This window comes from Dendrobates tinctorius, unplaced genomic scaffold (assembly GCF_039654945.1).
Source record: "Dendrobates tinctorius isolate UK_male_01 unplaced genomic scaffold, ASM3965494v1 ptg000274l, whole genome shotgun sequence".
NCBI lineage: Eukaryota > Metazoa > Chordata > Amphibia > Anura > Dendrobatidae > Dendrobates > Dendrobates tinctorius.
This window is the reverse complement of record NW_027361941.1, coordinates 2,803,564-2,947,742: the sequence shown is the minus strand read 5'-3', so window position 1 is coordinate 2,947,742 and position 144,179 is coordinate 2,803,564. Positions and strand designations below refer to the sequence as shown.

The window sequence follows — 144,179 nt, the reverse complement described above, 5'->3', positions numbered from 1 at the left end:
AGATATTGGGGGTGTCAGGTGGGGGGTTAGGTACGGGTTAGCCCCCCTAATTTGAAATTTGCCGTTTTTTGGATGGATTCTGATAGATATTCGTTAGATCCGGTTTGATCAGCAAAAATTAATGTTAGATCTCCATTCATTCCCGAGATATTGGGGGTGTCAGGTGGGGGGTTAGGTACGGGTTAGCCCCCCCTAATTTGAAATTTGCCGTTTTTTGGATGGATTCTGATAGATATTCGTTAGATCCGGTTTGAGCAGCAAAAATTAACGTTAGATCTCCTTTCGTTCCTGAGATATTGGGGGTGTCAGGTGGGGGGTTAGGTACGGGTTAGCCCCCCCTAATTTGAAATTTGCCGTTTTTTGGATGGATTCTGATAGATATTCGTTAGATCCGGTTTGATCAGCAAAAATTAACGTTAGATCTCCTTTCGTTCCCGAGATATTGAGGGTGTCAGGTGGGGGGTTAGGTACGGGTTAGCCCCCCTAATTTGAAATTTGCCGTTTTTTGGATGGATTCTGATAGATATTCGTTAGATCCGGTTTGATCAGCAAAAATTAACGTTAGATCTCCTTTCGTTCCCGAGATATTGGGGTGTCAGGTGGGGGGTTAGGTACGGGTTAGCCCCCCCTAATTTGAAATTTGCCGTTTTTGAATGGATTATGATAGATATTCATTAGATCCGGTTTGATCAGCAAAAATTAACGTTAGATCTCCTTTCGTTCCCGGGATATTGGGGTGTCAGGTGGGGGGTTAGGTACGGGTTAGCCCCCCCCCCAATTTGAAATTTGCAGTTTTTTGGATGGATTCTGATAGATATTCATTAGATCCGGTTCAGCAGCGGTCCTGAGGTGCAGATGGAGAAGAGGAGGGGTCCAATTGGGGGAGACCAACAGAGAGAGAGTGAAGTGAGGAGGTGGTGAGTGAGTGGGACAATCTGAAAGTTCGGTCAGTGAGTCATTTTCGTCCCCCATGATGCCTACAGGCCGCCTCTTCGCAATTATCGCAGCACACTCCCCCCCCTTCCTCGCCGCGACACATCGCCAGTGAAGTCCTGATGCTGCCCACAACTGGCCCCCGCCGAAGTCGCCGCTGCTCAAACGGATCTAACGAATATCTATCAGAATCCATTTAAAAAATGGCAAATTTCAAAGTACAGGGGGCCTGTTTTTTGCATAGCTAGCAAGTTGTATTTTTCCTTGGCACCACTTTGGAGTGCATATAATGTTTTGTATAACTTTTATTTATTTTTTAGGATGGAGAAAATTTTAAAAAAATTAATTGCGCTAATGTTTTTTGAGTTTTATTTTTAGTTAGTTTCCTGTGCGGTAAAAATAGCAGAATAACTTTATTCTCCGTGTCAGGTCAGACACACCGAAACCAAATTTATGTAATTTTTTTTTTTTTTTACTACTTTTAAAAAGTAAAACTTTTTTTTTTAAATAATGAGAGAGGATTTGGTCTCGCCGCATGCGCAGCCCTGTAGAGCTTTTATTTGTCTGACTACGGAGCTGTGGGATGCCTCATTTTTTGCGGGAAGAGTTGTAGCTTTTATTCGGACCATTTTGGGGTATATCCGATTTTTTTAATTACGTTTTATGCCTTTTTTTGTGACTCAAACAGTGAAAAAAATAGAAATTATGGCTTTTTTTTTATTTTTATGGCGTTTACCGTGTGGAATAAATATTAAAATATTTAATTTTTGGGGGTTGGGATCCCAGCTGACGGTAGGACAGCTGGGTTCCTGCGATTGCCGACGGGGCAAGCTGGGGCTGCCATTACCCGCCCGACGTGAAAACTCTATGGCGGAGGAATAAGGCCCGGCTGGCCCCGTCGGCAAAAGTCAATGGGCGGTCGTCAAGGGGTTAAAAAAGCCTGTACATAGACTAAACAAAAACTCCTCATGTGGTCTCATTTTTAATCAATTTAATTATCAAACAAATACAGTGGGGGAAAAAAAGTATTCAGTCAGTCAGCAATAGTGCAAGTTCCACCACTTAAAAAGATGAGAGGCGTCTGTAATTTACATCATTGGTAGACCTCAACTATGGGAGACAAACTGAGAAAAAAAAATCCAGAAAATCACATTGTCTGTTTTTTTTTTCATTTTATTTGCATATTATGGTGGAAAATAAGTATTTGGTCAGAAACAAAATTTCATCTCAATACTTTGTGATATATCCTTTGTTGGCAATGACAGAGGTCAAACGTTTTCTGTAAGTCTTCACAAGGTTGCCACACACTGTTGTTGGTATGTTGGCCCATTCCTCCATGCAGATCTCCTCTAGAGCAGTGATGTTTTTGGCTTTTCGCTTGACAACACGGACTTTCAACTCCCTCCAAAGGTTTTCTATAGGGTTGAGATCTGGAGACTGGCTAGGCCACTCCAGGACCTTGAAATGCTTCTTACGAAGCCACTCCTTTGTTGCCCTGGCGGTGTGCATTGGATCATTGTCATGTTGAAAGACCCAGCCACGTTTCATCTTCAATGCCCTTGCTGATGGAAGGAGGTTTGCACTCAAAATCTCACGATACATGGCCCCATTCATTCTTTCATGTACCCGGATCAGTCGTCCTGGCCCCTTTGCAGAGAAACAGCCCCAAAGCATGATGTTTCCACCACCATGCTTTACAGTAGGTATGGTGTTTGATGGATGCAACTCAGTATTCTTTTTCCTCCAAACACGACAAGTTGTGTTTCTACCAAACAGTTCCAGTTTGGTTTCATCAGACCATAGGACATTCTCCCAAAACTCCTCTGGATCATCCAAATGCTCACTAGCAAACTTCAGACGGGCCCGGACATGTACAGGGTTAAGCAGTGGGACACGTCTGGCACTGCAGGATCTGAGTCCATGGTGGCGTAGTGTGTTACTTATGGTAGGCCTTGTTACATTGGTCCCAGCTCTCTGCAGTTCATTCACTAGGTCCCCCCGCGTGGTTCTGGGATTTTTGCTCACCGTTCTTGTGATCATTCTGACCCCACGGGGTGGGATTTTGCGTGGAGCACCAGATCGAGGGAGATTATCAGTGGTCTTGTATGTCTTCCATTTTCTAATTATTGCTCCCACAGTTGATTTCTTCACTCCAAGCTGGTTGGCTATTGCAGATTCAGTCTTCCCAGCCTGGTGCAGGGCTACAATTTTGTTTCTGGTGTCCTTTGACAGCTCTTTGGTCTTCACCATAGTGGAGTTTGGAGTCAGACTGTTTGAGGGTGTGCACAGGTGTCTTTTTATACTGATAACAAGTTTAAACAGGTGCCATTACTACAGGTAATGAGTGGAGGAAAGAGGAGACTCTTAAAGAAGAAGTTACAGGTCTGTGAGAGCCAGAAATCTTGATTGCTTGTTTCTGACCAAATACTTATTTTCCACCATAATATGCAAATAAAATGAAAAAAAAACAGACAATGTGATTTTCTGGATTTTTTTTTCTCAGTTTGTCTCCCATAGTTGAGGTCTACCTATGATGTAAATTACAGACGCCTCTCATCTTTTTAAGTGGTGGAACTTGCACTATTGCTGACTAAATCCTTTTTTTCCCCACTGTAAATCTTATTAGTACAGTGAAAAACACAAGTAAAAGTAATACCTTACAGAAATAGATATTTAACAGTGAAAACCTGAAAGTTTAGGACTGCAAATCCCTGTAATATAAATAGAACACCTACATTTTAACATCTAGACGGAGTTCCTGAGTTATCGGTGTTTGACTTACACAAAAAGCAAAGAAAATTACTAATGTGACTCGATATAAATTTATTCAAATGTTTAATCTCATAGAATACCAATAATAATTTACAATAAATATTCATGAAAGATGTAGGCTGTATCTGAAGAAGAGAAGGACTGGAAATTCCCATGAGTGCAAAGTAACTCAAACAAAACAAAGAAGAACACCAACACCCCAACACCGGGGCGATCCTGTTCTTCTTCTTCTTTCCTTTGAGTTACTTTGCACTCATGGGAATTTTCAGTCCTTCTCTTCTTCAGATACAGCCTACATCTTTCGTGAATATTTATTGTAAATTATTATTGGTATTCTATGAGATTAAACATTTCAATAAATTTATCTCCATTTCCCTTTTAGTTTTTCTTCACTCATACAAAAACCCTACTTCGGAATGGAGGAACCGTCTTTGGATAGAAAGAAGTGTGTGGCGGTCAGAGCGCTCCTCCAAGGCCGGCTTAGCTCCTAGTAGAGGCTGTAGTGTGCTCAGCCTGTGAGGAGCTTGGCAAGTGCTGCTGTGTGTCACTGCCTCCTAAGCGTCCTGACCCAGCCTGCAGATGTCGGATCAGCTCAGACAGCAGCAGCCCTCGTGTAGGTGAGCGGGATGATGAGCTCCATGCAGCCACTCGCTCCTGCTGCCATGTAAGCCATATTGCTGTGCAGCAGGTGGTGAGGAGTGGGATTCAGGACACACAGGAGAGCAAAGCGAAGGCAACATTACTGACTTTGGGGGCATTATTGCTGAAGATGGGGGTATGTGAGGGTTGTTACTTGTATTACATGTATTGTCTGTAAACATTACTGCATGTAACATGGAAAGTGATCCTACTTAATCGCCAATACACCATGGACATCTCAGTGTTTTGGTTGGAATTTCATTTGTAAAGTTGAACTGTCATCAAAAAATAGATTTTGTTTAAAGGGTACCGGAACGTTTTTTTTATTTATTTATTTTTAATTCTGTCATGCTGTGGCTGCTGGCCACAGCATGACAGTAAGTTATGTGCGGCAGTGTGGCGGGACATCTGTCCACCAATGCCGCTGCACCGGTCGGGGGACCCCCTACCCCCGCCGAATCTGGTGAGTGGAAACCTTCAATGACCTGGTGATGAACCAGGTCATTAGGCATAACGCCCACCGCCGCTGAAGCCCGCCCACCCACAGCCATTGAATGGGCCAAGAGTCGACGTCACGTGACGCAGCAGTCTGCTGCATCATGTGATGTTGCAGGGGGTGTGGCCTTCATTCCAGGAAGCGGCCTTGCCTGCCCCCGGCGCGAGGACCTTGACTCATTTAGCATTTTGCCAGATCAGTCAAGCGATTTCTGGCTCTGGCGGTGGGAGGAGGGCTGCAGGAGGTCTGGAGCACAGCTGCACACAGTTTTCTGTCATGCTGTGGGCATCAGCCACAGCATGACAGAATGCAGAGTAAAGGTTCAGGTACTCTTTAACGCTGTGTCCATGCTCACAATTTTTCCCCATCAATGACTGCCATCATGGCAGGAAAGAAAAAAAGGTGAGGTGATAGTCCGATTCAAAGTGAATGGGACCATCATTACAATTTTTTGTCTCCCCACTACTTCACCGTCCCGTCATGTCATTGTAAGACTGGGTGGGAAAGTAGTGGGGAGATTATGCTGCTAGCAGCCTTATTCTTGCCGTCACTCACTGATGGTCAGAGCCCTGCCTGTCGTCTGCCCCTCAGAGAATTAATAATTTTCAATGCAGTTTCAGGCCGCCGACTCTCATTTCTCTGGCACCTTCTCCTCTGGTTCATGAGCTGGAGGTGGTCGGATCGCTGACGTCTGGCACACTCTTGTGTACTTGCAATCTGCACATCAGCCTGCATGGAAGTGAACAGTGCCAGCAGGGGAGATCATCAAGTATCCTGGATGATGTCCGCCATCTGAACACAGAAGCTGGAGGAGGAGACAGATAATTAGCTGCCTCAGACGGCCTGCCTCTGCACACCCATCAGGCTGGGAATGCCTCTTTAGTGGGCATCATGCTTCTTTCTCTTTTGGATTTATATATGTTGGTGTGCTTAAAGGGAATCTTCCACCTAATGCTGCCCTATGCAGCTGTGAGCAGGCCTGTATTGTCCTGCAGACACACAGAATAATGACACCAGTGGCGCTCCACTCCGAGGTGCCGTCTGGGTGCTGCAGCGCCCAGAACTGGGCGCATGCCAGCTATCTAATAGCACGACTAGGCCGGTCATGTGGTCACTAGCCCAGCTCTGCTGCCAGTTCTCAGCATTTCAGTGAAGCATTCTACACTCGTGTGAATGACTAATATCCTAGATACGAATAAATTGGCCAACACAAATAACGTAATGGGGAGGCTTGAAGTAAAGGACGGGTTTGCAGCTACTTGGCACATTTTCCTATTGTGCACTTATGTGCTTAAAGTGGGATTAAATTTCGTAACACACAGCTCTCTACATCCATTCTCCTGCCACCATCCATATCTGCACACACTGACCTGCAGATCCATACACACAGCAGATCAGACCTTCCTGCATAGAAATATGCCATACATAGGACATCAATACCGACCTTCACATTCAGTGATCACACTTGTACGAGGATGTGTTTCTCTGCCTGCTCTTATGACTAAAGTGAAGCTGAACATCCAAAGAAAAGGGTCACACACAGGGTCAAACAGAGGGCGGGATCAAAATCACTCAAAAGTGGAGACATGGTGTTGATAAAACTACATGCAAATCTAAAAGGAGCTAAGTGGGTTTTCAAGCCATTGCCCCACCTGGTTTTTCCACATGTGGTTTTCAGTGGCATCATGCAGTGCTTAGGGAGCGGATGAGCATGTGATCGGCTCCATCATGCTGCGCTCCTCTGTTCCGCCGCTATGCCACCTGTTGCATTTCCTGCCCTGTATTTAGCTTTCAGGTAACTTTTGATATGTCATAGAGGCATATCAACGTTTATCTGCTGACGTAGGCTAAGTTCACACTGCTTAAATATGACACCTGTTTTCTCTGAGCTGGAATTAAACTCTGAATGTGGTACTGCAGGGGTTCCTTGGTGTCTCCTGCTGGCGGGGTGACGTCGCCCCTCCAGTGTCCTATGCCAGGGAAACGCCAGGGAACCACAGGCAAGCCCTGCAGTACAAGACCCACAGGTAGCCGACAGCAAGGGAGGCCATGAGTACCGGTGCCGCTGCAGCGAAGCGGGAGGACGATGTGCAGGGCAGCACTGCTCACCGGCATCCCTCTGTTGTGGCACTGTAAGGATTCCCTGAGCTTTCCCGCTGGGGTGGTGACGTCACCCCACCAGCGTTCTGCAGCCTGGGAAAATCCCGGGGAACCCCTTCAGCACCATACATCACATGCTCACATTGGATTACAGATCAGCTACTACCAGGGGTCAAGTTCTGGGAAAAAAATGTGGGAACTCACCAAGATTTCCTACTTGCCCCCACTCTGATGAGAGTTACACCAACGTAGTAATGAAATAATACTGCCATACTGTGACTGAATAAAACACCATGCAAAGACCAATATTACTCCTATACAGTGACCATAGATAGGCAGAAACTAGCTACACAGGCGCTCCGCAGACCGCACTAGTGGTTATGTTACCTTTAGGCCTCTGTCACATGATCATATGCGTATTGCGCGCTTTAAAAATGCAGCGTTGTCACTGCGCACTTCCCATCTTATTTCACGCAGCCCAGTGATTTGTATTAATGGGCTAATCGTGTAATATGCTACAGAATAGAACATCCTGTAATTGTTATTTTTTTTTTTACACACATTTGCGTATGCATGAAAATAACGCATATGAGAATAAACGCATCGGTTTCAATGGGTACATTTCATCGTGAAGTACACATGCATGAAAAACAGCGTATTACACGACAAAACTAAGATCATGTCAAAGAGGCCTTATATCCAGTGGTCACATGCGACGTTTGCTGTTACTGGGGTCATTTGCTTTGCCTATTTCTAGTCCAGACCGCCACAATGAATTTTCCAAGCCGCTACTTGTCTCTGTAGGATTTTGCATTCAGACAGCTACGGGTTAGCCCTCCCCAGAAAAAGATCGGAACTATCTCGGAAACAACAGGAGATCTAACGTTAATTTTTGCTGATCAAACCGGATCTAACGAATATCTATCAGAATCCATCCAAAAAATGGCAAATTTCAAAGTTGGGGGGGCTAACCCGTACCTAACCCCCCACCTGACACCCCCAATATCTCGGGAACGAAAGGAGATCTAACGTTAATTTTTGCTGATCAAACCGGATCTAACGAATATCTATCAGAATCCATCCAAAAAACAGCAAATTTCAAAGTTGGGGGGGCTAACCCGTACCAAACCCCCCACCTGACACCCCCAATATCTCGGGAACAAAAGGAGATCTAACGTTAATTTTTGCTGATCAAACTGGATCTAACGAATATCTATCAGAATCCATCCAAAAAATGGCAAATTTCAAATTAGGGGGGGCTAACCCGTACCTAACCCCCCACCTGACACCCCCAATATCTCGGGAACAAAAGGAGATCTAACGTTAATTTTTGCTGATCAAACCGGATCTAACGAATATCTATCAGAATCCATCCAAAAAATGGCAAATTTCAAAGTTGGGGGGGCTAACCCGTACCTAACCCCCCACCTGACACCCCCAATATCTCGGGAACGAAGGGAGATCTAACGTTAATTTTTGCTGATCAAACCGGATCTAACGAATATCTATCAGAATCCATCCAAAAAACGGCAAATTTCAAATTAGGGGGGGCTAACCCGTACCTAACCCCCCACCTGACACCCCCAATATCTCGGGAACGAAAGGAGATCTAACGTTAATTTTTGCTGATCAAACCGGATCTAACGAATATCTATCAGAATCCATCCAAAAAACAGCAAATTTCAAAGTTGGGGGGGCTAACCCGTACCTAACCCCCCACCTGACACCCCCAATATCTTGGGAACAAAAGGAGATCTAACGTTAGTTTTTGCTGATCAAACCGGATCTAACGAATATCTATCAGAATCCATCCAAAAAATGGCAAACTTCAAATTAGGGGGGGCTAACCCGTACCTAACCCCCCACCTGACACCCCCAATATCTCGGGAACGAAAGGAGATCTAACGTTAATTTTTGCTGATCAAACCGGATCTAACGAATATCTATCAGAATCCATCCAAAAAACGGCACATTTCAAATTAGGGGGGCTAACCCGTACCTAACCCCCCACCTGACACCCCCAATATCTCGGGAACGAAAGGAGATCTAACGTTAATTTTTGCTGATCAAACCGGATCTAACGAATATCTATCAGAATCCATCCAAAAAATGGCAAACTTCAAATTAGGGGGGGCTAACCCGTACCTAACCCCCCACCTGACACCCCCAATATCTCGGGAACGAAAGGAGATCTAACGTTAATTTTTGCTGATCAAACCAGATCTAACGAATATCTATCAGAATCCATCCAAAAAACGGCACATTTCAAATTAGGGGGGGCTAACCCGTACCTAACCCCCCACCTGACACCCCCAATATCTCGGGAACAAAAGGAGATCTAACGTTAATTTTTGCTGATCAAACCGGATCTAACGAATATCTATCAGAATCCATCCAAAAAATGGCAAATTTCAAATTAGGGGGGCTAACCCATACCTAACCCCCCACCTGACACCCCAAATATCTCAGGAACGAAAGGAGATCTAACGTTACTTTTTGCTGATCAAACCGGATCTAACGAATATCTATCAGAATCCATCCAAAAAACTGCAAATTTCAAATTAGGGGGGCTAACCCCCCTCCGCCCCCACCCAATATCTCGGGAACGAAAGATCTAACGTTAATTTTTGCTGATCAAACCGGATCTAACGAATATCTATCAGAATCCATCCAAAAAACGGCAAATTTCATAGTTGGGGGGGCTAGCTACGGGTTAGCCCCCCCTGGAAAAGATCGTAAATATCTCATTTTGTAGGGGTGATCTAACGTTAGTTTTGGTTGATCAAACCGGATCTAACAAAGATCTAACGAATGTAATCATTTTTTACCCAAATTCTCACTAAGGGGGGGCTAACCCGGGGGTGGTATATTTTTTGTATCTGGGTTTATTGTGAATTGCTATTGACCATTCGGCGGAGACCTTACACCTGAGATATGTAATGATATAGGGTGATAAGCAATATAATTGTTATACTTCTTCCATATGGGCTTTCCACTTACAGTTATATACTAGCTGAAGAGCCCGGCGCTGCCCGGGCATAGTAACTAACTACAGTTAGTTATAACAAATTATAATGACTATATCTATATATATAAAGCTGATTGTATAGCTTAGCCACATTCACTATAATATCCCACATCATCCCATCAGCCAGAGCCACCGGACTACTTCCCCTAATATCTCACATCATCCCGTCACACCCACCGGACTACTACCCCTAATATGCCACATCATCCCATCAGCCAGAGCCACCGGACTACTACCACTAATATCCCACATCATCCCGTCAGCCAGAGCCACCGGACTACTACCCCTAATATCCCACATCATCCCGTCAGCCAGAGCCACCGGACTACTACCCCTAATATCCCACATCATCCCGTCAGCCAGAGCCACCGGACTACTACCCCTAATATCCCACATCATCCCGTCAGCCAGAGCCACCGGACTACTACCTCTAATATCCCACATCATCCCGTCAGCCAGAGCCATCGGACTACTACCCCTAATATCCCACATCATCCCATCAGCCAGAGCCACCGGACTACTACGCCTAATATCCCACATCGTCCCGTCAGCCAGAGCCACCAGACTACTACCCCTAATATCCCACATCATCCCGTCAGCCAGAGCCACCGCACTACTACCCCTAATATCCCACATCATCCCATCAGCCAGAGCCACCGGACTACTACCCCTAATATCCCACATCATCCCATCAGCCAGAGCAACCGGACTACTACCTCTAATATCCCACATCATCCCGTCAGCCAGAGCCACCAGACTACTACTTCTAATATCCCACATCATCCCGTCAGCCAGAGCCACCGGACTACTACCCTTAATATCCCACATCATCCCATCAGCCAGAGCTACCGGACTACTCCCCCTAATATCCCACATCATCCCGTCACAGCCACCGGACTACTACCCCTAATATCCCACATCATCCCGTCAGCCAGAGCCACCAGACTACTACGCCTAATATCCCACATCATCCCGTCACCCAGAGCCACCGGACTACTACCTCTAATATCCCACATCATCCCATCAGTCACAGCCACCGGACTACTACCCCTAATATCCCACATCATCCCATCAGCCAGAGCCACCGACTACTACCCCTAATATCCCACATCATCCCATCAGCCAGAGCCACCGGACTACTACCCCTAATATCCCACATCATCCCATCAGCCAGAGCCACCGGACTACTACCCCTAATATCCCACATCATCCCATCAGCCTGGGGTCAGAACCAGAGTGCTGAGGGGAATTGCCCTAACGTCCATACCAGGGATCCCTTTAATAGAAGCCTGAGATCAGAACCAGAGCGCTGAGTGGATTTGTCCTGACTTCCATACCAATGATCCTTTTAATAGAATACTGGGGTCAGATTCAGAACGCTAAGGGATTTGCCCTAACTTCCATACAGGAGATCCCTTTAGGAGAGCCTGGGGTAAGTACCAGAGCATTTGAAGGCAATTGCCCTGACTTCCATACCGGGGATCCTTTTAAGAGAGCCTGGTGTCAGAACCAGAACGCTGAGTGGATTCGCCCTGACTTCCATACCAGGGATCCCTTTAAGAGAGGCCTGGGGTTAGAACCAAAGCGCTGGATGGATTTGCTCCGACTTCCATACCGGGGATCCCTTTAAGAGGGAAGATGTGCCTATAGGATGGAGGATATGTGATGGGGATAATGGCAGGGAGGGGGTGATAAATTTCTGACATGTGCTCTCTGCTCCTTTCTGGGGGGGCAGACAATGACTGGAGCTTATGTTCCCAGGGATGCTAGATTTCTCTCACCATGTCAGTGTCTGCTGAGGTGTTTTCTGGAGTGGGAAACTGATGCTCATAGCAACCAATCACAGCTCATCTTCTTTTAAACAGCTCTGGTGAAAGGAAATATGCTTTGTGATTGGTTGGTGACACATAGAGATATATGTAAAGGATTTTTCTAAACTATATTTTGGGACAGATTTAGATACGTTTTATATACATACCTGATGATTTTTCTCTGCATAATCTCTTCTTTTTACATTTTTTATGTGTTTTGTTGAAATACAGATATATTTTATACTGAAATGTTGTTTATGGGAGTAACGTTTGTAGGCTATGTTGTTGATTTCTACTACTGAATATATGGAGGACCTCATTTGGGCTTTTTATATATATATGGTAAAAGGTGTATACATGATAACCTCATACTGCAGGGAAGACATGTATTCTAGAATACTAAAGAAAGTGATAATACAAAATGACAATATTTAGGAGTATTTCACCAACCGCCATTACAATCCATAAATCACCATGTCCCTTTTATCTAATGTCATTGCTCACATAACTCTTCACATATTGACTACTGTATTGTCCTCATCACAGACACTACTTACTACCATTATTTACTCTCACAATGCCCTGCAGCTCCTCCTATTAACCATTGTGTATGCCAACCATACCTGCTAATGGCTCTGATGTCATTTTATGTCTCCATTCTGGCTAGAGCTCCCATAAGGTCATCTCATTAGCTGCAAAGTTAGTTAGCGAAAGTTTTTCTAAGATGGCAGCTCAGTCCAACATGGCTGTTCAATATATTTAGTACTGATCATTCTCGTACAATGAGTGTTTTTATTTTAACATGGCCAAACATGAGAAATGACAAGGGGTTGTCCTAGTAGTGGTCAACACCTGTAAGAACATACAATTTTGAGTTAAAATATTTCCAACATTTTGAACATGAAAAAAGCTTCTCCCCATATGACTTCACTGATGTTTATTAAGAGTTGATTTCGGTAGAAAACATTTCCCACATTAAGAACATGAAAAAGGTTTCTCCCCTGTGTGAGTTTTTTGGTGACTAAGAAGAGAAGATTTCTTCACAAAACATTTCCCACATTCTGAACAGGAAAAAGGCTTCTCCCCCATGTGAGTTCTTTGGTGCTTAAACAAATATGATTTACAGTTAAAACATTTCCCACATTCTGAACAGGAAAAAGGTTTCCCCCTTGTATGAGTTATTTGGTGCCTAACCAAATCTGATTTCCGGTTAAAACATTTCCCACAATCTGAACAGGAAAAAGGCTTCTCCCCTTTGTGACTTCTCTGGTGATTAACGAAATCTGATTTCTTTGTAAAACATTTCCCACATTCTGAACAGGAAAAAGGCTTCTCCCCTGTGTGAGTTCTTTGATGCTTAACCAAATCTGATTTCTGGATAAAACATTTCCCACATTCTGAACAGCAAAAAGGCTTCTCCCCTGTGTGAGTTCTATGGTGCTTAATCAAATGTGACTTCTGGATAAAACATTTCCCACATTCTGAACATGAATATGGCTTCTCTGCTGTGTGAATTCTCTCATGTGTAGCAAGATGTGAATTCTGAGTAAAACATTTCCCACATTCTGAACAAGAAAATCTATTCTCTGTTATGTGAATTTTTTCATGTTTACGAAAAGTCTTTTCAAGAAAACTATTTCCATATTCTGAATCTGAAAATGGCTCCTTTCCTTTAAAATCAATTAATTTTTTAATGCTTATATTGTGACTTTGATTTTCCTTAGTAGTTGGTAATGAACTAAAACATGGGACCTGTTTCACAGGATCAGATGACAGATCTTTGCTATGAAGGGATGATGGTATATCTGGAGTAATGGCAGTCACTTCAGTTGTATCTTGTAGGATCTCAAGATCATCAGATTTAAAAATTGAAGATGTCAGCGTTCCCTCTAATCTCCTGGTGCAATCATCTGCTAAAAATAAAACCAAATAATAATTTTGAATACAATATCTTCAAATTTTATACTTTTGGACATTTCTACTTAAGCTGTCCATAAAAAATACAAGCTTTTTAAAAATATTGAAATATTATCCAAGACAATGACAGTTCACAGTCTAATGGAAAGCCTCATAGCATGAACCAGTGCATCATGGTGTTCAATGGTTTGTTCATTCTGCTTCCCAAACATGGAATAAAAAGCCAACAAACAATGTTATATAGGCAAAAATTATACCAATAAAACTTCTACTCATCTCACGGAAACACAAGACACCACTAAGGTCCATCATCTGTCAGAGGAAAACCAAAAGGTTTCCACAATATTTGTGGCTCAAAAGCTCTTGAAAAGCAACATGGCTTCCATAAACCAATCCAGCAATATCCGCTCTCCCAAAGTCAAATATCCACTCTCTTCTGAGCCTTGTAGTGCACCCAAACCATATTTAGCATCCATATATTTGGCATTACTATAGTGAGAAGAACCCACTTAATTTACGGTGTGTGTTTCCTGGAGCACAATCTGGGCATTATGTGCTGGGTAATAAAATGGCAAATGTGCAATTTTCATGTTGCAACATCCAGTGCGAGCTAATTTCTGGAAAGTGTCACTACTCCCATAGAATAATTCACTGAGGGTTATATTTTCCATAATGGAGCCACTTTATGGGGATTTCTACTGCTTTAGTTTCCTGTAATTGTGTTATATTAGGGCATCTGCAGATGGTGTGTCCCCTCTCCACTGGAATCTGCTCCTGCGATGTTTGATTCCATCACCAAGCAGCGCCTTATTTATTGTGCAGGCGTTGCTGGTAATAGAAGAGACGTCGAAACCAGAAGCTCTGGGTGGCGCTGGCTCTGTCCAGCCACTAAGATTAGGGTGCCTGAGACCAGTAGTTTCATCCAGCCTGGCAGTATGGGTTTGTGTGCTGTCCAGCAATCTGGTAGCAATCTGCTACCTGCTTAAGCCAATTAGAAAGCACCAAACCCTACTAAAGCTTTAAGCACATTCCCGGAATTTGCCAGATACAGCCTTGTTCTCCTCTGGTTCAGTCCTCTGTGTTCAGCTGCTGTATTTGTTTCCTGGTGTAATCCCAGCCCGCTGACTGACTACACTTGTGTCTTCTGATTTTGTACTTTCTCTGCCCTCCTGGTTATGACCAACTACCTGACTATTCTTCTTGCCATCTCACCCCACAGAATAGCAGGTAACACCATGGCCCAAGCCTAGGGGTCTCTGTGTAAGTCCAGATCCATGAAGAGGGGTTAAGGGATGATGAGCAAGGCAATCACTGGGATCTGGAAAATAGAGTAGATAGAGCCAAGCCTTCTCATGGTGGCCATCTTCTGATCTGCCAGGTGATCACTAACAGTGCTCCCAATACATCGTGTCTGCAAACTATTCCATCAAGATCTGTGTACAAATAGCTAAATGGCGCTCCTTCCTTTCTTAGCCCTACCATGTGCCCAGAGAGTAGTGTACAACCATATATAGGGGATTATTGGATTGAAGAGACATTGGGAAATAATTTGTAAGGTCCATTTGTTTCCTATGAGTCTGGTGAAAACTCTCTGGGTAATTAGAGTATGGGGCTCGGTGGCTCTTGGCAATCTAAACTATCGTAAGGGCCAATATTTTCCATCAGATGAGTTTCAAGAAGAAATATTAGATATTCATAGAGAACTTTTTATAATAGTGCAGAGCTGATGTGTCTTAAATTTAGATCTCAGGCATTTGGCAGAGGTAATGGAGACTTATTTTAGAGGCTACCAGGTAGTTGCAGACTCACATAAGTGAGGCAGGCCGATCCCACCATCATCAGACTACCATACAAAATGAACCTGTACAAAAAGAACTAGAAAAAAAAAATGTTACCGTATTTTTTGGATAATAAGACGCTCAGGATTATAAGACGCACCCCAAATTTTGAGGAGAAAAATAGGAATTTTTTTTTAATAACACGGTGGTGCTTCTTATAATCCATGCGTCTTATTGCTGTGGTGAAGCGGGTCCCAGGGTCGCTGCTGGAGGAGGCAGGAGTGGGGTGATGCTGCAGACCGCAGGGTGGGATGAGGGGGTGTCCGATGTGCAGTGCGCAGCTGCGAGTGTTTGCAGCGGCTGGGGTGCCTGGCACTGCTGCCCGGGGTGCCCGCTGCTGCCCAAGGTGGCCGCCTCCGCTGCTGCTGCCGCAGCTCGGGGTGTCCACCGCTGCTGCTGCATGAAGTGTCTGCTGCTGCGGGGGGGACTATGCCGACTTTTCGTGATAGGCCAGAGCCCCTCGCATGTCCGTGGTTTCCTCCAGTGCGGTGGACTCCGTGAACATGGCTGCTGGGGAGCGGCGCATACGCAGATGGAGATCTCGGTATCAAGATCTCAGGATATGAGATTTCAGCCCTGAAATGAGATCTCAGGATTCTAGGAAGCCAACAGCATCATTACCCTCCGCTTTCTCTTACAGGCCCAGTATAATATTTTTCATCAAGTGATTTTCTAACTAGCCAGCACATTCTACGTACGCTGTCATTTGGCTTTATAGTTTACAGATCTGGGCAGGTAACGGTCAGCGTCTCCTAATCCCAGGGAGTAGGTGGATCCTCCAGGTTGTAAGTTCGATAGAAAAGGGCTTTCAATGCCCAAAGTCATGTGAACAGTTTTGGGTGGAGGAGAATGTTGTGGTCTAGAGGCAAAATGGTGATCATGGTAATACAGCCGGACTACACCACCGATAAAGCAGCCACAGCCGGTGACTGAGAGGAATCTGTGACTTCTCTGCATTCAGTGGTTACTACTCACCTGGGTAGTCATATGTGGGAATCTCCTCTTTACACCGCTCATCATCTCTCACATATGTCTCTGTAGTATTAATATGGGTCAGATCTTCACCCTGAAACAAATATTGTAAAAGTCATAGACAGATGGAGAAGTCCCATCTATGATCAGCTCTAATCCTGCCATCTCCATCGTTCTCATTACACAAGTATAAAACATATAATACTGGTGGATAAAACAAGACTGAGCACAAGACCTTCACAGCCGTCTACACATCATAGGGGAGATCTCCTGACACCTTCTCTACATCTACCTGATGATCCTGAGGAGCACTGGTATCTTCTTGTTTACAGTCCTGTGGAAGAAGAGGATGGGGACATCTCTCTGGTGTTGTCCTCTTACTGGATAGATCTGGAGGAAACACATACAGGGACTGAATTCATTCTCTGTATACATATAATTATAGGCCGTGTGTATTTAGTCCTGTCTACTACCTGGAGATGTGAGGGGCTGGGGAACCTCTATTATGACGTTCTTGTACAGATCTCTGTGTCCTTCTAAATACTCCCACTCCTCCATGGAGAAATAGACAGCGACATCCTGACACCTTATAGGAACCTGACACATACAATGATACCGTCATCCCCCGATCCCTTCATAGTGTTACTGTATAATGTCCCAGCATTCCCAGCAGTGTCACCTCTCCAGTCAGCAGCTCTATCATCCTGTAGATGAGTTCTAGGATCTTCTGCTCATTGATGTCCTCATGGATCAGGGGGTGAGGTGGAGGCCCCGTGATTGGGCTCAGGGGTCTTCCCCATCCCTCAGACACAGGGTCCTGACAGCGATCACAAGAGGTCTTCTTCACCACTGTGTAATCCTGGTTATGGAGAGACACATTAATAAATCTCACTACAGACATTTCCAGAGTCCTCACCTCTCCAGTTCTGTCCATCTGTTATTCCCATAGATAAGAATGATGTAATGTGACGTCATCAGAATCTCTCACCTCTCCAGTGAGACGGAAGAGGATCTCTAGGGTGAGGTGTAACATCCTCTCCGCCATCTTGTCTCTGTCCATATCCATCCTTGATGGGTAAAACATGAAATTTCTCTTTTGTAGAAGATCTTCACTGAGAGGATCCGATATTGTAGAGACCTGAATGAGAAGAAGATGAGCTGATGTAACATCATAAGAATCCTGTGTAATAATACAATTACTGGAGATAATAAGGGAAACATATGAGGAGATTTATTATTTTACAGGGTTTAGTTTTCTTCCCTGACATCTACTAATAAAACCTATATATTTAGGCCACAGACAACAAGCAGTTTCCTCCTCGGAGTCGGCAGCTGAACACGTTCCTCATAGACTCATCTTCCATAACGCTAATTCTCATCTCATTACCGACACTGGAATCGGCATTAGTAATACTGCAGGAGATATTTGTTATGAATGAGTCACCGGAGGAGGAGAAAACAAAAATACAAGCTAAGTCCAGAAAAACCGGAGAGGTTGGTAGCTATCGGATTGCAGACCCCTGATCCTATTCACCACAACTAACAGTAGCCGTGGGGGGTTCCTACGGTGTTCCTAGACCCCTCGTCACAGCCGGAGAGCTAAATAAGCCTAAAGAAAGAAAGGCGAAATCTAAACTGCCCCAGAGCAGACCCCAATGCAATAGACAGCCCCCAACATGTATTGTCGGTGAAAAACAGATGAAAACACAAACACAGACAGGAAGACAGGCTGAGCAAACGATGGGGCCCAACTAACTAGATAGGACAGGACAGAAAAGATGCTGGCTGCAATCCGCAAAAACCCTGCCAAAAATGTCCCAACCGTCTGATAGGAAAAAAGGCCCTGAAGTCGCTAGACTTCAAAATCACTATATCAGCACTCAGGTATATTCTGAAAAAAGAGCAAAGAGATCAACTGATCAGAGACAAAAATGGAATTCAGCCAGTCCCAGCAAGAGCTGGCTGAACACAAACACTAAGTAAACCAGACAAAATCTCATGGAATAATAGCAGGGCAAAAACTTAACTTTAGAAGACAGGAACTAGACTGGAGGCCAGAGCTCAGAGCAGAGAGGATCACAAGCAACCTTGCAGGGCATCGGCTGCCTTATATCCACTCAGAGATTCCGGATGTCCAATCACCCTCCGCCTGCTCTGATGACAGGTTCTTCCCATCTAAATCAATTTCACTACCTCCCTTCACCAGCAGAGGGAGTTCATCAGACATCAATGCTGAAGGGGAAAATGAACTCACAACAGTACCTCCCCCTTGAGGAGGGGTCACCGAACCCTCATCCACGCCTCCAGGGCGATCAGGATGGGCCCGATGAAAAGCACGAACCAATCTTTCGGCATGAATATCGGATGCAGGGACCCAAGAATTATCCTCCTGGCCATAACCCTTCCACTTAACCAAATACTGGAGTTTCCGTCTAGCCAGACGAGAATCCAGTATCTTCTCAACCTCATATTCCACATTACCTTCAACCAATACAGGGTCAGGAGGTGCCACCACAGGAACTACTGGCTCAACAAACCTCTTTAACAGAGACTTATGAAACACATTATGGATCTTGAATGTAACAGGAGCCAATCGAAAAGAGACCGGATTAAGAATCTCCAAAATCTTGTAAGGTCCAATAAATCTAGGTTTAAACTTTGGAGAAGCCACCTTCACAGAGATATTCTTTCATGACAACCAAACCATATCACCCACCTTAAACCGGGGACCAATGGTCCTATGCCGGTTGGAAAACCGCTGGGCCTTTTCCTGGCAAAGAGACAACTTATACACTACGTGGTCCCAGATCTGGTGCATTCTCTCCACCACAGTGTCAACACCTGGGCAGGCAGAAGACTCCACCTGTCCTGAAGAAAATCGAGGATGAAACCCAAAGTTACAAAAAAAAGATGACATCAAAGTGGCAGAACTAGCTCTATTATTTAAAGCAAATTCGGCCAAGGACAAAAATGAAACCCAATCATCCTGATCAGCAGAAATAAAACATCTCAAATACGACTCCAAAGTCTGGTTTGTTCTCTCCGTCTGCCCATTGGTCTCAGGGTGAAACGCAGAGGAGAAGGACAACTGAATTCCCAGCTTGGAACAGAAAGTCCTCCAAAATCTAGAAACAAACTGAACTCCTCTGTCAGATACAATGTTCTCAGGAATCCCATGCAAGCGAACCACCTGTTGCAAAAACAAGGGCACCAACTCTGAGGAAGATGGCAACATAGGGAGTGGTACAAGATGGACCATCTTAGAGAATCTATCACAAATCACCCAAATAGCAGTCATTCTCTGAGAGACAGGCATATCAGAGATAAAATCCATTGAAATATGGGTCCATGGCCTCCTGGGCACCGGCAATGGCATCAACAACCCACTAGAGCGAGAACAAGGTTTAGACCGAGAGCAAGTCCCACAGGACTGCACAAAATTCCTGACATCACGAGACAAGGCGGGCCACCAAAAAGACCGACTCACCAAATCTCTAGTACCAAAAATACCTGGATGACCAGCCAATGCGGAGCAATGAACTTCAGACATTACTCTCTTCTTCCACTGGTCAGGAACATACAATTTTCCAATGGGACAACGATCAGGTTTGTCCTCCTGAAACTCTTCCAGAGCACGTCTCAAATCGGGCGAGATGGCAGAAAGAACTACCCCCTCACCTAAGATGGTAGCAGGCTTGGTCACAATAGGAGAATCAGCAAAGAAACTCCTAGAGAGGGCGTCTGCCTTGACATTCTTAGTGCCAGGAAGAAAAGAGACCACAAAATCAAAACGTGTGAAAAACAAGGCCCACCTGGCCTGTCTAGGATTCAAGCGTATGGCCGACTCAAGGTAAATCAAATTCTTGTGGTCAGTAAGGACCACGACTTGATGTTTAGCTCCCTCCAACCAATGTCTCCACTCCTCAAATGCCCATTTCATGGCTAACAGTTCCCGATTCCCCACATCATAGTTACGTTCGGATGGGGAGAACTCTCGGGAAAAGAAAGCACAGGGATTCATTTTAGATGTTACAGGATCTTTTTGGGACAAAACAGCTCCTGCACCAATCTCAGAAGCGTCCACCTCTACCTGAAACGGGAATGAGACATCAGGTTGCCGCAAAACCGGAGCAGAAGTGAACCTCCGCTTCAGCTCCTGAAAGGAAGAAACAGCCTCCGGAGACCAATTCAGCACATCAGCACCCTTCTTAGTAAAATCAGTCAATGGTTTGGCAATACCAGAAAAATTAGCTATAAATTTACGATAAAAATTAGCAAAACCCAAAAACTTCTGGAGGGCCTTCAAAGAAGTGGGCTGAACCCAATCATAAATGGCCTGTACCTTGGCCGGGTCCATTTCAATAGTTGACGGAGACAAAATAAATCCCAAAAATGAAATCCTCTGTACACCAAAAAGGCATTTCGATCCCTTGACATACAGGGAATTCTCCCTCAAAATCCGGAACACAGTCCGAACCTGTTCCACATGAGAGTCCCAATCCTTGGAAAAGATCAAAATATCATCCAGATAGATGATCAAAAATTTATCCACAAAGTCCCGGAAAATATCATTCATGAAGCACTGGAAGACAGAAGGGGCATTAGTGAGCCCAAAAGGCATCACCAGGTACTCAAAATGTCCCTCCGGAGTATTAAACGCCATCTTCCATTCATCCCCATGCTTAATGCGAATAAGATTATACGCCCCCTGAGGTCAAGCTTGGTAAACCAGCAAGCACCTTTAACTCTGGAGAATAGATCAGAAATCAGGGGTAACGGATACTGATATTTAACAGTAATTTTGTTGAGGGTACGATAGTCAATACAAGGCCTTAATGAACCATCTTTCTTGGCCACGAAAAAAAACCCAGCACCTAAGGGTGAAGAGGATGGTCTAATATGACCCTTCTCCAAAGACTCCTTAATATAGGATCGCATAGCCTCGTGCTCGGGTACAGATAAATTGAAAAGACGACCCTTGGGAAATTTACACCCAGGGCTCAGCTCAATTGCACAGTCATAACTCCTATGAGGAGGCAAAGACGCAGACTTACTCTCACTAAACACATCATAAAAATCAGCCAAATAGTCAGGAACCTCATGCGACTGGGGAGAGGTGGAGAAAACAGGAGCGTCACTAAGGGCACACCGACAACCCCAACTCACCACAGACACAGATTTCCAATCCAAAACTGGATTATGGATTTGCAACCAGGGAAACCCCAGAATAATGGTATCATGCAAATTATGCAACACCAAAAATCTGCAATTTTCTTGATGGTCCCAGAGAAATTGTCCACGCTGCTCAAATGGCCACGACCTGCCGGAGTGAAGGCCATTCAACGCAAATTACTATAGGCAATTCATCCCGCACTTCTCTGCTTTAACCAAGCCTATTGTTGCCCTTACCCAGAAGGGAGCAAGACCGAACATCTGGCCCTAGGAAGCTGAAGATGCATTTTTCGCCCTGAAGCGGGCCTTTGCTACGGCTCCGGTTTTGCATCGGCCAGAGGTCGGCAAGCCCTTCGTCTTCGAGATAGACGCATCTTCTACTGGGGCTGGGGCGATTCTTTCCCAAAAGGGTGCTTGGCTCCATGCAGGTTCTTCTCCAAGTCATTTTCACCTGCAGAGTGTAACTACATGATTGGGGATCGGGAGTTGCTGGCCATAAAGATGGCGCTGGAGGAGTGGCGTTATCTCCTGAAAGGGGAAGTCCATCCCTTCACCATACTCACTGACCACAAAAACTTGGCCTACCTCTAGTCGGCTCAAAGACTTAACTCCAGACAAGCCAGGTGGTCATTGTTTTTCTCTCACTTCGACTTTGAGCTCCACTTCCTACCCAGTGACAAAAATACCAAAGCAGATGCTCTCTCCCGGTCCCTGCAGTCACCTGAAGTGGAGGAGGCTCCGTCGAATGTTATCAATCCTACCCGAGTTATCACAGTAGCTCCTGTGAATCTTGATTCCGTGCCGCCTGGCAAGACCCTCATCCCGCAAGACAAAAGGGCAGAAGTACTACGCTGGGGCCACTCCTCCAAGATCGCTGGACATGTCGGCATCAAGAGGACCCTTGTGCTGGTTTTCCATTATTACTGGTGGCCTTCTCTACGCCAAGATGTCAGACTTCGTGGCCTCCTGCTCAATTTGCGCCAGGAACAAGGTACCTAGAAGCTTGTCCTCCGGCCTTCTTCTGCCGTTGCCTGTTCCCGAAGCTCCTTGGCAACACATCACCATGGATTTTGTTACCGACTTACCCCGCTCTTCTGGATGCACGACTGTTTTGGTGGTAGTCGATCGGTTTTCCAAGATGGCCCATTTTGTCCCGTTCCCCGGCTTGCCCACAGCTTCTGAATTGGCTAAAATCTTCATTCATCAGATTTTCAGATAACACGGACTTCCTCAGCAAATCGTGTCTGACCGCGGGGTACAGTTTACCTCCCGCTTCTGCAGAGCACTCTGTAAACTCTTGGGCATATCCCTGGATTTCACTTCCGCTTATCATCCACAGACCAACGGGCAAGTCGAACGGATCAACCAAGTCTTGACCTCCTACCTGCGGAACTTCTCTAACGCTCATCATGACAATTGGGTCGATCTTCTTCCATGGGCAGAGTTTGCGCATAACTATCACTCCAATGAATCTACCACCAGGTATCCGTTTTTGTGGGCTCCGGTCAGAATCCAGGTGTGCCTCTTCCATTATCTTCCTCCTCCGGCGTACCCGCCGCCGATGTCCTCTCCCAAGAGTTTTCCCAGGTCTGGAGGAAGACCAAAGAGGCTCTTATACAAGCCGTGGCCGGGATGAAAAAACATGCCGACAAGAGGCGGAGGGATCTCCCACCATACCATCCAGGAGACAAAGTCAGGCTGTCGTCCAAGCACATCCGCTTGAAAATCCCTTCATATAAATTGGGCCTCCGGTACATGGGTCCCTTCGAGGTTCTTGGACGCATCAACAATACGGCCTACAGATTGAGGCTGCCTGCTTCACTCCAGGTCCATAACGTCTTCCATATCTCGCTCCTGAAACCGGTCATCCTCAATCAGTTCTGTCCTGCGCCTCCCGTTGTTCCTCAGCCAGTAGGGGACGATGATTTCTTCGAAGTGAGGGATATTTTGGCCATGAAAAAGGTTAGGGGAAAGACCTTTTTTCTCATCGATTGGAGAGGGTTCGGGCCTGAGGAGAGGTCTTGGGAATCGCGAGAGAATGTTGATGCTCCTCACATCATGGACAGATTCTTGGCCAATCTCAGAAGGAGGAGACGTAAAGGGGGGGTACTGTCATGACTGCGCCGCCGTTGCCTATGACTGCTCTGTGCACACAGGACCTGTGATGAGGTTACAGGAGGGGAGGAGTCAGGGGTCACATGATCAGGGGCCTCAGAGTGTTCAGGACTCAGTGTGCTGGAGCGCTCCCGATAATCAGCTGAGTGTGTAGCGCTGTGTGATAGTCACAGCACCTACATGGAGGGCGACACATGCAGCTGATTATCCGGAGCTCTCCAGGGATCCGGGGTCCCGATGCAGCTATTCGCTAAGCGGTATTAGCCAATAACAACTTCTCTGACGATAATCGCTCATCTCTAGTTATAACAGCTCAAAGAAATTCACCGAACTTTTCATTAAGTTTAACAGCAAGGCCCTATTAAATATTGAGCACCAGCGGGACGAACCTCTAAGATGACACATGTCCTTTGTATTTTAGGCAAAAATAATAATAAATAAATATATATATATACACTATATAGACTTTTTTACAATTTCATAATTGCAAAAAGGAAAGAGGGACGATGCAAAATTTTGGGCACCCTTGGAGATTTGTGTACTGAGATAATTTTGACCAAGATTTCACACCTTAATTAGCTTGTTAGGGTTATGGTGAGATCACACGGTGACCAGGAGCTACAGTCTGAGGAAAGGGCTAAAAAGCCTTCACTAGACCCCTGTACAGCTGTATAATGAGGCCCAGGCTTTATAGTGAAGGGACAGGAGTGAGGGCCTGTTCCCAGGAGCTACAGACTGAAGAAAGGGCTAAAAAGTCTTCACTAGACCCCTGTACAGCTGTATAATGAGGCCCAGGCTTTATAGTGAAGGGACAGGAGTGAGGGCCTGTACCCAGGAGCTACAGTCTGAGGAAAGGGCTAAAAAGCCTTCACTAGACCCCTGTACAGCTGTATAATGAGGCCCAGGCTTTATAGTGAAGGGACAGGAGTGAGGGCCTGTACCCAGGAGCTACAGTCTGAGGAGAGGGCTAAAAAGCCTTCACTAGACCCCTGTACAGCTGTATAATGAGGCCCAGGCTTTATAGTGAAGGGACAGGAGTGAGGGCCTGTTCCCAGGAGCTAAAGTCTGAGGAAAGGGCTAAAAAGCCTTCACTAGACCCCTGTACAGCTGTATAATGAGGCCCAGGCTTTACAGTGAAGGGACAGGAGTGAGGGCCTGTTCCCAGGAGCTACAGTCTGAGGAAAGGGCTAAAAAGCCTTCACTAGACCCCTGTACAGCTGTATAATGAGGCCCAGGCTTTATAGTGAAGGGACAGGAGTGAGGGCCTGTTCCCAGGAGCTACAGTCTGAGGAAAGGGCTAAAAAGCCTTCACTAGACCTCTGTACAGCTGTATAATGAGGCCCAGGCTTTATAGTGAAGGGACAGGAGTGAGGGCCTGTGCCCAGGAGCTACAGTCTGAGGAAAGGGCTAAAAAGCCTTCACTAGACCCCTGTACAGCTGTATAATGAGGCCCAGGCTTTACAGTGAAGGGACAGGAGTGAGGGCCTGTTCCCAGGAGCTACAGTCTGAGGAAAGGGCTAAAAAGCCTTCACTAGACCCCTGTACAGCTGTATAATGAGGCCCAGGCTTTATAGTGAAGGGACAGGAGGGAGAAAACTGGGGAAAGGAGCCAGAAGAGCCGGACTGCCCATCACTAACCTGCAGAGCCGCACTCCACATATATGGCTGCTCTGTGCACAGGACCTGTGATGAGGTCACAGGAGGGGAGGAGTCAGGGGTCACATGATCTCCGGAGTGCAGACCTCCATGGAGCCTTCTCCTCAGTCAGTGACATTCCCGCCATTATTCGCCCCTCACTACTGGCACAATTACCCCGCGCCGCCTTCTCTACACAGTGTTATGTGTGGAATGTAACGTGTGATTTCTCTGGAGGGAAATAGACCCCACACAGGAGGGAATTCTCCCCAGTTACCTGCCGTCTACTATATGGCGGCATATGATTGTGCTATCGACTCCACATCAGGAGCTAAAATGCCCAAATCTCTAATGTAACCGCTATAAGAGAAGATATAACAAATTTCCCCTAAACTCACACAGCGGAGGAGGCCTCACTTGGAGCAATGTGACTCGCGCACAGAAAATCTATTCCCGGTTCTGTGATAAGTTATCGGCCGACAGGAAGAAGAAAGGTCTGAATTACAGCCCAGACTGGAGGAGAAACTGCAGGAGTTAGAATTGGCCAATCAGCGCTCTTCACCCCTATACTTATCTACACAAATACAAGATATGAAATGACAATTAGACGCCATTCTCACCACCAGAACGGAGAGGCGCTAACTTGGAGTAAAGCCGCGTTTTATCACCATGCCAATAAGCCTAATAAGATGCCGCTCGTAAGCTCAGAATGAGAGAGTCACTGCATATAATCTCCTCTATAAAAGACCCTAAGGGTCAGACCTCAGCCCACCCCGATGTCATGTATAGCACTTATAATGAATACCCCCAGAGTTTGTATTCCCCCCACAATCACCCCCCTCACTACTGGAGTCATTCCTTCACACACTACATCTACCTAACCTGACTGAGTCCGCGGCACAACAACTCCATTTACACATCTCTGAGGAGGAAATAGTTTCAACACTCAAAAAACTAAAAAGAGGAAAGGCCCCGGGGCCGGATGGTCTTACAGCAATATATTATAAAAAATGCAGCGATGTGCTGACACCACATATAAAAACCTCTGTAATTCACTACTAAATGGCTCACAGCTGCCCCCTGAGTTCTACGTGGCGCATGTAACCGTAATCCCTAATCCTAAGAAAGATCATCTCTAGTGTTGAGCGATACCATCCGATACTTAAAAGTATCGGATCGGATGGTATCGGCCGATCTAAAAAAAATATCGGGTATCACCGATTCCGATACCGGAAGTCCCATTCAAGTCTATGGGACTTCCGGTATCGGAATAAGAAAAACCCTATTTTTGCCTTGTACAGCCTCTCTGGGGTCTTTCGGGGGGCTGTGCCGGCCTGCCGGGGGGTCTGTGCAGGCTCCTGTGGTCTGTGCCAGCCTGCCGGGGGGCTGTGCCGGCCTGCCGGGGGGTCTGTGCAGGATCCGGTGGTCTGCGCCGGCCTGCCGGGGGGGGCTGTGCCGGCCTGCCGGTGGTCTGTGCAGGCTCCGGTGGTCTGTGCCGGCTTGCCGGGGGGCTGTGCAGGCTCCGGTGGTCTGCGCCGGCCTGCCGGGGGGCTGTGCCGGCCTGCCGGTGGTCTGTGCAGGCTCCGGTGGTCTGTGCCGGCTTGCCGGGGGGCTGTGCCGGCCTGCCGGTGGTCTGTGCACTGTATTCCTCCACCACTTTAAAAAAAAAAAGTCCCTAGTCTCACTTTATGCCATTGCTGCGTGGGAAATTCCCACGCAGCAATGGCATAAAGTTAGACTAGGGACTTTTTTTTACAGTGGTGGAGGAATACAGTGCGGAAGGATACCTACCTTCCGTCATTGTATTCCTGGAGCTGGTAGAGAACAGTAGCATCAGCTGATGCTGCTGTTCTCCACGCAAGATGGACGTGGGACCCTCGTGGACTTCTGCGGATCGGGGTAAGTATATTGGTGTTTTTTTATTTTGATATTTATTCCTCAGGCGACAATGGCTTTGGGGATCAAAGTGACAAGTGACGGTGAGTATGTACTCTATGTTATATGTACTGTATGTCTATATGTATGTATTGTATGTAGTATATATGTTTGTTGCATGCATGTAGTATATATGTAGTATGCATGTAGCATGCATGTGGTATATATGTAGTATGTATGTAGCATGTATGTAGTATGCATGTAGTATATATGTAGTATGTATGTAGTATGTATGTAGCATGTATGTAGTATGTATGTAGTATGCATGTAATATATATGTAGTATGTATGTTACATGTAGTATATATAGTATATATGTAGTATGCATGTTGCATGCATGTAGTATATATGTTGTATGTATGTTGCATGCATGTAGTATATATGTATTATGTATGTAGTATGTATGTAGCATGTATGTAGCATGTATGTAGCATGTAAATTTTTTTTTTTTCTTTTTACATTCAACACATTAGCCGGATGATGGGACTACTACTGTCCCATCATTGGCCAATGTGTCAATCACTGTCATGGTAGCAGGCATCGCCCGATGGGACTTGTAGTCCCATCGGACGATGCCTGCACAGACCCCCGCAGCCTGCACAGACCACCGGCAGGCTGGCACAGCCCCCCCGGCAGGCCGGCACAGACCCCTGGAGCCTGCACAGACCACCGGCAGGCCGGCACAGCCCCCCCGGCCGGCCGGCACAGACCACCGGAGCCTGCACAGACCACCGGCAGGCCGGCACAGCCCCCCGGCAGGCCGGCACAGCCCCCTGGCAGGCCGGCACAAACCACCGGAGCCTGCACAGACCACCGGCAGGCCGGTACAGACCCCCGGACAGTCGGCACAGCCCCCCCGAAGGCTCGAACTGACGGCGCATCATGATGCGCACAGACAGCGCATCATGATGACGTCATTTCGGCAGCCAATCAGATCCACAAAAGTGGCTCATTGCATTTTGGACTTCCGATTCCGGTATCCGATACGAAAAAAGTATCGGTTCTCGGTATCGGAATCCCGATACGGCAAATATCGGCCGATACCCGATACTACCCGAGCCCTATCGCTTATGTAAAACTCCCGTCACCACATCCCCCTCCAATTAATATTCAGAGGGTACCAGGCAGGGCTGTCCTCTATCTCCGGATCTTTTTGCTCTTGTAATGGAACCCATTGTGGAAGCAATAAGGAGAGATCAGAATATCCTGGGCCCTGAGAATATGGGAGACCAATATAAAGTCAGCCTCTTGGCGGATGATCTCCTGCTAACATTAATAAGTCCCCACACTACACTCCCTCACTTGTTTTCCCTCCTTCACGAATTTGAGAAGATCTCAGGGTTAAAGATTAAAATTGATAAATCCGAAGCATTATTTGTACATTTTCCTAAGAGCAAACTAATATAGCCTCCCATTTTGGGTTTATACACAAAGAACAATATCTAACATATCTGGGTATCAACTTAACAGCCAACAGGTCACCTCTGTTTAGGTGGAATTACACTCCACTGATCCGAAACTTCCAGAGGGACCTGGATAGATGGGCTTCCTCAAAGTTATCCTGGCTCGGCAGAACACATGCATTAAAAATGGTGTCACTGCCTCGCTTCTTATATCTATTTAGGTCCCTCCCAATTATGGTACCAGCCAGAACGTTCACTCATTTACACTCTACGATGTCTAAGTTTCTTTGGCTCGGAAAACAACCCAGAATTGTGCAAAAGCTTATGTTCCATCACAGAAAAGAAGGGGGTTTATCCCTCCCTAATTTTACACTTTATTACAAGTCGGCACAGATTGCTCCATTAATAAGTGCGTGTTCATATCCCAATAGTCCGAGATGGGTTATTCTGGAATCATTTCTCTCCAAACCATTCTCTTTATCAGGCCTAATGTGGACCGCAGACCGACTTCCACGGGGGTTAATGAATGTGGCTCCTTTTACAGTCCACTCGTTGCTTCTTTGGAGGAAAGTCCGGTTTAAATATAACTTACAATCAAGCCCTTCTCCCCTGACAGCTATATTACAAAACCCCATGTTCCCGCCAGGCCTTGAGCCACAAATGTTTTCTTGGTGGAAGCTGAAAGGTATTCATGTACTTAAACATTTGTGTTCCCCATTTAATATCTTACTTGACAGACAGGAATTTGTTCAAAAATTTGAACCTCCAGTTAGGGAGGTAATGCGACTGAACCAGATCTTCCACTTTGCAAAGCAGATCCTCCCGAGCGGTACTACTCTCAGGGCAATGAGTTTTGAAAATTAATATCTAAATGACCCTTTGGGCAGGGGAACGATCGTTCATTGACAGTAGTGTAGCTACCGGGGGGGGCAGAGGGGATGGTGGCCCCGGGCCCCGCGCTCTGATGGGGCCCACGCGAGCTATGTTATGTAACTATATCGGCGTGCAGATCGCGCAGATATAATTCCATGCTGCAGCAGGGAGTGAGTCATGTGACCGCTCTTCTGCAGAGGAGAGGGGGAAAGGAGGTCACTCACCCAATCCTGGCTGAGCGCGCTCTCCTTGAAAGCTCCCTGCTGCAGAGAAGTCATCAGCTCCAGCAGCAGCCTGGACGCGGGGAGCTCTGCCTCTGCCTGTGAGCTGAGTTCACTGTCTGCTCTGCACTTGATTGCTTCTGACTGAGAGGAGCCTGACAGCTGAGGAGCCGCTGCTCCAGGACCAGTGGACACTGCACACAGCATGGGGATTGATGAGTATCTATGGTAATTGCTATTTGAAGTGTCTAATCTGTTGCTTTGGATATATACATATAACTTACTGCTATTTGGGTGTAATATTCATTACATGATGCTCTCCTTACGTGTTACATAGTTTTCAGGCACTTTGCAGCGGTCACTGATGCGCTATATGGCGATGCTTTGTCTTGGCCTGGGAATTTACTGCACTTTGGGACTGAGAGAAAACCAGGAAAAGTGCAAACTAGAGATCGCACTGCTGGCTGCAGGCATTAAGCTGTGCAGAGAGAGCGGCGCATCCTCCCTGGCAGGCAGAGGGAGGGTTAAACCAGTGTATCACCTTATCTCGCTGTTTGTGCTGGCGTGTAATTATTAACCTACCCGTTACCAGGCTGACAGCGAGTCCTAGAGGATTAGGGGATGTGCACACGTTGTGGATTACTCTGTGGATTTTTCCGCACGGATTTGGCCAAATCCACAGGTAAATCCGCAGGTTAAATGACCGGCGTTTTACCTGCGGATTTAGTGCAGATTTTGTGCGGATTTCCCCTGCGTTTTTACACCTGCAGATTCCTATAATGGAGCAGGTGACCAAACGCTGCGGATTCCGCACAAAGAATTGACATATTGCAGATTTAAATCCGCAGAAAATCCGCAGCGTGTGCACTGTGTTCTTCATTTCTCATAGACTGTACTGTACAACGCAGCAGAAACTGCTGCAGATCCGCAGGACCAAATCCACTGCAGATCCGCAGCAGAATCCGCAGCGTGTGCACACAGCCTAACTAGTGTTTGCTGCTCCTACAGGGAAGTGAAGTCTGGCACTTGTAGTGCCACAGCAGCAGTTAGTGCTTGGTGACAAATAGCTGTGGAATAGTGTTTTTCTATGCAGCGATTGTTAGTGGCATGGACATGTTACTAGTGTGATATATTAGTATCAGTAATGCAGGTGACTTATCGTTAATCCTACAATGTGGGGAGCTACAGGGGGGAGGGAGGTCAACCCGGGACCAGCGCTCTGAGGGGACCCACCCACAGCACGCCGATAGTGTTACATTCTGCGGCAGATCAGGCAGAATCGATCTCCTTGCTCTGCCACCCGGCCGCTATGGGGCCCCTGAGCAGGCGCAGTGGGTCCCCACCTGTCATTGCAAAATCAACTGTGTTGGCTGGATGCCATTTCAGCTGACTCCATTGATGAGAGAAGGAGCATTACGCTCCCTCTCCCATCATCCCCCTCTCATCAGCTTCTGATGTCACTAAAGCCAACACTGACAGTGGGTCGCAATGACGTCACTACTCGGAGCCTACAGTCCGGAGATGTGCGGGAGCTCGCAGCAGTGAAGAAACCAGGAGGAAAGGTGAGTTTTGAATTTATTTTTTATGAGGCTGCCTATGGGGTGCATTATATAAAGGGCTGCATTATTCTATAGGGTCTGCCTATGGGGAGTGCATTAAACTATATAGAGGACTATAGTGAGACTTGTCTGGCACATTATACTATATGGAGGCTATCTAGCGGGCCATCATACAGTGTGGAGATTACAGTGTTGGAGCTATCAAACAATTTGGGGAATACTAAGCGGTCAGTATATATACAGTGAGGGGGGATTAGACTGTGTATAAGAGCATCATACTGTGTATAGGGGAGCATCATACTGTGTATAGGGGAGCATCATACAGTGTATAGGGGAGAATCATGCAGTGTATAGGGGAGCATCATACTGTGTATATGGGAGCATCATACTGTGTATAGGGGAGCATCATACAGTGTATAGGGGAGCATCATACAGTGTATAGGGGAGCATCATACTGTGTATAGGGGAGCATCATACAGTGTATAGGGGAGCATCATACTGTGTATAGGGGAGCATCATACTGTGTATAGGGGAGCATCATACAGTGTATAGGGGAGCATCATACAGTGTATAGGGGAGCATCATACTGTGTATAGGGTAGCATCATACAGTGTATAGGGGAGCATCATACTGTGTATAGGGGAGCATCATACAGTGTATAGGGGAGCATCATACAGCGTATAGGGGAGCATCATACAGTGTATAGGGGAGCATCATACTGTGTATAGGGGAGCATCATACAGTGTATAGGGGAGCATCATACAGTGTATAGGGGAGCATCATACAGTGTATAGGGGAGAATCATACAGTGTATAGGGGAGCATCATACTGTGTATAGGGGAGCATCATACAGTGTATAGGGGAGCATCATACAGTGTATAGAGGAGCATCATACTGTGTATAGGGGAGCATCATACAGTGTATAGGGGAGCATCATACTGTGTATAGGGGAGCATCATACAGTGTATAGGGGAGCATCATGCAGTGTATAGGGGAGCATCATACAGTGTATAGGGGAGCATCATACTGCATATAGGGGAGCATCATACTGTGTATAGGGGAGCATCATACATTGTATAGGGTAGCATCATACAGTGTATAGGGGAGCATCATACTGTGTATAGGGGAGCATCATACTGTGTATAGGAGAGCATCATACAGTGTATAGGGGAGCATCATACAGTGTATAGGGGAGCATCATACAGTGTATAGGGGCGCATCATACAGTGTATAGGGGCGCATCATACAGTGTATAGGGGAGCATCATACTGTGTATAGGGGAGCATCATACAGTGTATAGGGGAGCATCATACAGTGTATAGGGGAGCATCATGCAGTGTATAGGGGAGCATCATACTGTGTATAGGGGAGCATCATGCAGTGTATAGGGGAGCATCATACTGTGTATAGGGGAGCATCATACTGTGTATAGGGGAGCATCATGCAGTGTATAGGGGAGCATCATGCAGTGTATAGGGGAGCATCATACAGTGTATAGGGGAGCATCATACAGTGTATAGGGGAGCATCATACTGTGTATAGGGGAGCATCATACAGTGTATAGGTGAGCATCATACTGTGTATAGGGGAGCATCATACAGTGTATAGGGGAGCATCATACAGTGTATAGGAGAGCATCATACAGTGTATAGGGGAGCATCATACAGTGTATAGGGGAGCATCATACAGTGTATAGGGGAGCATCATACAGTGTATAGGGTAGCATCATACAGTGTATAGGGGAGCATCATACAGTGTATAGGGGAGCATCATACAGTGTATAGGGGAGCATCATACAGTGTATAGGGGAGCATCATGCAGTGTATAGGGGAGCATCATACTGTGTATAGGGGAGCATCATACTGTGTATAGGAGAGCATCATACTGTGTATAGGGGAGCATCATACAGTGTGTAGGGGAGCATCATACAGTGTATAGGGGCGCATCATACAGTGTATAGGGGAGCATCATGCAGTGTATAGGGGAGCATCATACTGTGTATAGGGGAGCATCATACAGTGTATAGGGGAGCATCATACTGTGTATAGGGGAGCATCATACAGTGTGTAGGGGAGCATCATACAGTGTATAGGGGAGCATCATACTGTGTATAGGGGAGCATCATACAGTGTATAGGGGAGCATCATACTGTGTATAGGGGAGCATCATACTGTGTATAGGGGAGCATCATACAGTGTATAGGGAGCATCATACTGTGTATAGGGGAGCATCATACTGTGTATAGGGGAGCATCATACAGTGTGTAGGGGAGCATCATACAGTGTATAGGGGAGCATCATACTGTGTATAGGGGAGCATCATACAGTGTATAGGGGAGCATCATACAGTGTATAGGGTAGCATCATACAGTGTATAGGGTAGCATCATACAGTGTATAGGGGAACATCATACTGTATAGGGGAGCATCATACAGTGTATAGGGGAGCATCATACAGTGTATAGGGGAGCATCATACAGTGTATAGGGGAGAATCATACAGTGTATAGGGGAGCATCATACTGTGTATAGGGGAGCATCATACAGTGTATAGGGGAGCATCATACAGTGTATAGAGGAGCATCATACTGTGTATAGGGGAGCATCATACAGTGTATAGGGGAGCATCATACAGTGTATAGGGGAGCATCATACAGTGTATAGGGGAGCATCATACAGTGTATAGGGGAGCATCATACTGTGTATAGGGGAGCATCATACAGTGTATAGGGGAGCATCATACTGTGCATAGGGGAGCATCATACTGTGCATAGGGGAGCATCATACAGTGTATAGGGGAGCATCATACAGTGTATAGGAGAGCATCATACAGTGTATAGGGGAGCATCATACATTGTATAGGGGAGCATCATACTGTGTATAGGGGAGCATCATACAGTGTATAGGGGAGCATCATACTGTGTATAGGGGAGCATCATACAGTGTATAGGAGAGCATCATACTGTGTATAGGGGAGCATCATACAGTGTATAGGGGAGCATCATACAGTGTATAGGGGAGCATCATACTGTGTATAGGGGAGCATCATACTGTGTATAGGGGAGCATCATACAGTGTATAGGGGAGCATCATACAGTGTATAGGGGAGCATCATACTGTGCATAGGGGAGCATCATACAGTGTATAGGGGAGCATCATACAGTGTATAGGGGAGCATCATACTGTGTATAGGGGAGCATCATACAGTGTATAGGGGAGCATCATACAGTGTATAGGGGAGCATCATACTGTGTATAGGGGAGCATCATACTGTGCATAGGGGAGCATCATACAGTGTAAAGGGGAGCATCATACAGTGTATAGGAGAGCATCATACAGTGTATAGGGGAGCATCATACATTGTATAGGGGAGCATCATACTGTGTATAGGGGAGCATCATACAGTGTATAGGGGAGCATCATACTGTGTATAGGGGAGCATCATACTGTGTATAGGGGAGCATCATACAGTGTATAGGGGAGCATCATACAGTGTATAGGGGAGCATCATACAGTGTATAGGGGAGCATCATACTGTGTATAGGGGAGCATCATACTGTGTATAGGGGAGCATCATACAGTGTATAGGGGAGCATCATACTGTGTATAGGGGAGCATCATACAGTGTATAGGGGAGCATCATACAGTGTATAGGGGAGCATCATACAGTGTATAGGGGAGCAACTTACAGTGTATAGGGGAGCATCATACTGTGTATAGGGGAGCATCATACTGTGTATAGGGGAGCATCATACAGTGTATAGGGGAGCATCATACTGTGTATAGGGGAGCATCATACAGTGTATAGGGGAGCATCATACTGTGTATAGGGGAGCATCATACTGTGTATAGGGGAGCATCATACAGTGTATAGGGGAGCATCATACTGTGTATAGGGGAGCATCATACTGTGTATAGGGGAGCATCATACAGTGTATAGGGGAGCATCATACTGTGTATAGGGGAGCATCATACAGTGTATAGGGGAGCATCATACTGTGTATAGGGGAGCATCATACTGTGTATAGGGGAGCATCATTCAGTGTATAGGGGAGCATCATACAGTGTATAGGGGAGCATCATACTGTGTATAGGGGAGCATCATACTGTGTATAGGGGAGCATCATACAGTGTATAGGGGAGCATCATACAGTGTATAGGGGAGCATCATACAGTGTATAGGGGAGCATCATACTGTGTATAGGGGAGCATCATACAGTGTATAGGGAAGCATCATACTGTGTATAGGGGAGCATCATACTGTGTATAGGGGAGCATCATACTGTGTATAGGGGAGCATCATGCAGTGTATAGGGGAGCATCATACTGTGTATAGGGGAGCATCATGCAGTGTATAGGGGAGCATCATACTGTGTATAGGGGAGCATCATACAGTGTATAGGAGAGCATCATACAGTGTATAGGGGAGCATCATACAGTGTATAGGGGAGCATCATACAGTGTATAGGGGAGCATCATACAGTGTATAGGGGAGCATCATACTGTGTATAGGGGAGCATCATACTGTGTATAGCGGAGCATCATACAGTGTATAGGGGAGCATCATACTGTGTATAGGGGAGCATCATACAGTGTATAGGGGAGCATCATACTGTGTATAGGGGAGCATCATACTGTGTATAGGGGAACATCATACTGTGTATAGGGGAGCATCATACTGTGTATAGGGGAGCATCATACTGTGTATAGGGGAGCATCATACTGTGTATAGGGGAGCATCATACAATGTATAGAGGAGCATCATACAGTGTATAGGGGAGCATCATACAGTGTATAGGGGAGCATCATGCAGTGTATAGGGGAGCATCATACTGTGTATAGGGGAGCATCATACAGTGTATAGGGGAGCATCATACTGTGTATAGGGGAGCATCATACTGTGTATAGGGGAGCATCATGCAGTGTATAGGGGAGCATCATGCAGTGTATAGGGGAGCATCATACAGTGTTTAGGGGAGCATCATACTGTGTATAGGGGAGCATCATACTGTGTATAGGGGAGCATCATACAGTGTATAGGGGAGCATCATACTGTGTATAGGGGAGCATCATACAGTGTATAGGGGAGCATCATGCAGTGTATAGGGGAGCATCATACAGTGTATAGGGGAGCATCATACTGCATATAGGGGAGCATCATACTGTGTATAGGGGAGCATCATACATTGTATAGGGTAGCATCATACAGTGTATAGGGGAGCATCATACTGTGTATAGGGGAGCATCATACTGTGTATAGGAGAGCATCATACAGTGTATAGGGGAGCATCATACAGTGTATAGGGGAGCATCATACAGTGTATAGGGGCGCATCATACAGTGTATAGGGGCGCATCATACAGTGTATAGGGGATCATCATACTGTGTATAGGGGAGCATCATACAGTGTATAGGGGAGCATCATACAGTGTATAGGGGAGCATCATGCAGTGTATAGGGGAGCATCATACTGTGTATAGGGGAGCATCATGCAGTGTATAGGGGAGCATCATACTGTGTATAGGGGAGCATCATACTGTGTATAGGGGAGCATCATGCAGTGTATAGGGGAGCATCATGCAGTGTATAGGGGAGCATCATACAGTGTATAGGGGAGCATCATACAGTGTATAGGGGAGCATCATACTGTGTATAGGGGAGCATCATACAGTGTATAGGTGAGCATCATACTGTGTATAGGGGAGCATCATACAGTGTATAGGGGAGCATCATACAGTGTATAGGAGAGCATCATACAGTGTATAGGGGAGCATCATACAGTGTATAGGGGAGCATCATACAGTGTATAGGGGAGCATCATACAGTGTATAGGGGAGCATCATACAGTGTATAGGGGAGCATCATACAGTGTATAGGGGAGCATCATGCAGTGTATAGGGGAGCATCATACTGTGTATAGGGGAGCATCATACTGTGTATAGGGGAGCATCATACAGTGTATAGGGGAGCATCATACAGTGTATAGGGGAGCATCATGCAGTGTATAGGGGAGCATCATACTGTGTATAGGGGAGCATCATACTGTGTATAGGGGAGCATCATACAGTGTATAGGGGAGCATCATACTGTGTATAGGGGAGCATCATACAGTGTATAGGGGAGCATCATACAGTGTATACGGGAGCATCATACTGTGTATAGGGGAGCATCATACAGTGTATAGGGGAGCATCATACTGTGTATAGGGGAGCATCATACTGTGTATAGGGGATCATCATACAGTGTATAGGGGAGCATCATACTGTGTATAGGGGAGCATCATACAGTGTATAGGGGAGCATCATACTGTGTATAGGGGAGCATCATACAGTGTATACGGGAGCATCATACTGTGTATAGGGGAGCATCATACAGTGTATAGGGGAGCATCATACAGTGTATAGGGGAGCATCATACTGTGTATAGGGGAGCTGTACAGGGGGGAGACTCATGACATTATTAAATGTATAGTGGGCACTTATTGTTATAGGGAACTCAGGTAACTGTGACTGTCAAAGGGGCACAAATGGCGCTATTACTTTCTAGGAGACAAAATATGGGCACTGTTTTCAAGAGTTGCTTTAGAATTTAGAGGGCACAGAGAACCACACAGCAGGTACAGTTAAAGGGACACATACAGCAGCAGCGGCTCAGCATTGGGGTATCAGCAGGGTAAGGAGTTTGTGCAGGTAGGGAGTAGTCCCATTGGTGACAGTGCTGAAAACATGAGACATGAAATGAATCTTTGTTGTAATCTCTGCAGACGAGTCCTGGCTGGAAGAAGTTGTCATGTTGGTCTGGGCCAGATGGAAAAGTGAACGATTCCATCAGAAAGAACGTCAGCTGTAAGTCACCATCTGTAGCTGTGCTGTGATCTCCTATATGGTATGTTGAGTAGGACGGGTATCTACCACTCACTATATGGCGGTAATATCAATATTGGTCTTTATTTAGAAATTATATTCAGCAACAGCGCGGTCCTCTGCTGAGGTTCTCCTCCACTATTACTGTGCGTCACCGAGCTGTAATCAAGGTTACCTGGTTGGGGACTCACTCAGAAGTTTCGCCCCCCTGAACCAAAACCCTAGCTACGCCTCTACTCATTGATCTACTATGCTATAAATTCTCCACAAAATGATAAAAAAATTGAAGTATATGTTACAGTGGGAGGAGGATTTGGGGTTTGAACAGTCAATTGATGAATGGTATCGTAGCTGTGACACCCTATCAGAAGGTAGTCACCAGACTTCCCTTGTGGAGACCTCCTTAAAACTATTGCACAGAGTCTATTATGTACAGGAAAAAATTCACAGCATTTTTCCTAAAATCTCGGGAGACTGTATTAGGGGCTGTGGAATATCTGGTGACATGAGACATATTTGGTGGTCTTGTACGGTGGTTTCTGGGCTTTGGGAGAAGGAGAAGTGTCTGATAGCACAGATGTATGGTGGACCGGTTGTTCTGGAACCTTTTAACCTTTTACTGGGAACCAGGCCTTCCCGGCTTCCAGAAAGCTTTCAGAAGCTAGTAAACTACTTATGTATGGCCACTAAAATCCACATTGCGGCAAAGTGGAAGTCGCCCTCACTGTCATTATCTATGGTGAAAGAGAAGATGAGCGACATTATGTTACTCTCATTTGTGGCCCCAGCGTTTCTTGTAGAATAAATCCCTTTCTCACACAATCCTGTAGTAATGACTTTGTTCTCACGTTTTGTAGGAGGGTTCGTCTGACTCCATCTTATATTATCAGCATAAGTGCGAGAGATGAGAGACCGACGACTGCAGTTTTACCGTGTGTGTCCGGCGTCAGTTCTACAGTGTGAGAGATGCGGGGTCTGTGACCGAAGCTGGGGGTATACGGGTGTATACAGCATACACAGAGGGGTCTGCGAACGAAGCTGGGGGTATACGGATGTATACAACATAGACAGAGGGGTCTGTGACCGAAGCTGGGGGTATACGGGTGTATAAAGCATACACAGAGGAGTCTGTGACCGAAGCTGGGGGTATACGGGTGTATACAGTGTACACAGAGGGGTCTGTGACCGAAGCTGGGGGTATACGGGTGTATATAGCATACACAGAGGAGTCTGTTACCGAAGCTGGGGGTACACGGGTGTATACAGCATACACAGAGGGGTCTATGACTGAAGCTGGGGGTATACGGGTGTATACAGCATACACAGAGGGTCTGCGACTCAAGCTGGGGGTATACGGGGGTATACAGTGTACACAGAGGGGTCTGTGACCGAAGCTGGGGGTATACAGGTGCATACAGCATACACAGGGGTCTGTTACCGAAGCTGGGGGTATACGGGTGTATACAGTGTACACAGAGGTGTCCACACAAACACGGCTCCGCTCCGTACACCTCGTACACACACGGCTCCGCTCCGTACACCTTGTACACACTCGGCTCCGCTCCATACACCTCGTACACACACGGCTCCGCTCCGTACACCTTGTACACACGGGGCTCCGCTCCGTACACCTCGTACACACACGGCTCCGCTCCGTACACCTCGTACACACACGGCTCCGCTCCGTACACCTCGTACACACACGGCTCCGCTCCGTACACCTTGTACACACTCGGCTCCGCTCCGTACACCTCGTACACACGCGGCTCCGCTCCGTACACCTCGTACACACACGGCTCAGCTCCGTACACCTCGTACACACGCGGCTCCGCTCCGTACACCTCGTACACACACGGCTCCGCTCCGTACACCTCGTACACACACGGCTCCGCTCCGTACACCTTGTACACACTCGGCTCCGCTCCGTACACCTCGTACACACGCGGCTCCGCTCTGTACCCCTCGTACACACACAGCTCCGCTCCGTACACCTCGTACACACACAGCTCCGCTCCGTACACCTCGTACACACACGGCTCCGCTCCGTACACCTTGTACACACGGGGCTCCGCTCCGTACACCTCGTTCACACACGAGCCTGCTCTGTACATCCCGTACACTCACAGCTCTGCTACATCCCCCCTGTAAACCCCTCCTGACCCCACACAGAAACTTCCCCTCATCCAGCACCATGACAACCAGCACAGCAGAGTCCTGCACACACTGAGGCGCCTGATCATGTGACCCCTGACTCCTCCCCTCCTGTGACCTCATCACAGGTCCTGTGCGCACAGAGCAGCTGTAGAAATCTCCGGCTTCGGGGGTCTCACCAGACTTCGCTCTTTTCTTGCAGGGGCCGCAGTGGATTTCATCCTGGATCCATAGAGCTGAATAGAGGAGCGATGTTCCTTCACTCTGATGGGAATTGATGGTGACGTTGAGTCTATGAGGAACGTGTTCAGCTGCCGACTCCGAGGAGGAAACTGCTTGTTGTCTGGGGCCTAAATATATAGGTTTTATTAGTAGATGTCAGGGGAGAAAACTAAACCCTGTAAGATAATAAATCTCCTCCTATGTTTCCCTTATTATCTCCAGTAATTGTATTATTACACAGGATTCTTATGATGTTACATCGGATCATCTTCTTCTCATTCAGGTCTCTACAATATCGGATCCTCTCAGTGAAGATCTTCTACAGAAGAGAATTTTCCTGATTTACCCATCAAGGATGGATATGGACAGAGACAAGATGGCGGAGAGGATGTTACACCTCACCCTAGAGATCCTCTTCCGTCTCACTGGAGAGGTGAGAGATTCTGATGTCACATCACATCATTCTTATCTATGGGAATAGCAGATGGACAGAACTGGAGAGGTGAGGACTCCGGAAATGTCTGTAGTGAGATTTATTAATGTGTCTCTCCATAACCAGGATTACACAGTGGTGAAGAAGACCTCTAGTGATCGCTGTCAGGACCCTGTGTCTGAGGGATGGGGAAGACCCCTGAGCCCAATCACGGGGCCTCCACCTCACCCCCTGATCCATGAGGACATCAATCACCAGAAGATCCTAGAACTCACCTACAAGATGATGGAGCTGCTGACTGGAGAGGTGACACTGCTGGGAATGCTGGGACATTATACAGTAACACTATGAAGGGATCGGGGGATGACGGTATCATTGTATGTGTCAGGTTCCTATAAGGTGCCAGGATGTCGCTGTCTATTTCTCCATGGAGCAGTGGGAGTATTTAGAAGGACACAGAGATCTGTACAAGAACGTCATAATGAAGGTTCCCCAGCCCCTCACATCTCCAGGTAATAGACAGGACTAAATACACACGGCCTATAATTATCTGTATGTAGAGAATGAATTCAGTCCCTGTATGTGTTTCCTCCAGATCTATCCAGTAAGAGGACAACACCAGAGAGATGTCCCCGTCCTCTTCTTCCACAGGACTGTAAACAAGAAGATCCCAGTGCTCCTCAGGATCATCAGGTAGATGGAGAGGAGGTGTCAGGAGATCTCCCCTATGATGTGTAGACGGCTGTGAAGGTCTTGTGCTCAGTCTTGTTTTATCCACCAGTATTATATGTTTTATACTTGTGTAATGAGAACGGTGGAGATGGCAGGATTAGAGCTGATCATAGATGGGACTTCTCCATCTGTCGGTGACTTTTACAATATTTGTTTCAGGGTGAAGATCTGACCCATATTAATCCTACAGAGACATATGTGAGAGATGATGAGCGGTGTAAAGAGGAGATTCCCACATATGACTACCCAGGTGAGTAGTGACCACTGAATGCAGAGAAGTCACAGATTCCTCTCAGTCACCGGCTGTGGCTGCTTTATCGGTGGTGTAGTCCGGCCGTATAACCATGGTCACCATTTTGCCTCTAGACCACAACATTCTCCTCCACCCAAAACTGTTCAAATGACTTTGGGCATTGAAAGCCCTTTTCTATAGAACTTACAACCAATTACATTGTTTTTGATCCTAAGGAATTCAGATTACTGCACAATCTCTCCTGAAATGGGGAGCAATATTATTTTCTCTAATCTTCTGCTCAGGATCCATAGTAGCTCCAATGGTCCACCATAAATGAGGGCAACTCTGGTTTACTGTTGTGTAATCTGTATTTGTAGTTTTCAGTTAATGAGATTCTCGTGCTCTGGGGTGGGGCTGTGGGCGGGGCTGTGGGCGGGGCTTTATGTGGTACTCTGATTACATATTCATCTGTATTGGCCTATGACAGGTCGCTGATCCCTCACTGACCTGCCCCCATTATTACATAATGCATATAATAGCATTGATATTATTGTTGATAATGCCTATAATATTGTGGCTATTGTGAGGCTTAGAAAAAAATTACATCCAGCATAATGTTACCGGTGATGGCGGCGCCTGTGCAGTAGCCTCTATATCAACTGTATCAATTTTTTTTGTTAGGAAGTTATAAGGGTTAAAAGTTAAACAGCGATTTCTCATTTTTACAACAAAATTTACAAAACCATTTTTTAGGGACCACCTCACATTTGAAGTGAGTTTGGGGGGTCAATATGACAGAAAATACCCGAAAGTGACACCATTGTAAAAACTGCACCCCTCAAGGAGCTCAAAACCACATTCAAGAAGTTTATTAACCCTTCAGGTGCTTTACAGGAATGAATGGAATGTGGAAGGAGAAAATAAACATTTACTTTTCTTTCACACAAATTTTCCTTTAGACCTAAGTTTTTTTTACTTTCTCAAGAGTAACAGGAGAAAATGGACGATACATTTTGTTTTGCAATTTCTCCTGAGCATGCCGATACCCCATATGTGGGGGAAATCTACTGTTTGGGCGCACGGCAGGGCTCGGAATGGAAGGAGCGCCATTTCACTTTTTGAATGTAAAATATGCTGGAATAATTAGCGGTTGCCATGTCGCGTTTGGAGAGCCCCTGATGTGCATAACCAGCGGAGACCACCAACAACTGACACCAATTTGGAAACTAGACCCCCCCCAAGGAAATGTGTGGTGAGCAGTTTGAACCCCCAAGTACTTTGTAGAAGTTAATTACGTAGAGCCGTGAAAATAAAAAATCATATTTTTTCAACAAAAAATGATCTTTTCACCCTCCATTTTTTTTCCAAAGGGTAACAGGAAAAATTGGACCCCAAAATTAGTTGTGTAATTTGTCCTGAGTATGCTGACACCCCATATGTGGGGGGTAAACTACTGTTTGGGCGCATGTCAGAGCTCCGAAGGGAAGGAGCGCCATATTGGAGAGCAGATTTTGCTGGAATTGTTTGTGGGTGACATGTCACATTGTCAGAGCCCCTGAGGTGCCAGAACAGCATAAGCCCCCAAAAGTGACTGCATTTTACCAAATACTTCCCTGAATGAATTCTTCTAGTGGTGCAGTGAGCTTACTGACACCACAGCTGTTCCATAGAAAATTATACCATTGGGCAGTGAAGAAAAAATAATTGCTGTATTTTTCGGACTATAAGATGCACCCCAAATCTTCAAAAGGAAAATAGGGGAAAAAAATATGCAAAATGGGGGGTCCGTCTTACAGTCCGAATTCAGCTTACTAGGGGGGATCAGCACAGGTGCAAGAGTGGTCACAGACATTGTTCGGTGGTCCAGGCTGGTGCGGTGGCCTCCGGAAAATCCCATCCCAGGCTTAGGCGGCAGGGGTGCTCTGTGCTGGGGTGGTGGCAGCGCTCTGTGTTGGGGTGGGGGTAGTGCTCTGTGCTGGGGTGGCGGCAGCGCTCTGTGCTGGGGCCACGGCAGCGCTCTGTGCTGGGGCTGTGGCGCTCTGTGCTGTCTGGGGGGCTCTACCGCTGTTTTGTCAAAGCCGGAGGCCACTGTAGCTCTATTGTTGCGATGCGGTGGCCTCCGGGAAACTGGCAGATGGGGGCGGTGTATGCTCAGATTAACAGGGGCGGACCTACCGCCCGTGCAGACCGTGCATTGCACGGGGGCCCTGGGGGAGAGGGGGCCCCTCCAGCACCGCATGGCTAGTTATGTCAAAATTCAAATTAGCCATGTGTAGTGCAATGAGGAGAGCAGCGAGCGCTGCGGGAGGCAAAGGGGCCCCTGTGAGGCAGGGGAGCCCGCCTGCCCCCAGCACCGACTCCACCCCCCCGATCCCCGCATTGAAGGAGGCAATGATGGAGCCTGGAGGAGAGAGCGTCAGCTGACGCTCCCTCTCCCATCATTCCCCACTCTGCCTCTGACACAGCGGGGGCGCGATGACGTCATCACGCTCTCACTGTGTACCATGCAGAGCAAGAGAGGAGACAGGAGCCGGGAGCAACGCAGGCACGAGGAGAAGGGGAGGAGGGTGTTGTTTTGTTTTTTTTTTTATTAAATCAGTGTTAGTACTGGACTGTGGGGCCATATACCATGCTGGGCTGTATTATACCATGCTGGGGGGGCTATATACCATGCTGGGGGGGCTATATACCATGCTGGGCTGTATTATACCATGCTGGGGGGGCTATATACCATGCTGGGCTGTATCATACCATGCTGGGGGGGCTATATACCATGCTGGGCTGTATTATACCATGCTGAGGGGGCTATATACCATGCTGGGATGTATTATACCATGCTGGGGGGGCTACATATCATGCTGGGCTGTATTATACCATGCTGGGGGGCTACATACCATGCTGAGCTGTATTATACCATGCTGGGGGGGGCTATATACCATGTTGGGCTGTATTATACCATGCTGAGGGGGCTATATACCATGCTGGGCTGTATTATACCATGCTGGGGGGGCTACATATCATGCTGGGCTGTATTATACCATGCTGGGGGGGCTACATACCATGCTGAGCTGTATTATACCATGCTGGGGGGGCTATATACCATGCTCGGGGGGCTATATACCATGCTGGGCTGTATTATACCATGCTGGGGGGGCTACATACCATGCTGGGCTGTATCATACCATGCTGGGTGGCTATATACCATGCTGGGGGTGCTATATACCATACTGGGCTGTATTATACCATGCTGGGGGGGCTATCTACCATGCTGGGCTGTATTATACCATGCTGGGCTGTATTATACCATGCTGGGGTGCTATATACCATGCTGGGCTGTATTATACCATGCTGGGGGGGGCTATATACCATGCTGGGCTGTATTATACCATGCTGGGCTGTATTATACCATTCTGGAGGGGCTATATACCATGCTGGGCTGTATTATACCATGGTGGTCTGTATTGTACTGTAAGAATGTTTCTAGAAACTTCTAGAAGTCTCTCCTTTGCTTATCAGGACATTGCAGCCTGCCGTGTAGCTGCAAACCCCCCCTTCTCTTCCCACACACACACACCAGTGTCTTCATGTGCACAGCCTGTAAAACCTGAAACCGTCCATTTCCTGTGAGCTAGGAATGTTAATTAGCTAAGTGAAAAGATGGTCCTTTGTTTAAAACCAGAGGCTGCTTACAGGTATAGGAAATATTAAAAGACGCCTAGCTTGCACTCCGCTCATGACAGAGATATAATAGTCATATTTCCTTGATCTGAGTGGACCCGGCTTCGCTACGGTGCCTCATGCGTAGTTCTCGGACCTCCAAAACCTGAAATATGGATTGCTCCCAAATAGAGGGTCTTAGTTATGGCATGCTTGGTGTTTTCGGATTCTATTCGGTAAATCACAAACAATGATGCCATATATGTGTTTGTGCAGGCTTCCCTCGCTAAGATATGATCCTCATAAGTTTTGTAGCCAAATCATAACTTGAAGAGAGGAAGGTGGGACCTTCCCAGACCGCCCATTTCGTGAGGTCATAGACCCAAAAGGATAAGGGATTCCCTCCCCAAAACTCAGGCAGAGCAGCTTAAGTCCTCGTGCCAGAGAGACGTGCCGATGAGCGGCGACGTTTGGTTAAGTGCCCCTCCCCCCAGCCACATGGGATGCCTAACACCAACTGACCACATGTGAGTGTACTTTCTTCTTTCATCCATTTTGTTTTATACTTGTCTATTGTACATATTTTATGTCTCAACTTTATAGCAACTTTTATCTGTATAACCACTGACCACATTTTGGGAATAAATCGTAAAATTATCAGTTTGTCTCCATGCTCTAAGAAACAAACTATACGCCTTGTTTAGATAATCGCTACTAATTTAAGGGGTTTGCCACGGACCCTCTTAATTTAAGACTGTGAATTAAGTAAACTGTGGATGGTGGCAGCGCGATGTGTGCGATTGATTAGGCTAGTTGGCAGTCCAGAAGGGTCTTATATTGCAGAAGGGGGGCTGTGGCCACAGCACTGATAATTCCCTCACTGCAGTAGACTAATTGCCCGTGCACAACAAGCAGCCCGTCCGGCGACTAATTAACCTAGGTGCAGTTCCCTGACTGACCTGAGGGTAAGGGGGGCGCCGGAGAGCTGCGAGTTCCAAAGTGGAACTGAGAAAGTGGGATATACATAAATCCCCGCAGTTCTTGGAAGGTTTTTAGTAGTGGTGGGGCATCCAAAATACCCCCCTGCAATAAATTGTTAGAGCGAGATTAGCTTGCTGGGTATTTTTGTCACATGGTGCCAGTGGTGGGATAACTAAGATAAGCCCCCACTGTGCCTGTGATAGCCGTGTGCCGGCAGTGTGTCGCGTCCCTCCGTCCGCTGATATACCCATGTCAGTGGTGGGATTGTGACATAGTGGTGACACAGGGTCCGCTGACCGTCATGTTTTGGTGGCAGCGGGACCACCGTTTGTCACAATTTGGTGGCAGCGGTGGACTGTTCATCACGTATTGGTGAACAGCGGTGGGCTGTTCGTCACATGGTCTATATACCATGGTGGGCTGTATACCATGGTGGGCTGGGCTATATACCATGTGGTGCTGGGCTACATACTATGCGGCTGTGTTATATACCATGGGGGTACATTTTACATTATATTCTATAAGGGGAGGCTGTGTTATATAATATGGGGGGCTACATTATATTCTATGGGGAGGTGGGCTGTATTATATTCTATTTGGGGCTACATTATTTTCTATAGGGGGGCTGTATTATATTTATTATATTCTGTGGGGGCTGCATTATATGATATGAGGAGGACTATATTGTATTCTATGGAGGGGCTACATTATGCTATATAAGGGGCTGCATTATATCCTATGAGGGGGTTGCCATATAGTCTATGGAGGGGCTGCATTATACTATATGGGGGGCTGCATTATATTCTATGGGGGGTTACATTATGTTCTATACAGATATTATATCCAGCCCTGCATAGCCTCAATATTAGATAACAAAAATAACTTTGTTGCCCTATGAAGGGTTGGGGGGGCCCGAAAAATTTATTGCACAGGGACCCACTACAGTCTGTGTCCGCCCCTGCAGATTCAGATCTTGGCAACGAGATCTCTAAAGGGCTGTCACATTGTAGAAGGATCAACTTTATTCTCATTTGCACAAGGAAAGACTAGAAGCAATGGGATGAAGCTGAATGGGAGGAGACACAGATTAGATATTAGAAAAAACTTTTTGACAGTTAGAGTGATCAATGAGTGGAACAGGCTGCCACGAGAAGTGGTGAGTTCTCCTTCAATGGAAGTCTTCAAACAGAGGCTGGACAGACATCTAACTGGGATGATTTAGCGAATCCTGCTTTGAGCAGGGGGTTGGACCAGATGGCCCAGGAGGTCCCTTCCAACTCTACGATTCTATGATTCTATGATTCTATCTCGGGACGAGATCTGAATCTGAACATGCGCCGCCCACAGCGGCCATTCCATTTTTCCAGAGACCACCGCATCGCAGCAATGGAACTGCAAGGGTCTCCGGGCTTTGACAAAATGCCAGCGGAGCCTTCCACGCAGCACAGAGCGCCGCCGCAGCATTTGCAAGTATTTTTCGACTATAAGACGCACCCCCTTTTCCCCAAAAAATTTTTGGGGAAAAAGCGCGTCTTATCGTCTGAAAAATATGGTACATTTCTACCACTAAGATGTTGTTTAAATCCCAGATTTTACATTGGAAAATAGATAGATGGGTAAATGGTCACTACACCCATAGATGAATTCGCAGAGGGGTGTCATTTCCAATTCCCAGAGGGGTGTCATTTCCTTTTCGGAAATGACACCCCTCTGGGAATTCATCTATGGATATAGTGATCATTTTCATTACATGGATGATTTCCAGATACACGTAGTGGAAATTTTAGAGCAAAAATTGCAAAAATGTCATTGTAGTTCCCAATATATTGTGCCCAGCTCGTGTCTCTGGAGACCTCCCCCCACCTACCCCTGGAAATTGTTAAGTCAGCTCTACTCAAATGTGTCTGTCACTAAATAAACCAAATGCTTGAATGTCAAAACGATTCAAAAACGCGGTTCTGTGTGGAAGATTGTAAAGCCGTCATGGAGGCATAAGGCTGGCAATGATGGGCATTGTGGGTAATAATAGCGGGGATCATGCCTCATTCCTCTCTAGGAACATACACGACATCTTCTCTGGGGGTTCTTTCTTGTTTCAGTTACTGGGATGAGTGCAATAAAATGTCGCTCAGTGAGTCTTCTCACATCTTCAGATTCTACAGGATTGGTGGGGACAAAATTTTCAAAAACAAGATTTTCAGTGACCTTTTCCTGATAATGAAGGAAAGTATCTGCATTTCCGGCTTTTTTGTATAACACAAAAGAATTATATGTGGCCACCTGAAACAAATACATGACTAACTTTTATACCAGAGATATGATTTTCTTGATACCTGGTATGGCTGTAGAACCTGATCTGCAAGGTCCACCCCCCATATATTTGTTGTAGTCAATGACAGACACAGGTTTTGGAGTAGTGGATCCCTGTTGGTCTGCAGTGGCCCTTGTGGCATCTGTTTGGATCGAGCTCAGGATAAAAATATCTTTATCCTTATACTTAAGGACAAGCAGCTCTCCATTGTGTAAAGCCCCTGACTGCCCCTTTCAGAACTTTTTGCTGACCAATGATTGTGGAAACTCCTGAAGGTTTTTGCGAATGGTCCCACAAGCCCCTATGTTATGTTCAACCAGACTTTTAAATAGGGGTATGCTGGTGTAGTAGTTGTCAACATGCAGGTTGTAGCCTTATTGTAAAAAAAGGCTCAGAACGATTTTCCCGATGTCCCCAGATAAGTAGGGCCTCCTGGTGGGTTTAGTTGGCTGTCTTTCCCCTCATAAATGTGAAAAGCTGATGTGTATCTGGTTGAACGCTCGCACATTTTATAGAGCTTTATTCCGAACCTTGCCCTCTTAGAAGGAATAAATGGCTTGAGGTGCAGTGTTCCTTTGAATTTTACAAGGGACTCATCAATGGAAATGTTTTCTGTTGGGGTGTAAAGCTTTAAGAACTTTTCTGACAAGTCTTCGATGATGGGTCTGATTTTGAATAGTCTGTCATGTTCTGGGACATTTCTGGGCAGGCACTGACTATTGTCGTTAAAATGCCAAAATCTCATGAGCATTTCATAATGGGTCCTAGGAAGAATGGCAGAAAACATAGGGGTGGCTTGAACAGGGCGGTTGGACCAATAGGACCGAATGCTCATTTCTTTAACAAGCCCCATAGCGAATGTAAGTCCTAAAAATGTTTTTATTTCTAGGACATTAGTTTGTCCATAAATTTGACCTAGCATAATAGGATTGTGGATTCTGGCTGATGAATTGGGACACATATAAATCTGTAGGACAATATGCTCTAGCAAGCTATCTGTCAGAGACAAATTTAAAAAAATAATTGGTCCAAAATGTTCCACTTCCACATTTATACCAGGAATGGCATTACAATGAGGGATGAATGGAGTAGCCGAATCCGAAGCCTCCCATCTGGGAAATGCTACATCAAGAGGCAAAGCCCCTTGGACATTGGTGTGTGCCAATTCACGAGCACTGGGGACAGCGCTAGTACTGGGCATTGTTCCCTGAGTTGGAGACATTTCTCCAGAAGCGCTATTTGTCCTTCTTGTTGTACTGGTCCTTGTGTGTGAGGATGGACCAGAATCACTGCTTATTTCTGAGCGATCACTGTCGCTGCTACTAAAGCCCTCGAAATCCACATCCCCATCTGACACTGCACTTTCTTCACTGTCAGAACATAAAAGTGCATAAGCCTCCTCTGCACTATAATAGTGACCGGCCATTTTTTTCATTTTATTTTTTTACCAGAAATAGAAAACTCTGACATGACTGACGTGACCAAATTATTGGGGAGACAATTGAGAAAAGCCTAATTCTTTACCCTACCCCTAACTTTAGAATAAACCCTAACTTTAGCCTAACACTAACCCTAACTATAGCATTAACTGTAATCTGCCTTATCTGTTTTTCCATTGGCAGATGATGGACCTGAGTGGGGACTTGTTTTTTGTGAGATGAGAATTGGTATTATTTTCGCCTACATAACATTGATTGGTTTCTTTTTATTCGATATTTCGGAGGCAGAATGAACAAACAGTTGAACACCGCACACTACTGGCTCATCCAACAAGGTTTTCTATGAGACTGTGAACTGTCATTGTCTTGGTAAATAATTAACCCCTTTCTGACATCAGACATACTATCCCGTCCATGGGACCCGGGCCCCTATGCCCATGGACGGGATAGTACGTCTAGCGCGATCAGCGGCGCTCACGTGGTGAGCGCCGCTGATCGCGGCCGGGTGTCAGCTGATTATCACAGCTGACATCCGGCACAATGCACAATGTGTCAGGGGCGGTGACAGACTGCCCCCGACACGTTAACCCCTTGCACACTGCGATCAAACACGATCGCGGTGTACAGGGGGTTAAAGGGAAGCATCGGCAGGGAGGGGGCTCCCTCCGTGCTTCCCTGAGCCCCCCACAGCAGCGCTGCTGCGGGAGGCTCCATCCCTGCAGGTCCCCGAATCCAAGATGGCGACGGGGACCTTCGGGGGCCTGCAGGAAGCTGGCTTCCTCAGTGCCTGCAAAGCGCAGGCAAGGAGGAAGCCTGCAGCACTGGCTGTGACAGATCGCTGATCTGTCACAGTGATCTGTGATGTGACAGATCAGCAATCTGTCACATGACAGTAATGTCCCCCCTGGGACAATGTAATAAAGTTAAAAAAAAAAAAAAATGTAAAAATAATTTAAAACAAATCGCTAAATAAATTAAAAAAAATATATATATTCCCTAATAAATTCATTTTTTGGAAATAAAAAAAACAAAACAATAAAAGTACACATATTAGGTATCGCCGCGTCCGTAAAAACCCGCCTTATAAAACTGTCCCATTAATTAACCCCTTTAGCGAACCCCTTAAAAAATAAAAATAAAAAACGAAGCAAAAAATAATGATTTGTTATCATACTGCCGAACAAAAAGTGCAATAACGCGCGATCAAAAAGACGCATATAAATAATCATGTTACCGCTGAATATGTCATCTTGTCCCGCAAAAAACGAGCTGCCACACAGCATCATCCGCAGAAAAATAAAAAAGTTATAGCTCTCAGAATAAAGCGATGCAAAAATAATTATTTTTTATATTAAATAGTTTTCATTGCATAAAAGCGCCAAAACATAAAAAAAACCTAAATGAGGTATCGCTGTAACCGTACCGACCCGAAGAATAAAACTGCTTTATCAATTTTATCGCACGCAGAACGGTGTAAACGCACCCCCCAAAAGAAATTCATCAAACGCTGGTTTTTGTTCATTCTGCGTCCCAAAAATCGGAATAAAAAGCGATCAAAAAATGTCACGTGCCCGAAAATGGTACCAATAAAAACGTCAACTTGTCCCGCAAAAAATAAGACCTCACATGACTCGGTGGGTGAAAATATGGAAAAATTATAGCTCTCAATATGTGGTGATGCAAAAACTATTTTTACAATAAAAAGCATCTTTTAGCGTCTGACAGCTGCCAAACATAAAAACCGCCATAAATAGTAAATCAAACCCCCCGTTATCACCCCCTTAGTTAGGGAAAAATAATAAAATTAAAAAAATGTATTTATTTCCATTTTCCCATTAGGGCTAGGGTTAGGGCTAGGGTTAGGGCTGAGATTAGCGTTAGGGGTGTGTTGGGGTTGGAGTTCGAATTGGGGGTTTCCACTATTTGCGCACATCAGGGGCTCTCCAAACGCAACATGGCGTCTGATCTCAATTCCAGCCAATTCTGCGTTGAAAAAGTCAAATGGTGCTCCTTCCCTTCTGAGCCCCGACGTGTGCCCATACAGTAGTTTTCTCCCACATATGGGGTATGAGCGTACTCAGGACAAATTGGACAACAGCTGTTGGGGTCCAATTTCTCCTGTTACCCTTGGGAAAATAAAAAAATTGGGGACTAAATGATCATGTTTGTTGAAAAAATACGATTTTTTTATTTTCATGCTGCATTATAAACTTCTGTGAAGCCTTTGGGGGTTCAAAGTGCTCACCTCACATCTAGATAAGTTCCGTGGGGGGTCTAGTGTTGAAAATGGGGTCACTTGTGGGTAGTTTCAATAGTGTAGGCACATCAGGGGCTCTCCAAACGCACATGACACCCGCAGACCATTCCATCAAAGTCTGCATTCCAAAACGTCACTCCTTCCCTTCCGAGCCCCGACGTGTGCCCATACAGTAGTTTTCTCCCACATATGGGGTATCAGCGTACTCAGGACAAATTGGACAACAACTTTTGGGGTTCAATTTCTCCTGGTACCCTTGGGAAAATAAAAAAATTGGTGACTAAACGATCATGTTTGTTGAAAAAATACGATTTTTTTATTTTCACGCCCGGTCGTTATAAACTTCTGTGAAGCACTGGGGGGTTCAAAGTGCTCACCACACATCTAGATAAGTTCCTTAGGGGGTCTAGTTTCCAAAATGGTGTCATTTGTGGGGGGTTTCCACTGTTTTGGTACATCAGGGGTTTTCCAATCGCGACATGGTGTCCGATCTCAATTCCAGCCAAAAAAGTCAAATGGCGCTGCTTCCCTTCTGAGCTCTGCCATGCGCCCAAATAGTCGTTTACACCCACATATGGGGTATCAGCGCACTCAGGACAAATTGCACAATAACTTTTAGGGTCCTGTTACCCTTGGGAAAATAAAAATTGGGGGTGAAAAAACCTTTTTTTGGAAAAAATATGATTTTTTAATTGTACCGCTGTACGTTATAAACTTCTGTGAAGCCCTTGTGGGTTCAAAGTTCTCACCACATATCTAAATAAGTTCCGTGGGGGGTCTAGTTTCCAAAATGGGGTCACTTGCCAATTATGCATTGAATAAGTCAAACGGCGCTCCTTCCCTTCCGAGCTCTATCATATAGACCCCTCAAAGTGGCTTCAAATGTGATGTGGTCCGTAAAAATGAAATGGTGTTGCAAAAATGAGAAATCGCTGGTCAACTTTTAACCCTTATAACTTCGTAACAAAAAAAAACTTTGGTTCCAAAATTGTGCTGATGTAAAGTAAACATGTGGGAAATGTTACTTATTAAGTTTCTTGTGTGCCATATCGCTGTGATTTCAGGGCATAAAAATTCAAATTTGGAAAATTGCGAAATTTTCGCCAAATTTCCATTTTTTTAACAAATAAACGCAAGTTGTTTGAATGAAATTTTACCACTAACATGAAGAACAATATGTCACGAGAAAACAATGTCAGAATCACCGGGATCCATGGAAACGTTTCAGAGTTATTACCTCATAAAGGGACAGTGGTCAGAATTGTAAAAATTGGCCCGGTCATGAAAGTGCAAACCACCCTTGGGGGTGAATGGGTTAAAGTTTTTACATAGCTTGCCATTTTTATGGACAGTTTAAGTAGAAATGTTCAAAAATATAAAACTCAATGATATTTTATTAAAAAAAAATTTTTTTATCTTAGCAGTTGACTGTACCAGGAGATCAGAGGGACAGCTGACATCTTCAGTTTTTAAATCAGATGATCTTGAGATCCTACAAGATACAACTGAAGTGATTGCTATTACTCCAGATATAGCATCATCCATTCACAGCAAAGATCTGTCATCTGATCCTATGAAACAGGTCCCATCTTCTGATTCATTACTGACTAATAAGAGAAATCAAAGTCACAAAAGAGGCAATAAAAAACAAACTGCTCCTGAAGGAAAGAAGTCATTTTCATGTTCTGAATGTGAGAAATGTTTTAACCAGAAATCACAATTGGTTAATCACCATAGAACTCACACAGGGGAGAAGCCTTTTACCTGTTCAGAATGTGGGAAATGTTTTAACCAGAAATCACAATTGGTTAATCACCATAGAACTCACATGGGGGAGAAGCCTTTTTCCTGTTCAGAATGTGGGAAATGTTTTAACCAGAAATCACAATTGGTTAATCACCATAGAACTCACACAGGGGAGAAGCCTTTTTCCTGTTCAGAATGTGGAAAATGTTTTAACCGGAAAGAGCATCTTATTAGTCACCAAATAACCCACACAGGGGAGAAGCCTTTTTCCTGTTCAGAATGTGGGAAATGTTTTAACAATAAATCAGTTTGTATTAAGCACCAGAGAATCCACACAGGGGAGAAGCCTTTTTCCTGTTCAGAATGTGGGAAATGTTTTAACAATAAATCAGATTGTGTTAATCACCAGAGAATCCACACAGGGGAGAAGCCTTTTTCATGTTTAGAATGTGGGAAATGTTTTGCACACAAATCAAATTTTGTTACCCACCAGAGAACTCACACAGGGGAGAAGCCTTTTTCATGTTCAGAATGTGGGAAATGTTTTAGAAATAAATCAGATTCTGTAAAGCACCATAGAACTCACACAGGGGAGAAGCCTTTTTCCTGTTCAGAATGTGGGAAATGTTTTAACAGGAAATCACAACTGGTTAATCACCATAGAACTCACACAGGGGAGAAGCCTTTTTCCTGTTCAGAATGTGGGAAATGTTTTAACCGGAAAGAGCATCTTATTAGTCACCAAATAACCCACACAGGGGAGAAGCCTTTTTCCTGTTCAGAATGTGAGAAATGTTTTAACAATAAATCAGTTTATATTAATCACCAGAGAATCCACACAGGGGAGAAGCCTTTTTCATGTTTAGAATGTGGGAAATGTTTTAACAATAAATCAGTTTGTATTAATCACCAGAGAACTCACACAGGGGAGAAGCCTTTTTCATGTTCAGAATGTGGGAAATGTTTTAACAATAAATCAGTTTGTATTAATCACCATAGAACTCACACAGGGGAGAAGCCTTTTTCATGTTCAGAATGTGGGAAATGTTTTAGAAATAAATCAGATTCTGTAAAGCACCAGAGAACTCACACAGGGGAGAAGCCTTTTTCCTGTTCAGAATGTGGGAAATATTTTAACCAGAAAGCGCTTCTTGATCGCCATCAGAGTAGTCACACAAAGGAGAAGCCATTTTCATTTTCTTAATGTGTGAAATATTTTACTTGGAAATCAACTGTTAATAAACATCAGAGACATCACATAGGGGAGAAGCCTTTTTATGTTCATAGTGTTGGAATAGTTTTAACCAAAATTGAATCTTCTTAAATTGGTTGTCTCTTGTCATTCCTCATGTTTGCTGATAAAAGGATAAAACTAAACCTTATTAATTCCAAATGTAAAACTATACCCATAATTCACCCCCTGAAGGTTAGAAAGTGACTAATAGAAAAAACATATACCCCATGTCTCAGTATATAGGGTGTTAGGGCTGGCGGAATGCAACAAATAATAAAAGATGGTAATGAGGTGCGTTTGCAGCCCGGGGTCATCCGTGCAGAGATGGTAGACTGCTGCTCGGTAATGGCGGACAGAAACTGGCGGTATAGCGAACACACACGGGTTAACTTCACCCGGTGAATAGGAGGTGAACCCTGTAGCTTCACAGGGCCGCGATACTGCAGAGTGAACACTAGTGTTTTGGTCACAGGACCCTGCCCCAAGGACATGGGGTTAGAGTCCCTCTAGACCCACCAGCATTCGGCACCAACACTGCAACACCAGGGAGAGACCCTTACTGAACACTGTGCCTTGTTAACAGCCACAGGGCACAGCTGATAGATCAATACCGCACGAAGTACGTACAGCGCAGCTCTGGCGAACGCCACTAACCAGCCTAAGCTTTGGTCTGGAAAGCACATTAGTGGCGCACAGCGCCGCTCAGGCTGATGTCGCTGAACGTGCGGTACCGTAGTGCCTAATGTAGTGTGGCGCAGAGTGGCGCTAACATGTGATTGGAGCTTGGAGCACTGCGGCGCTAGGCAGTGCCACTACCCGGCGCTGACTCAAACTCTAAACCCTAACAGCATACGCATCAGAGGGAAGGGGTTTCATAATGAGTCAGTCAGCGTTTCACAAGCATCCATCATCACACATACCATTACAAATTACAGACTATACTAGCCTTTTATAGCAGCGTCCTTCCGGGACCTTCCTGATGGTCCAATTCGAGCTGGAGAAGAACCTGAGCATGTGACCCCCGACCTCCAATGAGAGGACGTCCCACGGGCATGCTCAGAAGGCTGCAAAAAGGACTTAGCCTCTGGAGCTGCTTGCTGCTGGCTAGTGCGGATTGCCAAAGCTGACCCAGAGGTGGCAGCAGCAACCAACCTGACAGCACTAGCCTGAGCAAGACGCTGAGAACGACGTCTCTAATGAGCAGCCTCCTCTGCGGCTGGGACTGAATGGGAGACCACAGAAGGCAAAGCTCGAGATTCCCCCTGTGCAGGGGCAGGAATCCGACACCTAACATTGGGTGAGGTGACGTTTACACACTCACTCTCCAAGCCTCTCATTTCTACGGGTTTCATCGTTCTCACCAAAGGCAACTCATCAGGAGACTATTTAATATTGCCCTATATTCAAACGAGACTAGACAAAAAAAAACTAAAATCATGTATCATGTTATCCGAAACAGTCAGAAAACTAGCCACATATTGGCAGATCCCAGACCTCAGACTATATACTGTGTAAGTTTATAAGCCACTCCAGTGTCAGGAATAGATAGTATGAATATGAATTTACCAAATGGCTGCAATGAAACAAAGAGTGAAAAATGTAAAGGGGTCTGAATACTTTCCATACCCACTGTATCAGTAAAAATACCTCCTCTTTATTAGGTAAAGTATAAAAGAATTGCTCCATTTTCCGATACCCGTCACGTCTCCATTTTTCATGATCTTGGGTTGGGTGAAGGCTTATTTTTTGTGTGCCGAGCTGATGCTATTAATGGAGACCATTTTGGTGCAGATACGGTCTTTTGGTCTTTCCTTTATTGCTTTTTAATGCAATGTTGTGGCCAAAAAAAGTAATTCTGGCGTTTTGACATTTTTCTCGTTACGCCATTTAGTGATCGGGTTAATTCTTTTTTATAGTGATAGATCTGGCGATTCTGAACGCGGCTATAACAAATATGTGTGTGTTTGATTTTTTATTGTTTTATTTTGAAAGGGGCAAAAGGGGGGTGATTTGAACTTTTTTATATTTTTTTAATAGTTTTAAAAACATATTTTTCTACTTTTGGGATTGTGAAGACTTACAGCATTGTATCTTAATTAACCAGATGACTATTTTTTAGCAAATGAAGAATAATAGAATGTTATCTGTATGTTGGCTTTAAATGTAAGTGTTGATTTCTAGTTGGTCAAGAAAACAGACTTTTGTTTGTGTAAGCCGGTAATATTGACTTTTATTGTGCGCTTATCCTTGATCACTGGTGATCTTTGCTGATATGCTAATTATTCATTGTGTTATGGAGCCAGTTTGTTGACTTCTAAAGCAGAGAGGGAAAAACTATGCAAATAGTTTAAATAATCAATGCTATAATAATCTTATCTCCATTCTTACCCTTTATGTAAATACTGAATGAGGGACACTTGTTAAGTCTAAAAATAGGTGACATGCCTCTGTATAAAGAGACAGAGAGAAACAGCCAGAGAGATTCTGCCAAGACATCCATACATCCAAAGGACAAGAGACAGGACAACAGCCATTTTACATCATCAAAAGGGACACAGGTCTTTGATTCTATAGGAAACAACCTGGGGGTTTTCAGCCTCAGTTGGAAGAATACAAATCTGCTCCATTGACCATCACTGAACCATGACTGAACCATGGATACGTTTGGAGGCAGGTTGTGATCCTCGGATCAACTGGCCTTGTACCTTGTATGGACTCAATGGACTGTCATCTTCCTACACTTATTGTTACCTCCTCTCTGTGCGCGGTCCACAGGTGGAGTAGTCGACCCTGGAAGATGAAGCCAGGTTGTGATCCTCGGATCAACTGGTCTTGTACCTTGTATGGACTCAATGGACTGTCATCTTCCTACACTTATTGTTACCTCCTCTCTGTGTGCATGCCACAGGTGGAGTAGTCGACCCTGGAAGATGAAGCCAGGTTGTGATCCTCGGATCAACTGGCCTTGTATGGACTGTCATCTTCCTAAGCTTGTCATTACCACCTCTCTGTGTGTGGGCCACAGCTGGGGTAGTGACCCTGGAAGATCTGTAGTCACAGAAGCTATTATCCCGGCGGGTCAGTGGAAGGGTGAGACTCTGACTGTTGTATTTGTTAGCATACAAAGAGATGAACTGCACCACAGGGAAATCACGGCCGCTACATGTGCTCGGTGCGATACTGCTCAGTTAGCCATGATGAGCTCATGTAACCGGACACTTCGGGTGCACACCAAGTAAAGAAAGTGTGGACTCGCAGAAGCGCAAAATGGCCGTCATCACTCGCATACTCTATCTCCCATTCTCCCTGAGGACATGCTGTGAACGGCTTGATCAATAAAGAACAGACTTTTTACACTGGTGAGTGCCACCTCATCTTTTCTTTGTGTTCTATGTGTTATTTGCCTGTTTTGTTGTACAGTAAAGCATGGCCACACTGTTTTACCCTCACCCTGTGTTGTCTGAGTAGCGTTTTGCCCATGTTAATAGGAGAGCGGGAGTTCAGCGGGATGATCACTGGTCCATGTGGTTTTGGCTAACGGGCGGCGCTCACAGCATTCCGGCAGTGACAAGCATAGAGGTCTGCTGGAGACCTCTGGTTGTCATGCCAACCCATCGGTGACCCATGATCATGTGACGGGGTCACCGATGGGCGGGATTTCCAGTGCTTGCTGGAAGTGAGCATTAAATGCCGCTGTCAGAGGCTGTTCGGGGCAAATGGCAGCTGTTCAAAACAGCTGACATGTGCCGGAAAAGATGTAAGCTCAGCACCGGAGCCCACATCAAAGGGAGGAAGTACATTTACACCCAATGTCAGAAAGGGGTTAAAGGGGATTGTTTTTACAGAGATAGAAGTGGTAATCAATCATGTATACATACAAATAATTACAGAAATACACAGCTTCTAATGGTAAATAGTATAGAGTTACCACAAGAAAATATAATTTGTGTAAACCATGTGTAGATATAAAAATTCAGGCAAATGTCAGATGTTAAACTGGGTCTGAGCAGAAAAAGTAAATTAATGTGCATGCAAAATGTAATTGCATATGAACACATGACCTTTACTCAGAGAAAACCAAAAACAAAACACAAAACAAATATCCTGGAATAAAAAAGTAAAAAAATATATATTGCAAAAATTGCATGAAGGTAGTAATAATAAGGGTATTTAGTTAACATAATTTTGATCAAAATAATGTAGAAGCCATCCCGCCACGTCACGGCAACCCTTGTGGGACAGTCCTAACTCTTGTATTTAAAACCTTTCCACTTGTCAAGTGACGTAAATGTGAACAAGGACAGAGGGACTGAACCACCAGTAATAGTATTGGCCAGACAATATGGATTTTCCAACTCAGAAGCAGGGCGGTCACACCCTTATATGCACAGAATGCGCAATGAAACAAATGAGAAACTGGGTCTGTGTTCATATGCAATTACATTTTGCATGCACATTAATTTACTTTTTCTGCTCAGACCCAGTTTCTCATTTGTTTCATTGTGCATTCTGTGCATATAAGGGTGTGACCGCCCTGCTTCTGAGTTGGAAAATCCATCCTGTCTGGCCAATACAATTACTGGTGGTTCAGTCCCTCTGTCCTTGTTCACATTTACGTCACTTGACAAGTGGAAAGGTTTTAAATACAAGAGTTAGGACTGTCCCACAAGGGTTGCCGTGACATGGCGGGATGGCTTCTACATTATTTTGATCAAAATTATGTTAACTAAATACCCTTATTATTACTACCTTCATGCAATTTTTGCAATATATATTTTTTTACTTTTTTATTCCAGGATATTTGTTTTGTGTTTTGTTTTTGGTTTTCCAAATGTCAGATGTTGTAGCTCCATCTAGTGGCCATGTGCAGAAGTGCCATCATAGAGTAACATGTATCCTAAGGCTACTTTCACACATCAGGTTTTCGGCGTCAGGCGCGATCCGGCGTCGTGCCGGAACGCCGGATCCGGCAAATGTTTCGTAAAACCGGATGTGACGGATCCGGTTTTCTGGCGGATCCGTCTTTTTCTGGACAGACAAAACCGGATCCGTCTCATCCGGTTCATCCGTTTTTCTACCCGTTTTTCGACGGATTACGCCGGATCCGGTTTTTAAAATTGACCCTTGTGGCCTTCCGAACGGGATTGGCTACTGGAAAACTATATATAGCATGTTCCTACAGCCCTTCTTTGACAGGTTGTAGAGGAGAAAGTGCAGGTTGGAGAGAAGAGCAAGTTACTGGCGAAGATGGATGTTGTCATTGGAAATATTTTGAAGAATTTGGCGGATTTTATAGCGGAGGCGAATCGTTTGAGGGTGATTGTTCTGGAGAAGGAGAGAGCGAGACAGCAGCGCATCAGGCATCGTAGACGACGTTTGTGGATCCACCCCATCACAGCCAAGAGAATGACGCGTGGGGTCTATTCTACACTATGCATGGACCTTCGACGAAACCCGGATAAATTTTTTGGATATGTTAGGATGAAAATGGAGAATTTTGATTACTTGGTGGAGCGCATTGCACACCTCATAAGAAAAGCGGACACCTATTGCCGCTTCTCTGTTTCACCCGCAGAGCGTCTGATGGTGACTTTAAAGTAAGCCACATTTATTGGATATGATCGCATCAGAGCACACTTTCACTGCAATCTTGTTGGTGGTAATTTGTATCTCCAAGTGTTATAGCTCAGTTTTGGTATGTAATGCTGTGATTTTAAACTAATTTATTGTTTTTTAATTCCCCACAGATTTCTTGCAACTGGAGAATCCCTTTCGTCACTGCATTTCCAGTACAGACTCGGGATTTCCACCATATCTGGAATTGTGAAGTACACATGCCGTGCACTGTGGGACTCCTTAGCTGAAGAGTTTTTACCAGAGCCCACAACAGAGAGGTGGATTGAAATTGCTGACAAGTTTCAACAGATATGTCAGTTTCCAAACTGCTTGGGCGCTGTGGACGGGAAACATATCCGCATTGTAAAGCCAGCTGGATCGGGATCGGAATATTTAAATTACAAGAAATATTTTTCAATTGTCCTCATGGCCATCGCTGACGCGGAATACAAATTTATTGCGGTTGATATTGGGGCCTATGGCCGCTCCAATGACTCTCAAATTTTCAAACTGTCTGCCATGGGGCGTAAACTGTATGGAAACACCTTCCAGTTCCCACCACCTAGACCGCTGCCGCAAACATCTGGTCCACCTATGCCATTTGTCTGTGTAGGGGATGAAGCCTTCCAGCTGTCAGAACACCTTTTGAAACCGTACTCTAGCAGAGGATTGACAAGACCAAAATGCATTTTTAATTACCGCCTCACAAGAGCAAGAAGAATGGTTGAATGTACCTTTGGTATTCTGACAGCCAAATGGCGGGTCCTATTGACTGCGATCAACCTCAAGACAGAAACTGTGGACGAGGTGATCAAAGCGTGCATGGTACTCCACAATTTTGTTATCTGCAAGGAACCCATTTCCATTCAGGACACCTCTGAAGAAACCACCTTGCAAGATTACCATGACATTACCACTAGAAGTTCTGTGACGGTTTCAGTAATGAGGGACAATTTTGCACTATACTTTATGTCACCTCAAGGCAGAGTACACTGGCAGGATGACAGAGTGTGAAAGATTTGTGCCCTAACCAAACTTGTGTACCTTCTGTACCAACAGTATATACCTTTGCCAACCAAAGTTGGCTATCTTGTCATGGTCTCTATTTTTAGCTTTAGGCCACAGGTGTGTACCTGGTTGTGTTTTATGCAAAGTATTTCACCTTTTAACAAAAGTTGTGTACATTGTTAGGAAATCACCAACAATAAACACAACTTTTTAGGTGAAATACTTTGCTTCAAACACAACTGTGGAAAAAAGCTAAAATTTACCCACAGTTATATACCTAGTTTTGAATACCATTTCACCTTTTAAATACCCTGTATTTAACCTTTTTCGCCGCAGAAAGAAATGACAGACAACCAGTGTAAAATAATTTAACTTTTATTGAAAAATGTTTTTTTTAGTAAACTTTTTTAAAATTTTAATAAACTTGTTTAATAAAACTTTGAAACTATAAAACTAAAACCATAAAACTGGTCATTTTTATTTAAATACACACATTATAAATCTGTGTAGTGTGTGGTGGAAATACTGCTGTAGGGGCTGCGGGACACTTCGACACTGGGAGTGTGGAGAGAGGACTGGGATCGTGGTGGGGAAGGAACAGTTAGAGGTGAAGGTGTGGAAAAAACTACAGAATGGGTGGACATGTGGGAAGCAGAAGAGGTGGTGGGTGGTGGAGTGGAGGGTTGGGCAGGGACTGTAGGAGCAGATGATGTTGATGGCAAGTTGTATGGGGAAGGAGTTTGGTACGGGGCAGGTTGCTGGAAGTGGGGAGATGTCTGGTACGGGGCAGGTTGCTGGAAGTGGGGAGATGTCTGGTACGGGGCAGGTTGCTGGAAGTGGGGAGATGTCTGGTACTGGGGAGGTTGCTGGTACTGGGGAGTTTGCAGGTACTGTGGAGGTTGCTGGTACTGGGGAGGTTGCTGGTACTGGGGAGGTTGCTGGTGCTGGGGAGGTGGATTGTGCTGGGGAGGTGGATGGTGCTGGGGAGGTGGATGGTGCTGGGGAGGTGGATGGTGCTGGGGAGGTGGATGGTATGTAATAGGAGGGGGAGGATGGAAAGTGGCTGGAGGTGGATGGTATGTAATAGGAGGGGGAGGATGGAAAGTGGCTGGAGGGGGTGTAGATGTAATAGGAGGGGGAGGATGGAAAGTGGCTGGAGGGGGTGCAGGTGGAGGAACTACTGTGGTGGGAGGAGGAGGAGGTTGGGAGGTAACTTGCTGGAGAGCAGCGTGGCATGAATGCATTACATGCATCTGCTGGGCAGGAGAGAGCGTTTCCATGCGCTCCACAACAGACCTGAAAAAGGTGTGGTTTGGCGAAGATCTTGCTTCTGAATGCATGGTTTGCAGAAGTGTCTTCACCTCCAGAATGCTGGAGTTGATCTGCTGATAGCCTGCGGAGATTTTCTCTGACAAGACTTTTAGACAGTTCTGGAAAGATGCATTCAGATGCAAGAACTCTGGCGCATAAGTCTTTTCCTGACCCCTCTGCCGCTGCCGCCCAGTACCCGCAGGTGTACTAGAGGTGGCAGGGGCAGAAGGGTGGGGTAAAGGGAAAGCGATCTCCTCACCAGCAGCTTCATGTAATGTAGGCGGCCACGATGCTCCTGTGCTGGTGGATGGGACAGATGGGTCGAATGTGTGGGAAGGCTGGGAAGGTGCAGATGTACCGGGGCGGTCGAAGTGTCCCTCGGTGCCGGTCTCCTCAGGGATCGCCTCAGAAGGGTCCAATCGTGCCGGCTCCTGAGTGCTGCTCACCGTGCCCTGGCTGAAAAAAAAATTTACATATAACATTTTTTTTCACATGTGGTGTGTAATATTTACCTTCTGGTGACCATTGTTTCCCGGAAGAACGACAGGGCTTCTGCGTACTTGTACTTGCTCCTGCGTCCTCCAGATCCACTCGGGGCCCGCATCTCTTTATTGAACTCCTTCTTGAAACGATCTCTCACAGACTGCCACCGATTCACAATTCTGTTCCCTGAAACGATAAAGGAGTGGTTAGTATACAACATCAGTGTTTCCCAAACTCCAGTCCTCATGGTCCCCAGGGGTCATGTTTTCAGGATTTCCATAGTAAATAGAAATCCTGAACACATGATCCGTGGGGACCACGAGGACTGGAGTTCGGGAAACACTGGTTTACATCAAGCAACCGGTACTGTATATACTTACGCTCTTTAATCTGGGCCCGAGCTTCGAGGTCCTCCCAGCGGCCCACAAGGAGCGAACAGATTTCCTCCCAGAGTCGTCGGGTAACGATCAGGTCAGCGTGGCGGCGGTCAGCCATATTCCAGAGCGGCTCCCTTTCTCTGACGAGATCGATGAAGCGGTCCACATCAATCCCTCCATCCTCACCGTCAGAGTCGGGAGCACGCTGTGAAGGCTGTTAAAGAAAAAGACAAAAATAACATAATTAGCCTCCACAAAAGAAATGAAAAAAAAAGTGCAAAAAAACAAAGCAAAAATATTTATACTTACACGCTGGTGACCGCCGCGTTGCTGTCGCCGACGACCCTGGGAGGCACTGCGAGGACCTCTTGGCCGAGCACCAGATTGGGAAGACTAGAGAAGAAAACAAAAAATGTTATGTCTTTGGATGTAGGCATTTGTTTGCTGTGTGTGGTCTGCAGAACATTGTTTTCTATGTGTTGTGTGTAGTGTGATGTTGTGTTTCTGCGTTTGATGCAAAAAACTTACCAATTGTGAGCCCACTCCAGGTGTCTGTCCACCCCTTCCTTCTTCTTCTGGGAGCTCCTCTTCATCTTGTGATTCCTGTTTTGAAATAAAAGGCAATGAATAGACATATATTACAGAGAAGATGGATTTTGGAAATAAAAACTTACCGTCAAGCGCTGACGATGCGAGGGAGGGCTCCCAGAAGATGATGTGCTGTCTTCCTGGTGGCCAGACTCCATGGCTGTGGGTGGTGTTCCAGCTGCTGCCATTGCTGCTGCTGCTGCATCTATTGGGCGGCTGTGGAATAAAGAGAAACAAAGGGCCAATGAATATCTTGATATTCAATAGCCCTAGTTTGGAGGAATGGGTTATTTGATAATTACCGTCTCTCATCTGCTGCTGGCCTCCCCTCCTCAGCATGTTCTATTTGCTGCTCCATTTGGGGTGGTGGTGGTGCGGATGGTGCTGCAGTGGTCTCCTGCCTTCTCCTGCTTCGCTTGGTTGCTTTCTTGGGTGGCATGTTGGGTGTGGCTGTGGGTCCCACTGTCTTGCTTTTATATATGTCTTGTGGGCAGAGCTACTGAGCATGCTCAGACCAAAAAACCGGATCCGGCGCATTGCGGCGCTCATAGGCTTTCATTGTGTGAAAAAGCCGGATGCGCCGGATCCGGCGTGTCCGGCTTTTTCGCCGGAGACAAAAAACGTTACAGTCACCGTTTTTTCCAGACGCCGGATCGCGACACATTGCCGGATCTGGCGAAAACCGGATGAAACGCATGGCCATCCGGCGCGATCCGGCGCAAATGCAAGTCAATGGGGGGGGAAACCGGATCCGGCATTGCATTTTGCCGGATCCGGTTTCTGTCAAAAGCGCCGGATCGCGCCTGATGGCGAAAACCTGATGTGTGAAAGAGGCCTAAGAGAGCGTCACTATCAAGGTGGAGATGAGATAAGTGCACCGTATTTATTGAGTGTAAGATAAATCCATACATAAATATATGTAAACGGATTGTAGATCTGTCACTGGATATCGGTGTATAAGGGGAATAGATCCTGTGCACTTATAAATGAATAGCTTATATAATGAGAGGACACGGGGGTCGTGTCTGGATGAGGAGCTGAGTTGGCGCAGAGAACACTAGCTCCGGGCCCCAGCAGCAACTAACGGTGGGGGAAACCCGCAATTCCACTTATCACGACCTCAGACGGGGTCCGTGCACTGATGGGGTGCGCAACGAGGAGCAGGGGAGCAGCGCCAGTCAGGATAACGGTCTTTGTGCCAGCGCCTGAGAAAATCCAAGATGGCCACCGCAGCATTCACCATGCGGCCAGCGGCGGTGTGTAGCGCTCTGGGGGGGTCTGATCTCCTGACACTGGGTCAGACCTCACAGGAGAGGGGCATGAGTGAAGCGGAGCAGGCAAAGGAGAGATCGGGCAGCTCTTCATCCAGGAGCCCGGAGAAGCAGAGCAACAAAACACAAGTATATGCACCTGACACAGGGCACCCCTCCACCCCCATCACTGAGGCCACACTGAAGTCCCTGCTAGGAGATATAAAGCAGGCTATACACAGTGACATTACCTCAGCCCTCACTGCACTGGGCACATCGGGGACAGAACAGCCCATACTGAGGAGAAGCTGGAGGAATTCACAGCCCACAACCACTTAGTGGACACTCATTATGAGGCAGATGAGGAGACCACCGCCCTAAAACTAAAGCTGGCGGATTTGGAGGACCGCTCCATGCGCAACAATCTGCGCTTCAGGTGGATACCAGAAAGCATTGCTGCGGGCGCGTTGAAGGAGTTCCTAACAGATTTCTTTACCGCACTAGTCCCCGAGGCGGAGCAGCGAGACCTCATAATAGAGCGCACAGGATCCCCAAACCCAAAAGTGCCCCCGCCTCTGTGCTCGGATGTAATTGCCAGGCTTTATTTTTATCATTTTAAAGAAGCCATTATAAAAGCTGCAGCAGGCGGACCGGAGCTCCCAGAGAGGTTCAAGAGAATCATGGTGTTCACTGACCTATCCGCCGTGACCCTGAACAGAAGGCGGGAGTTCTCCACAGCCACCAAGATCCTACAGGACAACGGGATCATGTACAAGTGGGGCTACCCGGTGATCATCACCAAGAATGGGGTCACACAGGTCCTGACTTCCCCCCGAGAGGCCATGTCTCTGCTGCAGAAGTGGTCGCTGGTGACGGTGGACGAGGATACCAGCTGCCCACTGAAGAAGACGCCGTCCACCCTGATGAAGGTGTGGACATGAACAAGAGAAGAGAATACAAGACTATTTTTCACCATGGTCTGCGGAGGCACGAGAGGAGAGGTTTTTCTTTCTCTTCACCCCCCACTATATACTGGATAGAGGAGCATATCAGCTCCCAATACCCCCCACTATATACTGGATAGAGGAGCATATCAGCCCCCAATACCCCCCATTATATACTGGATAGAGGAGAATACCAGCCCCCAATGGCCCACTATATACTGGATAGAGGAGCATATCAGCCCCCAATGCCCCCACTATATACTGGATAGAGGAGAATATCAGCCCCCAATACCCCCCACTATATACTGGATAGAGGAGCATATCAGCCCCCAATACCCCCACTATATACTGGATAGAGGAGAATATCAGCCCCCAATGCCCCCACTATATACTGGATAGAGGAGAATATCAGCCCCCAATGCCCCCCCTATATACTGGATAGACGAGAATATCAGCCCCCAATACCCCCCACTATATACTGGATAGAGGAGCATATCAGCCCCCAATACCCCCCACTATATACTGGATAGACGAGAATATCAGCCCCCAATACCCCCCACTATATACTGGATAGAGGAGCATATCAGCCCCCAATGCCCCCACTATATACTGGATAGAGGAGCATATCAGCCCCCAATACCCCCACTATATACTGGATAGAGGAGAATATCAGCCCCCAATGCCCCCACTATATACTGGATAGAGGAGAATATCAGCCCCCAATGCCCCCACTATATACTGGATAGAGGAGAATATCAGCCCCCAATATCCCCCACTATATACTGGATAGAGGAGCATATCAGCCCCCAATAACCCCCCACTATATACTGGATAGAGGAGCATATCCAGGAGGTTCACTTAGAACCAAACTCTATTTTATTATTATTATTATTATTATTATTATTATTTATTGTTATAGCGCCATTTATTCCATGGCGCTTTACATGTGAGGAGGGGTATACATAAAAACAAGTACAATAATCTTAAACAATACAAGTCATAACTGGTACAGGAGGAGAGAGGACCCTGCCCGCGAGGGCTCACAATCTTCAAGGGATGGGTGATAATACAGTAGGCGAGGGTAGAGCTGGTCGTGCAGCGGTTTGGTCGATCGGTGGTTACTGCAGGTTATAGGCTTGTCGGAAGAGGTGGGTCTTCAGGCTCTTTTTGAAGGTTTCGATGGTAGGTGAGAGTCTGATATGTTGTGGTAGAGAGTTCCAGAGTAGGGGTGATGCGCGAGAGAAATCTTGTATGCGATTGTGGGAAGAGGAGATAAGAGGGGAGTAAAGAAGGAGATCTTGTGAGGATCGGAGGTTGCGTGCAGGAAAGTACCGGGAGACGAGGTCACAGATGTATGGAGGAGACAGGTTGTGGATTGCTTTGTATGTCATGGTTAGGGTTTTGTAATGGATTCTCTGGGCAATTGGGAGCCAGTGAAGGGATTGACAGAGGGGAGAAGCTGGGGAATAGCGGGGGGACAGGTGGATTAGTCGGGCAGCAGAGTTTAGAATAGATTGGAGGGGTGCGAGAGTGTTTGAGGGGAGGCCACAGAGCATGAGGTTGCAGTAGTCAAGGCGAGAGATGATGAGGGCATGGACTAGGGTTTTTGCAGATTCTTGGGTGAGGAATGAACGGATGCGTGAAATATTTTTGAGTTGAAGTCGGCAGGAAGTGGAAAGGGTTTGGATATGTGGTTTGAAGGAGAGATCAGCGTCAAGGATTACTCCGAGGCAGCGAGCTTGTGGGACTGGGGAGAGTGGGCAGTCATTTACTGTAATTGATAGGTTCGTAGGGGGGGTCACGTGAGATGGGGGAAAGATGATGAATTCTGTTTTGTCCATGTTGAGTTTCAGATATCTAGTGGAGAAGAAGGATGAAATAGTGGACAGACATTGAGGGATTCTGGTTAGTAGGGAGGTGATATCTGGTCCAGAGATGTAGATCTGTGTGTCATCAGCATAAAGATGATACTGAAAGCCATGAGATTCTATGAGCTGTCCCAGGCCAAAGGTGTAAATAGAGAACAGCAGGGGCCCAAGGACTGAACCTTGTGGGACTCCGACAGATAGGGGGCGAGGTGAGGAGGTGGTGTGTGAGTGGGAGACGCTGAATGTCCGGTCTGTTAGGTATGATGAGATCCAGGAGAGGGCCAAGTCTGTGATGCCGAGGGATGAGAGGGTCTGTAATAATAGGGAATGGTCCACTGTGTCAAAGGCAGCCGACAGGTCCAGGAGGAGGAGGACAGAGTAGTGTCGCTTGCTCTTGGCAGTTAAGAGGTCATTGGTGACCTTAGTAAGGGCAGTTTCAGTGGAGTGGTGTGACCGGAAGCCAGATTGTAAGCGGTCGAAGAGGGAGCAAGAAGAGAGATGGGAGGACAGTTCAAGGTAGACGTGTTGTTCCAGTAGCTTGGAGGCGTATGGGAGAAGTGATATAGGGTGATAGCTAGATACAGAGGATGGGCCAAGAGAGGGCTTTTTGAGGATAGGTGTGATGGAGGCATGTTTAAAGCTTGAGGGGAAAACACCAGTTGTTAGTGACAGGTTGAAGAGATGGGTTAGGGTTGGGATGAAGACTGTGGTGAGGTTTGGGATGAAGTGGGATGGGATCGGGTCGAGTGCACAGGTGGTGAGATGTGATCTTGAGAGTAGAGTGGAGAGTCGATCTTCTGTAATGGTGGAGAAGTTGGTTTTGAAGGTGGAGGGCTGGGAAGTCGGGAGGAAGGGCTCTGGGGGTTGTTGACCAAAACTGTCCCTGATGTTATCAATTTTCTGCTTGAAAAATGAGGCAAAGTCTTCAGCTGAGATGAGTGGGGAGGGAGGAGGTGCTGGGGGGCGGAGGAGAGAATTGAAGGTGTTGAATAACTGTTTAGGGTTGTGAGACAGGGAGGATATGAGAGATGAGAAGTAGGTTTGTTTAGCTGTGGCGAGTGTGGTCTTGAAAGTAGTGAGGGACTGTTTGAATGCGATGAAGTGCTTGTTGGAGTGGGATCTTTTCCATCTGCGCTCAGCAGCCCTGGAAGCTCGCCTCAGCTCTTTGGTCAGGCTGGTGTGCCAGGGCTGTCTGTTGATCTTGCGAGTTTTGGTATGTGTAAGTGGGGCAGCGGATTCCAAAGCTACAGCTATTGTGGTGTTATATAGAGCCGCAGCTGTGATGTACAATGTCTGTGAGGTATGGGGTTTTGTCTACAAAATATGATGTTTTCTGTTGTAACTTTCCAGAAAGATCCGGCACACATGACAATCCAGGCTGCTAGCTCTGCAGCTTCACCCCTCCTCCCTTCACACACACACAGAGCAGTGCCACCCCCCTCCTCTACAGCCTGTGTTCGCACTAGTAATAGGAGACCCCCTGCTGTTACAACCATTTGTTTCCTCTCCACAGCTGAGAGAAAAAAGTGCGGGATGGTTCTTTGTTTGAAACAAAGAGGTTTGAATAAAACTATAAGAGCCTGCCGTGTCTCTTTCGAAGTTCCACCCTGCCCAGAACCTGAGATATGATTTGCGCCCAAATGGACGGTCATATCGCATAGATGTTTGATGTTTTCTTGATGGGCTCATTACGCTGGGAAACATGATACCACTGATGAGTCCATACCAGCTTCTCCCATAAAGTTATAGCTAATCTAAGTTTTGTAGCCAAAACATAACTTGGATAAGAGAGGTGGGATCAACCCAGAATGCACCTCTCCGTGATGTCACATAGGAAAGTCTATAAGGCATTTCCTGGGCAAACCAGGTGAGAACAGCTCAAGTCGTCGTGCTGACAAGAACTCCAGATGAATGGAGACGTGTGGCTCCTCCCCCCTTAAAGCCGCATGGTCTGCCTAAGGAACAATATGGAACTGTGAGTGTAATCTCTTTGTTTTCTCCACTTTTATTTTATACCTGTACTGTACATATTTTATGTCTCAATTTTATAGCAACTTTTATCTGTAATCACTGTCCTCTTTCGGAAAATAAATGAAATAATTATTTAGATCTGTCTCCATGCTCTAAGAATCGAACTATACGCCTTTGATAGATAATCGCTACTAATTCAAAGGGTTTGCCACGGACCCTCTTAATTTAACACTGTGAATTAAGTAACCGTGACTGGTGGCAGCGCGTTGTGTACGGCTATTACGGCTTGCTGGCAGTACAGAAGGGTCTTATATTGCTGAATAAGGGTCTGCAGCCACAGCATTGATAATTCCCTTACTGCAGAAGCCTAATTGCCGGTTCACAACAGGCAGCCCGTCCGGCGACTAATTATCCTAGGTGCAGTTCCCTGACTGACCTGAGGGTAAGGGGGGCGCCGGAGAGCTGCGAGTTCCAAAGTGGAACTGAGAAAGTGGGATATACATAAATCCCCGCAGAACTTGGAAGATTGATAGCAGTGGTGGGGCATCCAAATTAAACTCCCCCTGCGGCAAATTGTAGAGCGAGATTAGCTTGCTGGATATTTTTGGTCACATGGTGCCAGTGTTGGGATAACTAAGATAAGCCCCACTGCGCCTGTGATAGCCGTGTGCCGGCATTGTGTCACGCCCCTCCGTCCGCTGATACACCCGTGTCAGTGGTGGGACTGTGACATAGTGGTGACACAGGGTCCGCTGTCCGTCGCGTTTTGGTGGCAGCGGGACTCCCGTTAGTGTCGCCCGTAAGTGGACGAACGGCGGTGGGCTGTTCGTCACATATTGGTGGCAGAGCGGTGGGATAATCCTAGAGCATTAGTGATTTGGTTTGAGCAATCATTCCTCTCACTAAAGACCTGCACGGTTCCTGCGGGAATCCTGCATCATAGGTTTTGGAGAACAGACTCAGTGGTTACTAGTCCTGAGACATTAGTGTGTACTTGCAAGTATCCCCCTCCCGTTTCTTCGTTTTTCTTTTTCTATCTTTTATTTGGCAACCATGGCGGCGATGACAGTGGAGTGGTATCAGAAGCAGAAAAAGGACACCCTTGCTGGGTTATGCACGTACCGAGGCATAGACGCCGCAGGCGGAACCAAAGATCAAATGATCGCGGCTCTAGTGCAGCTGGACAACGACCAGAATCCAGCGAGCGCAGAAGTTGGCCCAAGTTGCCATGGGGCTGCAGCAGAGGCTCCACTCCTGAGCGCTGGCCCCACATTCAACCAGAACGGGGTGGACCCCTATCTGCAAATGGCCTTGGACGAACTCCCCGCCGAAGACAGGGATGGGCGGGTGAGGCTGATCCAGCAATATCGGCAGGAGGCCCAAGCCGAACGTGAGCGCCAAGCTGAGGCTGAGAGGGTCGAGCGTCAAGCCCAGGCTGAGAGAGCTGAGCGCCATGCAGAAGCTCAGAGGGCCCATGAGCTGGAGATGCTCCAGCGGGGGTGGAATGCCCCCACAGCCCGAAGCCGTGAGCCCAGCAGCGTCCAGACTCCTAAACCCCGGCCAGAGCATTTTCCCGTGATGGAAAAGGATGGGGACTTGGACACGTTCCTGCGAGCCTTTGAGAAAGCCTGCAGACAGTACCAGCTGCCTAGAGACCAATGGGCAAGGTACTTGACCCCAGGGCTAAAAGGCAAAGCCCTGGAGGCATTTGCTTCTCTTCCGCCAGAAGCCGATGACGACTATGACGCCATAAAGCAGGCGCTGATCGCCAAATACCGGCTGACACCTGAGGTATACCGAAAGAAGTTCCGACACCTCCAACGTGGCCCACACGATAGCTACAGTGATGTGGTGCAAGGACTCAGGACCCACTTTGACCAGTGGATCCATGGACTGTCCGTTGAAACCTTTGAGCAGCTACGGGACCTGATGATCAAAGACCAGTTCCTGCATCTCTGCCCAGCTGAGGTCCGACAGTTCATCCTGGACCGCGAACCAACGAACGCGGACAAAGCGGCGCAGATCGCCGACAACCACGAGGCCAACCGGAAGCCCGAGACGCGGAGGCCAGTCACCACCAGCTGGAAAGGGGGTAAGCCAGCAACCAACCCCAATGCCCCAGCTAGCCGTCCCTCCGGAGGCCCTGTCCCTGTTGCCAACAACAGGCCGGCTACTGACAGTCGCCTGTGTCACCACTGCCAGCGGCCTGGTCACTTCTTTTACGCCTGTCCGAACAGGCCGAAGAACCCCCCAGCCAAGGCCCCCGGGCCCAACGCCTCTGTTCTTTTGGTGGGAGGTGTGGTTGGGAGGGCTGACGACAACGTTCAACCTGTTCAGGTGGGGGCCCGTCTTGCTACAGGCCTCAAGGACACCGGGGCTGAACGAACCCTCATCCGTCCTGGACTGGCGGCCCCTGAAGAGTTTGTTGAGGGGAAAACCCTGACTGTCACCGGGATTGGAGGCACCCGTTGTCCCTTGCCAGTGGCACGAGTTTTTCTTGATTGGGGTGCCGGGAGCGGGTTGAGGGAGGTGGGAGTGTCTGAAAATTTGCCCACTGATGTTTTATTGGGGACTGACTTGGGGAGGATGGTTGCATACTATGTCCCTGACACCCTTCCCCAAACTGATAATAAGGGTAACGTTAACCCTGATGATGTTGATGATGGGAAACTGAATGTGTTACCTGCTAATGCCTTGATGAGTAATGATGCAACTAACAACCATTCTTTCCCAAGGTATGATGCTGATGTGATTGTACCAAAGCAAACTGATAACCATTCTTTTCCTAGGAATGATGATGTTGATGTATCTGTGCCGACTGAACCCGTTAACCCTTTCTTTGAAACGGTAGATGTGTCCACAGGTACCGAGGTGCTCAGCCCCGTCACTCTGCGGAGTGAGACGGCTGAGGAACCCCTGGCAGGAGCAAGCAACGGTGCTCAAGAGAATGGGGAGGTGCATGGGGACCATGAGGAAGGTAATGCCATGCAGCTGACCAGTGCCACCGAGGAAGGTAACTGGCCCATAAGTAGCACTGCTCCTAAAGTGTTGGGGGTGGATGGGGAGGTAGAGCCCAGGGCAGCACCAGCTGGTGGGTCTGCAGAAATCCCCAGGGAGACAGCATACATAGCAGCTGTCACACGCAGTCAGAGTGCCCAGATCGCAGGTAACGCACTGTCTTCTGGACCCTCTGCTGCTACAGGAGAGACTGAACCAGAGGTGAACCCAGAGCCGGTTCCAGAGGGTCCCAGTAAAGAGGGGACCCTGACGTCCCTTCTGGCAGCCTCCAGCATGGAGTTCCAGGCTGCTCTGTACTCAGATGCCAGCCTGGAGAAATTGAGAGGTCTCGCCGAGACGCCCACCTCCAAGTCTGATAAGGAGAGGGTGTTCTGGGAACGAGGAAGGTTGTACCGGGAGACGGTACCCGGAGATCCTAAAAAGGAGTGGTTGAGGGAAAGACAGCTGGTCGTCCCCTATCAGTTCAGAACTGAGTTGTTGCGGATTGCCCATGAGATTCCACTCGCTGGACACTTGGGGATCAGCAAAACAAAGGCACGGCTGTCTCAACACTTCTATTGGCCCAAGATGGGGACAGATGTAACACACTACTGCCGCTCCTGTGCCACCTGTCAAAAAGTGGGTAAGGCGGGGCCTGCTCTTAAGGCTCCCCTTATTCCTTTGCCGGTGATAGAGGAGCCTTTCCAGAGAATCGCGGTGGACATTGTAGGACCGCTGTCCGTCCCCAGCAGCTCCGGAAAGCGATACATTCTCACCGTGGTAGACTACGCTACCCGGTACCCAGAGGCAGTAGCTCTGTCTTCAACCAGGGCAGATAAGGTGGCTGACGCACTGGTGACCATCTTTTCAAGGGTAGGATTTCCCAGGGAGATGCTTACCGATCAAGGGCCCCAATTCATGTCTCGCCTAATGGAGGCTCTCTGTGAGAAAATGCAGGTGACGCACCTGGTATCGAGTCCGTATCACCCACAGACTAATGGTTTGTGTGAACGCTTCAACGGTACCCTCAAACAGATGCTCCGCATACTGGTTGAGACCCAAGGGCGCGACTGGGAGCGGTACCTCCCACACCTGCTGTTCGCTTACAGAGAAGTTCCGCAGGCCTCGACCGGGTTCTCCCCCTTCGAGCTCCTGTATGGCAGGCGAGTCCGGGGACCCCTTGGGTTGATAAGAGAATCCTGGGAAGATGAGCCAAACCCCACAGAAGTGTCCATCGTGGATTATGTCATGCGCTTCCGTGACAAGATGCAGACCTTGACGCAGTTGGTGCATGACAACATGACGCAGGCTCAGGCTGACCAGAAGCACTGGTACGACCAGAACGCCCGGGAGCGGACCTACCAGGTGGGTCAAAAGGTGTGGGCGCTGGTCCCTGTACCAACGGATAAGCTTCAGGCAGCCTGGGAAGGCCCATACGTCGTCCACCAACAGCTCAACCCGGTCACCTACGTGGTCACGCTTGACCATGCTCGGGGTAGGCGCAAGGCCTTTCACGTCAACATGCTGAAGGCGCACTACGAACGTGAAGCTTGCATCCTACCGGTCTGCAATCTGCCAGAGGATGGGGAGGAAGATTCCCTCCTGGACATGCTGGCCCAGGCCAAGGCCAATGGGTCCATTGAGGACATGGAGATAAGTGGTTCGCTCACCGTGTCCCAGCGGTTGCAGTTGATGGCCACCCTGGAACTCTTCCGGCCCGTGTTCACCAACCGTCCTGGGAGGACGGAGTTAGCGGTTCATGAGGTGGACACCGGGAATCACGCCCCATTACGGCGAACACCTTATCGGATCTCTGAAACGGTGCAACAAGTCATGCGCCGAGAGGTCGATGAGATGTTAAGGCTGGGAGTGATTCGACGGTCAAAAGGTGCGTGGGCTTCACCTGTAGTCCTCGTGCCTAAAAAGGATCGAACCACCCGGTTCTGCGTGGACTACAGGGGGCTCAACGCCATCACAACCTCTGATGCCCACCCGATGCCGCGCATCGAGGATCTGCTCGAGCGGTTGACAAACGCCAACTACATATCCATCATGGATTTGAGTCGGGGATACTGGCAGATTCCCCTGAGCCCTGAGGCGCAGGAGAAATCCGCCTTTATCACCCCCTTTGGACTGTACGAGTCCACGGTCATGCCCTTCGGCATGAAGAATGCCCCTGCCACTTTCCAGCGGATGGTCAACCACCTGCTTCGGGGACTGGAGGAGTACGCCGTGGCGTACTTAGACGATATTGCCGTCTTCAGTTCCACCTGGGAGGAACACCTTCAGCACCTCCAGGAGGTGCTCAAGCGTCTTCACCAGGCAGGCCTGACCATCAAGCCGGGGAAGTGCCAGATAGGCATGCGCAAGGTCCACTACCTGGGGCACCGGGTAGGCGGGGGTTCCATGAGTCCGGAGCCAGAAAAAGTGGACGCAATCGTGTCCTGGCCCACCCCCAGGACCAAGAAACAGGTGAAGTCCTTCTTGGGCACTGCAGGGTACTATAGGCGGTTCGTACAGGACTATAGCGCCCTTGCCAAACCCTTGACTGACCTCACCAAGCAGAGGCTACCCCAAACAGTCAACTGGACAGATGACTGTGAGGCGGCTTTCCAAGCTTTGAAAGCAGCCCTGTGCAACTCTCCAGTGTTGAGAGCAGTCGACAGCAGTCGCCCGTTTCTGGTACAGACCGACGCCAGCGAGTTTGGCCTCGGTGCTGTGCTTAGCCAGGTCGACTCGGGGGACCAAGAGCACCCCGTGTTGTACCTGAGCCGGAAACTTTTGCCGAGGGAAGTGGCATACTCGACCATCGAGAAGGAGTGTCTGGCCATGGTGTGGGCACTGCAGCGTTTGCAGCCCTACCTGTATGGGCGCGCCTTCACGGTGGTAACCGACCACAACCCACTGAGCTGGTTGCACACCGTGTCGGGAACCAATGGAAGATTGCTCCGCTGGAGCCTTGCCCTTCAACAGTACGATTTTACTGTAAAACACAGGAAGGGCAGTGAAAACGGCAATGCCGATGGGTTGTCCCGCCGGGGCGAACCCGCTGAGGTGCGCATGGCCGATTACCGAGAGGTAATGCCTCCTTAGCGCCCTCTTAAGGGGGGAGGTGTGATGTACAATGTCTGTGAGGTATGGGGTTTTGTCTACAAAATATGATGTTTTCTGTTGTAACTTTCCAGAAAGATCCGGCACACATGACAATCCAGGCTGCTAGCTCTGCAGCTTCACCCCTCCTCCCTTCACACACACACAGAGCAGTGCCACCCCCCTCCTCTACAGCCTGTGTTCGCACTAGTAATAGGAGACCCCCTGCTGTTACAACCATTTGTTTCCTCTCCACAGCTGAGAGAAAAAAGTGCGGGATGGTTCTTTGTTTGAAACAAAGAGGTTTGAATAAAACTATAAGAGCCTGCCGTGTCTCTTTCGAAGTTCCACCCTGCCCAGAACCTGAGATATGATTTGCGCCCAAATGGACGGTCATATCGCATAGATGTTTGATGTTTTCTTGATGGGCTCATTACGCTGGGAAACATGATACCACTGATGAGTCCATACCAGCTTCTCCCATAAAGTTATAGCTAATCTAAGTTTTGTAGCCAAAACATAACTTGGATAAGAGAGGTGGGATCAACCCAGAATGCACCTCTCCGTGATGTCACATAGGAAAGTCTATAAGGCATTTCCTGGGCAAACCAGGTGAGAACAGCTCAAGTCGTCGTGCTGACAAGAACTCCAGATGAATGGAGACGTGTGGCTCCTCCCCCCTTAAAGCCGCATGGTCTGCCTAAGGAACAATATGGAACTGTGAGTGTAATCTCTTTGTTTTCTCCACTTTTATTTTATACCTGTACTGTACATATTTTATGTCTCAATTTTATAGCAACTTTTATCTGTAATCACTGTCCTCTTTCGGAAAATAAATGAAATAATTATTTAGATCTGTCTCCATGCTCTAAGAATCGAACTATACGCCTTTGATAGATAATCGCTACTAATTCAAAGGGTTTGCCACGGACCCTCTTAATTTAACACTGTGAATTAAGTAACCGTGACTGGTGGCAGCGCGTTGTGTACGGCTATTACGGCTTGCTGGCAGTACAGAAGGGTCTTATATTGCTGAATAAGGGTCTGCAGCCACAGCATTGATAATTCCCTTACTGCAGAAGCCTAATTGCCGGTTCACAACAGGCAGCCCGTCCGGCGACTAATTATCCTAGGTGCAGTTCCCTGACTGACCTGAGGGTAAGGGGGGCGCCGGAGAGCTGCGAGTTCCAAAGTGGAACTGAGAAAGTGGGATATACATAAATCCCCGCAGAACTTGGAAGATTGATAGCAGTGGTGGGGCATCCAAATTAAACTCCCCCTGCGGCAAATTGTAGAGCGAGATTAGCTTGCTGGATATTTTTGGTCACATGGTGCCAGTGTTGGGATAACTAAGATAAGCCCCACTGCGCCTGTGATAGCCGTGTGCCGGCATTGTGTCACGCCCCTCCGTCCGCTGATACACCCGTGTCAGTGGTGGGACTGTGACATAGTGGTGACACAGGGTCCGCTGTCCGTCGCGTTTTGGTGGCAGCGGGACTCCCGTTAGTGTCGCCCGTAAGTGGACGAACGGCGGTGGGCTGTTCGTCACAGCAGCGTCATCCGCATTGTGTAAGGAACTTATATCTGTAAGAGGGAGGAGGGATTCAGAGAATGAGTGTAGGTCAAGGTGTTTAAGATTCCTGCGAGGGTGTGAAAGTTTGTGGGGTGGGGATTGTAGACATGGAGTGAAGAGGGAAGAGAATGTGAGCAGGTTGTGGTCAGAGAGAGGAAGAGGTGAGTTAGAGAGGTTAGATAGGGAGCAGAGGCGGGTGAAGATGAGGTCCAGTGTGTGGCCATCTTTGTGGGTGGCTGTAGAAGACCATTGAGTGAGGCCGAAGGAGGAAGTGAGAGATAGAAGTTTAGTGGCAGCTGAGAGGGAAGTGTCGATGGGGATGTTGAAGTCGCCCATGATGATAGTAGGGATGTCCGCGGAAAGGAAATGAAGTAACCAGGTGGTGAAGTGGTCAAAGAAGGTGGTGGCTGGCCCTGGGGGGCGGTAGATGACAGCCAGTTGGAGGTTGGAGGGGGAGTAGATGCGCACAGAGTGCACCTCAAAGGAAGGGAGGGTAACAGAGGGTGGCAGTGGGATTGGGGTGAAGGAGCAGGTATCTGACAGGAGAAAACCAACTCCTCCACCATGTTTGCTGCTGGGGCGGGGGGTGTGAGAAAGGTGGAAGCCGCCATACGAAAGTGCAGCAGGAGAGGCTGTGTCAGAAGGGGTGAGCCAGGTTTCGGTGATGGCGAGGAAGGAGAGTTTTTTTGAAGCTGTTACTGTTTTTTCACAAAATTAAAGTTTGTTTTTTGTTATTCCCCCATTTTTCCTAATTGTCTAGTGGTGACACACATATTTTATCTGTAATCTGTACATGGTTTTTCACATTTCTAGCATTAATGTAAAGGGACTGAATAGTCCATTCAGAAGATCCCTTCTATGGAAAGAGGCCAAATCCCTAAAAGCAGATGTATTGTGCGTTCAGGACACCCACCTATATAGCACTGACGCCCCCAGACTGCAGAATAGAAATTTCCCAAATGTCTTTCATTCCCAAGCAATTGACAAAAAAGAGGAGCAGTAATCGCAATAAAGAATACCGTCACCTTCCTGCTAATCACCAGCGTAGTGGACGACGAGGGCAGATATGTCATCCTAGTCTGCACCATAAATAACAAGACCTACACAATTGTCTCTATTTGCGCCCCTAACGCCAAGCAGATCTCATTTCTTAAAGACACCCTGGCGGAAGTAGCAAAGGTTAAAAAAGGCGCCCTGTTAGTCTGCGGGGACTTTACCATCACCCTTGTCCTAACATTGATAAATCGGTACCCCCTCAAAAGAAAGAAAATACCCGATCACTCTCTCTGACACTCCTAGCGGAAGAACTCTATGATGTCTGGTGGGTTCTACACGCCTCCGAGAGGGATTACACCTTCTACTCACACTACCATAGAGGTGACTCCAGAATTGACCTAATGGTCACAGATAAATGGTTATTACAGGACGTCCAAAAGGCCACGATAGGGAACATAACCTGGTCGGACCACGCCCCAGTCTCCGGTCAAATTACAGAGGGATACAACTATCTGACATATTCCCCATGGAGAGTAAATAACTACCGAATCACATCCCAGAAAATTAGGCCCCAATTGCAGGAAGCATTATCAGATTATTTCACAATTAATAACACACCTGATGTGTCTGTATCTACAGTATGGTGCGCCCACAAGGCCGACATCCGGGGTAAAATAGCGTCCCAGAATAAAAAACCAACACTACACCAAATAGAGGAAATTAATCAAAACATAGCCGCACTAGAAGAGGCACACAAACGTAGCCCCACAAACACAATCCTCTAAACATTACAGAAACTAAGGTATGAACTATACCAACTGCTCCAACCCAAATACGAGCACAATCTACGGAAAAGTAAAGCCAAATATTACTGGCAGGGAAACAAAGCGGGCAAAATTTTAGCATAAGTGAAGAGTCTCCGCGAGCTCAATGATCACTGGATTTTGTCCGTTGCAGCTGAAAAGAGGAAATCGGCAGACCAGGGGAAGAGTCCTGAGGAGAGAATTTGCATATTCCCAGTGCCTTCTGGGATAAGTGAAGAGTCTCTGCGAGCTCAACGATCACTGGATTTTGGCCGTTGCAGCTGAAAAGAGGAAATCAGTAAATTTTGGCTCATTTTTCATCGCTTTGAAATCTCTTTAACACTAACAATATGGAAGAGGCCAGGAGCCATTTGGTGAGCTGCATTTCTTGCTACATGTTCACAGACTTACCAGTGGAAAAGCCAAACTTCACATGCCACAAATGCAAGCTTGTGTCCCTGTTGGAGGAAAAGTTGCAAAATCTCGAGGAGAGGTTAGCTACATTGAAGATCATTAAGGAAGGTGAAGAGTTCTTAGACAGAGCAGAATTATCTCTTCATGTTACAGAAAGAGAAGAAATTCAAAGTGCACCTGAAGAAACAGAGGAATGGAGACATATGACCCAGAGAAGCAGGAGGATCAGGAGGCAGTCAGCACCCATACTGCTCAGGAACCAGTACCAGGCTCTTATGCAGGAGAATGATGAAGAAATACATCAGGATAAGACTTTGCCCACAAACAGCAACCTTGTACTCCTTCAGAATCCTCCTGGATGGAGAAAGAAAAATGTTGTGAAGAAGAAACGGAGAGTGGTGGTCATGGGGGATTCCCTGTTGAGAGTAAGAATACAAGGACTTACTTACTGTTTGGGTAAGAATACAAAGACAGAACAATGGAAAGGACACCATTGTAGGCATTTACTACAGGCCGCCTGTGCAAGCTGAAGATATGGATGAACTCTTTATGCATCAAATGGCCAAGTTCTCCAAAAATATGACATAGTTTTCATGGGAGATTTCAACTATCCTGACATTTGTTGGGAATCTCTCTCAGGCAAAACTAACAGGTCAAGGAAATTCTTATCCTCTCTTGCTAACAACTTTGTCTTCCAAAAGGTAGGGGAGAAAACAAGGGGAACTGCTACCTTGGATCTAATCCTTATAGACAGGGAGAAAATGGTTGAGGAGGTAAAAGTGGCTGGGACCCTAGGAGGTAGTGACCATGCTATTTTAGAATTTTGGATAACTAGAGGAGGAAGACCTGTGAAGACTCAGACGTCAAGGTTAGATTTCAGAAAGGCAGATTTTAAGGGATTCAGAAAGAGAATTGGAGGGATCCAATGGCTGGATATCCTTAAGGACAAAAATGTCCAGGAAGGATGGGAAATCTTGAAAAATGAAATTCTCAAAGCACAATTGTTAACAATTCCAAAAAGAGGGAAGAATAGGAAGCATTTAAGGAAACCAGGATGGATGAACACAGAACTTAAGCACATGCTAAAAAGGAAGAATGAAATGTTTATAAAAAGGAAAGAGGGAGGCATATCTAAAGAAGAATATAATGCTGTCTGCAGAACCTGCAGGGCACAAATCAGATTATTAAAGCTGACAATGAATTGAGGCTTGAAAGAGACATCAAAAGCAATAATAAAGGATTTTGGGGATATGTCAAAAGTAAAGGAAAAGTCAAAGATGCTATAGGATTTTTACCGGATGAAAATGATGAAATGGTAAGACAGGATGTTGAGAAGGCCGAACTTTTAAATTCCTATTTTGCATCTGTTTTCTCTCAGAAAGGAAATGTAACATCAACTGTTCTTCACTGTCCTATTAAGGGAATAGAGGAATCCAGGATATCTATAAACAGAAAGATAGTGAGGAAACACTTAGCTAACTTAAATGAATTCAAGTCTCCAGGTCCTGATGAACTACACCCTAGAGTACTGAAGGAGATAGCAGAAGAAATTTTTGAACCCCTCTCCATAATATTTGAAAATACTTGGAGTACAGGAGAAGTTCCAGAAGACTGGAGAAGAGCAAATGTTGTTCCTATCTTCAAAAAGGGGAAGAAGGTGGACCCAGGCAACTATAGGCCGGTGAGTCTGACTTCTATACCAGGAAAGATCTTTGAACAAATTATTAAACAACATGTATGTCAGTACCTGGATAAGAATGAAGTGATTAAACAGAGTCAGCATGGGTTTGTAACTAATAAGTCATGTCAGACTAACTTAATTTCCTTCTATGACAGAATCACTGATTGGGTGGATCAGGGAAATGCTGTAGATATAGTATATCTTGACTTCAGCAAAGCATTTGACAAAGTATCTCACACAATCCTTATTGAAAACAATGACTTGGTATGGAATGGACAAGGCAACTGTTAGGTGGATTCATAACTGGCTTAGTGATTGCACCCAAAGAGTAGTCGTAAATGGCTGCACATCCAGTTGGAAGAATGTCTCAAGTGGGGTACCACAGGGCTCTGTCCTGGGCCCTGTATTGTTCAACATCTTTTTCAACAATTTAGATGAAAGAATTGAGGGTAAACTGATTAAATTTGCTGATGACACAAAGCTAGGAGGGATAGCTAATACTAGAGAAGAGTGAGAAAGGATTCAAAAAGATATAAATAAACTGGAGCAGTGGGCAGCAACTAGTGGAATGGTTTTTAACAGGGAAAAATGCAAAGTACTACATCTGGGCAATAAAAATGAGAAAAGCATATACAGAATGGGAGGAATAGGGCTAAGCAACAGCACATGTGAAAAAGACTTGGGTATACTAATAGGTCAACAGTGTGATGCAGCAGCAAAAAAGGCAAATGCAATTCTAGGATGTATTAACAGAAGCATACAGTCTAGATCACGTGAAGTCATTATTGCCCTCGACTCCTCTTTGGTCATACCTCATCTGGAATACTGTGTCTAGTTTTGGGTGCCACATTTTAAAAAAGACATCAACAAACTGGAGCAAGTTCAGAAAAGAGCGACCAGAATGGTGACCGGTCTGCAAAACCTGTCTTATAAGGAAAGGTTGCAGGATTTGGGAATGTTTAGCCTATCATCCCGAGACGAACGGGTTGATAGAGAGATCCAACCAGACCATGGTCACATACCTATGAAATTTTGTCTCGGCCAGGCAAGATGACTGGGAATCCCTGCTACCGTGGGCGGAGTTTGCTTTGAACAATGCTGTGGCCGATTCCACCGGCTAGACCCCATTCCTACTTAATTATGGCCAGCTTCCGCGCGTCCCTGTCCCTATGCCCGTGTTGTCCACCTATTCCAGGGTGGCAGACTGGGTGGTGGAGGCTCGTGACATTTGGGAATGCACTCAGGATGCCATCTGGGCCTCCAAGGAGAGAATGAGGGTCTCCGCCGACATGCACCGGCGTCCTGCTCCGACCTTTGCTCCGGGCGACTTAGTATGCTGGTCAGCAGCGAGCTACTCCAGGGACTAAGTCCTCTTTTCGGTCCACTGAGCATGCCCGTGGGACGATCTCTCATTGGAGATCGGAGGTCACATGCTTAGGTCCAGCTCCTGCTCTGATTCGACCATCAGGAAGGTCCCGGAAGGTCGTGGCTATAAAAGCCTTGCATGGCCGCCCCGCTATGTGCTATGATAGAGATTAATTCTTATTGTTATAGTGGTGTGTGTGATGATGGCTGTATGAGACAGGTGAATGACTCATTATGACTCCCCTCCCTCGGTTGTGTATGAGTTAGGGTCACAGAGTTAGAGTCAGCACCTAGTACTGATACTGCCTAGAGCCACAGTGCATTCAGCTCTCTCATCCGTTAGCGCCAGTGGGCGTCAGTCAGCACAGGCATCACAGTACCGCATGTGTAGCAGCATCCGTCTGTACGGCGCCGTGCAGATAGTGTGCTTTCCAGCACCAAGCTCAGGCTGGTTAGTGGCGACTGTACGTGCAGAGGCAGTACATGCTCAGAGCGGCAGTCTAATGTGTGCTGCGCCCTGTGACGGTTAACAGGGCACAGTGTTCCAGGGGGAACATTCCCTGGCTCCGCAGTAGCGGTTCCAGGCTAATGGGTCTAGAGGGGCACGCTCCTCGTGTCTCGGAAGCAGTGTCCTTTGCCCTCACCCTAGCGCTCCTCTAGCCATAGTACACATAGTACTGACACTATTAGTCACTGACATCTATAAATCTAATGGTTCTGCAATGGTTTATTGTGTGTGAACTATGTCTCCTATCCTGTCGGGTTCTGTAATGATTTTACAGAATTATCGGCGATTCTGCCATCTCTATCTGTATGAACTATAAAGACCTATAATATTTCAGGCCATGGATCCGTCAAATGTCCATTTTTCAGTAAAATCTCACCACACGGACACTTTGATGTGAGGAAATCGCATCCTCGCTCTGCACACGGAGGACACACGGATTCCTGATCAGGGAACATCTCTGCCATTCTCGGCCCTGAAACACGGACCGATTTCTTATACGTTATGTGTGACCCCGGCCTCAGCCGGACTCTGGAAGGAGGAAATAACCGAGATTTGGGCATTTTAGCTCCTGGTGTGGAGTCAATAGCACAATCATATGCCGCCATATAGTAGACGGCCGGTAACTGGTGATAATTCCCTCATGTGTGGGGTCTATTTCCCTCCAGAGAAATCACACGTCACATTCCACACATAACACTGTGTAGAGAAGGCGGCGCGGGGTAATTGTGCCAGTAGTGAGGGGCGAATAATGGCGGGAATGTCACTGACTGAGGAGAAGCCTCCATGGAGGTCTGCACTCCGGAGATCATGTGACCCCTGACTCCTCCCCTCCTGTGACCTCATCACAGGTCCTGTGCACAGAGCAGCCATATATGTGGAGTGCGGCTCTGCAGGTGGAGGTATGTGGAGATTCCCCCCATTACTGAGCACAGGGGACATTAACCCCTTCTGCACTGAGACTCTTTATAAGAATCATCACGTTTCTGTGCTGTTTCCTGTAATAGATACATACGACCCCACTATGGAGTACAGGCAGTGAGGAGACGGAGTGTTCCCATAGTACAGGGCCCCTTTCTTGGTCCCACACAGTGTAATGCCCCCATTATGCCCCTGTAAGCAGAGTTCTGCCCCACAACCAGCTGCCTCGGGCACTTTACCATGGCCAGTACCTCAGATTCCTCCCCGCACCCCTTTCCTTTGCTTGGCACCAAATCTGTGTCATGCTGCCGCCATCTGCCCCTGTCACACCTCTCTATATAGTATAATACACTCCCCATAGGCAGCCTCTATAGTGTAATGCACCCCCATAGGCAGCCTCTATAGTGTAATGCCCCCATTATGCCCCTGTAAGCAGAGTTCTGCCCCACAACCAGCTGCCTCGGGCACTTTACCATGGCCAGTACCTCAGATTCCTCCCCGCACCCCTTTCCTTTGCTTGGCACCAAATCTGTGTCATGCTGCCGCCATCTGCCCCTGTCACACCTCTCTATATAGTATAATACACTCCCCATAGGCAGCCTCTATAGTGTAATGCACCCCCATAGGCAGCCTCTATAGTGTAATGCCCCCATTATGCCCCTGTAAGCAGAGTTCTGCCCCACAACCAGCTGCCTCGGGCACTTTACCATGGCCAGTACCTCAGATTCCTCCCCGCACCCCTTTCCTTTGCTTGGCACCAAATCTGTGTCATGCTGCCGCCATCTGCCCCTGTCACACCTCTCTATATAGTATAATACACTCCCCATAGGCAGCCTCTATAGTGTAATGCACCCCCATAGGCAGCCTCTATAGTGTAATGCCCCCATTATGCCCCTGTAAGCAGAGTTCTGCCCCACAACCAGCTGCCTCGGGCACTTTACCATGGCCGGTACCTCAGATTCCTCCCCGCACCCCTTTACTTTGCTTGGCACCAAATCTGTGTCATGCTGCCGCCATCTGCCCATGTCACACCTCTCTATATAGTATAATGCACCCCCATAGGCAGACTCTATAGTGTAATGCACCCCCATAGGCAGCCTCTATAGTATAATGCGCCCCCATAGCAAGACTATATAGTATAATGCACCCTCATAGGCAGCCTTTATAGTGTAATGCTTCCCCATAGGAAGACTATATAGTATAATGCATCCCCATAGGCAGTCTCTATAGTATAATGCACCCCCACAGGCAGCCTCTATAATGTAATGCACCCCCATAGGAAGACTATATAGTCTAATGCACCCCCATAGGCAGTCTCTATAGTATAATGCACCCCCACAGGCAGCCTCTATAATGTAATGCATCCCCATAGGCAGCCTCTATAATGTAATGCACCCCCATAGGAAGACTCTATAGTATCATGCATCCCCATAGGCAGCCTCTATAATGTAATGCACTCCCCATAGGAAGACTATATAGTATAATGCACCCCCATAGGCAGCCTCTATAATGTAATGCATCCCCATAGGCAGCCTCTATAATGTAATGCATCCCCATAGGAAGACTATATAGTATAATGCACCCCCATAGGAAGCCTTTATAGCGTAATGCACCCCCATAGGCAGCCTCTATAGTATAATGCACCCCCATAGGCAGCCTCTATAGTGTAATGCACCCCCATCGGAAGACTATATAGTATAATGCACCCCCATAGGCAGTCTCTATAGTATAATGCACCCCCACAGGCAGCCTCTATAATGTAATGCATCCCCATAGGCAGACTCTATAATGTAATGCACCCCCATAGGAAGACTCTATAGTATCATGCACCCCCATAGGCAGCCTCTATAATGTAATGCACTCCCCATAGGCAGCCTCTATAATGTAATGCATTCCCATAGGCAGCCTCTATAATGTAATGCATCCCCATAGGAAGCCTCTATAGCGTAATGCACCCCCATAGGAAGACTATATAGTATAATGCATCCCCATAGGCAGCCTCTATAGTGTAATGCACCCCCATAGACAGCCTCTATAATGTAATGCATCCCCATAGGAAGCCTCTATAGCGTAATGCACCCCCGTAGGAAGACTATATAGTATAATGCACCCCCATAGGCAGCCTCTATAGCATAATGCTTCCCCATAGGCAGAGTCTATATGGAAAGCTGTAAATCTGCCCCTATCGCCTCTGCAAGGCATAAAAATGACCTCTCATTATACTCACCAATGGCGCTCACCAAGGCATAGCTGGTCTTGACTTAAGATCGCCATTCTCCATAACTGCATCATCTGGATGACACATCCTTAGTCATCCACACAGTGTCACCCATTGTGCTCCTGTGCAGGCGCACTTTTCTCTGGGCTGCTGAAAGCAGAGCTAAGTACTGTAGTGCGTATGTGCTGGGAAAGGCTAAAGTGCGCTGATGACCTGGATGTAAAGCCGGCGCATGCGCACTACAATACTATGCTCTGACTTCAGTAGGGCAAAGATAAGTGCACCTGCACAGAAGTGCGATAGAGGACACTGAATGCATGATGTAGGACGCATCTTCCACACGAAGTGGGACAGAGATCACAAGAAGAGGGTGAGCACCGGATTAGGACTAGAGATGCCCAGACAGCGCCGTCTGTGAGTATAATAAAAGCTCTTTTTTGTGCCTTGCATAGAGGATTGGGGACATATAGAGAGCATTCTAGAACACTGTATGTGAGGGCGATGCTGGCCGGACCTTATATGGGGGCAGCATGCTGAAAGGCTCCCTTTAATCTGTAAGACCTGTAGCCACCGCCTTTTAGCCACATTTAAAAAGCCATCCTGCAAGATTCCAGCCGCTCGCAAACTTAAGAAAATAATCATTCTCCTTCTCGTAAGCTAATCGGCAGCGTCCAGTCGGATGAGTGTCTATGGTCCCTGCTCAGCGCCTCCTCTGACCCCACAATTGCCATCCTCCTGCCTTTACTGACGTGGCTGACGCCTCCTATGTCATCCGGTCTGTTGTGCTGCGCAGCTCCTGTTCCCTCCTGTGCAGGTGCGAGAGCTGGACAGACAGTGGATGACACAGGAGACGTCAGCCATGTCAATCAAGGCAGGAGAGACGGTGAATCAGGCCCATAGTGAGCAACAAAAACCGCTGTGCACATGCTGCGGGAAATTCAGCGCGGAAACTCAGCGGTTTATTTTCCACAGCATGTCAATTCTTTGTGCGGATTCCGCAGCGTTTTTACACCTATTCCATTATAGGAATCCACAGTGTAAAAACTCAGATCAAATCCGCACTAAATCCGCAGGAAACCCGCAGCTAAAACACAGGTCGCTTTACCTGCGGATTCTGCAGAGTCCATGCAGAAAAATCCACAATGGAATAAGCAGCGTGTGCACATACCCTTAGTCTCTGTCCAGCTTGCAGGATAAACAACACATAAAAGTTTAAAGGGGTTGTCCACTACTTTAAATTAACCCCCAATGTATCCCCCCCGGGGCCCCTAATGAATTTTGTAAATACCTCATGTTGCCTATACTGCCTGTGTGCGGTGTTATCGCTGGTCGCTCACAGGCAGCACGTAACCCATCGCTGACATCACAAGTGAGGCGTGACTCAGCACTGGGTCCCCGCAGTGGCTGCTGGGTTGTGGGCGGGGTTACCCCCGGGGTCACACCCAGCAGCCACTGCACGCTTTCTCAATGAATGGGCATGTAGTGGATGCCGGGTGTGACGCGGGGGGATAATTGTGCCCACAGCCTGGCAGCCAGTGTGGAAGGAGGAAGATGGACCCCCGGCTGCTGCCAGCACTTGTCAGGACGTCAACAGAAGCAAGAGCCGGCTGCAGCCAGGGGTCATGTGCTGCCTGTGAGCGGCCAGCGATAGCGACGCTCACAGGCAGAATAGGCAACATGAGGTATTTACAAAATTCATTAGGGGCGCCAGGGGGATACATTGGGGGGTTAATTTAAAGTAGTGGACAAACCCTTTAAGAACCTTCATTGCTTGATATATCTGTATGTATATATTCGACCAACAGATTAGACATATCAAATAGTAAATGACATGTGCCAAGATACTCATCAGTCCTCATGCTGTGTCCAGTGTGTCCCTGGTCCTCGGTGCTGCTCCTAGCCTCCTTGGCTGTCAGGTTCCTTCCAGGCAGAAGCAGAAGAGTGCAGACAGTGAGCTCAGCTCACAGTCAGAGGCAGAGCAAGCCCCGCTGCGTCCAGGCTTTTGGGGCTGATGACTTCTCTGCAGCAGGGAGCTTTGAAGGAGAGCGCGCTCATCCTGGATTGGGTGAGTGACCTTCCTTCCCCCTCTCCTCCACAGACTGCAGAAGAGCGGTCACATGACTCACTCTCTGCACTCTAATACATGTGCAGTACAAACGCCAGCCCTGACAGTAGCGTAGCTCCGGGTGGGCCCCCTCAGAACACAGGGCCTGGGGCAACCACCCCCTCTGCACCCCCGGTAGCTACGCTACTGCGTGTAAAAAATATCTCCTGCAGTATTGCTAATGCCAATTCCAGTGTCGGTAATGAGACCAGAATTAGCGTTATGGAAGATGAGTCTATGAGGAACGTGTTCAGCTGCCGACTCCGAGGAGGAAACTGATTGTTGTCTGTGGCCTAAATATATAGGTTTTATTAGTAGATGTCAGGGAAGAAAACTAAACCCTGTAAGATAATAAATCCCCTCATATGTTTCCCTTATTATCTCCAGTAATTGTATTATTACACAGGATTCTTATGATGTTACATCGCATCATCTTCTTCTCATTCAGGTCTCTACAATATCGGATCCTCTCAGTGAAGATCTTCTACAGAAAAGAATTTTCCTGATTTACCCATCAAGGATGGATATGGGCAGAGACAAGATGGCGGAGAGGATGTTACACCTCACCCTAGAGATCCTCTTCCGTCTCACTGGAGAGGTGAGAGATTCTGATGACGTCACATTACATCATTCTTATCTATGGGAATAACAGATGGACAGAACTGGAGAGGTGAGGACTCTGGAAATGTCTGGAGTGAGATTTATTAATGTGTCTCTCCATAACCAGGATTACACAGTAGTGAAGAAGACCTCTAGTGATCGCTGTCAGGACCCTGTGTCTGAGGGATGTGGAAGACCCCTGAGCCCAATCACAGGGCCTCCACCTCACCCCCTGATCCATGAGGACATCAATGACCAGAAGATCCTAGAACTCATCTACAAGATGATTGAGCTGCTGACTGGAGAGGTGACACTGCTGGGAATGCTGGGAAATTATACAGTAACACTATGAAGGGATCGGGGGATGACGGTATCATTGTATGTGTCAGGTTCCTATAAGGTGTCAGGATGTCACTGTCTGTTTCTCCATGGAGGAATGGGAGTATTTAGAAGGACACAGACATCTGTACAAGAACGTCATAATGGAGGTTTCCCAGCCCCTCACATCACCAGGTAATAGACAGGACTAAATACACACGGCCTATAATTATCTGTATGTAGAGAATGAATTCAGTTCCTGTATGTGTTTCCTCCAGATCTATCCAGAAAGAGGACAACACCAGAGAGATGTCCCCGTCCTCTTCTTCCACAGGACTGTAACCAAGAAGATCCCAATGTTCCTCAGGATCATCAGGTAGATGGAGAGAAGGTGTCAGGAGATCTCCCCTATGATGTGTAGACGGCTGTGAAGGTCTTGTGCTCAGTCTTGTTTTATCCACCAGTATTATATGTTTTATACTTGTGTAATGAGAACGGTGGAGATGGCAGGATTAGAGCTGATCATAGATGGGACTTCTCCATCTGTCTCTGACTTTTACAATATTTGTTTCAGGGTGAAGATCTGACCCATATTAATACTACAGAGACATATGTGAGGGGTGATGAGTGGTGTAACGAGGAGATTCCTACATATGTCTACCCAGGTGAGTAGTAACCACTGAATGCAGAGAAGTCGCAGATTCTTCTTAGTCACCGGCTGTGGCTGCTTTGTCGGTGGTGTAGTCCGGCCGTAATACCATGATCACCATTTTGCATCTAGACCAAAACATTCTCCTCCACCCAAAATGGTTGAAATGATATCTGGCATTGAAAGCCCTTTTCTATTGGACTTACAACCTGGTAGATCCACCTACCCCCTGGAATTAGGAGATGCTGACCGTTACCTGCCCAGATCTGTAACTATAAAGCCAAATGACAGCGTACGTAGAATCTGCTGACAAGATAGAAAATCACTTGAAGAAAAATCTTATGCTGGGCCTGTAAGAGAAAGCGGAGGGTAATGATGCTGTTGGCTTCCTAGATCCCTGAGATCTTATTGGATGACTCTTCTCTCCCTTCTGTGCTGCTGAATGTCTCATGGTCCCTACAAGACCAGGTCTAGTCTTTCTGGCCAAACTTCCCTTTTATGAGCGACAACAGTAAATGTGCAGTGAGGCCAAGTATGAATTTCTGTACAATAACAGCAGAGTTTCCCTTTTTCCTGAGTTTTTAAGTTTGTATTAAAACTACCGTATTTTTCGGACTGTGTGAAGCACTGTATTCCTTCAAAAATGTGGAGGAAAATGGGGGGTGCGTCTTATAGTCCAGATGTACCTGCTTTGGATGTAGTGGGGGGTGGGGGAACGGCATCCGCGGAGCAGCGGGTCACAGGAGGCTGAAGCTGGTGGCTGCGGCTAACTCCTGTTCCCGCTGGTAAAGAGAAATGAATATTCACTGCATTCCACGCCCATGGGCTTGGAGGGCAATGAATATTCATTTCTCTTTAATAATAGTGTCTTGATTAGTCCCCATCCTTATAATTGGCCCCATCCCGGTATTCATGGCCCCATCAGAAAACAAAAAAAAAAAAAACCTTTACACTTACCTACCCCGCGTTCCCTCGCAGCATCCTGCTCCGGTGCCAGCAACTATATGCTTGTAAGCAGCGCATGGCAGGGACGTCATGTGCTGCTCACAAGCAGAGCACAGCTGCCAGGACTGTGCATGCAAAGATCAGTGAGTATTCATTTCTCTTCAGTAGCGCACAGTGTCAGCCACCGGCTTCCTGCTGCTACCGGCGGTCACGTGTGCCGCTACTTAAGAGAAATGAATATTCATTAATACGCACGGTCCTCAGCGCTGCTTACAAGCATATAGCAGTTGCTGGCACCAGAGCAGGAGGCTGTGAAGGGAGCGTCGGGTAGGTAAGTGTAGTGATTTGGGTTTTTTATTGTTTTCTGATGGGGCCATGCATACCAGGATAGGGATGGGGGTGGGGGCTTCTTATAAGGATGGGGCCATGCATACCAGGACGAGATGGGGCCATGCATACCAGGACGAGATGGTGCCATGCATACCAGGATAGGGACGAGGGGGCCATGTTTATCAGAATGGGGATAAGGGGACCATATATACCTGGATAGGGGATATTCAGTAGAGAATTGACCACATTTTTTGCTTCAATTTTTTTCCTAATTTTCTCAACTGCCCCTATCATTGTTAATATGGAGGGAATCCAATTTAAAAAAAATATGAAATCAGAAAAACAAAGTGCTGCATTGTGGAAATGTAAAGAGTGTTATAACCATAGTGCTCTAGTGCCAAAGGTGCTATACAGAAACCAGTGCAAAAGCGCTGTGTGATAAAGTGCTAATAGTGCAAACACATCATGGGGCATATAACTACAATGGACCTGTAATAAGTATCCGGTACAAAGTGCTGCAGTGCAAAAGTAAAGAAGGATGAAGTGCATGGGCTTGTATCACCGAGATAAACAGTGTGCTGCCAGGGTCCCATGTGCCTGATACTTATTACAGGCCTGCTGCTGCCCAGGGTGTCTGCTGCTGCCCGTCGCCGCTGCCCAGGGTGTCCGAGGCCACCACTGCCTGGGATTTCGGCTGCTGCTGTCCGCCGCCACTGCCCGGGATGTCCGCCGCTGCGGGGGCCTCTGTCGACATTTCTTGAAAGACCAGAGCCCCCTGGAAGTTCCATAGTTTCAGCCTGTGCATGTGGACTCCAGTAAAATGGCCGCCTACGCAGATGGAAATCTCAGCATGGAGATCTCGGAGATGAGATCTCAGCACTGAAATCTCATCTCCCGAGATTTTCGTCTGCGCTTGCGCCGCCTCCCGGCGGCCATGTTACTGGAGTCCAACGCACAGGAGGAAACCACAGAACTGCCGGGGGGTTCTGGCCATTCACAAAATGTCGGCAGAGCCCCTCGCAGCAGCGGACATCACGGGCGGAAGCGAACACCACAGGCAGCAGCAGCGGACATCCCAGGCAGCTGCAGCGGGCAACAGCAGCGCGGTGGCAACGGACACCCCCTCATCCCAGCCTGCAGCTACTTACAGGTAAGTGGTTACCGGTATATCCGCATTGTAAGATGCACCCCCATTTCCCCCACAAATTTGGGGGGAAAAAAGTGTGTCTCGCAAAGCGAAAAATACGATAACTTGGCACTCAACTTAAGGCGTCCATGTATAGTAGGAATGTTTTTATTTGTGCAGTCCGTAAAATAACGTTTCGGCCTACATGGCCTTCCTCAGTCTGACTGCTTAAAATTATTGTGGTAAATATGGAGAACAAACGTGGATCCCCACTGTTGTAAGAAGCACAATGGTGAGCTATTCAGCTCCCAACGTTACGGCCTACATGGCCTTCCTCAGTCTGCGATAAATGATAAATAAAAGCATACAATGACTATGTCCTGCTTACAATGTATGGAAAATCAAAGATGTAGTATAATTTACAAAAAAGATAATGAAATACATTTACATAGTAAGAGACAATTGTACAGAAAAAAATAAAATAATATGTATGGAGAACCAGATGGGAAGACTGAAAGGAAAGAAAAAAATGGATAATGAACCTAATAAATAATAATAATAATTTTATTTCTATAGTGCCGACATATTCCCCAGCACTTTACATTTCGGAGGGGACTTGTACAGACTATAGACATTACAGCATAACAATAATCACATAGATTATAACAAATACCAAGAGGAGTGAGGACCCTGCTCGCAAGCTTACAGTCTATGAGGAAAGAGGTAGACACGAAAGGTGGGTGGTAACAATTGCCCTGATTGTATGGACCAGCCATAATGTTAAGTGTGTAACAGTACAGACACAGAGGGCTAATGGATGCATAAAGCTTGTGGGAACATGATACGGGGAATCTGGTTATGGTAAAACTTTTGGCTGTGCCACACAGGGATAGATTAGGTTAATGTGTTGAGGTGGTAGGCCAGTCTGAATAAATGCATTTTCAGGGCACGTTTAAAATTGTAGGGATTGGGGACTAATCGTATTGACCTGGGAAGTGCATTCCAAAGAATTGATGCAGCACATGTATAGTCTTGGAGATGGGAGTGGAAGAATCTGATTATTGAGGATGCTAACCTCAGGTCATCAGCAGAACGGAGGGCGCGGGTAGGGTGGTAGGCTGAGACGATAGAAGAGATGTAGGGTGGTGCTGACCATGGAGAGCTTTGTGGGTGAGTGTACTAAGTTTGTACTGGATTCTGGAGTGAATGGGTAACCGGTGTACTGACTGGCACAAAGTAGAGGCATCGGTGTAACGATTGGCGAGGAATATGATCCTGGCTGCAGCATTCACGACAGATTGGAGGGGGGAGAGTTTGGTAAGAGGGAGACCGATTAGAAGAGAGTTACAATAGTTCAGACGAGAATGAATAAGAGAAACAGTAAGAGTTTTCACGGAGTCGAAGGAAAGAAAAAGGTTGAATTCTAGAAATGTTTTTGAGGTGCAGATAACAAGAGCGAGCCAGTGATCGGATGTGGGGGGCGAATGAAAGCTCGGAGTCAAGTATGACCCCAAGACAGCGGGCATGTTGCTGGGGAGTAATAGTGGAATCACAAACAGAAATGGCAATGTCGGGTATAGGTGCATTAGTGGAGGGAGGAAACACAAGGAGTTCAGTCTTTGACAGGTTCAGTTTCAGATATAGTGAGGACATGATGTTAGACACAGTGTTTAGACAATCGCTGGTGTTTTCTAAAAAGGCTGGCGTGATGTCAGGAGAAGAAGCGTATAATTGGGTGTCATCAGCATAGAGATGGTAATGAAAACCAAATCTACTGATTGTTTGACCAATAGGGGCACTATACAAAGAGAAGAGGAGGAGGCCTAGAACCAATCCTTGAGGAAGGGAAGATGAGAGGAGGAGGAACCAGCAAAAGATACAGAAAAGGAGCAATCAGAGAGATAGGAGGAGAACCAGGAGAGAACGGTGTCCTTGAGGCCAATGGAACGGAGCATAGTGAGGAGGAGCTGATGATCCACAGTGTCGAACGCTGCAGAGAGATCCAAGAGAATTAGCATGGAGGAATGACCATTAGATTTAGCTGTTAGTAGACCATTAGAGACTTTAGTGAGGGCAGTTTCAGTAGAGTGTAAAGAGCGGAAACTGGATTGGAGAGGGTTGAGAAGAGAGTTATCAGAGAGATAGTCGATAAGACGGGAGTGGACCAGGCGTTCCAGGAGTTTAGAGATGAAGGGAAGATTAGAGACAGGTCTATAGTTAGCGGCACAGTTTTGGTCGAGGGATGGTTTTTTAAGTAATGGCTGTATGATGGCATGCTTAAATGAGGAAGGAAAGATACCGGAAGAGAGAGAGAGGTTAAATATTTTAGTTAGGTGAGAGGTGACAGCAGGGGAAAGGGACTGGAGATGTGATGGAATTGGGTCACTGATGCAAGTGGTTGGGCGAGAAGATGCAAGGAGCCTGCTTACTTCGTCTTTGACTGTTTCAAAATCAGAGAGTGAGCTAGGTGCAGTGGGGGAGGGAGGACAGTGCATGGTATGAGGTGATTGGGAGATAATTTCCTGTCGGATATGGTCAATTTTTTCTTTGAAGTAATTGGCCAGATCGTCAGCTCAAAGCTCTGTGGTTGGGGCCTGCACTCTTGGGTTGAGTAGAGAATGAAAAGTCTCAAAGAGACGTTTAGGGTTATTGGACAGTGAGGTGATGAGGGTGTTGAAATAGGTTTGTTTGGAGAGGTGAAGGGCAGTGTTGTATGTTCTAAGCATAAAATTATAATGGATGAAATCTTCTGGTAGATTGGATTTTCTCCAGACGTTCGGCGCACCTGGAGCACCGCTGCAGGAAACGTGTTTGCAGGGTGCGCCAGGGTTGTTGACGTCTGTGTCCTGTTGTTCTGTATATAGGAGGTGAAATTTCATCCAGGGCACTTTGAAGTTTTTCATTGTAATGCTTCAATGCAGAATCAGGACATGAGAGGGAGGAGATAGGGGCCAATGATGACTGCAAGTTCTTCATAAGTTTCTGGGTGTTAATGGCCTGTATGTTTCTGTAAGTATGGACAGTGGGGGTGACCTGAGCGGGATGGCAGTTCTTGATAGAGAATGAAAGAAGGTTGTGGTCAGAGAGTGGGAGAGGGGAGTTTGCGAAATCATCCACTGCAGAAAGCCGAGAGAAGACCAAGTGTTCGGAGTTTCCGGCTTCATGCGTTGGAGAGTTAGTATGCTCCAAGAGGCCGAAAGAGGAGCTTAGAGATAAAAGGTGAGAAGCAGATGGGGAGAGGGGAAGAGCAATGGGGATGTTGAAATCGCCCATGATGAGGGTGGGGATGTCACAGGAGAGAAAATGTGGAAGCCAGGTGGCAAAATGATCCAGGAACTGATGGGAGGGGCCGGGAGGACGATACATCACTGCCTCTCACATGGAGAAGGGAGTGTAGAGTCTGATGGCCTGGACCTCAAAGTAAGGGAAGACAAGTGAGGGTGCTTGAGGGATAACCTGAAAGGTACATTTTGGTGATGGGAGCAGACCAATGCCTACACCTGCTCCATTGTCTGATCTTGGGGTATGAGAAAAGTCTAGTCCCCCATATGAAAGAGCAGCAGCAGCAGTAGTGTCTGCTGGATTCAAGTTTCAGTAAGAGCCAGAAGGTTAAGAGAATTAGAAAAGAAGAAGTCATGGATGAAGGAGAGTTTGTTACACAGAGAATTCCAAAGGGCACAATTAAGAGAGACAGAAGGCATGCAGGGAACATTAATAAGATTAGAGGGGTTTCTGAGTGTAGCAGTTGGGGAGTTTGACTTACTATAACATGAGGGGCCGGGGTTGGGAGAGATGTCCCCTGCGACTAGGAGGAGGATAGAAAGAGTGAGCAGATGGTTAAGTGATTTGTGAGAGCGTCTCTGATGTTGAATCGTGGGACTGACTGGATCTGTGCAATGTAGCAGTGTGAAGAGAGCATGAGTGCTATACAAAGGAAAGGACTGAGGGGCCGATATGGATGGAGTGTAAAGAGTTAGTGCCAGGCCGGTGGATGTGTATGAATGCAGCGGCCAGGATATAAATTATACAAATGCATATGGTATATATTTGTTGTAATCCAAATATACATGGATAAGATGTATATAAATGTCTTAACTGTCTCCTGCCCTGTCTAACTGCCATGTTATAACTGATTCATACTTTGATCAAATGTACTTCGATTAAATGTGCATAAATACCTCCCCCAAGCTATGTCTGAATATATAGGAGTCTGATGCTTAGATCTGTTTTTTTTTTGCTCTGCTTGTTAACAATCAAACTAATCTAGGACAGCAGGGCCCAGTAAATGTAGTGGTCAGATAAACCAGTGTCCTGGCCTACATGCATCATAAACCATGACTGCTTAAAATTATTGTGGTAAATATGGAGAACAAACGTGGATCCCCACTGGAATATAATATAAGCTCACGTAAGTATGATAAGTAAAAAATAGGATACACATAAAGGAGAAACTAGAGGTATAATAAATTACCTGTTGTAAGAAGCACAATGGTGAGCTATCCAGCTCCCTGTTATAGTAGAATGCTGTATATTAATTCAGGGTGGCATATGGCAGAACCTTGTGAGGCCAATAGTACTAAGATCAAAAAATAATTAGAGATCAGACCAGGAGGTGATTAGTTTGTGGTAATTAAAGTGGTATTATAAGGATACCTGATGTGTTAAGAGCGAGGCTTGTAGTAACGCTCCCTGTTGGGATTCTATACAGAAGACCATTATAAGGTGAGTATAGGGTTAAACACGTATATATAAAAAAGCGAATAGAGGAGCGTTTATACCTGTAATTATAGTAGATTCCGTACAATAGCTCTTTGTGAAGCTAAAGAGAAACGTATCAGAACGTTATAATTCCACTGATACATGTGTGAGACATATAGGTTATATGGACATAGTAATCTATGAAATTCTTACCATGGGTGGTCAGTGGTGACGGGCGTGAGGCTGAACACGGTTTCCACCGCTTGTCACGTCGCAATGTGGAGTCTGAATGCCGGAGGCTAAATAGGAAAGGGGCGGGACTGGAATTACATGTGTCCTGAGCAACTAAAGCGGAAGTGATGTTGGCGTGTGTTCCAAGCACCGGAAGACCCATTGTTTGCGTTCCACAGACAGCAAGTAGTTCTGTGTGCACTACACGTTTCACAAGTGAGAGGGGAGTCGAAAATAAGCTTGTATCTATTAAAATAGCCAGGTTGTGCCCACTAACACTGCGTATTGTATTAAATGAAGCAAATGATAGATGTCAGTGTAAGGTGAGCATATTAGGTTATGGTGAAATGGTATGGAATTAAGAGGATAAGTGTCCTATTTGACCAATGGTACCACACTTGTTAATGTAAAACATTTATTTTTTGCCCGAGTGTGGACTGAAAAAAGTGTTGCCTGTTGTGAGTTCATTTTCCCCTTCACCGTCGACGTCTGATGAACTCCCTCTTCTGGTGAAGGAAGGTAGTGAGGCTGATTACCAAACACCTGATCTGGTAGATGATGACTGGATAACAGGAACTTCTGACTGGATATAAGGCAGCCGACGCCCTTCTGAGTCGCTGGTGATTTCTCTGCTGGATTCTTGGAGACCAGTCTGACTCCTGCTTCCCAAAGATAAGTTTTTGCTCTGCTTTTGAACTTATCAGTTTTGTTTTGTTTACCTTGTTTTTTGGAGTTCAGCCATCCCCGGTCGGGGGTGTGCTGAGTTCCATTTTTGTCTCTGATCAGTTTATCTCTTTGCTCTGTCTTCAGAATTTACCTGAGTGCTGATATAGTCATTTTGAAGTCCTAGCGACTTCAGGGCTTGTTTTTCCTATCAGATGGTTGGGACATTTTTTGGTAGGGTTTTTTACGGATTGCAGACAGCAGCTTTTCTATCCTGTCCTGTTTAGTTAGCTTGGGCCCCATCATTTGCTCAACCTATCTTTCTATCTGTGTTAGTGTTTTCATCTTGCTTCACCGTCATTATATGTTGGGGGCTGCCTATTGCTTTGGGGTCTGCTCTGGGGCAGTTTAGATTTCCCCTTTCTTTCTTTAGGCCTATTTAGTTCTCCGGCTGTGATCGAGGGGTCTAGGGCATCGTAGGAACCCCCCACTGCTACTGTTAGTTGTGGATAGGATCAGGGGTCTGCAATCCGATAGCTACCAACCTCTCCGGTTTTCTGGACTTAGCTTGTATTTTTGTTTTTTCCTACTTCGGTGACTCATTCATAACAGCTGCCTTTCTGAACATTATCACATTGATGGCATTGAAGACATGGGTACGTGCCTTTTTGGGGGGTTTGCAGAAACTCTAATATAACTAAATGACAGAAAACCAGGATAGTAGAAATCCTCATAAAGTGATTCCATTTTATAAATTAATTCACTGAGGGTTATAATCCTTAGGAGGAGTGAATATTTTGACTCCACAGCCACTTTCCAGAAATTAACACGCAGTGGATGTTGGAGAGTGGAAATTACACATTTGCCATTTTATTACCCAGCACATAGTGCCCAGATTGTGCTCCAGGAGACACACACCGCAAATTAAGTGGGTTCTTCTCACTATAATATTGCTCAATACAGGGATCCTAAATGTTGTTTGCGCACACTGCAAGACTCCGAAGTGAGAGTGGATTTTGCTGGATTGGTTTATAGAAACCTTGTTGCTTTTCAACAGCCTTTGAGCCACTAATAGTGTGGGAACCTCTGTTTTTCCATTGACAGATGATGGACCTGAGTGGGGACTTGTTTTTTGTGAGATGAGAATTGGTATTATTTTCGCCTACATAACATTGATTGGTTTCCTTTTTATTCGATATTTGGGAGGCAGAATGTACAAACAGTAGAACACAACACACTACTGGCTCATCCAACAAGGTTTCCTATTAGACTGTGAACTGTCATTGTCTTGATAAAAAAAGTTTTTTACATAGCTTGCCATTTTTATGGACAGTTTAAGTAGAAATGTTCAAAAATATAAAACTGAAGGATATTTTATTAAAAATGTTTTTTATCTTAGCAGATGACTGTACCAGGAGATCAGAAGGACAGCTGACATCTTCAATTTTTAAATCTGATGATCTTGAGATCCTACAAGATACAACGGAAATGAATGCGATTACTCCAGATATATCATCATCCATTCACAGCAAAGATCTGTCATCTGATCCTATGAAACAGGTCCCATCTTCTGATTCATTAGTGACTACTAAGGAAAATCAAAGTCACAAAAGAGACATTAAAAAACAAACTACTCCTAAAGCAAAGAAGTCATTTTCATGTTCAGAATGTGGGAAATGTTTTAACAAGAAATCACATTTTGTTACACACCAGAGAATTCACACAGGAGCTAAATATTTTTCATGTTCAGAATGTGGGAAATGTTTTAGCAATAAATCAGATTGTGTTAGGCACCAGAGAACTCACACAGGAGAGAAGCTTTTTTCATGTTCAGAATGTGGGAAATGTTTTGCACGTAAATCACAATTGGTTACGCACAAGAGCACTCACACAGGGGAGAAGCCTTTTTCCTGTTCAGAATGTGGGAAATGTTTTGCACTTAAATCACATTTTGTTAAGCACCAGAGAATTCACACAGGGGAGAAGCCTTTTTCATGTTCAGAATGTGGGAAATGTTTTAGCAGGAAATCAAATTGTGTTAAGCACCAGAGAACTCACACAGGGGAGAAGCCTTTTTCATGTTCAGAATGTGGGAAATGTTTTAGCATGAAATCAAATTGTGTTAAGCACCAGAGAATCCACACAGGGGAGAAGCCTTTCTCATGTTCAGAATGTGGGAAATGTTTTGCACGTAAGTCACATTTATTCGGACTCCCATGACAGCACCATGAGAGAGGGGATCCGCCCTTTAGGAACAGGAAACCTACAGATACAAAAGGGCGGCACATCTCCCACGCATCAGTTGGTTTCCTGTTCCTGAGGGGACGGGATCCTACAGAAGACCGGATCCCAGGCCGGCCGATACAGGTAGCGAGGGGGTCTCCTACCTCGGCCTGGTGCGGAACTCCTGGAAGACGCCACGGTGGCCCAGGATGGGTGGCATGGCGGTGGCGTATGCAGCAGGGAGCGGCGTCCGGAGGAGGTCCGTCTCCAGGGTAAGGCCGCCGCCGGTGAGTATGTCCCCCCGGGGGCTCCCGGCTCCGGCGGCGCAAGTGCGGTGGTAACGGGGGCCGGCGTGGCTGCGGGGTGCTGGGGCCAGGGAGCACTGCATTCCGGAGCGCCAGGGCGACTTCCGGTCACGTCGGGGTCGCGGTGACGTCAGGGGGCGGACGGATGATGCGCTTCCGGGTTGGCGGCGCCACTGCGCAGGCGCGAGAAACCAAGATGGCGGCGCCCATCGTAAACGCCGATAAGCGTCGGCTCTCCGGCCAGGTGCGGCGCCAGCTGAGGAAAGGGAGCCCTATTAGGGGGGGAGGGGCGCGGCAGGAATACTGCTGTCCGGAGGAGGGGTATATAGGCAAGACCCTGGCAGGGTGCCTTGCCTTAGCCACATTATTGCGAGCAGTAATGGAGAGCGATCAGGAGCAGCAGCAGCAGCGGCAACAGCAACGGCGGCAGCAGCGACAAGCATCACTGCCGCCCCTGGATGACCTTAGGCAGGTCAAGCAGAAAAAGAAAGAGGCCCGTGACAGTAAGGAACGTGCGGGACGAAGTGACCAATCCAGTCATAAAAGCTCCTCTAGGCAGACAGGAGCATCGACTGAGAAGAATCCCCCTCATTCTCCGGTACTTGATTGTGGCACTGGTAAGTGATCTTCGTGAAAGTTCACTCAGTGACGGGACCCCCCTTCTGTGTTTTATTCTAGGGGAAGAAGGCTACAAGTAAAACTAAACACAGGGAGTGCGCACTCTGTGCATGCCCATTACCTGATTCATGCCCCAAAAAATTGTGCCCCCCCTGTATTCAGCAGACAGTGGCGGAAGAGTCGCCCGCGGTAGCGGCGAGTTTAAGGGACATAGTCAGGGCAGAGATGAAAGAAACCCTAAAGTCTTTGTCCCAGCCGGAAAGTCTAAAAGGCGGGGTCCCGGTGGAGTCCGATTCCTCGACAGAATGGAGGAGAAGTAGAGACTCCCAGGCTTCATCTCCCTTGTCTTCCTCAGGAGAAGAGGACTCTGGGCGATTTTGTCTGCCACTTGACCGAGTAGACAAGCTGGTCAAAGCAGTCAGAGGGACAATGGAAGTAGAGGAGCCTAAGCCCCAGTTATCCATGCAGGATGTCATGTTCGGGGGCTGGAGCAGAGAAAGCATAGAGTCTTCCCATTAAATCAGAAGATCCAGGATCTGATCCACAGAGAGTGGAAAAAAACGGATAAAAGAGGGTTGCTACCACCAGCCCTCAAACGCAGATATCCCTTCGATGATCCGGCAGTGAATACTTGGGACAAGGCCCCCAAATTAGATGCAGCCATTGCGAAGGCATCCAAAAAATCCTCGCTACCCTTTGAGGACATGGGATCCCTTAAAGATCCCCTAGACAGGAAGGCAGATACCTTCCTTAAGAATACCTGGGAAATGGCTGCCGGGTCCTTAAGACCAGCAGTGGCATCAACATGCACGGCCAGGTCCATGATGGTCTGGTTGGACCAGTTGGAGTCGCAATTAAAACGGTACGTCGAGACAAACAATTCTTGGGGCCCTACCAACAATCCAAGAGGGAGCAGCCTTCCTAGCAGATGCCTCGGCGGATGCAGTAAGAATGGCCGCCAGGGCAGCAGGTCTCTCTAATGCGGCTCGTAGAGCCCTGTGGTTAAAGTGCTGGCAGGGAGACATTCAGTCCAGGGCGAAGCTCTGTACTATTCCGTGTGAGGGTGAATATTTGTTCGGCGCAGTCCTGGACGAATTGCTTGAGAAGGCTGGGGACGACAAGAAAAAATTCCCAAATCTCTGGTCTGCGTCCTACGGACGTCCATTTGGTAGAAGGAGATTCGATCAGAGGAGAAGGCGCAATTCTTCGCCTATTAGAGACCGTCCCAGATGGGAAGATAGAAGGAGAAGAGGTACGGGCTACATGTTCAGACGCTCGTCGAGAGATCAAAAGAGACAGAATCAATGACTAGTAATTCCCATGGGGGATAGACTATCATCCTTCCTCCCGGCATGGTTACAGATTACAAATAGTGACTGGGTGCGCAAGGTAATATCCACCGGGCTTAGGTTGGAGTTTAACCAGGTCCCGCGGGATACCTTTAGACCAACTCCTTTAAGATCTTCACCCCTCTAACAAGCAGCTTTAGAAGCGGAAGTCTTGAGCCTATGCCAGAAAAACGTCCTGATAGAGGTTCCAGAATCTGAGAGAGGAAGAGGGTTCTACTCTCCCTTATTCCTAATCCAAAAACCTGACAAAACATTTAGAACGATTATTAATTTACGTTTCCTTAATGAGTTTTTGGTTAATCGTACTTTTAAGATGGAATCCATCAATACAACAATAAAAATATTGTTTAAAGGGTGTTTTATGGCAGTCATAGAATTGAAAGATGCGTACTATCATGTACCTATCCATACAGATTTCCAGCAGTTCCTGAGAGTGGCGGTTTCATTAGACGGCACAGTCCGTCATTATCAGTATAGAGCCCTTCCCTTTGGTCTCTCTGCAGCGCCCCGGGTATTTACAAAGGTAGTGGCCGAAGTTATGGCTCATTTACGGGAAGTTGACATCTTGATCGTTCCATATTTAGATGATTTTTTGATTGTGGGAAAATCGGTGGGCCATTGTATATCCCAGATAGAAAGAGCTAAGTCCAGGTTAGAAAACCTCGGATGGATATTAAACTACGAGAAATACCGACTCCAGCACTTAAAGATACAGAAGTTTCTAGGCTTACTATTAAATTCAGAAACTCAGCAGTGTCTGTTGCCATTGGATAAATTGCAAAAGATACAGCAGCAGGTTCTTCGGGCGATTGATAATCCTTCTATGACCCTCAGACAGGCCATGTCCCTGTTAGGCTCTTTAACCTCATGCATCCCAGCAGTCAGGTGGGCACAATTCCATACTAGAGCCCTTCAGAAAGACGTCCTGGTTAATAGCAGGGCCTTGGAAGGCTCCTTACAGGGTCGAGTGTTGCTAAGCCCCTCAGCTGTTAGATCGCTTAGATGGTGGCTCGATGACGAGAACCTAGCCTCAGGGGTGCCCTGGATAACGCAGATAACCCGTATTATAACCACAGACACTAGTCCCTTTGGTTGGGGGGCCCATATGGGGGACATAGTGGTACAGGGACACTGGGATTCTGATGCTGAGATCTCATCCAACCAGAGAGAGCTATTGGCGATAGAGCGGGCAGTCAAAAAACTCATTATGTACCTACAGGGCCATCACGTGAGGATACTCTCGGACAACCAGGTAGCAGTAGCATATGTCAACCACCAAGGTGGAACCCGCTCCGACGCCCTGATGCGGATAACAGAACGTCTCCTTCAGATAGCAGAGGAAATTTTTGTATCTTTAACGGCGCTCCACATCAGAGGAAAGGACAACGTGAAGGCAGACTTTCTAAGCCGCAAGGCTCTAAAGCAAGGAGAATGGGCTTTGAACAGGGATATTTACCACCAGATTGTCCGCAGATGGGGTCAGCCAGAGGTAGACCTCTTTGCCACCAGAGAAAACAGGAAAGAAAAATCGTTCTGCTCTCTGAATCCCAGGGAAAATCCACTGGCAGTGGATGCCCTCCTGATAAGATGGAACTTTTCTCTGGCATACGCCTTCCCGCCATTAAATCTTCTACCTCTGGTAGTAAGGAAGATCAGGGAAGATCGGGCAAGAGTCATATTAATTGCCCCCTTTTGGCCCAGGAGGACCTGGTTCGCATGGTTGAGGACCATGTCGGTATGCGATCCCTGGGTACTGCCGAACCTTCCAGATCTCCTCTACCAGGGGCCAGTCAGCCACCCGCATGTAGCGGGACTCCATTTGACGGCGTGGTGTTTGAGAGGACACTATTAAAGGATAGAGGGTTCTCCAAGAATTTAATTGATACCCTCCTAAAAAGCATGAAACAAACTGCCACTAACATCTATGCTAGGACCTGGAAGCGATTCCTGTCCACCTTTCAGTTTGATGTCAGAGACGGAATTCCCACGAAACATATTCTGGAATTTCTCCAGAAGGGTCTCGAATTGGATCTCTCCACAAGTACATTAAAAGTACAGGTTTCAGCCTTAGGAGCCTTGTTTGCATGTGACATTGCCAATAACTATTGGGTAGCAAGGTTCATTAAAGCGGCGGCTAGATCGAGACCCATACACAAGGACAGATGTGTGCCTTGGGACTTAAACTTAGTCCTTACAGCCATGACAGAAAGTCCGTTTGAACCTTTGGATTCTGCCTCACTAAAGATTATATCTCTTAAGGCAGCATTTCTGGTAGCGATAACATCCGCACGTAGAGTGAGCGACATACAGGCACTTTCCAGATTGCCCCCTTACACAGAGTTCTTACAGGATAGAGTAATCCTAAGGCCAGATCCAGCATACCTTCCCAAGGTAGCATCACAATTTCACAGGACATAAGAGATAGTTCTGCCTTCCTTCCTCCCTAATCCGACCAACCCTAAGGAGCAAAAACTTCAGGCATTAGATATTAGGAGATGCTTACTTAAATATTTAGCAGCCACGGATCCTTGGAAGAAGGAGAATGCATTATTCCTATCCTTCCAAGGTCCCAGGAAAGGTTGTAGGGTATCGAAACGCACATTAGCAAGGTGGATTAGGGAGGCTATCTCTCTTGCCTACACAGCAGGTGGAGGTCCGGCTCCGCAGAACCTGAGGGCGCATTCCACTCGTGCCATGGCATCATCTTGGGCAGAAAGATCTGGAGTGTCAATTGATCAGATATGTAAGGCGGCCACCTGGTCATCTCCTTCCACCTTTTTTAACCACTATCGGTTAGACATGGGTGCCTCCTCAGATCTCACCTTTGGGCTAAGGGTGCTGCAGGCTGTAGTCCCTCCCTAAGTTAGTTTACATCTCATGGTGCTGTCATGGGAGTCCGAATAAAGTATTAAGTTACGTACCGGTAACGGTATTTTTCGGAAGCCCATGACAGCACCCTTAGTTCCCTCCCTTGTTCACATATAGGGGTGCACTCCTTTAGAAGATTGTCCACAATTTACTGTATATGGGAGATGGTATAAAAATATTTCTGATAAATAGGGTAGATAGGTTGTATATATTATATGTTGTGTACTAACCATGGTAGCCTCTCAAGCTCTGTAATCCAACTGATGCGTGGGAGAGGTGCCGCCCTTTTGTATCTGTAGGTTTCCTGTTCCTAAAGGGCGGATCCCCTCTCTCGTGGTGCTGTCATGGGCTTCCGAAAAATACCGTTACCGGTACGTAACTTAATACTTTTGTTACCCACCAAAGAACTCACACAGGAGAGAAGCCTTTTTCCTTTTCAGAATGTGGGAAATGTTTCACCAATAAATCAAATTGTGTTAAGCACCAGAGAACTCACACAGGAGAGAAGCCTTTTTCATGTTTAGAATGTGGGAAATGTTTTAGCAATAAATCAGGCTGTGTTAAGCACAAGAGAACTCACACAGGGGAGAAGCCTTTTTCATGTTTAGAATGTGGGAAATGTTTTAGCAAGAAATCATATTGTGTTAAGCACCAGAACACTCACCCAGGGGAGAAGCCTTTTTCCTGTTAATGTGGGAAATATTTTAACCAGAAAGCGCTTCTTGATCTCCATCAGAGCTGTTACACAGAGAAGCTGCCTTTTTCATTTTCTTAATGTGGGAAATAATTTACTTGGAAATGAACAGTTAATAAACATCAGAGACGTCACATAGGGGAGAAGCCTTTTTTATGTTCATAATGTTGGAATAATTTTAACCAAAATTAAATCTTCTTAAATGGGTTGTCTCTTGTCATTCCTCATGTTTGCTGACAAAAGGATAAAACTAAACTTTATGAATTCCAAATGTAAAACAATACCCATAATTCACCCCCTGAAGGTTAGTTGGAAAGTGATTAATAGAAAAAACATGTACCCCACATCTCAGTATATAGGGTGAGGTGATGTTTACACACTCTCCAAGCGTCTCATTTCTACGGGTTTCATCATCCTCACCAAAGGCGAGACTATTCAGGAGACTATTTAATATTGACCTACTGTATATTCAAGCGAGACTAGACAAAAAAACTAAAATCATGTATCGTGTTATCCGAAACAGTCAGAAAACTAGCCACATATTGGCAGATCCCAGACCTCAAACTATATACTTCGGTTGTTTATAAGCCACTCCAGTGTCAAGAATAGATAGTATGAATTTGAATTTACCAAATGGCTGCAATGAAACAAACAGTGAAAAATTTAAAGGGGTCTGAATACTTTCCATACCCACTGTATCAGTAAAAATAACTCCTCTCTATTAGGTAAAGTGTAAAAGAATTGCACCATTTTCCGATACCCGTCACGTCTCCATTTTTCATGATCTTGGGTTGGGTTTGGGATTATTTTTTGTGTGCCGAGCTGAGGTTTTTAATGGAAACCATTTTGGTGCAGATACGATCTTTTGATCGCCCTTTATTGCATTTTAATGTAATGTTGCAGCGACCAAAAAAAGTAATTCTGCCGTTTTGACATTTTTTCTCGTTACGCCATTTAGCGATCAGGTTAATTCTTTTTTTATATTGATAGATCGGGAGATTCTGAACGCGGCTATAACAAATATGTGTATGTTTGATTTTTTCTTGTTTTATTTTGAAAGGAGCGAAAGAGGGGTGACTTGAACTTTTACATTTTTTTATATTTTTAAAAACTTTTTTTTACTTTTGGCATTGTGAAGACATACAGCATTGTATGTTAATTAACCAGACGACTATTTTTTTTAGCAAAGAAGAATAATAGAATGTTTTCTGTATGGTGGCTTTCAAAGTTAAGTGTTGATATCTAGTTGGTCAAGAAAACAGACTTTTGTTCGTGTAAGCCTGGAATATTGACTTTTATTGTGTGCTTATTCTTAAATCACTACTGATGTTTGCTGATATGCTAATTATGCATTGGGTTATGGAGCCAGTTTGTTGACTTCTAAAGCAGAGAGGGAAAAACTATGTAAATAGTTTAAATAATCAAATAATGCTATAATAATCTCATCTGCATTCTTACCCTTCATGTAAATACTGAGTGAGGGACACTTGTTAAGTCTAAAAATAGGTTACAGGCCTCTGTATAAAGAGACTGAGAGAAACAGCCAGAGAGAGTCTGCCAAGACATCTATACATCCAAAGGACAAGAGACAGGACAGCATCCACAACATCATCACAAGGAACACGGATCTATCATTCTATAGGAAACATCCTAGGGGTTTTCAGCCTTGGTTGGAAGAATACAGATCTGCTCCATTGACCATCACTGAACCATGGCTACATTTGGAGAAGCCAGGTTGTGATCCTCGGATCAACTGGCCTTGTACGTTGTATGGACTCAATGGACTGTCATCTTCCAGCACTTATTGTTACCTCCTCTTTGTGTGCGGGCCACAGGTGTGGTAGCGACCCTGGAAGATGAAGCCAGGTTGTGATCCTCAGATCAACTGGCCTTGTATGGACAGTCATTTTCCTACGCTTGTCATCACCCCCTGTGTGTGTGGGTGCCACAGCTGGTGTAGTGACCCTGGAAGATCTGAAGTCACAGCAGCTATTATCCCAGTGGGTCAGTGGAAGGGGGAGTGTTGTGAACTCATTTTGTGGTCTGCCTCTGGTGAGGGAGCTGGTTGTGCTGACAGAGGAGTTGTGAGTTCTCTTTCCGGGCTCCCTCTGGTGGTGGCAGGAGGTAATGAAGGTGATCTAATTAACAGAGACATGCCACCTGATAATGAGGATAGGACATCTGGAGTCTCGGACTGGATTTAAGACAGCCGACTCCCTATTCCCATGCTGGTGATTTTTTCCTGCCTCCTGAGGTCTTGGTTTCCAGTTCAGTTCCTGCCTTCTCAAGCTAAGTGTTCTCTGCTAATGTTCACATTTGTTTTGGTTTGGTCTATTCAGTTTTTTGTGTGGTCAGCCAGCCCCGGCTGGGGCTGTGCTGAATTTCCATTCTTATGTCACTGTATGTGCCAGTTTGCTTTTTGTCCCTTATTAGATTGGCCTCTTTTTGCTCTGTTCTCAGAATATGCCAGAGTGCTGAAATAGTGTGAGAAGTCTAGTGACTTCAGGGTTTTTTTTGCTGTCAGAAGTGATGGACATTTTTGCAGTGTTTTTTTTGGCTTGATTGCAGACAGTATCTTTCCTTTCCTGTCCTTTCTAGTTAGTGTGGGCCCCATCGTTTGCTCAGTCTATTTTCCTACCTGTGTTTGTGCTTTCATCTTGTCTCACCGTCAATACATGTGTGGGGGCTGTCTATTCCTTTGGGGTCTGCTCTGGGGCAGTGTAGATTTCCCCTTTCTTGCTTTAGGCTTATTTAGTCCTCCGGCTGTGACGAGGCATCAAGAATCATCGTAGGTACGCTCCAGGGCTACTGCTAGTTGTGTAGATAGGATCAGGGGTCTGCAATCTGCTTAGTTACCAAACGCTCTGGTTTTCTGTGACTTAGCTTAGTCTTGTTTTCCTCCTCAGTGACCCATTCATAACAGGGGAGACTGTTATGAATGAGTCACCGGAGGAGGAAAAAACAAAAAGGCAAGCTAAGTCCAGAAAACCGGAGAGGTTGGTAGCTAGCGGATTGCAGACCCCGGATCCTGTTCACAACAACTAACAGTAGCCGTGGAGCGTGCCTACGGTGGTCCTGGACACCTCGTCAAAGCCGGAGAGCTAAATAAGCCTAAAGAAAGAAAGGGGAAATCTAAACTGCCCCAGAGCAGACCCCAAAGCAATAGACAGCCCCCAACATGTATTGTTGGTGAAAAAAGATGAAAACACAAACACAGACAGAAAGATAGGCACAGCAAACGATGGGGCCCAACTAACTAGATAGGACAGGACAGAAAAGATGCTGGCTGCAATCCGCAAAAGCCCTACCAAAAATGTCCCAACACGTCTGATAGGAAAAACGGCCCTGAAGTTGCTAGACTTCAAAATCCCTATATCAGCACTCCGATATATTCTGAGGACAGAGCAAAAGAAATTAAACCGATCAGGGACAAAAATGGAAATTCAGCATAGCCTCAGCCGGGGCTGGCTGAACAAAAAACTAAGTAAATCAGACAAAATCTCATGGAACAATAGCAGAGCAAAACTTAGCTTTAGAAGGCAGGAACTGGACTGGAGGCCAGACCTCAGAGCAGGAGAAATCACCAGCAACCCTACAGGGCGTCGGCTGCCTTATATCCACTCAGAGATTCCAGATGTCCAATCGCAAGCCACCTGTTCAGGTGACAGGTCTCTCCCATCCAAATCAGTTTCACCACCTCCTTTCATCAGCAGAGGGAGTTCATCGGACACCAAAGGTGAACGAGAAAATGAGCTCATAACAATACTCCCTCTTCTTCACATTCTAGAATGCTGCTTGGCTGGCCCCCTTCCAGGTGCAAAAATTAAAGATGTGTCTGACAGGATATCAGGACTCTTCAGACCTACAGATGACTACCCATTCCTGCTACTACATGTGGGGACAAATGACACCGCAAGAAACGACCTGGAAATCATCTGCAGAGACTTTGAAGACTTAGGCAAGAAAGTGAAAGAACTGGGAGCGCAGGTGGTCTTCTCTTCCATCCTCCCAGTGGATGGCCATGGAACAAGGAGGTGGAATAAGATTCTGCAGGTGAACAACTGGCTACGACGATGGTGCCGTCAGCAACGATTTGGATTTCTGGATCACGGAGTGAACTACTTATACGATGGACTACTTGCTAGAGATGGGGTGCACCTTACGAAGACTGGAAAGCATGTATTTGGAAGTCGCCTTGCTACACTTGTAAGGAGAGCTTTAAACTAGAACAACATGGGAAGGGAAGCAAAAGACCAGAAAAAGCCATACACTTGACAAATGCTATTGAGAACTCTGCTATTAGAAGTGGAAAGGAAGAACAAAGACGAAAGAATCTAATTAATAAAAATATTGGAGAAAGAGAAACCAATCACAAACTAAAATGTTTCTATACTAATGCACAAAGCATGGGCAACAAACAAGGAGAATTGGAACTACTAACACAGGAACAGAAATATGATGTAATTGGAATCACTGAAACTTGGTGGAACAATACACATGATTGGAATACAAGACTAGAAGGATACAACTTATTTGCAAGAAACAGACTTGATAAACGAGGAGGGGGTGTCGCATTGTATGTTCGAAACGCGTATATCTGCACAGAGATTGAAGCTTCAGAGACTGGGAGTTCTGTGGAAACTGTTTGGGTAAGAATACAAGGACAGAACAATGGAAAGGACACCATTGTAGGCATTTACTACAGGCCGCCTGTGCAAGCCGAAGATATAGATGAACTCTTTATGCATCAGATGGCCAAGTTATCCAAAAAATATGACATAGTTGTCATGGGAGATTTCAACTATCCAGACATTTGTTGGGAATCTCTCTCAGGCAAAACTAACAGGTCAAGGAAATTCTTATCCTCTCTTGCTGACAACTTTATCTTCCAAAAGGTAAGGGAGAAAACAAGGGGAACTGCTACCTTGGATCTAATCCTTATAAACAGGGATGAAATGGTTGAGGAGGTAAAAGTGGCTGGGACCCTAGGAGGTAGCGACCGTGCTATTTTAGAATTTTGGATTACTAGAGGTGGAAGACCTGTGAAGACTCAGACGTCAAGGTTAGATTTCAGAAAGGCAGATTTTAAGGGATTCAGAAAGAGAATTGGAGGGATCCAATGGCTGGATATCCTTAAAGACAAAAATGTCCAGGAAGGATGGGAAATCTTGAAAAATGAAATTCTCAAAGCACAGTTGTTAACAATTCCGAAAAGAGGGAAGAATAGGAAGCATTTAAGGAAACCAGGATGGATGAACACAGAACTTAAGCACATGCTAAAAAGGAAGAAAAAAATGTTTATAAAATGGAAAGAGGGAGGCATATCTAAAGAAGAATATAATGCTGTCTGCAGAACCTGCATGGCACAAATCAGATTAACTAAAGCTGAAAATGAACTGAGGCTTGCAAGAGATGTCAAAAGCAATAATAAAGGATTTTGGGGATATGTCAAAAGTAAAAGAAAAGTCAAAGATGCTATAGGATTTTTACAGGATGAAAATGATGAAATGGTAAGACAGGATGTTGAGAAGGCTGAACTTTTAAATTCCTATTTTGCATCTGTTTTCTCTCAGAAAGGAAATGCAACATCAACTGTTATTCACTGTCCTATTAAGGGAATAGAAGAATTCAGGATATCTATAAACAGAAAGATAGTGAGGAAACACTTAGCTAACCTAAATGAATTCAAGTCTCCAGGTCCAGATGAATTACACCCCAGAGTACTGAAGGAGATAGCAGAAGAAATTTTTGAAACCCTCTCCATAATCTTTGAAAATTCTTGGAGAACAGGAGAAGTGCCAGAAGACTGGAGAAGAGCAAATGTTGTTCCTATCTTCAAAAAGGGGAAGAAGGTGGACCCAGGCAACTATAGGCCGGTGAGTCTGACTTCTATACCAGGAAAGATCTTTGAACAAATTATTAAACAACATGTATGTCAATACCTGGATAAGAATGAAGTGATTAAACAGAGTCAGCATGGGTTTCTAACTAATAAGTCATGTCAGACTAACTTAATTTCCTTTTATGACGGTATCACTGATTGGGTGGATCAAGGAAATGCTGTAGATATAGTATATCTTGACTTCAGCAAAGCATTTGACAAAGTCTCTCATACAATCCTTATTGAAAAAATGACTAAGTATGGAATGGACAAGGCAACTGTGAGGTGGATTCATAACTGGCTTAGTGATCGGACCCAAAGAGTGGTCGTAAATGGCTGCACATCCAGTTGGAAGAATGTCTCAAGTGGGGTACCACAGGGCTCTGTCCTGGGCCCTGTATTGTTCAACATCTTTATCAACGATTTAGATGAAGGAATTGAGGGTAAACTGATTAAATTTGCTGATGACACAAAGCTAGGAGGGATAGCTAATACTAGAGAAGAGAGAGAGAGGATTCAAAAAGATTTAAATAAACTGGAGAAGTGGGCAGCAACTAACAGAATGGTTTTTAACAGGGAGAAATGCAAAGTACTACATCTGGGCAATAAAAATGAAAAAAGCATATATAGAATGGGAGGAATAGGGCTAAGTGACAGCACATGTGAAAAAGACTTGGGTATACTAATAGATCACAGACTGAATATGAGTCAACAGTGTGATGCAGCAGCAAAAAAGGCAAATGCAATTCTAGGATGTATTAACAGAAGCATACAGTCTAGATCACGTGAAGTCATTATTTCCCTCTACTCCTCTTTGGTCAGACCTCATCTGGAATATTGTGTCCAGTTTTGGGCACCACATTTTAAAAAAGACATCAACAAACTGGAGCAAGTTCAGAAAAGAGCGACCAGAATGGTGACCGGTCTGCAAACCCTGTCTTATGAGGAAAGGTTGCAGGATTTGGGAATGTTTAGTTTGCAAAAGAGAAGACTGAGAGGAGACTTAATAGCTGTCTACAAATATCTAAAGGGCTGTCACATTGTAGAAGGATCAACTTTATTCTCATTTGCACAAGGAAAGACTAGAAGCAATGGGATGAAACTGAATGGGAAGAGACACAGATTAGATATTAGAAAAAACTTTTTGACAGTTAGAGTGATCAATGAGTGGAACAGGCTGCCACGAGAAGTGGTGAGTTCTCCTTCAATGGAAGTCTTCAAACAGAGGCTGGACAGACATCTGACTGGGATGATTTAGCGAATCCTGCTTTGAGCAGGGGGTTGGACCAGATGGCCCAGGAGGTCCCTTCCAACTCTACGATTCTATGATTCTATGATTCTATGATTCTATGATTCCCTGTTTCCAAGCCAAGAGATTCAGAGAAGAGAAGTAGAGATGTCTCCTATCCAGGGCTCTCTGACTGCCTGGGCAATTAGGCAGGTGGTGAAGAGACAGATGGTTGCTCTTCAGTGCCTGGCCCTGAGAGGATGTGGAAGTAATTGAAGTCGATGCGTTAGCTGCCATCCATCCGACAACGGCTTCAATTTGTTCATCCCGCAGCAGTGGGGTACGGCGAGGTCCTACAAAGCTGCGCATAAAGGACTGTTCCCTGGTAAAACTGGGGGATGCTGAGTCACTGGTGCCAGCATCAGGCACAGAATCCCCACGTCCTCTCCCTGCTGAAACTCCACGCCCACCTGCCTTACTCCCTGCCTTCTTCATCTTGGTAGACTGATAAAGAAAGGCAGAAAAATACAAGGGAGGGGCTTAGTGTGCTTATTCCTGAACAGCTGCTAACAGGTATAAGAAACACTAATATTATAAAGTGTGCGGACTACACTTTAATATGAGCTAATGTGGCCTAAACAACTGTCAAGTGGAGTGTTTAGTGAACTTTACGTGTTTTTTTTTTCAAAAAGGATGTGACCAAAGATGTGAAAGCGACAGTATCACAAACTTTTTGGAGCTATTACAATGCAGGAAGGTAACCTACAATGCAATAGATGAGGCTCCAAAAAATAGGCTAATACTAATCTGGCTGGGGCCGCAGGGCACAAGCCAGCAAAAAGGCTCCTCTATCTACTCCTATATAGTGTTTGCAACCAATCTAGCTGGATACGGATGGAAGCACACTAATAGGAGAAATTCAGGAAAAATAAGCAGCACTACAGCAAAAAAGGACTATGTATGAGGCAGTGACGCACACTAAGCGGACTACAACCAGAGGTGACTGCAGAACACACTACAGCGTGAGCTGCACTCACACACAGAGACCTCACAGACAGCCGTGAACAGTGCAGAGAACTGGGCACTAGCACTGAAAGGCTCCTCTGTCTACTCCTATATAGTGTTTGCAACCAATGTAGATGGATATGGATGGAAGCACACTAATAGGAGAAATCAGGAAAAATGAGCAGCAATAAAACAAAAAAAGGACTATGTATGAGGCAGTGATGCACGCTGAGCGGACTACAACCAGAGGTGGCTGCAGAACACACTACAGCGTGAGCTGCACTCACACACACAGACCTTGCAGACAGCTGTGAACAGCACTGCAAGGCAAAAGAAAGCTTCACACAGCTGTTGCTAAAGTAGCCTGGGTAAAGCACAGTATAGCAAATCGCTATCTCTAACTGTCCCTCAGAACAGCAGCGTCCTGTCCCTAACTGAATTCACAGCAGAGTGAACCCAAAATGGCGGCAGCTTTTATAGTGCATCATGACATCATTTCAGCAGCCAATCACAGCCATGCCATTAGTTAACATGCCTACATACCTAACAGGATGTGCCCACACTTCTTAGGATTCCTCATTGGCTGAATCAAATCAAACTGCCTCATAGCATTATGGGAACTTCCGATTCTGGTATTCGATATGCAAAAAGTATCGGAACTCAGTATCGGAATTTCGTTACCACGAATATCGGCCGATGCCCGATATTTGCAGTATCGGAATGCTCAACACTAGTCATCAGTGAAAAAATAAAAAAGTTATAGCTCGCAGAATAAAGCGATGCAAAAATAATTATTTTTTATATAAAATTGTTTTCATTGCATAAAAGCGCCAAAAACATAAAAAAGACATAAATGAGGTATCGCTGTAATCGTACTGACCTGAAGAATAAAACCGCTTTATCAATTTTACTGCACGTGGAACGGTGTAAACGCACCCCCCAAAAAAAGTCTTGAAATGCTGGTTTTTGTTTTTGTTCATTCTGCATCCCAAAAATCGGAATAAAAAGCGATCAAAAATGTCACGTGCCTGAAAATGGTACCAATAAAAACGTCAACTCGTCCCGCAAAAATTAAGACCTCACATGACTCAATGGGTCAAATTATGGAAAAGTTATAGGTCTCAAAATGTGGTGATGCAAAAACTATTTTTACAATAAAAAGCGTCTTTTAGCGTGCGACAGCTGCCAAACATAAAAACCGCCATAAATAGTAAATCAAACCCCCCGTTATCACCCCCTTAGTTAGGGAAAAATAATAAAATAAAAAACGTATTTAACTAATAATATTAGTGTGCGCTTGGAACACTCAAAGAAGAGGGAAATCTAAATTGGGTGGTTGTAAAAAAAAACAAACCTCTTATAAGTGCTCTTTATGTAGCTGGATAATAGCGAGAAAATAGCAATTAGTAATAGTCAATTGTAAGACCTCAGAAGAAGTGCTTAAGGAAAAAAGAATATATATAGATGCTGGTGGCAATCTTAGTTCCAACCTGAACAATCATGAAAAACTAAAAAGGCATGAGTGAGGGTAAAAACCTGAAATCACTGAACAGGTTATATACTGCAGGGTAATTCGCCTTAATAGCAGCTTAAAAAAAAAAAAAAAAAAATCAAAGTCAAATTGCAGCCTGTGAACGGCTGTGCAGAGTAGCCGCAATAGTAAATGCACAAGTCAGAGAGCGGTACCTGTAAAGATAATGCGATGCGAAGTCCTCACTCCAGTAAGCGGTGCAGGTTAAAATAGCGCTTTTTGCTCCAGCTCTTGGAAAAAGAGGGGGGGGGGGTTTGTACACTGGGGTATAGACGAGTTACAGGGCCTGCCCCGGCCGGTGGCAGCCTCCTGTCAGTGTACCTCCAGCTGTGGAGCAGACGTAAGCGGCCTCTCGTGATCCCGGCGTCTCAGGGAGGAAGAAGACAGTTAGTCTTTGAAACATGTTGGAAAGTCCATTGGTCCCCGCCGCAGCCACCAGCAAGTGAAACCGACGTGGTCATGTGTTGACTCACATCACGAAGGTCCTGTACACCTGGAGCAGCTCACAGACGCCGGGAGCACGAGAGGCCACTTACGTCTGCTCCACAGCTGGAGGTACACTGACAGGAGGCTGCCACCGGCCGGGGCAGCCCCTGTAACTCGTCTATACCCCAGTGTACAAACCCCCCCCTCTTTTTCCAAGAGCTGGAGCAAAAAGCGCTATTTTAACCTGCACCGCTTACTGGAGTGAGGACTTCGCATCGCATTATCTTTACAGGTACCGCTCTCTGACTTGTGCATTTACTATTGCGGCTACTCTGCACAGCCGTTCACAGGCTGCAATTTGACTTTGACTTTTTTTTTTTTTTTTTAAGCTGCTATTAAGGAGAATTACCCTGCAGTATATAACCTGTTCAGTGATTTCAGGTTTTTACCCTCACTCATGCCTTTTTAGTTTTTAATGATTGTTCAGGTTGGAACTAAGATTGCCACCAGAATCTATAGATATTCTTTTTCCCTTAAGCACTTCTTCTGAGGTCTTACAATTGACTATTACTAATTGCTATTTTCTCGCTATTATCCAGCTACATAAAGAGCACTTATAAGAGGTTTTTTTTTTTTGTTTTTTTTACAACCACCCAATTTAGATTTCCCTCTTCTTTGAGTGTTCCAAGCGCACACTAATATTATTAGTTATTTTACCTTATTTCTTTGACACCTTTGTGACAGGTGTCTTAGTGTTTGCTGCTGGAATTACACTCATACACAAGCGCCACTGAATCTCCATTTGTAAAAAAAGTATTTGTTTCCATTTTCCCATTAGGGTTAGGGCTAGGAATAGGGTTAGGGCTGAGATTAGGGTTAGGGGTGTGTTGGGGTTCGGGTTGGAGTTAGAATTGGGTGTTTCCACTGTTTGGGCACATCAGGGGCTCTCCAAACGCAACATGGCGTCTGATCTCAATTCAAGCCAATTCTGCGTTGAAAAAGTCAAATGGTGCTCCTTCCCTTCCAAGCTCTGCCATGCGCCCAAACAGTGTTTTACCCCCACATATAGGGTATCAGCCTACTCAGGACAAATTGCCAAACAACTTTTGGGGTTCAATTTCTCCTGTTACCCTTAGGAAAATAAAAAATTGGGGGCAAAAATATCATTTTTGTGGAAAAAAATATGATTTTTTTATTTTCACGCCCGGATGCTATAAACTTCTGTGAAGCACTTGGGGGTTCAAAGTGCTCACCACACATCTAGATAAGTTCCGTGGGGGGGTCTAGTTTCCAAAATGGAGTCACTTGTGGGGAGTTTCAATAGTTTAGGTACATCAGAGGCTCTCCAAACGCACATGACACCCGCAGACCATTCCATCAAAGTCTGCATTCCAAAATGTCACTACTTCCCTTCCGAGCCCCGACGTGTGCCCATACAGTAGTTTTCTCCCACATATGGGGTATCAGCATACTCAGAACAAATTGGACAACAACTTTTGGGGTCCAATTTCTCCTGGTACCCTTTGGAAAAAAAAAATTGGGGACTGAATGATCATGTTTGTGGAAAAAATATGATTTTTTTATTTTCACGCCCGGGTGTTATAAACTTCTGTGAAGCACTGGGGGGTTCAAAGTGCTCACCACACATCTAGATAAGTTCCTTATGGGGTCTGGTTTCCAAAATGGGGTCATTTGTCAGAGGTTTCCACTGTTTAGGCATATCAGGGGCTTTCCAAACGCGGCATGGCGTCCAATCCCAATCCCAGCCAAAAAGTCAAATGGCGCTGATTCCTGTCCGAGCTCTGCCATGCGCCCAAATAGTGGTTTACCCCCACATATGGGATATCAGCGTACTCAGGACAAATTGCACAATAACTTCTGGGGTCCTGTTACCCTTGGAAAAATAAAAATTGAGGGTGAAAAGATCATTTTTGTGGAAAAAATGTGATTTTTTAATTGTACGGCTGTACATTATAAATTTCTGTGAAGCCCTTGTGAGTTCAAAGTTCTCACCACACATCTAGATAAGTTCCTTGGGGGGTCTAGTTTCCAAAATGGGGGTCACTTGTGGGGGGTTTCCACTGTTTAGGTACATCAGGGGCTCTCCAAACGTGACATGGCGTCCAATCAATTCCAGCCAATTTTGCAATGAAAAAGTCAAACAGCTCTCCTTCCCTTCTGAGCTCTGCCATGCGCCGAAACAGTGGTTCCTCCCCACATATCAGGTATCAGCGTACTCAGGACAAATTGCACAATAACTTTTGCATCTAATTTCTCCTGTTACCCTTGGTAAAATAAAAAAAATTGGACCTGAAGTAATTTTTTTTGTGAAAAAAGTTAAATGTTCATTTTTTTTAAACATTCAAAAAATTGCTGTGAAGCACCTGAAGGGTTAATAAACTTCTTGAATATGGTTTTGAGCACCTTGAGGGGGGCAGTTTTTAGAATGGTGTCACTTTTGGGTATTTTCTATCATATAGACCCCTCAAAGTGACTTCAAATGTGATGTGGTCCATAAAAATAAAATGGTGTTGCAAAAATGAGAAATCGCTGGTCAACTTTTAACCCTTATAACTTCCTAACAAAAAAAAATTTTGGTTCCAAAATTGTGCTGATGTAAAGTAAACATATGTGAAATGTTACTTATTAAGCTTTTGTGTGCCGTATCTCTGTGATTTAAGGGCATAAAAATTCAAAGTTGGAAAATAGCGACATTTTCAAAATTTTCACCAAATTTCCATTTTTTTCACAAATAAACGCAAGTTATATGAATGAAATTTTACCACTAACATGAAGTACAATATGTCACGAGAAAACAATGTCAGAATCACCGGGATCCATGGAAGCATTTCAGAGTTATTACCTCATAAAGGGACAGTGGTCAGGATGGTAAAAATTGGCCCAATCATGAAAGTGCAAACCACCCTTGGGGGTAAAGGGGTTAATCTGGGAGTGGTCTGTAATCTTTTTCCCATATCTGAAGGTAGCCATACTTTGAATATCTTATTTTTTTGTTCATCATTAAGATTGAATTTGTCTGTGTTTGATTAAAAAATGTCCGCATTATAAAAGGCGTCCATCTGATCGCTGTAATTTGGAATGTCTTTTACAATTTTCATTAGCTGATCGTGTATTTTCAGATTAATGCGTGCTGCTCTGTCATGTAATTTTTTCCGTTGTAATTCTACTGCCTCTAATTCCTCTACTGAAGCATCTGGATTTTGCATATTTGGTACAAATGATGACGCAGCAGCACTGTCCTCCTGTTTACCTGCTGATCTTGTGTTAGCAGAAACCCTTTTTATGTCTTGTCGTAATTTGGACAATAACTCTGTCCGAGTATCAATCTGATCCTCCAATTGTTCAATATGTTCTGACAATATCAAGAAAAAACAAAAATGGAAAGTGCACATAGGGTGTATTGTCTTGAAGAACCACAATAGCAAGCAAGCCCAATCAGTTAGACTCACCTGCTGAAGTTGTGTGAGTCACAACAAACTGGGAATCACTCATAAAGGTCCGGTCGTCGCTGGTATCCCGCTGGTAGTAAATGAAACAAATCCAAAGTGGAATAAAGAGCCGGGCTGAATAAACCGCGCTGACCAGAAAAAAGCGCACCTTCGGCAGTCCATATAATAAAAAACTTCTTTAATAAGCCTACGCGTTTCGTGGCAAAACCAGCCACTTCAAGCGTCTTTTCCTCTCCTGGGTTGATCCAATGGATGATCTTCTGTGTCTTTACTGAAATCCTCAGCCCTCCATCTGGATGGGACCCATGCAGCTTTCCATGGTCGAAGACACGGATCCTCTCTCGTAGTCTGTAGATTCTGTCTGATCCTTGTGACGTGAAATAGTGGAATTCCTGAGGCTTTGTACAACAGGTGTTTTTAGCAGAGTTCTCCCCTTGTACAAACGAAGGAGTATAAATATAGCACAAAGATCAGCCTGGCCTTGGCTCGCCAAAATGAAGAAAAAATATCTCTTTCTTATTTTTTTCCTTAAGTAAGAGCAGGGTGAGGATAAAAAGGAAAACAATGTTGAATTGTGTGGATAAAATTAAATCTTGTTTAATGTTCATTCAAAAAGTGATTACAAAAATGAAGAAAAGTGAGTTCATAGCACACAGAAATAAGTATTAGATTAAAAGAAGAGAAAACAAGCATTCATTGTTCTTACGTATGGTCTTGAGGCATGATGTGGTCCGTGTTGGAGATTCTCCAGATATGGGAGATCTCCCTGTACAGGAGTTAGGTCGGCTTTTATACTATTTTGACCCATAGACTTGCATTAGTGTCTATTTTTCCTGTCTCATAACCACATATGGTTATCTGCCGCTATGTTCGTAGCTTCTACCATATTAGAACGCTAGTATCTTATGGAATATGCATATTAGGTATTCATGCATTACGCTTGAAAAACTTAAGCTTATGGCCTTTGACCTTTGGAGCCATTTACAACCTCCAAATAGCCACATATTGACAGTTCTGACAAATGCAGGGAGCAGATGTATGAGCCAAAGTCCTCAGAATAATGCACTCACCCACTAAACAGAGCTGGCTAGCTAGACTCTGCATCCATATTTTTTATTATTGAAATACAGATATTTTACAGGTGACAACTATCAGCTCTTAATAAAGTGTTACCACTGACTGGTTTACGGAAAATAGTGCTATGTATGCACTTCCTATCACAATCACCTAAAAGGGTCAGATCCAAAAAATCCATTTTATTGTTTGAAAACGAAAAAGTAAACCACAAATTGATGGAGTTTTTCTTAAGATATTGCACAAAGAGTGGCACGGTCGCCACATCACCCCTCCATGTGAGTAGGAGATCGTCCACATAGCGGCCGTACCACTCAATGCAGCCTGCAAAAATATTTGATTCTGAAAAAATAAAAAACTCCTCCCAACAAGCAACAAACAAAATTGCTAGGGATGGTGAGAATCGCGATCCCATCGGGGCTCCAGTTACTTGAAAATAGAATTCAGAATTAAACATAAAGAAATTATACTTTACAAGATATGCTGTGCCTCTAATAATAAATTCCTTCAGTGAATCACTGTAGGAGCTATACTTATTTAGATGGTATGTAATTGCTGTTATAGCCTGTTCATGAGGAATACATGAGGATAAATTCATTATGTCACAAGACACAAAACAATTACACTCTGACCATTCAAAAGTTTTTAGTTGATTTAACACTGAAGTACTATTCTTTAAATAGCCAGGTGTGCGGGAAACTAGGGTTTGTAGATGTCTGTCAATCCAAACACTTAAACTTTTTGTTAAGTGATCCTATACTCGATATAATTGGACATAATGGAGGGGGAAAAATTTGTTTGTGCATTTTCGGGAGACTGTAAAACACCAGGGTGACAGGAAAATATTCAAAAAAGTTTTAGTTTTTTATTAATTACCCCTAAATTTTCTTCCTCCATTACTAAAGATTCCAATACATTTTTACAAACACTAGTAGGGTAATTTGCTACTTTCCTATAAGTATCAACATCATTAAGAATGTCCATAGCCAAATTGCTATATAATCACCCTATATATTGAAACGTGGGGTACATGTTTTTTCTATTAGTCATCTTCTGACTGACCTTCAGGGGGTGAATTATGGGTATAGTTTTATATTTTGAGTTAATAAAGTTTAGTTTTATCCTTTTGTCAGCAAACATGAGGAATCACAAGAGACAACCTTTTCAAGAAAATCCAATTTTGGTTAAAACGATTCCAACATTATGAACATAAAAAAGACTTCTCCCCTATGTGATGTCTCTGATGTTTATTAACAGTTGATTTCAAGGTAAAATATTTCCCACATTAAAAAAATGAAAAAGGCTTCTCCTCTGTGTGACTGCTCTGATGGTGATCAAGAAGCGCCTTCCGGTTAAAATATTTCCCACATTTTGAACAAGAAAAAAGCTTCTCACCTGTGTGGGATCTCTGGTGCCTATCAAGATTTTTTTTCCATTTAAAACATTTCCCACATTTTGAACATGAAAAAGGCTTCTCCCCTGTGTGGGTTCTTTGGTGGCTATCAAGAACCGATTTCCGGTTAAAACATTTCCCACATTCTGAACAGGAAAAAGGTTTCTCCCCAGTGTGGGTTCTCTGGTGTCTATCACGAACTGATTTCCGGGTAAAACATTTCCCACATTCTGAACAGGAAAAAGGCTTCTCCCCTGTGTGAACTCTCTGATGGTTAACAAAATGTGATTTATGTGCAAAACATTTCTGACATTCTGTACATGAAAAAGATTTCTCTGTGTGAGTTCTCTGGTGGCTGTCAAGAACCGATTTCCGGTTAAAACATTTCCCACATTCTGAACAGGAAAAAGGCTTCTCCCCTGTGTGAGTTCTCTGGTGCTTAACAAGAAACGATTTACATTTGAAACATTTCCCACATTCTGAACAGGAAAAAGGCTTCTTCGCTGTGTGGGTTCTTTGGTGCTTAACCAGAATCAATTTCCGGTTAAAACATTTCCCACATTCTGAACAGGAAAAAGGCTTCTCCCCTGTGTGAGTTCTCTGGTGGGTAACAAAATTTGATTTCTGTGCAAAACATTTATCACATTCTGAACATGAAAAAGGTTTTGTTCCTGTGTGAATTCTCTGGTGAATAACAAGGTCTGATTTCTGTTTAAAATATTTCCCACATTTTAAACATGAAAAAGGCTTCAAGATTTCACCTGTGTGAGTTCTTTGGTGTTTAACAAGATTTCCTTTCTGGATAAAACCTTTCCCGCATTCTGAACATGAAAAAGGCTTCTCCCCTGTGTGAGTTCTCTGGTGGTTAACAAAATGTGATTTTTGTGCAAAACATTTCTCACATTCTGGACATGAAAAAGATTTCTCCTCTGTGTGAGTTCTCTGGTGGCTATCAAGAACTGATTTCCGGTTAAAACATTTCCCACATTCTGAACAGGAAAAAGGCTTTTCCCCTGTGTGAGTTCTCTGGTGCCTAACAAGAAACGATTTCCATTTAAAACATTTCCCACATTCTGAACAGGAAAAAGGCTTCTCCCCCGAGTGAGTTCTTTGGTGTATAACAAGATTACATTTCTGGATAAAATATTTCCCACATTCTGAACATGAAAATGACTTCTTTGCTTTAGGAGCAGTTTGTTTTTTAATGCCTCTTTTGTGACTTTGATTTTCCTTAGTAGTCGGTAATGAATCAGAAGATGGGACTTGTTTCATAGGATCAGATGACAGATCTTTGCTGTGAATGGATGATGGTATATCTGGAGTAATCACTTCAGTTGTATCTTGTAGGATCTCAAGATCATCAGATTTAAAATTTGAAGATGTCAGCTGTCCCTCTGATCTCCTGTCCCTCTTATCTGCTAAGATAAAAAATAATTATTTTTTAATAAAATATCCTTGAGTTTTATATTTTTGAACATTTCTATTTAAACTGTCCATAAAAATGGCAAGCTATGTAAAAAACTTTACTTGTTTACCAAGACAATGACAGTTCACAGTCTAATAGAAAACCTTGTTGGATGAACCAATAGTGTCTGGTGTTCAACTGTTTGTTCATTCTGCCTCCCAAATATCCAATAAAAAGAAACCAATCAACGTTATGAAGGCAAAAATAATAACAATTCTCATCTCACAAAAAACAAGTCCCCACTCAGGTCCATCATCTGTCAGTGGAAAAACAGAGGTTCCCACACTATTAGTGGCTCAAAGGCTTTTGAAAAGCAACAAGGTTTCCATAAACCAGTCCAGCAAAATCCGCTCTCACTTCTGAGTCTTGCAGTGTGCGCAAACAACATTTAGGCTGCGTTCACACGTGGCGTTTTTTTCGCGTTTCCGTGGCGGTTTTAACTGCGTGATTTTGCTGCGAAAACAAGAAAAATAAGCATCACATGCATTCCTATGGGATTCCGCAATGCTGTGCTAATGCTGCGGTTTTTACCGCGGCAGAATCACTTTGCGGTAAAAAACGCAGCATGCTCATTAATTTTGCGGAATCGCGGCGATCACGCACCCATAGGAATGCATTGTTCTGCTTACTTTCCGCATGTGGCTGTGCACACCATGCGAAAAGTAAGCAGAACAATTGCGGATGGTACCCACGGTCCGGAGGAGAGGAGACTGTCCTCCGGGCTTTGGGTACCATATCCCTGTAAAAAATAGAACTTAAAATAAAAAATATTGTTATTCTCACCTTCCGACATCCCACGCTGCCTTCCCGTCTCTCTCCACGCTCCCGTTCCCAGTAAGCCTTTGCGAAAATGCCCATGATGGCGTCCGTTCTCGTGGGATCGCGAAGTCTCGCGGTCATTCGCGCGACATCATCGCGAAGACTGCGAGACGTCGCGATCCCGCGAGAACGTACGTCATCACGGGCATTTTCGCAAAGGATTACTGGGAATGGGAGCGTGGAGAGAGGCGGCAAGGCTGCGCGGGACGTCGGAAGGTAAGAATAACACCATTTTTAATTTTTTAAAATATTTTTTAAATTTTATCTTTTACTACTGAAGCCGCATAGGCGGCCTCAGTAGTAAAAAGTTGGTCACACTTGTCAAACACTATGTTTGACAAGTGTGACCAACCTGTCAATCAGTTCTCCAAGCAATGCTACAGATCGCTTGGAAAACGCTAGCATTTTGCAAGCTAATTACGCATGCAAAATGCTAGTTTTTCCGCGGGAATTTAAAATGCGATTTTCCCGCGGATTGGAATTCCGGAACTCTCGCGGTAATTTCCGCGAGAGTTCCGCCACGTGTGAACCCAGCCTTAGAATCCCTGTATTTAGCAATATTATAGTGAGAAGAATCCACTTAATTTGCGGTGTGTGTCTCCTGGAGCATAATCTGGGCACTATGTGCTGGGTAATAAAATGACAAATGTGTAATTTTCACTCTCCAACATCCACTGCGTGTTAATTTCTGGAAAGAGGCTGTGGAGTCACAATATTCAGTCCTCCTAAGGATTATAACCCTCAGTGAATTAATTTATAAAATGTAATCACTTTATGGGGATTTCGACTATTCTGGTTTTCTGTCATTTAGTTATACAGTTGTGGCCAAAAGTATTGACACCCCTGCAATTCTGTCAGATAATACTCAGTTTCTTCCTGAAAATGATTGCAAACACAAATTCTTTGGTATTATTATCTTAATTTAATTTGTCTTAAATGAAAAAACACAAAAATAATTGTCCTAAAGCCAAATTGGATATAATTCCACACCAAACATAAAAAAGAGCGTGGACAAAAGTATTGGCACTGTTCGGAAAATCATGTGATGCTTCTCTAATTTGTGTAATTAACAGCACCTGTAACTTACCTGTGGCACCTAACAGGCGTTGGCAATAACTAAATCACACTTGCAGCCAGTTGACATGGATTAAAGTTGACTCAACCTCTGTCCTGTGACCTTGTGTGTACCACATTGAGCATGGAGAAAAGAAAGAAGACCAAAGAACTGTCTGAGGACTTGAGAAACCAAATTGTGAAGAAGCATGAGCAATCTCAAGGCTACAAGACCATCTCCAAAGACCTGAATGTTCCTGTGTCTACCGTGTGCAGTGTCATCAAGACGTTTAAAACCCATGGCACTGTGGCTAACCTCCCTAGATGTGGACGGAAAAGAAAAATTGACAAGAGATTTCAACGCAAGATTGTGCGGTTGTTGGATAAAGAACCTCGACTAACATCCAAACAAGTTCAAGCTGCCCTGCAGTCCGAGGGTACAACAGTGTCAACCCGTTCTATCTATCGGCGTCTGAATGAAAAGGGACTGTATGGTAGGAGACGAGACCCAGGAAGACCCCACTTCTTACCCCGAGACATGAAAAAGCCAGGCTGGAGTTTGCCAAAACTTACCTGAAAAAGCCTAAAACGTTTTGGAAGAATGTTCTCTGGTCAGATGAGACAAAAGTAGAGCTTTTTGAGCAAAGGCATCAACATAGAATTTACAGGAGAAAAAAAGAGGCATTCAAAGAAAAGAACACGGTCCCTACAGTCAAACATGGCGGAGGTTCCCTGATGTTTTGGGGTTGCTTTGCTGCCTCTGGCACTGGACTGCTTGACCGTGTGCATGGCATTATGTAGTCTGAAGACTACCAACAAATTTTGCAGCATAATGTAGGGCCCAGTGTGAGAAAGCTGGGTCTCCCTCAGAGGTCATGGGTCTTTCAGCAGGACAATGACCCAAAACACACTTCAAAAAGCGCTAGAAAATGGTTTGAGAGAAAGCACTGGAGACTTCTAAGGTGGCCAGCAATGAGTCCAGACCTGAATCCCATAGAACACCTATGGAGAGATATAAAAATGGCAGTTTGGAGAAGGCACCCTTCAAATATCAGGGACCTGGAGCAGTTTGCCAAAGAAGAATGGTCTAAAATTCCAGCAGAGCATTGTAAGAATCTCATTGATGGTTACCAGAAGCGGTTGGTCGCAGTTATTTTGGCTAAAGGTTGTGCAGCCAAGTATAAGTCTGAGGGTGCCAATACTTTTGTCTGGCCCATTTTTGGAGCTTTGTGTGAAATGATCAATGTTTTGCTTTTTGCTTCATTCTCTTTTGTGTTTTTTCATTTAAGACAAATTAAATGAAGATAATAATACCAAAGAATTTGTGTTTGCAATAATTTTCAGGAAGAAACTGAGTATTATCTGACAGAATTGCAGGGGTGTCAATACTTTTGGCCACAACTGTATTAGGGCTTCTGCATATGGTGAGTCCAATCTCATCTGGGATCTGTTCCTGCTGTCCAGCTGGAGTAATCTGATCCCTACTTCAGCCAATTGGAAAGTACCACACCCTACTAAAGCGCAAAGCACATGGCCGGAATCTGCCAGATACAGCGCTGTTCTCCTCTGGTTCAGTCCTCTGTGCTCAGCTTGCGGCTTGTGTATTTATTACCTGTTGTAACCGTGGCCTGTTTACTGACTACTCTTGTGTCTTCTGATTCTGTATTCTGTACTTCCTGACCCAGCTACCTGACTATTCTTCTTGCCATCTGACACCACAGAAGCACCTGATATGAGATAGATGCTACTGTGCAGGCGCTGTCATCGCTGGTGACATTTTGCTGGATGTAATTTTTTTTCTAAGCCTCACAATAGTCACAATATTATAGGCATTATCAACAATAATATCAATGCTATTATATGCATTATGTAATAATGGGGGCAGGTCAGTGAGGGATCAGCGACCTGTCATAAGCCAATAGAAATGAATATATAATCAGAGCACCACAAAAAGCCCCGCCCACAGCCCCACCCACAGCCCCGCCCCAGAACACAAGAATCTCATTAACTGAAAACTACAAATAAAGATTAAACAACCACAAGACGGATTTCATCACCAGGTATCATTGTAATCAGTATAACGGCGCTGACCTGACAGTGTCTGTAGGTTACTGAGCACAATCCTGCTGACAGGTTCCCTTTAACTTTAGCCGTTAGGCATTTGGAAGAGGCGATGGAGAGATTTTTGTTAAGACTATCAGGGAGTTACAGACTTACATAAGTGAGACAAGCCGATGCCACCACAAACTATCATACAGAATGAAGAGGCAGAAAAAGACAGAGTAAAAACTTATTTTACATCCCCAACAACAATGTACAGTAAATATGAGGGGAGAACACTAAACCAGAGTTGCATTCATTTCTGGTGAACTATTTGAGCTACTGTGAGTCCTGACCAAAAGAGTAGAGAAACTATTAGTTCTCCTCATTTGAGGAAAGATTGTGCAGTAATCTGAATTCTGTAGGATGGAAAACATAATGGAATTTATGATGTGCAGTGAATCCATGAAACCAGGGCTGGAGCCAACACATCTCCTGCAGGCGGGAATAAATGTATATTACAGCCATCGGCCACGCACAGCTTAGAGATCTATCATGGCACAGGTGGAATGTTTGTCCTGTAGATTATCACAATCCTCCTTGAAGTTAGTTGGTTTTAATACAAATTGAAAAGTCAGGATAAAGGGAAACTCTGCTGTTATTGGACAGAAATTCACACTTGGCCTCACTGCACATTTACTGTTGATCATAAAAGGGAAGTTTGGCCAGAAAGACTGGACCTGGTCTTGTAGGGAGTGTGGGGAAGGTGACTTGACAGACAGACTTGACTGAAGGAAGAAGGGACGGTTTGTACACTATAGACGGATATTGGCAATTACAGAAGGGAAACAGCTGGGGAAGATAGAAAAGGAGTGCAATACCTAGATTTGACCACAAGATGGCAGGGGGAGCGTAGTTCAGGACTTGACAGCAGCTTAGGGCTTTAGAAACCACTTAGTCATGAGGGCGGGGAGATAAGAACCCAGGAGGGAAATTCCCGAGCAAGGGGATAAATAGGACAGGACAGGGTTCCAGGCTAGGCTAGTCCCGGGAGGAGCTCAGGAGGAGAAGACTCAGTATGGAGGACTGACGATGGTGGAGAGCTCGACCAGGGGACTGACAGGAAGAGACAGTCAGGAGGGTGGCCCTGACACAAAGAACCGCAGGACAGACAAGGCCCCAGGGGTACAGATTGGACGACGACTTCGGACTGGTGAAGCGCTGGCGGTAGATAGGCCTAGGGCAGCCCCAGAGAAAGATCTGCGAGGAACGTCACTACGACAGAAGGTGAAGGTACCCGGGCCTGAATACAGAGAGCTGTAAAGGAGCTGCGGTGTATGGCTACATTCATCAGGACGGCCAATAAACTCGGACCTGTTGCAACCAAAATCTGCCTCCGTCTGGTGTCTGTGTCATCTGGTCACGGTAAGCAGTGGACCACCCCCCAATCCAGGCCATTACAACATTTGGCGTAGTCGGCAGGATCGCCGCTGCCAATACTCTACCTTCAGCGGCAGACCTGTGGCAGAAATACCTAAAAGGACTTGAATTGCTCACCTGTGGATTACAAATTTGAGATTTCGTTCCGGATCATTGCCTGTCGTCAGAACCGGGGCGGTACAAAAACCGGACAAAATGGCTGTGATATTCCAGTATCAGGAAGAGGCGCAGGTGTTTGCAGCTGTACTGGACAATCTGGGGTAACATCAAATCTGCCCCCTCATGCTGGACCCAGGAAGATGGGTAGAGAAGCCGACCACCGCCCCACCCAAGAGCGGGAGTGGCCCAGGTTGGAAGACCGGCTGCGGCTGTTTGGCGCCATTCGACTGCTGTACACCGGACGAGATGCGACGTTGCAGCTGCCGCGGTCTTGGACGCCTGGAGTGGCGGTGGCGTCAAATCTCGTCGGGAGACCTGCCCCTGGGAGCCACTGACAGCACCCCAGACATCGGTTGAAGAGGAGCGACTGCGGGCCCTGCTGGAGCAGCCGCCGAAGACATCGCCTGGGAGCCTCCCCGCGGGACCGACGAGCCTGGAGGCTAGCCCTGCCGGATGGCGGGGTGAAGATCGGAGGCTGCGGGAGGAGCTGCGGGGTGGCCTGCCGGAGGCCACGGCGACGGGGAAGGTGAGAGAGGGCTCTGCGGCCTCTGCTGGGCCGAGCGACGCCTCTGCCCGTGTCCCCGGAACCCACCTGTGGCCATCCCTGCCACGTTCCACCGAGAGTTGGTGGCCTATCCACCGAAGCCTGCCGCCACTCCGGCTCCGTCTGCGACTCCGGTTGCGGCCTGCCCCGCGGCCGCGTCCACTTCACTCCCGGAGCTGGCTGCGGCCCACTTGTTGGGCTCTGTGGCCTATCCACCGTGACCCACGGCTGCCCCTGCCTGCCGCCCGGCCCCAGCAGCTGCTGGGCCGCCGTAATCTGTGGCCGTCTCTGCCCCGCTCTCGAACCCAGCCGCGTCCCACCCACCGGACTCCACGGCCTACCACGGACCCGCCATATGGGTTGCAGAGGTCATAGAGAAGAAGGCTTGAGAGTGGGAAATCTGGAGCCTGCTCCACGAAAAAGGAGGTGGGCATGGCGGCTTCCCGATCCACCGGGCGGCTCGTGTATACCAACCTGGAGAAGGGATACGGGTTCATTCGAGACATCGCAACCGGCCAAAAGGTATATCTTAACGTGACTTCCATCCGTCACGGCCGGGCTTTGCGGGAGGGGGACTTGGTGTCATACTATAAAGAGTACTGTCCCCGCGGCTATTATGCGGTAGCCGTGATCGTCGAACCCGAAGGCCACAAGCCCCTGTAAAAAGAGGGACCCCCAAAGACACTCCCAGCATCCCGGGAGCTCCACGACTGTGGAGCCCCCTACTATCGGCATAACACCGGCTATCAGGAGATGGCCCCGACTACCGGGAATTCGATGCACCGTTGTGCAGTCCTAGAGGACAGTTTCGTGTTCCAGAGAAGGAAAATGTTTTCATGTTTTGTTGTTTATTGTTTTCTCCTGAACTAGCAGGGATGCAGGGGAGAAAGTGCTAACGTTAAAGGAAGGGAGAGTATTCCTGTTCTGTTTTAAAATGTTGTGTTGAAAGAAAAAAAGGAAACAAAGAAAAGGGGTTACTCCCGTTGAGTAACTCAGGCTGGTTTCACACTTGTGCTTTTTTTTTTCCCTATATTTTACATTGGGTGCGCTTAAGTGCGCATACACATGCGTTTGTACGCGTTTGTATGCGCATGCATTTTTTTGTAGTGTGCGCTCAGGTGCACAAAATGCATCCTGTTGCATTTTTTGTGCGTCTGACTTGCCCCCAAAAAACGCATGCGCACGCAATGCGTTTTTTTACAGCAAAACACCCATTGTAGACTATAGGTGCGCATACGTGCGCATTGCAATGCGCAGGTATGAGCAAAAAAACGCATGCGTTTTTTTTTAAAAAACGCACCAAAACCCGCGAAAAAACGCACACAACGCATGATGCGTTTTTCCATGCATTTGTGTGGGCAAAAAAACGCGCAGCAAAAAAACGCAAGTGTGAAAGTAGCCTCATACTGTTATTAACCCCTTTCCTTCATTGGACGTAATATTCCGTCCATGTGGCCTGGGCCCTAAGTACCATGGACGGAATATTACGTCATGCCCTTTAATGCGACATCGCGACTTAAGTCGCGGTGATCGCATTAAAATGCAGACGCCATCTAACCTCAGGATAGATGGCCTCAGCATCCCGGGCAGTCTCCACCCTGGCCTGCCCCTCTGTGATTGGCTGTTCAATTCAGAACAGCCAATCACAGCGATTCTCTTTGTTTCAGCCAATCAGATTGGCTGAAACAGGAACCTAGGCTAGGATCGAGTACCGATGTACTCAATCCTAGGACCGGTGCCTGGAAACACCAGGCACCGGAGAAAAGCACCCAGAGTGGCGCGATCGCCGATCTAATCGATCGCGCCAATCGCAGCGCACAGCGATGCAATAGCGCCGCTGTGCCCTGCCGGAACCAGCCCGGATCGGTGCTGTAATAGCACCGATCCTAGGCCAGAGACTAGGAAAGGCCGAGCAGGGCCTGCAGGAAGTGGTTGGCGCGATCGATTAGCCACAGGGCACAGCTGCGGTCACGCTGTAACCGCTCTGTGCCCTGCTGATGACCTGGCCATGACCTGCCTAGGAACGGAGCTGTGAGCTCCAATCCTAGGCAGTTACCATGGTCACCAGGCAGAGCAGGGATTGGTGGGATCGATGTAATCATTCGATCCCACCAATGACAGGTCACAGCAGCGACGTGACCGCTGTGACCTGCCCCTGACCTGCCTCTGACCTGTCCGACCTGTCTGCAGGGGTCCTCACTCTAGCTGAGGATTCCTGCAGAGAGGTTGGATGCAGCAAGAGCTCCTGTGCTGGGTATTGTGGTGCCACAGCTTGTAGCATCACAATCCCTGCAGAAGAAAGAAGAAAGAAAACTACAACTGTAAGTGTTAATTGATCCCTTATCCCCTGCCCAATCTATCTTCACCCCCCCAATCTATCTTCATCCCCCCATACCCCCTCCTGGATGCAGTTAAAATGACGCAGTTTTGGGGCCGGGTCCTCCACATGGGTATCCTGAAGAAGCCTGAAATTCAGAAATATTGGACTGTTGATATTTTATACAACACTCCAGTGTTCCGAATGGTCATGGTCCGGATGCGTTTTCAGGCCATCCACAAGTTTCTGCATTATAACGATAATGCACAGTGTCCCGCACGAGATGACCCCAACTTTGACCGTCTGTTCAAAGTTCGGCCTGTCATCGAACACTTCAACAAAAAGTTTGCTGAAGTGTACGTGCCCCAAAGGAACATCTGCGTGGATGAGTCCTTGGTCCATTTTAAGGGCAGGCTCAGATTCCGTCAATACCTGCCCAGTAAGAGGGCCAGGTACGGAATCAAACTCTATAAGCTGTGTGAGAGTACCTCAGGGTACACCCAAAGGTTTAGAGTGTACAAAGGAAAGGACACCAGGATTGAACCCCCTGAGTGTCCTCCTGACCTGGGAATGAGTGGGAAAATTGTGTGGGATTTGGTGCACCCACTGCTGGATAAAGGTTATCACCTCTACACTGATAACTTTTATACCAGTGTCCCACTCTACAAAGCCCTCTTTGCGTGAGGTACCGCAGTTTGCGGTACTGTCCGCAAAAATCAGAGAGGCCTCCCGAAGACACTACTTGGGCAGATGCTCCGAAAAGGTGAGAGCAGGGCCCAATGTAGCGACCACCTGCTGGTGGTCAAGTACAAGGACAAGAGGGATGTCCATCTCTTGACCACCATACACAGTGATGGCAGCGCCCTCAGCACTGTACGGGGTACCTCTACACAGGTCCGCAAACCTGAATGTGTGCTGGGGTACAATAAAAACATGGGGGGCGTTGATCGCTCCGATCAACTCCTCCAACCGTACAATGCTTTGAGAAAGGCCAAGCCGTGGTACAAAAAGCTGGCCGTGCACATCGTCCAATTGGCAATGCTCAACGCATTCCTATTGTCACAATGTGCATGCCCCAGTGATACGTCGTACCTTGAGTTCCAGGAGGTAGTGGTTAAGGCCCTGATGTTGGGCACTCTGGAAGGAGAGGGCCCCAGTACTTCTGGAACTGAAGGTGCTCGTATTGTACCAGGTCAGCATTTCCCGGGGGAGGTCCCGCAAACTGGAAAAAGAGGTAAATCGCAAAAAAGGTGCCGAGTGTGTTACAAAAACGGAATACGCAAGGACACCATTTATCAATGCGTCACCTGCCCCGAAAAACCTGGCCTGTGTATGAAGGATTGCTTCAAAAAGTACCACACCTCAATGAACTACTAAATTACTTTACCGGAAACATTAGATTAGTTGGTGCACATCTAGATAAGTTCCTTGGGGGTCTAGTTTCCAAAAAAGTGTCACTTGTGGGTTTTTTTTACTGTTTAGTCACATCAGGGGCTCTGCAAATGGAAAATGACGCCCGCAGACCATTCCATCTAAGTCTGCATTCCAAAACGTCACTCCCTTCCGATCCCCGACGTGTGCCTAAACAGTTTTTTCCCACATATGGGGTACCAGCGTACTCAGGACAAATTGGACAACAACTTTTGGGGTCCAATTTCTCCTGTTACGCTTGGGAAAATTAAAAATTGGGGACTAAACGATCATTTTTGTGGGCACAAAAACGGTAATTAGACCTACCGGTAATTGTGTTTCCAGGAATCCATCCTGACAGCACGATGGAGGACGTCCTTCTTATCCACATTGGGACAGGAAACCACGAGAGCTCAAAAGGACCCTCCCCTCGCCATCCTTCAGTGATTTCTCAAAGTAACACATCTGGATAGATGCAAGAAGGTTTTTATTCAACAAATTTCCACATACACATGTTACATCACAATAGTACGGATGAATATCTTAGGGAGGGAACTAACAGTGCTGTCAGGATGGATTCCTGGAAACACAATTACCGGTAGGTCTAATTACCATTTTCCAGGTCACCACCTGACAGCACGATGGAGTAGTACCAAAGAAGAATGATCCTAGGGTGGGACTACTGCATGGAGTACCTTTCTGCCAAATGCCAATTGTGCGGATACCACATCTAATTTATAGTGTCTAGAGATGGTACTCAGACTGGACCAGTATGCGGCCCTACAGATTTGTTCCGCCGAGGCTCCCCCCCTCTCTGCCCATGACGTGGCCATGGCCCTGGTTGAGTGGGCTTTAAGGTTCCCTGGGGGATTCTGCCCCTGTGTGCTATAGGCTAGACTAATTGTGGACTTAATCCATCTTGCGATTGTGGATTTAGCTGCTTTCCTCCCTTTATTCGGACCACTGTACTGAATGAAGAGATTATTATCCTTTCTCCAAGGTCTGGTTGCGTCTAGGTACCTGAGAACCGACTCCCTGACGTCTAGGCTATGGTAGGCGCTCTCTTTTTTATTCTTAGGGAACTGACAGAATGAAGGGAGTACTACCTCTTGATTCATGCTTGAATCTGAGACCACCTTTGGAAGGAAAGCCAGGTCAAGTCTTAAGATTAATCTATCGTCAAACACCTGAAGATACGGGTCCTGGATAGACAGGGCCTGAAGTTCTCCTAGCCTCTTTGCTGACGTGATCGCTACCAGAAATGCTGTTCTGATCGAGAGATTACCAATCCCTATGTCTGCCACTAGCTGGAATGGGTGCTTACATAGCGCATTGAGGACTAGGTTAAGGTCCCAGGGGGGAACCGACTTCCTTATTAAGGGCTTCAGCCTCTGAACCGCCCTGGAGAAACGGGCTACCCAGGGGTGTGCTGATAGGGAGCAGTCATAGAACACACTAAGGGCCACGATCTGTACTCTTAGCGTTCTGGGTCTAAGACCCTTTTTGAACCCTGCCTGCAAGAAGTCCAGAATCTTTGGGATATTGGGGCAGTCAGTCTCAACTGTCGTCTCTCCACAGAAGCTGCAGAATCTTTTCCAGATCTTGTTGTATATTGCGGCGGTTACCGATTTTCTACTCGCCTGCAGGGTAGAGATGACGTTGTCTGATAGGCCTCTTGATCTTAAGACCTGCCGCTCAGGATCCAGGCCGACAATTGAAGTGCCTCTGGCTTCTGGTGCCAAACCGGGCCCTGGCGGAGGAGGTCCCTTCTTTCTGGAAGAAGAATGGGTTCTTCTTCTGCCATCTTCCTGAGCAAGGGGAACCAACTCCTCTTTGGCCAGAATGGCACTATTAGTATGACTCTGGCTTTGTCTTCGTTGATCTTCCTGCGAGTCCGCGGTATGAGAGCGAGAGGCGGGAAGGCGTATAACAGGCCCCTGCTCCATGATTGGGACAGAGCGTCGATTCCTGCCGAGTTCCCTAGAGGGTTCAGAGAGTAGAAGTTCCTGAGCTTTGTGTTCTGCTTGACTGCGAACAGGTCTATCTCCGGCGTTCCCCACCGGCTGCATAGGCTGTCGAATACCTCGCTGTTCAGCTCCCATTCCGTTGCGACTACTCTTCTCCTGCTGAGAAAGTCTGCCACCTGGTTTTTGTCGTCCTCTAGGTGCACTGCTGAGATCGAAATGGTGTTCTTTTCTGCCCATCTGAAGATCTGTTCGGCTAGGTGCTGTAGTCCTGGGTGTCTTGGACCGCCTTGGTGACGGAGGAAAGCTACTGTCGTGGTATTGTCTGATAGTACTTTGACATGCCTGTTTCTCACCAGTGACTGGGCCGACGATAATACTTTCCATACCGCATGAAGCTCCCTGAAGTTGGAGGACTCCTTGCTGTCCTCTCGACCCCATCGTCACTGGTAGTATCTTCCTTGGACATGTCCGCCCCAACCCTGCTGGCTTGCGTCTGTGGTAATTATGACCTCCGGGAATTGGATCCATGAGACACCGGTGCGTAGATTCTTTGGAACAGTCCACCAGAAAAGGGAATTTCTGACCCGGTGAGACAATCGGATCTTTCTGTCCAACGAGCTTTGTCTTCTGTCCCAGGAAGATAGAACTGCCCGTTGTAGATCTCGAGAGTGGAACTGGCTCCACCTGACGCAGGGAATACAGGATGTCATCAGGCCTAGAATTTTCATGGCCTCCCTGATAGAGACCCGCTGTCTTGCGAACTGGCGAATCCTTTCCTTCATGCTGGTCTGTTTTCCCTCTGGAAGGTAAGACATTCTTTCTTCTGAGTCTAATATTACTCCCAGGAATTTTATTCTTGGCTTGGGCATTAGATCTGATTTTTGCCAGTTTATAATCCAGCCCAAGCCCCTGCAGCATGGAAATCAAAGACTGACAGTCGAGCCTGAGCCGGGCCACTGAATCTGCTATGATGAGGAAATCGTCTAGGTAAGGGACCACCGTGATATTTCTGATTCTTAGGTAGGCCACTACCTCTGCCATCAGCTTCGTAAAGACCCTTGGGGCTGATGCTAGACCGAAGGGGAGGCAGCGGAACTGATAATGGTAGATCCTGCCCCCTTTCCTCACTGCAAACCTGAGATACTTTTGATGGTCTGGATGGATGGGGACATGGTAATATGCACTCTTTAAATCTAGAGTACACATTACCACCCCCTTCCCTAGGAGGGGAATTGTAGATTTTATTGATTCCATCTTGAATCTTTTGTATCTTAGCCACCTGTTTAGGGGTTTGAGATTTATTATAGTTCTGGATTCTCCTGACGGCTTCTTTATTGAGAAAAGGCTCGAGTAGTGCCCTCTGCCTTCCTCTCGCGCGGGTACTGGGATGACTGCAGCCGTTGTCAGGAGGTCCTGAATGTCCCGCCACATGGGGGAGGCAGAATGGAGGTGGGAGCTGGTTATCAGAAATCGGCCTGGAGGGAGGGAGTCGAACTCTATCCTGTACCCCTGCGAGATCACCTGTAGCACCCAGGGGCTGCTGGAAATTTGCTGCCACTCTCCTAGGAACCCGAGCAATCGCCCCCCTACTCTGGTGGCGTAATTTCCTTCGGGAGTTTGACCCGGAGAAGATGGAGTCCCTATTCCTGCCCCTGCTCTCTCCCCCTTTGGGGTAGCTCCATCTTCCAGTTTTCCCCTTCCCTCTGTAGTCCGTTCTTTGGTTAAAACGGGGCCTACGAAAGGGCTGATATTTTTTACGTTTCTCTTCTGGGAAACCTTTTTTCTCGTCAGAGGCTTTCTCGAAAATATCATCGAGCACAGGCCCGAACACCTTGCCTCCCAAAAATGTGATTGAGCAGAGCTTATTTTTGGATTGTATATCCCCCGACCAGCTTTTTAGCCAGATGGCTCTCCTGGCCGCGTTAGTCAGGGACTGATTCCTGGCCGTAAATCTGACGGTCTCCGCTGAGGCATCAGCTAGAAACCCGGTGGCTAATTTTAACAGGGGAAGGGATTTTAGAATAGCCTCCCTTGGGGTTCTATCTGTAAGGTGCTCCTCTAAGTCATCTATCCACAGGTGCATTGAACGCACTACAGACGCTGCTGCTATATTAGCCCGTATGACCGCGGCCAAACTTTCCCAGGCTCTCTTTAAGAGGCCGTCTGCCTTCCGGTCCATGGGCTCATTCAGATTGGAAGAGTCCTCAAAGGGAATGACTGTCTTTTTAGACACCTTTGCAACTGGGATATCTATTTTTGGGATTTCCTCCCAGACCTTGACCTCCTCTCGGTCGAATGGTAGGCGCAGTTTAAAGTCTCTAGGGACCGTGAGTCTCTTCTCCGCCTCTTCCCATTCCTCCAGGATCATCGCTCGTATATGCGTATTTACTGGGAATACCATTGAGGTTTGCGATCGCAGCCACCCAAACATCTCGTCCTGTACCGATAGAGTCTCTGGGGGTTCCTCAATCTGCATAGTGTGTCTTACTGCACCCAGCAGTTCGTCCGTATCCCCGGATGAAAAGAGATATCTCTTCCCCTTCTCTGTGGGTTCTCTCATCTCCTCCACTTCTAGTCCTGATTCGGACGGGTCCTCCTCCGACGAGGAGTCCGACTCCCTTGGCCTTTTACCGGATACCTGGGGGATCGGCTGCGGAGTTTGGGGGCATCTCAGGCCTGATACTGAAGCCTGTACCTCTTACCTTATAATGGATCTCATGTTAGCCATGATAGTGGCTTGCTCATCCCCCACTATGCGTTTGGTGCATGCGTCACATAAGGGCTTATGCCATGTGTCCTTTAGTTTTTTGGCACAGATTGGGCACTTTTTCTCCTTTTTCATAGACTCCTTCTTCTCTGCTGGGGTCCCCTAAAATACACAGAATATGTGTCCTGTGGGATCTGCCTACTTAGGGTCCTGCAGTAACCTTTGCTGAGGTACTCACGTGACCCTGGCCATCAGACCCCGTCTCGGTTCTCGCCTGATCCTCCATCTCTGTGCAGGAACGGCTGTGTGGGCCCACCTGCCGCTAGTCAGTGCACCTGAATTGGTGCGCGCGATGTCCGACCTGCTCCGATTCCTCCTGGAGGGGCGTCGCCTGTCGGCTTCCAGCTCCGGGAGCGCGCGGTTCAGTTTGAATCGCCGTGACTGAACCGCCACCCGGAAGTACTGCAGACACCCGGGCCCGTCCCCCGGAAGTGACGCGGCCCCAGGAAGCAATCCGGCCAGCCGGAGAGACCGGAAGTGACGTGGACCCCGCGACCCAGAAGTGGCGCCAGGGCCTGTGACGCTGCCGCCCGGAGCGGCGCGGTCCCCCCCAAGCCAGCCCCCTCACCTGTGGCTCCGATGCCTCGGTGGTCTGCAAAGATGCCCTGCGGCGGTGATATGGTGTCGGGACCGCTTACTAGATGCGGCTCTGTAGAGGCGGCCCGGCAGAGGGACATCAGAGGCGACGCCTGGAGTCGAGAGCCACCTCAGGGGAAGCGACTCCGGCTCCCAGGAGCAGCGCTACGCTGGGTCTGCTGAGGGTCCCTCAGGTGGGTGTCAGCCTGCAGAATTCTTGAGCCGGGAAGGGAAAGGCTGGGCCCCCCGATCCTCACCATCTGCTCGGAATGGTCGGATTTCTCCCGTCGTTCCTATCCGCAGTGGGACAGGAAAAATACTGAATGATGGCGAGGGGAGGGTCCTTTTGAGCTCTCGTGGTTTCCTGTCCCAATGTGGATAAGAAGGACCTCCTCCATCGTGCTGTCAGGTGGTGACCTGAAAATAGGATTTTTTATTTTCACGCCTGGGCAGTATAAACTTTAGTGAAACACTTGGGGGTTCAAGTTCTCACCACATATCTAGATAAGTTCCTTAGGGGGTCTAGTTTCCAAAATAGGGTCACTTGAGGGGGGTTTCTACTGTTTAACCATATCAGGGGCTCTTCAAATGGAACATGACGCCCGCAGACCATTCCATCAAAGTCTGCATTCCAAAGCGTCACTACTTCCCTTCTGAGCCCCAACGTGTGCCCAAACAGTAGTTTTCTACCACATATGGGGTACCAGCGTACTCAGGACAAATTGGACAACTTTTGGGGTCTAATTTCTCCTGTTACGCTCTGGAAAATTAAAAATTGGTGACTAAACAATCATTTTTGTGGGTACAAAATAGGATTTTTTATTTTCACGCCTGGGCAGTATAAACTTTAGTGAAACACTTGGGGGTTCAAAGTTCTCACATATCTAGATAAGTTCCTTAGGGGGTCTAGTTTCCAAAATGGGGTCACTTGTGGGGGGTTTCCACTGTTTGGGCAAATTGGACAACAACTTATGGGGTCCAATTTCCCCTGCTACCTTTGGGAGAATAAAAAATTGGGGACTAAACGATCATGTTTGTGGAAAAAATATGATTTTTTATTTTCACGCCCGGGCGTTATAAACTCCTGTGAAGCCCTAGGGGGTTCAAGGTGCTCACCACACATCTAGATAAGTTTCTTAGGGGGTCTAGTTTCCAAAATGGGGTCACTTGTGGGGAGTTTCCACTGTTTGGGCACATTGGGGGCTCGTCAAAACGCAACATGGCGTCCAATCTGAATTCCAGCCAATTTTAGGTTGAAAAAGTCAAATGGCGCTGCTTCCCTTCCGAGCCCTGCCGTGGGCCCAAACAGTGCTCCCCCCACATATAGGGTACCAGCATAATCAGGACAAATTGGACAACAACTTTTGTGGTCCAATTTCTCCTGTTACCCTTGGGAAAATTAAAAAACTTGTTGCTAACTAATAATTTTTGTGACTAAAAAGTTAAATGTTAATTTTTTCCTTCCATGTTGCTTTTGCTCCTGTGAAGCGCCTGAAGGGTTAATAATCTTCTTGAATGTAGTTTTGAGTAGCTTGAGGGGTGCAGTTTTTAGAATGGTGTCACTTTTGGGTATTTTCTGCCATATAGACCCCTCAAAGTGACTTCAAATGTGAGGTGGTCTCTAAAAAAATGGTTTTGTAAATTTTGTTGTAAAAATGAGAAATAGCTGGTCAACTGTTAACCCTTATAAGTTCCTGACAAAAAAAAATTTTAGTTCCAAAATTGTGCTGATGTAAACTAGACACGTGGGAAATGTTATTTATTAACTATTTTGTGTCACGTAACTCTCTGGTTTAAGGGCATAAAAATTTAAAGTATGAAAATCACAAAATTTTCGCTATATTTCCGTTTTTTTCATAAATAAACGCAAGTTATAGCAAAGAAATTTTACCACTAACATGAAGTAAAATATGTCATGAGAAAACAATGTCAGAATCGCCTAGAATCATTGAAGCGTTCCAGAGTTATTACCTCATAAAGGGACAGTGGTCAGAATTGTAAAAATTGGCCCGGGAGTTAACGCGCAAACCACCCTTGGTAGTGAAGGGGTTAAAGTAGAGGTAACGGTATGCTAACAAGTTGATTTAATGTGTAGTATTAACCCAAAAAAGTCCACCAATGCTGCAATGGCACTTCCTTAACAATGTACATAAACCAAGAAGACAGTGTTTAGACTGACTCCTAATGAAGAGAACCATAAATGGATAACAAATAATTTTATTTAGCCTATTAAAATACATAAAATGCTACCTGTATTTATTGCAAACAAACATACCCCAGGGGAATGGCACAATGCAGGAACACAAAAACCTCAAAAGATGTTCATAAAATTCCCTTGAGCATACCATATATAAAGTAGAATAATAAACAGGTCAATTTACATATGGAGAGAGGGCCCAAAAAGTCTTATTATTACTTGCCAACGGCATTAAATTACTAAAGTGCCCTTTTTCCTATAATTGACCATATGTAATAAAGTTATACCGCAATAAATATATTGCAAATCGCATAAGTGCCAATGATTTAAGAGAGGTGTACTTACTAAAGGGAAAAGAGGTGATTGCAGCCCGCAGTGCTGACCCCGCGCCCCAACGCGCGTTTCGCCCGCTTGCTTCTTCTACATACTACACTTAATGTGTAGTATGTATAAAAATGTGTAACAGGTCCAGGGTACAGGGTAGGATAAAACCGCCGACCATGACTCTTTTTAATTTGATGGACAAAGAGATGGAAGATATTGAGCCAGACAGTCGTCCGTCAGTCAGGTCCCCGACACCACGGACACCCCAAAAGGATGGGCGGGCACTAGCGATGGCCTGGTAGGCAAAAGGCCTCGGTCATGGTGTTCCGGACAGTAGAGGGTAACAGAAGGGGAGAGCAGTGGGAGGTACACGCCGTAGAGTAGTCCAGGTGGACCTCGCCAACCTGAAAGAAGTTGTCACGTGGCGTGCGCGCCGGCGGGTAGCAGTAGGCTGCTCGGAGCATGGTGCTCCCGGTTTGGTTCATTCCCCCCCGCGTGTGGCGGGTTTGACCCAACAACCGGTCCGACAACAGACGGTGGACAAGCTTCAGGACAACGTAGGTAGGGAGTACGATTGTCGGGGATGACAATACACAAAGGAAGGGGGAGTGTGGGGAAGGTGACTTGACGGACAGACATGACTGAAGGAAGAAGGGACGGTTTGTGCACTATAGACGGATAATGGCAATGACAGAAGGGAAACAGCTGGGGAAGATAGGAGTGCAATACCTAGATTTGACCACAAGATGGCAAGGGGGAGCGTAGTTCAGGACTTGACAGCAGCTTAGGGCTTTAGAAACCATTTAGTCATGGGGGCGGGGAGATAGGAACCCAGGAGGGAAATTCCCGAGCAAGGGGATAAATAGGACAGGACAGGGTTCCAGGCTAGGCTAGTCCCGGGAGGAGCTCAGGAGGAGAAGACTCAGTACGGAGGACTGACGACGGTGGAGAGCTCGACCAGGGGACTGACAGGAAGAGACAGTCAGGGGGGTGGCCCTGACACAAAGAACCGCAGGACAGATGAGGATGACGACCTCGGACTGGTGAAGCGCTGGCGGTAGATAGGCCTAGGGCAACCCCAGTGAAAGATCCGCGCGGAACGTCACTACGACAGAAGGAAGGTGAAGGTACCCGGGCCTGAATATGGAGAGCTGTAAAGCAGCTGCGGTGTATAGCTATGGTCGTCCGGAGGACGGCCAATAAACTCGGACCTATTGCAACCAAAATCTGCCTCCGTCTGGTGTCTGTGTCGTCTGGTCACGGTAAGCAGTGGACCACCCCCCAATCCGGGCCATTACTACCGGACCATGAGACATTCAGCAGCACAGAAGGGAGAGAAGATTCAGCCGATAAGATCTCAGGGATCTAGGAAGCCAACAGCATCTTTACCCTCCGCTTTCTCTTACAGGCCCAGCATAATACTTTTCTTCAAGTGATTTTCTAACTTGTCAGCACATTCTACGTACGCTGTCATTTGGCTTTATAGTTACAGATCTGGGCAGGTAACGGTCAGAGTCTCCTAATCCCAGGGGGTAGGTGGATCTTCTAGGTGACAAGTTCTATAGAAAAGGGCTTTCAATGCCCAAAGTCATTTGAACAGTTTTGGGTGGAGGAGAATGTTGTGGCCTAGAGCAGAGTTCCCCAACTCCAGTCCTCAAGGCCCACCAACAGGTCATGTGTTCAGGATTTCCTTAGTATTGCCCAGGTGATAATTGCA

The 144,179-nt window shown here is 46.3% G+C and overlaps 2 protein-coding genes across 2 annotated transcripts; both read left to right on the top strand.

Annotated features, from left to right (window-relative positions):
- The first annotated feature begins 31,003 nt into the window (after positions 1–31,003).
- On the top strand, positions 31,004–55,699 carry LOC141072492 (uncharacterized). The gene is made up of 7 exons (XM_073559765.1): positions 31,004–31,009; positions 40,935–41,084; positions 41,211–41,390; positions 41,473–41,596; positions 41,680–41,777; positions 41,976–42,066; positions 54,118–55,699. Exons 1-7 carry the CDS (start codon positions 31,004–31,006, stop codon positions 55,644–55,646), a joined length of 2,178 nt encoding a protein of 725 aa, XP_073415866.1. The 3' UTR covers positions 55,647–55,699.
- Positions 55,700–66,378: 10,679 nt separating this feature from the next.
- LOC141072491 (uncharacterized) lies at positions 66,379–105,329 on the top strand. Its single transcript, XM_073559764.1, has 7 exons — positions 66,379–66,550; positions 66,670–67,238; positions 90,487–90,666; positions 90,749–90,872; positions 90,956–91,053; positions 91,252–91,342; positions 100,722–105,329. The coding sequence occupies exons 1-7, from the start codon at positions 66,379–66,381 to the stop codon at positions 101,537–101,539; spliced, it is 2,052 nt and encodes a 683-aa protein (XP_073415865.1). The 3' UTR covers positions 101,540–105,329.
- Positions 105,330–144,179: the final 38,850 nt, after the last annotated feature.

Bases quoted from the DNA above. Each gene is read 5' to 3' on its own strand.
- LOC141072492 (XM_073559765.1), top strand. The intron at 41,085-41,210 runs GTGAGAGATTCT...CTCCATAACCAG, and splicing joins TCTTCCGTCTCACTGGAGAG to GATTACACAGTGGTGAAGAA. The intron at 41,597-41,679 runs GTAATAGACAGG...TGTTTCCTCCAG, and splicing joins CCAGCCCCTCACATCTCCAG to ATCTATCCAGTAAGAGGACA.
- LOC141072491 (XM_073559764.1), top strand. From the start codon at position 66,379: ATGAGTGAAGCGGAGCAGGCAAAGGAGAGATCGGGCAGCTCTTCATCC. The intron at 91,054-91,251 runs GTAGATGGAGAG...TATTTGTTTCAG, and splicing joins ATGTTCCTCAGGATCATCAG to GGTGAAGATCTGACCCATAT. The intron at 91,343-100,721 runs GTGAGTAGTAAC...TTATCTTAGCAG, and splicing joins TCCTACATATGTCTACCCAG to ATGACTGTACCAGGAGATCA.